This window comes from Eschrichtius robustus, chromosome 19 (assembly GCF_028021215.1).
Source record: "Eschrichtius robustus isolate mEscRob2 chromosome 19, mEscRob2.pri, whole genome shotgun sequence".
Taxonomy (NCBI): domain Eukaryota; kingdom Metazoa; phylum Chordata; class Mammalia; order Artiodactyla; family Eschrichtiidae; genus Eschrichtius; species Eschrichtius robustus.
In genome coordinates this window covers 66988279-67124844 of record NC_090842.1, presented here as the reverse complement: position 1 = coordinate 67124844, position 136566 = coordinate 66988279, and the positions used below count along the sequence as shown (strand labels likewise).

Here is a 136566-nt window from a genome sequence, read left to right as displayed (position 1 = left end):
GCCCTGGTCGGGGAAGATCCCACATGCCGCGGAGCAACTAAGCCCGTGCGCCACAACTACTGAGCCTGCGCTCTAGAGCTCGTGAGTCACAACTACTGAGCCCGCGTGCCACAACTACTGAGCCCGCGTGCCACGAGCCCATGCTCCGCAACAAGAGAAGCCACTGCAATGAGAAGCCCGCACACCTCAATCAAGAGCAGCCCCCGCTCGCCACAACTACAGAAAGCCTGCGCGCAGCACCGAAGACCCAATGCAGCCAAAAATAAATAAATTAATTAATTTTAAAAAAAAAAGAAATGAGCTATCAAGTCATGAAAAGACATGGAGGAACCTTGAATGCATACGACTAAGTGAAAGAAGCCAATCTAAAAAGGCTACGTGCTGTATGATTCCAACTATACGATACTCTGGAAAACAGAAAACTATGGAGACTGTAAAAAGATCAGGGGTTGCCAGGAGATGGCAGGGGAGGTATGAAGATTTGGAGCACAGAGGATTTTTAGGGCAGCAAAAAATACTCTGTATGATACTGTAGTGGTGGATACATGTCATGATACATTTGTCCAAACCCATAGAATGTACACCACCAGGAGTGAGCCCTAATGTCAACTATGGGCTTTGGGTGATAATGAGGTGTCAATATAGGTTCATTGATTGTAACAAAGGTACCACTGGTGGGGATGTTGGTAACAAGGAGGCTATGATGGGTGGGGTCAGGGGGTGTATCTCTGTACCTTCCACTCAATTTTTTTTTTAAGATTTATTTTTTTTAATTTATTTATTTTATTTATTTTTGGCTGCATCGGGTCTTAGTGGCAGCACGCGGGAACTTCGTTGAGGCGCATGGGGTCTTCATGGCAACGCGCCAGCTTCTCTCTAGTTGTGGCGTGCGGGTTTTCTCTTCTCTAGTTGTGGCACGCAGGCTCCAGGGCATGTGGGCTCTGTAGCTGTGGTGCATGGGTTCCAGAAAAGGTGGGCTCTGTAGTTTGCAGCACACGGGCTCTCTAGTTGAGGCGCCCAAGCTCAGTAGTTGTGGCGTGCAGGCTTTGTTGCCCTGTGGCATGTGGGATCTTAGTTCCCTGACCAGGGATCGAACCCACGTCCCCTGCCTTGGAAGGCGATTCTTTACCACTGGACCACCAGGGAAGTCCCCTTCCACTCAATTTTGTTGTCAGCCTAAAAGCTCTGAAAAATAAGTTTATTAATTAAAAAAAGAAAGAAAAAACACAAATCCAGAAGGATGCTGATGGTTCTTCCATGATAATGACTGAAAATCATTCTGTTACTTACAGGAGGGGAGGGTGTTAAAATGATCTGGGTGTCCAGTACGTCAGGTCGCTGGGGCCTCTGATTAGAATGTGTGCTCTGCCGGGACGGGGATTTTTTTATAGCTTTATTGAGATATAATTCCCATACTCCACAACATGCCCATTTAAAATGTACAACTTGGGGGCTCTTGGTGCCGTCACAGAGTTGTGTGACCATCAGCACGATCACTTTGAGAACATTTCCATCACCCCGAAAAGAAGCACCGCACCCCTTAGGCATCTCACCACCGCCCCGCCAGTGACCCAACCCCTGGGCCACCACTCATCCCCTCCCCGTCTCTGAGATTTGTCTCTGAGGGTGGCAGTTGTTCCCTTGGCTCTCTGATGTGTCCCCAGAACCTGCAACCCTGTTGGATACACCCTAGCGGGCAGGTGCCCCATAGTTAAATTTAACTAATCCGGTTTTTCTTTTCTTTTCTTTTCCTTTTTCTTTTTTTTTAGCCACCCTGCCTGGCTTGTGGGATCTTAGTTCCCCGACCAGGATCAAACCCCGGGCCCACGGCAGCTGAAAGCACGAGTCTTAACCACTGGACCGCCAGGGAAGTCCCGTAACTCATCTGTTTTTGTCTGGGTCCCAGTCACGACCGGCTTCTGCTCAGAAGCCTCTTTCTCCTCCACCCGTTGCCCCATCAGGACCTTTCGGAGTTACCTCCGTTAGAGCAGGTAACACCCTGCTTCATACTTGCCTGCATCCCTGTCCTCGACACCCTCCACACTCCCCCCAGATTCCTCCCGCGAGGACAGAACCTATCTGCTCCTGTTTGCGTCACCTCAGGCCCCAGGAAACGCGTGTTGCATTTGAATGGAAACAAGAACAGTCAGCACCCTCGACACACACACACGTGTCCCCAGCTCCTGGCCCGCAGACACACAGCCCAGCAGACAGGCCCAGAGTGTGAAGCGCGGAGCCCAACTGTCCCCGTGTGAGCCCCGACTCCGCCGTTGACCCCCAGCGGGACACTGGGCAGGAGATTGAATCTCGGCGAGCCTCCCTTTCCTCAACTATAAAACGGAGCTAATAATAGGACCTACCTCTCCCCGCTGCAGCGAGGATTAGCACAGGGGCCGGTAATACGCAGAGTTCAGTAAGTACTAGCTATAATTATCACTAAGCACGCGGGATTTATGAAGTCATGACACACGGCCTTCACTCGGCCATCCGTCAACCTCCTCACCTCATGCACATTTCCCGAGGAGAGGGAGAGAGAATCCAGGGTGTCTCCAGGAACCGTGAGTCCCTCCTTGTGACTGGGGTGTTCGGTGAGATGGGGAGGAGCGGCAGATAAGGTGGGGCCGGTGCCAGCTGCGGGAGAGCTCAGAGGCCAGGCTGGGCAGCTTGGATTCCTTCCCAAAGGTGACGAACGAGGAGCCAGGGGGTGCAACTGAGAAGCTGAGGGACAAAGGATATCTCAGTGTTAGGAAGATGCCTTCGGGGGGGTGATGGGGGCTCACTCTAGGGGGAGAGACTGGAGTCGGGCAGGAAGCGGGGGTGAGGGTCCACATGGGAGAGGATGCAGCCAGGCCCCTGGCCTGCAGCCCAGTGGACATGGAGAATGCCCTGATTCTGAGCCCACTGTCTCTAGATTTCTAGAGAGGTCTGGCAGGGACTGTAAACCTGGATGTCGTCTGCTAAATCCTGTGTTTCCATTTTTACAAAAGTGAAAGAGAAACAAGGTGAAAGTAATTTTGATAAAATGTTTTAGTTCACTCAATACAGCATATTCTTTTCATTGGCATCACTCAATATAGTTTATTCTCCTTATTCACGGTAGTGATGGTCTATAACGGCATAGTGAACACTGAATAATTGATCCTGAGCCACTGCCCCGGGGGGAAATACGGGGTTAGTTGCCTACCAGACTTTGGTCACAATTTTGTTGTTGTTGTTGTTAATTGATTTATACATAACCTTGTTTTATGTGTATTTCTGCTTAAAGGCACCTTATCTAATGCATATTGTTGACTCACTGACATTAAACTCACAGCCAACAGTGTTGTAACTCATGCCCAAAGGAAGCTTATCTAAAATGCATTTTCTCCATAAGCCCCATCCCAGTCCTTTGACGCTTAGGACACTAGACAGCACTTGGGCTTTATGTTTGGGGAGGCGTTTGAAAATGTAAAATCACCAAGAAATAGCGCAATACTGCAAAAAGGACACTCGTTTACAGGATGCAAGTTTGTTCAACCTTAGCTGGGAACACGTGTCAGAGACTCCCGTTGTTGGCTGCTCTGTGCATGCCCGCGAAAGCGCTGTGCTCTAGATTCAGGGGTCACAGGAGCATTTTTAGTGGGTAGGCAAATTTGCAAATATGGAATCCGCCGATGATGAGCTCGACTGTATATCCAAAACATTATCATGTCATCATGTAATTAATATAAATATCATCAACGGGTAGTTTACATTCTCTCTTCCGTGCTACGTCTTTGAAATCCGGGGTCTATTTTGTACTCACAGTACATCTCAGTTTGGACAAGCCATGTTTCAAGTGTCAAAGAGCCCTACACCGCTAGTGGCTTTCGTATCAGACAGTGCAAGTCTCTATAGCTTTCTTCAGACTCTCCAAGAGACCTGTGGACGCAAAAATAAAAATAAAAAGGCGTGAAAGAATGCTCAACATCGTTAATCATTAGAGAAATGCAAATCAAAACTACAATGAGATATCATCTCACACCGGTCAGAATGGCCATCATCAAAAAATCTAGAAACAATAAATGCTGGAGAGGGTGTGGAGGAAAGGGAACACTCTTGCACTGTTGGTGGGAATGTAAATTGATACAGCCACTATGGAGAACAGTATGGAGGTTCCTTAAAAAACTGAAAATAGAACTACCATACGACCCAGCAATCCCACTACTGGGCATATACCCTGAGAAAACCATAATTCAGAAAGAGTCATGTACCAAAATGTTCATTGCAGCTCTCTTTACAATAGCCAGGACATGGAAGCAACCTAAGTGTCCATCATCGGATGAATGGATAAAGAAGATGTGGCACATATATACAATGGAATATTACTCAGCCATAAAAAGAAACGAAATTGAGTTATTTGTAGTGAGGTGGATGGACCTAGAGACTGTCATACAGAGTGAAGTAAGTCAGAAAGAGAAAAACAAATACAGTATGCTAACACATATATATGGAATCTAAGGAAAAAAAGGTCATGAAGAACCTAGTGGCAAGACGGGAATAAAGACACAGACCTACTAGAGAATGGACTTGGGGATACGGGGAGGGGGAAGGGTAAGATGTGACAGGGTGAGAGAGTGGCATGGACATATATACACTACCGAACGTAAAATAGCTAGCTAGTGGGAAGCAACCGCATAGCACAGGGAGATCAGCTCGGTGCTTTGTGACCACCTAGAGGGGTGGGATAGGGAGGGTGGGAGGGAGACGCAAGAGGGAGGAGATATGGGGATATATGTATATGTATAACTGATTCACTTTGTTATAAAGCAGAAACTAACACACCATTGTAAAGCAATTATACTCCAATAAAGATGTTAAAAAAAAATAAAAAGGCGATGTCAGATACAGCCACCTTGGAGAGCTATGTGGCAATATCTAAGAATTTAGCTGCGCAGTTTTCTTTCGACCCAGGAATTCCACTTTGAGGCCAGTGCCCCATGAAGTGTACCACTCAGCACAAGGCAACACGTATCAGAATATTCTTTGCAGCCCTGCTTGCAAGAGCACTATAGTGGAGAAAAATAAAATGTCCATGCTCGGAAGAATGCATCCATAAAATACAATATGTCCATACACTAGACTACTCAACATCTTTGCAAAAGAAAGAGCCTGAGCTCCGTGTAACAACACGGATGAAACTCACAAACACAAAAGCAAGCGGAAGGTCAGAGACGTGATGCTATTTATACAACATTTAAAAACAGGCAAGGCGATACTCTATGGCAGTTACGGATTCATACATGTGTGGCAAAAGTATTTTTTTGTAAACATGAAAAACGACAAACACCTCCTTAAGGATGGTGGTTACTTCTGGGAGGGAAGGGAAGGATTTGGAGAAGGGTAAGTACACAGAGGGTTCCAGTTATATTTGAAAAGTTATATTTCTTCAGCTGGACAGTTGTGGACATGGAGGTGCTTATTATGGTTATTTGGGATATTTGTGTGTGTGTGTGCCTGAAATATTCTTTTGCACGAGGAACCATAGCAAGGGTTTGTACTGCTGTGTTGACCTGGTCAGACAGGCAGACAGTGAGGGGTCATATGTGGCCTGCGTGTGCCTTGAAAAATACTAGAGCCACTCTGACAGGTAGATGGTGAGGATTCCGTGAGATTCCTGCACGGGTGAATAAAGCCCCCAGCACAGTATCTGGCCTGTTGTAACTGCCATCAGCGTATTTGTTGAGAGCAATCATATCACTAAACAATTGCTCTGTTCTAGGTGCTATGTCTAGTGTTTTCATCCATTATTTTGTTTAACAGTATTTATTCAGTGTCTGTAGGAGCAAAGCCCCCTGCCCGGGTGCAATAGAGAGAAAACAGCATGATTCTCGTGAGCATAGTGGGGAGGGCATCCCAGTCTTCACGACGCACCCCGATAACTGCTAATGGCCAAGATTTGCCCTACTAGTTTGTAATCTTATTCTTTCCGGACAAGACACATCTATTTAATGTTACAGGTTTTTTTTTTTTCTTTTTCTTTTTATCTCTTTTTTTGGCCCAAGGATATGGGGGTGGGCAGGTGAGTAATCAACTGTGCAACATTTTTTCTTTTTTTTGGGGGGGGGGGGGCATGGCATGCCCTGTGGCCTGTGGGATCCTAGGTCCCCGACCAGGGATTGAACCCGGGCCCTCGGCGGTGAAAGCGCTGAGTCCTAACCACTGGACCACCAGGGAATTCCCCAACTGCACAACATTTGAAATGCAGTTAATACTTGATGTGATCTTTCAGTAAATATTTTATTTGGAAAAATGTATAAAGTATATAAATAATATATAAGATATATACCAGACATCATATATATGATAGTCCATAGTATATATAATTATATATATATATAATATATATATATTATATATATATAATGTATATTGCATTTGTGATTGTATCAGGTACAATCATTATGTATTGTCAGTCTATAATATGTTACAAACTTTAAATGTTTCTTTGACAATAATGCTCTGGGTACGACCGGCAATTGTTCCCATTTCATGAGGAGGAAACTGAGGCACGGAGGCAGCTGGACACTTGGCTGGGGGGACAGAGGCAGGAGACGGTCACAGGAGGAGTCCCTGGGAGCTGGAGAGCAGCAGACACAGGGGCGTGGCGAGGCAGGAGGCCCAGAGCCCAGCTTTAACAGGGGTGTGTGCACCCCGGGGCCTGGGCTGGGCCTCCCCCCGCACCATCACACCTGCCTCTCGCGGTCACTCTGGGTGACCCCACGTGGCAGTGTGGCTAAATGGGGAGGTGCAAAGCTCCCCAGATCATCAGTGAACCTGCGGGGGAGCTGGGGAGGGCCGGAGGCCTGCAGCGGCCCCTCTCACCCTCCCGCTGGGGGACCCAGGTGGCCAGCTTTGCAGCCTGACCTTTCGGCTCCAGCCCAGCAGCTGCCCTGCAGGCCCTGCAGCCCCCCAGGGGAGGGACTCAGCTCTAGCCTGAGTGGGGTGGGGGCGTGGTAGAGGGCAGCCTGGGGTCCCCGGACCCTGGCAAATCCTGGCTCTGCCTCTCTCTGGCTGCTGACCAATGCCTCTGTTTCTCCAGGGCTCAGTTTCCCCATCAGTAAATTGGAAGCCATCATCCTACTCATCCAAGCCTTGTCGGGAGGACTCCACAAAGTCTTGAATGAATTTTAAAAAGTTAAAAAATAAAGAGCCAGGGCATGACACCTTATAAGCATTGAATGAAGGGTCATCATTGCATTATTTAATTTTAGTTTTAGTTTTTGAATAGGTAACATGCTGTGGGGGAAATTCAAATAATACAAAAGGCAGAGTGATCAAAAGTTCCCCCACGGGCTTCCCTGGTAGCACAGTGGTTAAGAATCCACCCACCAATGCAGGGGACATGGGTTTGAGCCCTGGTCCAGGAAGATCCCACATGCCGCGGAGCAACTAAGCCCGTGCGCCACAGCTACTGAGCCGGCGCTCTGGAGCTTGCGAGCCACACTACTGAGCCTGCGCTCTACAGCCCAGGAGCCACAACTACTGAGCCCACGTGCCACAACTACTGAAGCCCGCGCACCTAGAGCCCGAGCTCCGCAACAAGAGAAGCCACCGCAATGAGCAGCCCGCACACCGCAACGAAGAGTAGCCCCCGCTTGCTGCAACTAGAGAAAGCCTGCGTGCAGCAACAAAGACCCAATGCAGCTAAAAATAAATAAATAAATAAATTTATTAAAAAAAAAAAAAGAATCACTATGCTGTATACCTGAAACTAACACAATATTGTAAGTCAACTATACTTCAAAATAAAAAAAAAAAAGTTCCTCCAAAGTCACATGTTGACATTGATTACTGACTCAACTAAAGCAGCAATAGAAAATTGGGAAAATTGGGGGATGAAGAATACAGACTGAGCATTAGCTTATTTTAAGGAATTACCGTTAGTGCCGTTCGATGTGATTGATAAAAGTTTTGCAGTTGAGCTGGAAATTTTCCTTCCTTTGATGGAAACGTAAACCTGAGCATTGGGGCAGAATTTATCATGATGTCTGTAGTTTAGTCACTTTTAGCTTTTCATGAGGGAAAATTTCTAGCAGAACCAAAAGTAAAGAGTAAAGGAACTGTTTGTGCTCAGTAACACAGTGCTGTTGACACAACATCCCCACCCTCACTTGGGCCATGTTTTTCCTGCCCTGGAGTATTTGAAACCAAACACCAGGCAGTGTATCATTTTGCCCCAGATGATTTCCATAGACTGCAATTTACTTTAAAATACTCCATCCCCACAAAAGAAAAGAGAAAGAGAGTATGGCAAAAAGTAACGTTTGTGCAGTCTGGTCAATGGAGCAGAGGGTGTTCCCTGTGGCTTTCCTTTTCCACTGTTCTGCGCTTGCAACTTTCCACAAGCCTCGAAAAGTCAAAGAACAAAGGAAGTTCCGCCTCTGCACCGCACCACCCCCCCCCCAGCCCTGCCCAGGTTCCCAGGGCCAATACAGAAGCCAGTTTCCTGGGGATCCTTCCAGAGGCCCAGAGACCTTTCTAGCTGCATCTTTATTAATAGCAGGTTGTAGTAGTAGTTGAAACCTGATGGGGCAGGCATCCGGGCTGAGTCACACAGGCCTGTCCTGGGTCACCCCACACCTCCTCCCCTCTGACCTCACGTAATGCGATGGCCACTCGGAACCTCAGTTTCCTGCTCTGTAAACTGGGGATAAATCCCCACCCTTTTGGGAGGCTGGGAGGATGCAGTATAAAGGCCCCAGCGCAGAGCTGGCCTCAGAGCCTTGCCGAGTACACGAAAGAAGACTTTTCCCCAGAGTCTCTCTCAGCTATTAAGAGTTCCGGGGTCTGATGGGGGACGGCTGGGGGTGGGGACTCTTGGTATTAGGGGGCTCTGGGAGTGGTCTCCCTGGTCCCCAGAGGCCCACGGAGGCAGGTGGGTGCACAGAGCCCTGGGTCTCCCATCCCAGGTAAGGTGTACGAAGGGGCTGGGCTCCCCTTTGTCTGCTGCCCTCAGGCCCAGCCCCTGGGGGTTCATAATATGTTTTGTCCCCTCTGTCCTGGGACCAGAGCCCAGAGTCCAAGCTGGTCTAAGTTTGGAAGGGGGAGGGAGGGGTGGGAGGGGACAGGATGTCTCCGAGCTGTCACACACACCCCTGTCCCGGGCCCAGAGAAAGGGAGGGACAAAAGGCTTGGAGAGAGTCAGAAACAAAGACGGGAGAGAGACAGAGAGACACTGGGGAGAGCAGGCCAGAGTGGGGGACAGAGTGCGGACATCCTGAAAGACAGACAGACAGACAGCGGCCACAGTGGGAAGAGCGTGGGGACAGGAGTGAGGGGCCGGGGACCCACAGACAGGCGGGGAGACCCACCCCGAGACCCGGGAGCTAGAACAAGGGCAAGACAGAGACAGGGAGGTGTGGAGAGAGGGGACCAGACAGGCAGGGAAGTCTCTGGGCTCGGACGCAGAGGGGCACGGAGGCAGACCCTTCAGATGAGCTCCAGGCCTCGGCTCTGCTCAGGGGTGCAGTGGAGCTCAGTGGGTGTGCTGCTTTTGGGGAGCCCAGACCAGGGGTGCTTCCCCGAGGGCCAGCTGACACCAGGTCACCCTGAGATGGAGCGCAGGGACCCCGAGAACCAGGAGGATGGGCACCCGGAGGTGAGAGACAGGAGACAAGGGAGGGAGAGACAGACACAGAGAGAGATGCAGGAGATGGAGAGGGCCAGGGGGCAGACACAGAGAGACACACACAGAGAGAACCAGAAGAGACAGGGAAACAGAGAAACATCAAAGACCCAGAAGAACGCAAACCCGAGGACACAGAGCGAGGCCAAGACCCCCGGGGGAAATGTACGCAGAAACAAAGAACGGGAAACCCAGGAAGAGAGGAGGATGGAGAAAGAGAGGGGTAGAGTCAGGGGTGCTGTGGCCTGGGGAGGCCCCCAGTGGGGCTGGGGCTTTTGGTGGCTCCCGCAGATGGCAGTGGGCAGGGTCGCTGAGACAATTACCCATAACCCCGCCAGGACACAAAAACAGGTGGCCTGAGGGCGGGTGAGTCATTGTGACTCACCCTCTCTGGGGACCAACCCCCACCTCAGCCCTGGGCTGGGCCTCCAGCCCACCCTGCTGCTCTAGGTGGGCCCCAGACTCACCCCCTCCCCACCTCTGTCCCTCTCCTGCAGGAGGACACAGCCACGGCCCTCCAGAGGCTCGTGGAGCTGACGGCCACCAGGGTGACCCCAGTGAGGAAACTGCGTGTCCAGTATCACCTCATCCGAAAGCTTGGCTCTGGCTCCTACGGCCACGTGCTCCTTGCCCGGCCTCGCCAAGGGGGTGAGTTTGGTCACCAAAGGGCACAGTCCTTGATGTCCCCCAGGTTTCCGCCTCTGAAACCACTGAGACAGGGAGCAGCCTTGCGGGGAGCTGATGAGGACCCTTCTTGATGTGGCTCCAGAAAGTTAAGAGCTCTGTGGTCTTCCAAAAAATGGAACTCACCCAGAGAGGGTGAGAGACTTGCCTGAGGTCACGCAGCAAGGCGGGAGCACAACTTGGACTGAAATTCAAGTCGCCGCATCCCCTACTTTATGCGAGAGGAAACTGAGGTCCAGAGAGGGTAAGGCAGTTGGGCAAGGCCACACAGCAATCTGAGGCAGAGCAGAAAGAGTCCTCAGGGAAGGTCTCCTCCAACTCCCACTTCACAGATGGAGAAACTCGAGGCACAGAGAGGTTAGACACTATGTCCTGACCCTCTTGTTTTATACGTAAGACGTCTGAGGCTCAGAGAGGTTGAGTGGCTTGCCTAAGGCCCCACAGCAAGATCAGAGCGCCCTGAGTTCCCTCCTGCCCCCACCTCCCCAGCAGGTCCGGTTGTGGCTCTGAAGCTCCTACCTCGGGACTCGGTCCTGAGAACCACCTTCCTGAGAGAGTTCTGTGTGGGCCGCTGTGTCTCGTTACATCCAGGCATCATCCAGACCCTGGCAGGACCCCTGGAGACCCCCCGACACTTCGCCTTCGCCCAGGAGTATGCGCCCTGTGGGGATCTCAGCGGGATGCTGGAGGAACAGGTGACGCAGGCAGGCAAGGGACAGAGGTTGGGACTGCTTATCCCAGGTCTGACTTTGTCCCTCCCCCAATCCTGTTTCCAACCCTGACCCCCAAATCTTAACTCCGCCCTAAGCCCCCAAACCACCTCCTTATTTCTAATTCTCAATGCAGTTTCCATGACTCACCCAAGCCCTAATCCATCCAGGGCAGGGAGTTGGGATTGGGGTTGAGGATGGATCAGGTCTGATGAGGGGGTAGGGATGGAGACAGAGATGGGATTTTAATTGGCATTGGCATTGGGAATGGGTGTGGGTGGAGATGGATGGGTTGAATTTAGGGTTGATTATAGACTGGTCACGGGTGTGGAGAAGAGCACGGTTGGGGCTGCAGAGTGAAGCAGAGATGGCTGAGGATGTGTATGTAGATTGAGTTGGAGAAGGGCTGTAATGGAGTTCTCTCTAGAAAGACCAGGTCAGGACTGAATCCATGATATTCTGGGGGTACTTGAGTTTGAAGTTAGGGTGGGGCCATCTTTAGGAATAGACTTTGGATTTGAAATAGGCTTGGGGATAAACAGAAGGAAAAAAGGAAGGGAGGAAGAGAAGGAGGGAAAGAGTAGGATGGATGGATGGATGGAAAGATTGGTGGATGGATGAACGGACGGATGTTTGGATGGATTGAAGGACGGAGGGATGGATGGATGGATGTTGGCTATTAAATAACTGGACAAATTATTGAATTGCTGACGAGCTGGTGGAATGGGTATTGAGTGGAAACCCTGCTGTATAGATCGTTGGATGGATGACTGGTTTGATGGATGGATTGCTGTCTTGCTGCCTGGCTAGCTGGATGGATCGATCTATCAATCGATTGATGAAATAAACTGTGGGACTTTAGAGCTGGGTCTGAGTTAGAGATGGGACCTGAATTAGTATGGGCCGAAGATTAGGATTAAGTGTGGGATTTGGGTTTTCATTGGAGATCTTGGTGGTCAGTTTAGAGGAGATAAGAAATATAAGGAGTGGGTTTGAGTGTTAGGACAAAGTTTGATGGAAGTTAAAGAAGTTCTGGTGAGATTTGGGGTTCCAGTGAGGAAAACATCTGGGAGTTGGTCTACAGGGGTACAGATGCGGAGGCAGCTTGTGGTTGAGGCTGATCTGGAGAAGCTGTTGGGGGATGTTTTGGGGACACTAGAGGTTGCCGCTGGTCTGGGGATTTGGATTCTTGAACCCCAAGAAGCAACATAAAGAGGGAACCAGGGCAGCCTTTACTTCATCCTCTCTCTTTGACTCCAGGGCCTCCCAGAGCTGCAGGTGAAGCGGGTGGTGGCCCAGCTAGCTGGAGCCCTGGACTTCCTCCATGGCCGGGGGCTGGTCCATGCGGACGTCAAGCCAGGAAACGTGCTGGTCTTCGACCCTGTCTGCAGCCGTGTGGCCCTGGGTGACCTGGGTCTGACCCGGCCTGAGGGCAGCCCAACCTCTGCCCCGCCATGGCCACTGCCCTCCGCCCCACCCGAGCTCTGCCTCCTGCTGCCCCCTGAAACCCTGCCCCTGCGACCAGCAGTGGACTCCTGGGGGCTGGGGGTGCTTCTCTTCTGTGCGGCCATTGCCTGTTTCCCTTGGGACGTGGCGCTAGCCCCTGACCCTGAGTTCGAGGCCTTTGCTGGCTGGATGATCAACAGGCCCCAGCCACTTCAACCACCGCCCCCTTGGGACCAGTTTGCGCCGCCGGCTCTGGCACTGCTCCAGGGGCTTCTGGACCTGGATCACGAGACTAGGAGACCCCCACTGGCTGTCCTGGACTTCCTGGGGGATGATTGGGGGTTAAAGAACAAAGAGAGACCTGGGTGCTTGGGGAGCATGTCCAGTGAAGTTGGGGAGGAGGAGGAAGAGGGGGGAGCAAGCCTGGAAGAGTGGTCAGAGGAGGAGGAGAATGACGACAAAGATGGTGGGAGGACGGGGACAGATGGCGGAGAGCCCTGACCAGGTGACTGGGACGGGTGCCCAGAGCTAGGGCCAAAGGCCCCTCCCCCAGCCCCCATGGCCACCTGGATGGAAAGACAGCTGCTCCCGGGAGGACAGAGAGGGAACACATTGCATCTCTCCCAACCGAAGGCTGGACTTGGATGCACAATTCCCCTCCCGACTGAGGACCCGGGAGTCCGGAACCCCCGGTACCTCCTCCGTCAGACCCAGGAGTCCAGGGCCCCAGCCCCTCCTCCCTCAGACCCAGGGGTCCAGACCCCTCCTCCCTCAACGACCCTTCCTCTCCCTTCTGTCCTGAACGCGTCTTCTTGAAGGAAGGTGCTGTTTCCCCTGTAGATGAATTTCTGCACGGTGGGGACATGTTGGGTGCTTATGGACTTGTGATGTGGTCACACCTCTCCTCTAAGACCTTAGGTGACTCCCGGTGGCCATGGCACCAAATCTGGGCTTTCCAGATCCAACACCATGGAAACCTCGCCTTCCATCTCTCCCACTTCCCTGGGCTCTGGGGGACATTAAGGGAGGCACTCATCCTTTCTGGACCTAAATCAACACACAGACAGGCACACACACACCCTCTCTTGCCTGCAGATGTTTGGAAACCCTGTGTTCTCCCCCGAGAATGCCTTCTTCCCAACTCCAGGCCTCCAGAAAGTAGACCCCGCCCCGGGGGCCTCTCCGGCTCCTCCGAAACTTGTAGCCCAGCGATCTGCGCCCCCACCTTTTCCATCTCCCCTCGCAGGCTGCCCAGGATGGACTTGGCCTTGTTCACCTGTACATCCTTTAGGGTTCTGCTCTCACACAGCGAGCCTCCTGCGCCAGCTCCCTGAGAGCGCGAGCACCGTGGCGTGTGCTGGTCCCGTCCACGCCGAGGGCCACGGCTGGTTTGCAGGGATCTTGTGTCCACCCGGGCCGGCCTGATGCCACCCCCATCCCAGCACACAGACCCCTGACTTGTGAAGCTTCCCGCCTGCAGGGCAGGGGCTGCGTGGATCCGAGGCCGCATCCCCCGCACCCAGCACGGTCATGGGGACCTGCTTCTTTCTGGGGAATCTGTCCTGCGTGCTTTCTAGATTTAAAAACGTGAGTTCACTCCGTACAACAGGGTGTCCTGGATTGGACCCTGGGACAGGTAAAGGTTGTGGGTGGACACGAGAAGCGTCTAGCGTTTGACTGATGGCTACTGTCTTCATTTGGACAAACGCACCGACGGCTGGGTGAGGGATTCACCTGGCAGGGAGCTGGATGAGGAGACATGGGAGCTCAAAGCCGCTGTCCTGTACATCTAAAAATGATTCTGAAATAAAACGTAAATTTAAAAAGAATCAAGTGCGTTCACATTTATCATCTCGCTCGAAACCTGAGGGGGTGGGTGCAACCCTCCAGGCCCCCGCCCCTGCCTCCTACTTCAGTGCTGGGAGTCCCTGCCTGCCCCCCCCCAACAACTCTGAAGTCTGCAGACTCATAACTGGGACTCCCCTCCCTTCCTCCCCTCCCCGTGGGGCCTTCACTTCCCAGTGGCTGCACCACCTGCTGCCCCTCTGCTCCGAGGCTGAGGTCATTTCTCACTGCATCATTCTGGAATCTTGTTGTCTCATCCTTTCCCCACACAGGACCCCATGTCTCCTCCCCCGGACGCCCCTTACTAAACACTTGTGTCTGACCTGTCAGTGGGGCACTGATGGGGCAGCTGGCTGGGGTCAAGGCAGGGGCAAGCTGGAGAAATGATTTCATCCTCTACAGGGGACCAGGACTCTTGGATCTGAGGGAGGAGGGGCTGGGGGCCCGGACCCCTGGGTCTGAGGGAGGAGCGGTTGGGGGCCCGGACCCCTGGGTCTGAGGGAGGAGGGGCTGGGGGCCCGGACCCCTGGGTCTGAGGGAGGAGGGGCTGGGGGGCCCGGACCCCTGGGTCTGAGGGAGGAGCAGCTGGGGGCCCGGACCCCTGGGTCTGAGGGAGGAGGGGCTGAGGTCTGGTCTGAAGAGGGAGGACTGACATCCTGGGCTGGGACATCTGTCTGGCCAGAGCCAGTTCTGGGAGACAACGCACGATGTCGCTCTCCCGCTGAGGTTCAAGGGGCGAGGCCTGGGGCGGGGCTACGACCCCCTAGGTGGGGGCGGGGTCTTGCTGCAGGGCAGGCCTCTGCTGGCCTGGGCTCTGAGTGCTGGGCACTGACCACAGCGGGCAGCCGAAGGGTCAGGCCAGCCTTGGAGAAGGTGAGGTCCGGAGGTTGGAGCCTGGGTCAGGAGGAGGCAAGGGTCAGACCGCCTGAGGTGGGCCTGAGAGTGAAGCTGTGCAGGTGGTCAGAGTCCTGGGTTCTTTGGGGGATCGGGGGCTAATTACAGACCTTGAGACTGTAGAGTGGTTGAGTGTCAGGGACACAGAGTCTGGGGGGGGCGGTCCCAAGATGTGTGAGTTACGTAAGGTCCTGGCAGAGGGGTCAGCTGGGTGTCTGGACCCCTGGGTCTGAGCGGGGAGGGGCTGGGGCTATTGAGTTGGACCCAAGACCACTTAAGGGCTTGGTGATCATTCCCGAGTGCTTGCTCCCACCCAGGACCCAGACGTCCCCCAGGCCCTGGTGTGAGCCACCCCCCCCCCCGCCCCCACCGCCCTGCACAGGCCCTGGGGGCAGAGAGCACCTGTTTGCTCTTAGGGGGCTGAAGCTTCTCATCCACCCCCAGGGCCGGAGTCTGTTTGCTTTGGAAACAGGTGGGGGTGTGTCTCGAGTTATCTGGTTCATCTTTCATCCTCAGGCCATCAGGTGGCGCAGGGATGTGGGGGTGGGGCGAGGGACATCTGTGGCCTCAGGCTTGACCTCACCCCAACCCGCGACTGGTCTCCCCACTCCCAAAATGCCTCTAATAAGAAGGGAAAATGAGTCAGGATGGCCTGAGCCAATCAGCTTCCACCCTCCTCCTCAGACCCAGGAGTCTAGGCCCCCAGCCCCTCCTCTCTCAACGCAGAACTCCGGGCCCCCAGCTCCTCCTCCCTCAGACCCAGGGGTCCGGGGCCCCAGCCCCTCCCCCCTCAGACCCAGGGGTCCGGGCCCCCAGCCCCTCCTCCCTCAGGCCCAGAACTCCGGGCCCCCAGCCTCTCCTCCCTCAGACCCAGAACTCCGGGCCCCCAGCCCCTCCTCCCTCAACCCAGAACTCCGAGCCCCCAGCTCCTCCTCCCTTGGCCCCTGGTCTGGCAGGACCTAAGTCCTGGTCACCCTCTCTTCTGCCCTTGCAGAGATGCCTGGGAAGCCATCAGAGGAGAAACAGGTGGAGATGGGGGCTGTGGAGAACGGCTCTGCAGAGGACCTGGGGGGCCTCACGGCAGAGGAGCTGCGGCAGGGCCAGGAAGCGGCCCTGGCGCTGGAGGACATGATGGCGCTGAGCGCCCAGACCCTGGTCCAGGCCGAGGTGGACGAGCTCTACCAGCATGTGCGTCCCCTGGGCCAGGGCCGCTTTGGCCGGGTGCTGCTGGTCACCCACCGTCAGAAAGGTACAAGGGCCTGGGGACAGAGGCGGGGGGCAGTGGTGTGGGCCCAGGCAGAAGCTAGCCAAGGCTGGGGAGTCTGTAAACCTCAGTCAAGTCCTGCCTCTGCCCCTTCCAGGCTGTGTGTTCTTAGTAACTCCCCGACCCTCTCCGAAGCTCAGCCTCCTCCTTTGAAAACGTGGGTGATGAGTCCTTCTCTGAAAGAACTGTGATTCTCTGAGGACATGTCGGTAGCTCTAGTTGCTGGGGACAGTGGGGAGGAAGACAGCGCCCCCTCTCGTGGCCCTCACATGTGGCCGGCTTAGTGGTCATCGTGGGAGTGACACAGAGCCATGCTGTCTGCCAGGCACTTAGCAAGGCCAGCACACGGTGGTTGTGCAATAAGTGCTCCCCGACCCCAATCTGGTCGTCACCTTCCAAGGAGACTGCAGGGCTCAGCCCTGTCCAGGGGGCTGCTGGGCCCCCAAGGAGGAGTCTGAGCCAGCCCGGCCTTCAGGGAGCTCCCAGCACGAATGGGGAGAGGGTGAGTTAGTTTCCTATGATTGTCATAACAAAGTACCACAGACTTGGGGGGGGCTCACAGTTCTGGAGGCGGGAGTCCGAGATCAAGGTGTCAGCAGGGTTGGTTTCTCCTGAGGCCTCTCTCCTCGGCTTGCGGACGGCCACCTTCTCCCTGTGTCCTCACACCGTCTCCCCTGTGTGCATGTCTGTGTCCAAATTTCCTCTTCTTATAAGGACACCAGTCATACCGGACTAAGGACCACCCCAATGATCTCATTTTACCTCTTTCAAGACCCTCTCTCCAGGGAATTCCCTGGCAGTCCAGTGGTTAGCATTCTGCGCTTTCACTGCCGCGGGCCCAGGTTCAGTCCCTGGATGGGGAACTAAGATCCCGCAAGCCGTGTGGCGCAGCCATATACAGTCATATTCTGTGATACTGCAGGGTGAGAATTTTAACATATGAATTTCGCAGTGGGGAGTTGGGGGGGAGGGACACAAGTCAGCCCATAACATAGAAAGATGCAAAAAGATGCAGACCTGGGTCATCACAGAACTTGGAGGCGATAATGGGGAACAGAGGGTTTGTAAGGGGGCCTCATCCAGGTCCTCAAAATCGAAGGCAGCTTGTGCTTGATGGTGGGAATTCAGGACATTGTCAATGAACAGAAGAGGCACTGCTGCACCCAGCTGGGGAGGGGGAGGGGAATGGTTAGCATTTTAGGTAAGGACGTGACCCTCCCCCATCACACACAGCCTCTTGATGGGCAAGGTTGGGCCCTGGCAGCTGGTGACTCAAAAATTGAAGAAACCATATGCTATTTGTCTTTCTCTGTCTGACTTACCTCACTCAGTATGACAATCTCTAGGTCCATCCATGTTGCTGCACATGGCACGATTTCATTCTTTTTTATGGCTTGAGGAATACTCCATTCTGTGTTTATCCATTCATTTGTCAATGGGCATTTAGGTTGCTTCCATGTCTTGGCTATTGTAAATAGTTCAGCTATGAACATTGGGGTGCATGTGTCTGAATGGAGTCTTCACCAGATATATGCCCAGGAGTAGGATTGCAGGATCATATGATAACTCTATTTTCAGTTTTTTAAGGACTGTAATGGAAAAGAAAAAAAAAAAAAATTGAAGAAACCAGAGTTTCTGCCTTCTGGGAGCTTACATTCTAGGAGGTTGTTTCCACGTGTGGCAAAATTCACAATAATTCCTTAGTGGGGTCTAATACCCAGTTCAGGGTATCTTTTCCCCAGTTGCCTCAAACATGGCTTTTTGGCATGGGTTTACTGGAACAAGGGGCCCAATAAGGTCATTGGAGGTTCTGAGTTCAGTTTTTGTGGTACCGGTCTACCTGCTCCAAGACAGCAGAGTAGAAACTCACTAAACACTATTATCATTATTATTATTATCATTACCACTGGTGTTGTTTCAGTGGCCACGCTATTTTAGGGCAGGCTTGGCAGGGGGCAGGCGGTGGAGGAGGTGAGGGCGGCATGTGGGAGAGAGTCCAGGCTGAGGGGCAGCAGGGCCGGGCCTAGGCTCGTGCACCTCTCACCTCTGTCCCTGCTCCACCAGGCACAGCCTTGGCTCTGAAGCAGCTCCCGAAGGCCTCCACCACCCTCCGAGGCTTCCTGTACGAGTTCTGTGTGGGTCTCTCCCTGGGCTCGCACTCGGCCATCGTGGCGGCCTACGGCATTGGCGTGGAGTCAGTCGACTCCTACAGCTTCCTGACCGAGCCTGTCCTGCACGGGGACCTCATCGCCTTCATCCAGCCCAAGGTGGGTCAGCCTCCCACGGCTCACGGGGTCCCACGTAGACGCCCCTACCCAACCTGGGCCTCAGGAATCACACTCACTGCATCGTGACTCAGGTAGTCCTGCAGAGGCCCCACTGGGCCCGCAGGTCTTGTGGAATCGTGAGGCCTCTAAGGAGTTCACGGCTGCCACGGAACCAACACTGCACCCTACTGAGGTTCACCAGGCCCGATGGGGCTCACACCAGGCCCCACGGGGCTCACACCAGGCCTCACGGGGCTCACACCAGGCCTCCCAGGGCTCACACCAGGCTTCACGGGCTCACACCAGGCCTCACGGGGCCCACACCAGGCCCCACGGGGCTCACACCAGGCCTCACGGGGCTCACACCAGGCCCCACGGGGCTCACACCAGGCCTCACCAGAACCACCCTATTTGGGGTCCTCCATCCCCTGGGCCTGCTCCCCGGGGCCGAGGACAAGCGCTACGGCCCCGTTCCCTTCTGGCTGGCGGGCAGGGTGGTGGACCCTGACGCCTGTCACCCACAGGTGGGCCTCCTGCAGCCAGCAGCCCAGCGCTGCGCGGCCCAGCTGGCCTCAGCCCTGGAGCACATCCACTCCCGCGGCCTGGTGTACCGGGACCTCAAGCCGGAGAACGTGCTGGTGTGCGACCCAGCCTGCCGGTGGGTCAAGCTGACCGACTTCGGCCACACGCGGCCCCGCGGGACCCTGCTGCGCCTGGTGGGGCCGCCCATCCCCTACACGGCCCCGGAGCTCTGCGGCCCCCCGCCCCTCCCCGAGGGCCTGCCCATCCAGCCCGCCCTGGACGCCTGGGCGCTGGGCGTCCTGCTCTTCTGCCTTCTCACGGGCTACTTCCCCTGGGACCAGCCCCTGGTGGAGGCCGACCCCTACTACGAGGACTACGTCACCTGGCAGGCCTCAGGCCAGCCCCAGGCCCGTCCCCAGCCCTGGCGTGGCCTGACGCCTGTGGCCGACGCTCTCCTGTGGGGGCTGCTGGACCCTCACCCCCGAAGGAGGAGCCCCGTGAGCTCCATCCGGGACTACCTGGGGCGGCCCTGGAGGCAGCGGGAGGGGGAGGCTGAGGAGGTGCCCCAGTGGGACAAGGGGGACCCAGAGTGAGAAGCGCGGGGGCAGCCCGGGCCCAGCCCGGCCTGGGGAGGCTCCGGGAGGCAACCCCGGCCCCCATCCTGAGGTCTCCTCCGCATTCACGGGTGGCGACTGGCTGCTCTGCTGTCTGTTGGTCTCTGTCTCATGATTTTCCCCTTTCTGTCCTTATGTCCCACGTCGGGGCGTCTGTCCGCTGCCTTGGTCCGGGGGCAGGGGGCCTCCGAGAGCACCCCGTGTCTGTCCACACCTGCCCCACCTTCCCCGGGCCTTGGCACCCGCTGCGCCCTTTGCCTGCGGTGCTCTCGGTGCTTCCCCGCACCTCCTGCCAAGCTGTCTCAGCCAGGCCGCCCCTCGCCCCCGGCGGGACACTACAGCCGCCCCCCCAGCCTGCACTCCCAGCCCCCTCCTCTTGCTCCGCTCCCCTTGCCTCTGTGACACTCACTCCCTTCCAGCCGTAGGATTTATTTATTCGTAGTGGCGGCTATTCTGTGTGTCCGGCTGGAATGTGGGCTCCCGGGGGCCCAGGGTCTCAGCCTGTCCTGCTCTCTGATGGATGCCACGTAGAAGGGGTGATCCTGCCCTGCGTAGGTGGTCCACAGGTACTTATTCAGTAAACAGACCCACCTGGTTTTGCACGGCCTCCCTCCGTGTATGCCTGTCTTCCTGCCCTTGTCTTTTCTGTCTTGCTGGGTTCCGCTCCCTGCCTAACTCCCTCTTCCTCCCCACGTGCTGGGCCCACGCCCTCTTGATAATGTGCGTTGTCTTCTCTGTCACCCCAACCGCTCTCTGCAAATAAAGTCCACCTGGCATTTAGGTCCCCGTGATGCTGTCGGTCTGGCAGTGTGGGAAAGAGAAGGCCTGCGTGTGCGTGCCTGTGTGCCCTGGAGAGCATGTTGTGGAGGAGAGACAGAGACAGTGAGAAAGGGAGAGACAGACAGAGGCAGAAAGAATGGCAGACAGTGGTCCCACCGGGTGCTCCTGCGAGGTGCTGGCTCCGCGTGTGCGTTTGTGGGCGTGCCTGGGAGTGAGTGTGTCAGCACTGTTTGCACCTACTCTGCACACATATGTGTGAGAAGGAGAGGGATTAGCCACCAGAGCTGGAAAGTGTCCAGTTGTTCTCAGGTGGGTAGGAACTTGAGCGTGTGTTTCTAGGTATTTGTGTGTCCATGGGTGTGAGCCCACGTGTGTGTGTAAATAATGGTGTGTGTTTGTGTGTGTGAGAGAGAGAGAGACATGAGGGTTTGAATGTGTCTCACCCTATGCAGATGACATGAGTGCATGGGTTTTGTGTGTCTACAAGCATCTGAGCCCCCGTGTACTCATGTAATCGTGTGACTGCCTGGGCGAGGGGAGGGAATGGAAGTCTGCGTGCATCTCACTGTGTGCAGTGAGATGTTTACGTGTCTGTGAGGCTTTGGGCCTGCATGTGGTTGTGTGTGTGTGTGTGTGTGTAGCAGGGGGAAGACAAGTCACAGGCACAGCTGCCAGTCACCAGCTGGGCCCTCTTCTCCTTCACACACCCCCCACCGCCACCCATCACCCTGGCCCCTTCTTGGCAGCTGCCCTGTTTGTAAACACTCTCTCTTCCTCTCTGTGCCCTCCTTGGCCGCCCGCCTAGAGAATGGCTACAACTCAGGGCTGGATCATGTGTCACCCTCTCCCTGGCCCTGCACCCCCCAGGGCCCCTGCTGTGGCCACCAAGGTGTTGCCTGGAGGGGAGGGGTGTGGTGGAGGCAGCCTGTGTGGAGTGACCCCAAGGATCCTTTCAATCTAAGTTCAGTCCAGAGACCTGGGGACATGGGCCGCTGTCCTGGGCAATCCAGGTGAGCTTCCTGGAGTAGGGGGAGAATAAGATGGTGGGTGCAGTAGGGGGAGCATGAGCAGGACCTCCTGCCACCTCACCCGTGAATCTGAAATAACCCAAGCAATTAGGCCAAGAATGTGTCCCAAAAAAGCTGGAGGTGGCTGGGGGGTGGGGTGGGGCTGAGGGGCGGGGGAGTGGAGAGGAGCAGGGTCTGGGGGTGGGCACAGAGGGTGCTAATTGGTGGCAGCAGCTGGGGATTAACTGGGAGGTGACAATGACCCAGCGATGGGCCCCCGCAGGAGGGCTGGAGGAAGAGGCAAGGGTGGATGGGGTGGTGCTAATTTAGCATTACTTAATTACAGGACACATAATACTAATCGTAATACTTTACTCGAATGAAGCCGCTTACCCCTCAAGCAGCTCCCAGCAGGTGGCACGTCCTGAACACACTGGAAGGGGTCCCTTAGATCCTCCCCACTTCAGGGGTGGGCACAGGTGGTCCAGAGCAGCCGAGGTCACACAGAAGGTTGGGCAGAGGGAGGATTCAAATCCAGGCCAGCTCTTCAACTGTCCAAGGTCCATGCTCTTACTTACTTACTTACTTACTTATTTATTTATTTATTTATTTATTTATTTATTTATTTATTTATTTATTTATTTTCTTGGCCGCGCTGTACGGCATGTGGGATCTTTGTTCCCCGACCAGGGATTGAACCTGCGCCCCCTGCATTGGAAGTGCAGAGTCTTAACCACTGGACCGCCAGGGAAGTCCCAAGGTCGATGCTCTTAAACTGTAGGAGTGTCCTGTGGCCATCAGGACCTGGGGGAGGGGTCTTGAGGGGACTGGGGGCCTGAGCACACGTGTGTGAGCGTGGGTGTGAGTGTGACAGAGTAAGGATGAGTGTGAGTATGTGGGTGTGTGTTACTGAGGTGGCCGCCCCTCCCTTGGAGGAGATGCGAGTTGGGACACCTACCTGGAAAGGAAGGTCGAAAAGCTTTCGGACCCAGGCAAGGGCCGTAGTGGAAAGACAGACAGTAACATGTGCTGACGAGGAGGTGGAGAAGTTGGAGCCCTCCTATGGGGCTGGTGGAATGTAAAAGATGGGGCAGTTGCTTTGGAAGACCGCCTGGCAGTTCCTCAAAATGTTAATTAACTATGGAGCTACGATATGGCCCAGCAATTCTGCTCCTAGGTAAATGCCCATGAGAAATAAAAACATGCCTCCACACAAATGTTCATGGCAACATTGCTCACAATAGCGAGAGTGGAAACAACCCAAATGTCCAGCCACTAACAAAGGGATAAAAGAAATGTGGTCTAGGGAATTCCCTGGCGGTCCAGTGGTTAGGACTCCACGATTTCACGGCTGAGGGCCCAGGTTCAATCCCTGGTTGGGGAACTAAGATTTCATAAGCCGCGTGGTGCAGAAAAAAAAAAAATGTGGTCTATCCATCCAGTGGAGTATTACTCAGCCATAAAAATGAAGGAAGCACTGACACGTGCTACATCATGGATGAACCTCAAAAACACAGAGCCAGTCACAGAAGATGATCTCCTGTAGGATTCTGTGTATCCACAGAGGAAGAAAGATTAGTGATTGCCAGGGGAAATGGGGAGTGACTGACTGCTCATGGGTACAGGCTTTCTTTTTAGGGGTGGCGATAGTGGTGGAAAAGCTCTAAAATTAGATTGTACTAAATGTTGCACAATTCTCTGAACATATTAAAAGTCATTAAATTGTACATGTAAACAGGGTGAATTTTGGATGGACCTAGAGATTATCATACTAAGTGAAGTCAGAGTAAAACAAATATCATAGGCTATCACATATGTGGAATCTAAAAAAATGATAAAATGAACTTATTTACGAAACAGAAATACACACAGACTTAGAAAACAAACTTATGATTAACCAAAGGGGAAACGGGGAAGGAGGGATAAATTAGGAGTTTGGGGTTAAAATATACACACCACTATATATAAAATAGATAACCAACAAGGTCCTACTGTATAGCACAGTGAACTATACTCAGTATCTTGTAACAACCTATAATGGAAAAGAATCTAAAAAAAGGGGGCTTCCCTGGTGGCGCAGTGGTTAAGAATCTGCCTGCCAATGCAGGGCACAAGGGTTCGAGCCCTGGTCCGGGAAGATCCCACGTGCCGCGGAGCAACTAGGCCCGTGAGCCACAACCACTGAGCCTGCGCGTCTGGAGCCTGTGCTCCGCAACGGGAGAGGCCGCGACCGTGAGAGGCCCGCGCACCGCGATGAAGAGTGGCCCCCGCTCACCGCAACTGGAGAAAGCCCTCGCACAGAAACGAAGACCCAACACAGCCAAAAGTAAAAAATATATATTAATTAATTAATTAATTTTAAAAAAACAGAATCTAAAAAAGAATATATATATATATATATATTCTAAGAAAGAATAGATGTATGTAGAACTGAATCACTTTGCTGTACACCTGAAATTAACACACCGTAAATCAACCATATTTCAGTAAAAATTTTAGAAGGGTGAAATTGTCATGTAAATTTCATCTCAATGAGGCTGCTTAAAAGAAAAAAACCAAAACAGGCATTTCCAAGGTTCTCATGCTGTGACCTTGATTAGATTCCTTTCCTTCTCTGAGCCTCTGAGTTCACATTAAAAAGAAAAGGAAAAAGGAAAAATCCTGCCCTTTTTCTAATAGCGCTGTATTCAGGACCCACTCATCACACAGGACCCGTTCACTTCTCTCTCCATTTTACAGACGAGACTGTCGAGGCCCCTACTTTCCAAAGACCCTAAAGTCAAAAGGTGGCAGAATCTGATTCCAAAGCCTTTGGTCTTGACTCCCCACTCACCCCCCCACCCCACAAAGTGTACCTGGGCCCGTGATCACCAAGGAAGTTCTGGCTACACCCTAGCTGGGGAACCCCAAGTATACGAGCAGGACCAGTTACAAAATTTGTGGGTGTCCAGTACAAAATGAAAACGCTGGACTTCCCTGGTGGTCCAGTGGCTAAGACTCCATGCTCCCAACGCAGGGGGCCCAGGTTCGATCCCTGGTCAGGGAACTAGATCCCGCATGCCGCAACCAAGAGTCCACATGCTGCAGTGAAGATCCCGCGTGCCGTGACTAAGACCCGGCACAGCCAAACAAATAAATAAATATTTAAAAAAAGAAAACGTGGGGTTTCTTGTTTTAAATAAAAAGCTTTTTCCCTCCCTGCGCCCCCCCCCCCCCCGGCTACTGAATGTCCTGCTCCCTGGGCACCATGATAACCACTGGCAGACCCTCAAGGGGTAGGGGGTCGTGGAGCCTGCCTGAGGCTGGACAGCCAGGCGTCTGGCCACCAGAACCTATAGGGGAAGTGGGGCTTTGCATGAGCCCCCGCTCCCAGCGCCCAGAGAATGCGTCCTTGTCCCATCGACCTCAAAACACAGAATCATCCATCGCAAAACACAAAATCAAAAATCATGATGCACAGGACTTCCCTGGTGGTCCAGTGGTTCCAATGCAGGGGACCCAGGTTTGATCCCTGGTTAGGGTACTAGGTCCCACATGCCATACAGTGTGGCCTAAAAAACGCAAAAAAACGAAAAAATCACAACGCGCATCAGATCGACTACTGGCCGCAGAATGTTAAAGCTGTGGGGCTGCAACCAACCCACACCCTCCTTGCAGGAAAGCGTTTACCTGGGACCCAGAAGGGCGCCAGCCTTGTAGGGCCTCAGAGACACTGTTCTCTGCATTAGTTCATTTTTAGTTCTGCTCAAGTACAGACATGCAGATGACTTGGGCAGCACCCACCTATCACCACCACCCAACCCTGCACCCCTAACCCCTGACCTTGTTAAAACACAGATTCTGATCCGGTGGGTTTGGGTGGCACCCAAAATTCTGCTTTTCTAACCAGCTCCCAGGGGCGGCCAACCCTTCTGGTCCATGGGTCACACTTTGAGCTGCAAGGAATTGTGAGAACACGATTTTAGAGTATTGATCCCACATCCCAGCTAAACTCTCATTAATGCTAAACACTTGTCCGCTTGATTCTTTGCGGTTTTCTTTTTTCTTTTTCTTTTTTTTTTTGCCACACCATGCGGCATGTGGAACTTCCCTGACTAGGGATCGAACCCGTGCCCCCTGCAGTGGAAGCCCGGAGTCTTAACCGCTGGACCACCAGGGAAGTCCAATTCTTTGCGGTTTTCTATGTGGTCAGTCATATCGCCTGTGGGAAATGACAGGTCTGTGCCTCCCTTTCCACCCTTTGTCTGATTAAGGATGTTCCCTTTGCTCCTACTTTGCAGAGTGCGTGTGTGTGCCTGTTTGTAAACCATGAATGGGTGTTAATTTTGTCAGATGTTTTCTCTGCATCAAGCTTGCTAGGCCTCTGCAGCTACTGTTTTGGGCTTGTTGCAAGCTGGCAGGCACAGGGTCAGGCTCAGATGTCCTGTGGGAGGCGTCCAGGGTCAGGGCCAGCAGTAGGTGGGGGCTGGCCTCCTATCCTGGCCATGGGCCCCGGGGCCAGATGTTTGGGCTTAGCTGCCTGGCCAAGCAGGGATAGAGTGACCGGGTAATTAAGCACCCGCTTCTTTAGGGCTGGCAGGAGGTGGCAGAGGGTGGAGGGGCCTCGGGCCCGAGTGCACAGAAGCTTCCCCAACCCTGGCTTGCAGAGGGGCGCCAGGAGCCTGAACCCCCAGTGGGGCCCTCTGGGGTGACCTGGAATAGGGGTGCACCTGCTCCCACCTGGGAATGAAAAAGGGGACCTCTTGCTTCCAAGTTGGGGTGCCATCCTTGAAGCCCCGACTAGCCGGGACAGCAAGGGGAATGTATGCAGAGGTGCTCCCCAGGTTACTAGTCAGCAGTTATTTAAGTCTTAGGGCTTAATGAGACCCGGGGGACAGGATTCTCAGCATGTTCCTTCATCTGTTGACAGGGGCAGACAGTTCATCTATCAAGACCCTCGGACAATATCCTTCCCTGCCCCCAGCAAGTAACTGGACCCTGCTGGCCTTTGCAGGACTGCGGGGGCAGCAGCTCCATGACCTTCCAGGACCTCTGAGCCAGGCTCCAGTCTGGGCAGAGGTGGGGAGGAGGGAATGGTTCCCTGCCTGAGGCTGCAGGAGCCAGAATACAAGTTGGGGGGTCTCCCAAGACAGCCCCCGGTTTACAAGCTGAGGCTGAGAGAGGAGGGGGCCCACCTAAGGACACTCAGCGGGGGGCCATCGTGGAAGCCTAACCTGGAACCCCAGGCCGAGTCTGATGCCGAGGAATTTGCACCGTGTTATTCTGAGTCCCCGCAGCTCTTCTCTGTGGACTGAGGCAAGGGGCTTGCCCTCTCTGAGCCTCAATGCCCTTTCTGAAACAGGGGTCAAGTTCCTCCCTCCAAGGGCTATAGTGAGGGCGGGATGTAGTGTATAAAGAGTCCACATTGTATCGGGCACAGAGAAGCACGGTTAGGAGCAGTCATGGTCACTCTTGTTAACTGAGCACGTGTGCTAAGCTCTGTCCTCACCTGCACTAGCCCATCTAATCCTCACAACCGCCCCAGGAGGCAGGCACGACCACTATCCCCACTGTACAGGTGGAAAAACTGAGGCTGGAGAAAGGAAATTAACTGCTAGAGTCCCAGAGCCAGGACGCAGCCTTGAATCCAGGATAATCTGATTTGGGCACATAATATCTTATGAGCAAGGGCCCTGGGTCAGACAGGCCTGGGTATCAATCATGACTCTACTACACGCTCCCTGAGTGACCTGGGGTACACAACCAAATGTCTCTGTGCCTCAGTGCCCTGATCTGTAAAATGGGGATGAATACAATAATATCTATCACATATTGAGCACTTATCAAGAGCCAGGCCCTGTGCTAAGCACACTCACATAGGTATTAATCTATCAGTTAATCGTCACAGCGGCCCCTGAAGTGCGTACTATTATTATTTTCCCTTTTAGAGATGGGGAAACTCAGACCAAGGAGTTAAGTAACTGGCTCAGGGTCATGCCCTCAAGGGCTCAAACTCAGGCATTTAGGCTCCAAAGTTCACCCTCCCCGTGCCGAGCTGTGGTAAAAGTACCCTCCTCAGTGGGTGTTCATGAAGGTAAAATGACATCATGCACGCAAAGCCCTCAAAACAGAGCCTGACCCATAGGAGGTGCCCAGTGAACACTAGCTATTATTATTATGCACTCGTCATTCAAAAAATATTAATGGAGGGTGCACTCAGCGTCAGGCTCCGTTCTAGGAGCTGTGCATACATCTGTGAACAAGACAAAGATTTCTGCCCTGGTGGGGCTTCATCATGGCCATCATCACTGCCATCATGATTATCACCATCATGAACATCACTGCCATCATCACCCTGATCATCTTCATCACCATCATCTCCATCATCACCATTATCATCAGCAGCATCATTACAATAGTCATTACCATGACCTTCATGACCATCATCATCACCATCATTACAATAGTCATTACCATGATCTTAATGACCACCATCATCACCATCATCACCATCATCTCCATCATCATCACCATCATCTCCATCATCACCATCACCACCATCATCTCCATCATCATCACCATCATCACCATCATCACCATCATCACCATCATCATCTCCATCATCACCACCATCACCACCATCACCACCGTCACCATCATCATCACCATCATCACCGTCATCATCTCCATCAACACCATCATCTCCATCATCATCACCATCATCACCACCATCATCATCATCACCATCATCACCATCATCATCACCATCATCTCCATCATCATCACCATCATCACCATCATCATCTCCATCATCATCACCATCATCACCACCATCACCACCATCACCACCGTCACCATCATCATCATCACCATCATCACCATCATCATCTCCATCATCATCACCATCATCACCATCATCATCTCCATCATTGGTATCATTAGCATGATGATCACCATCATCACCATCACAGTCATTATCATCACTTTCATCATTACCATCACATTACCATCAGGATAGGCATCACCATGATCTTCATTACCACCACCACCATCATGGTCACCTTCATCACCACCACCATTATCATCATAATCATCACCACCATCATGGTCACCTTCATCACCACCACCATTATCATCACCACCATCATCACTTTCATCCTCACCATCACCATCAGCATTCTCATCTTCACCATCATAATCACCATCACACTCACTACTATCACCGTCGTCCTCACCATCCTCACCACCTCACATGGTGCCTGTTGTTTTCACAAACAGATCAATCTTGTGATTCCACCTCCACTCGTCCCCCAGAAACATCATTCACATTTTGTTTTTAATTAGATACTTTGGTTTTCCTATTTTGGTTCGGGTGTGTCTTAAGTCCCTCAGACCCCAGATAAGGTCACACATCTCCCCGCAGAGGCCTCTCTTCCTCCTCTGGGGTAGTAGTGGTTGGTGCAGGTGTGCTGGGGGGCCAGGCCACCTCTGCCAGTCTCTTTACAACCTCACCCAGCTGCCCCAGACCCTGGGCAGCCTCCACCAGCTGGGTCAGCCCCAGTCCCAGGGCTTGGCGCTCCTGCTGGTCCCGCTCCAGGGCCTGTGTCAGCCTCTGAAGCTGGCTACCCACATCCCTCACAGCGGCCACCAGCTCTACCAGGGCAGGCGGATCACAGGCCATGACCCTTCCAGGTGGCAGTGGGGCTTCACATGGGCCAAGGGGGCCTGGGCTCTGACCAGGAGTTGGCCCTAGGGTGAGGCGGTCAGGGGGAGGTTGATCCGAGGGGGGGGCCGTAGGGGACAGGTGGAGGTCAGGGGCCGCAGTGGGGTCGGAGGCTGAGTGTGGAGTCTGGGTAGGTGGAGAGGTTACTTTGGGGCTCTGGCTCGTGGGTGGTGTGAAGTTCTCAGTGGATAGCGTGTCTGTGCTCGGGGCTGGAGAGGGCCTGCAGGGGCTGGACTCTGTTGCTGGAGAGGGCTCTAGGCTCCACACCTGGGATGTGGAGGGGTGAGGGGCCCCCGTGAAGGTCAACCGGGGGTGTGGGCTGGGCTTGACTGTTGGTGCTGAAGAGGGAAAGGGAAGTTCTGTTCGCAAGGAAGTTAGAAGGGACTTGGCAGTGACCATAGGGGTTGAGGTGGGGTGAGGAGTCATGGTGGGGTAAGCAGTGGTGGTGAGGTGAGGGGTCGTGGCAGGGTGAGGGGTCGTGATGGGTTGAGCACTGGTGATGGGAGGAGGGGTCGTGGTGGGGTGAGGGGTCGTGGTGGGGTAAGGGGTTGTGATGGGTTGAGCAGTGGTGATGGGAGGAGGGGCTGTGGTGGGGTGAGGGGTTGAGGTAGAGTGAGGGGTGGGGGTGGGGTAAGGGGTGGCGGTGGGGTGAGAGGTCGTGGTGGGGTAAGGGGTTGTGGTGGGTTGAGGGGTCGTGGTGGGTTGAGGGGTCGTGGTGGGCTGAGGGATCGTGGTGGGGTGAGGGGTTGTGGTTGGGTAAGGGGATGTGATGGGTTGAGCAGTGGTGATGGGAGGAGGGGTCGTGGTGGGGTGAGGGGTTGAGGTAGAGTGAGGGGTGGGGGTGGGGTAAGGGGTGGCAGTGGGGTGAAAGGTCATGGTGGGATAAGGGGTTGTGGTAGGGTGAGAGGTCGTGGTGGGGTGAGAGGTCTTGGAGTGAGGGGTCGTGGTGGGGTAAAGGGTGGTAGTGGGGTGAGAGGTCGTGGTAGGGTGAGAGGTCATGGTGGAGTGAGGGATGGTAGTGGGGTGAGGGCTTGTGGAAGGGTCTGGGAAACTAGAAGGTTCTGGAGTTGTTTTGGGGTATGGAGATGTGTCCCAGCCTGGGGTTGTGTCAGACTCCGGCGTCAGTTCTGAGGTAGGGGAAAGGCGGGTCACCACTGCCGGTGCAGAGGGGTCAGAGGTCAGTTCTTTGGGCATGGTGGGTGGTGGAGTGGGTGAAAGCCCAGGAGTCAGCGCTGGAAACACGGTGGCATCAGGGGTGGACAAGGTAAGGCCAGGGGTTGTCGAGGTGCGGTGAGAGTTCGTCCAGGAGGCCGGGTCTGGGCTGGGCGGCAAAGTGGCGGGAGGGTCAGAGGTCACCTCCGGCGTTGAAGCTGCTGTGGGGATGAGCTGCGGCGCGGAGCCAGAGGTCAGGACAGGGCCCGGGGGCCCCGTTGAGGCGGAGGGAGCTGGGGAAGTGGTGGGGGGCGCAGTCCTGGCCGCTGTGGGCCGCAGCCGTCGCTCGTGCCACGGTTTCCTCAGTGAACCTGTTGGAGGAAAGACGGCCGGCGGAGGTCAGTCTGCTCCGCCCACCCCGCGGCATGGTCCGCCTTCCAGGGGTGGGCCGACCAATGGGAAGGCAGAAAGCATCGTGACGTCATGGGTCGCCGGCAGACTTCATCCGCCCTAGTGCCCCACCTCCACGCCTCCGCCGATGTTTCCAGGCGCCACCTGGCGTCCTCCCCTCTGGGAGATGCGGAGATGGGCGGGCAGGGGGGAGGGGGGATGTGGAGGGGTGCCTGGGATGCAAGAGGGGGCCGAAGGGCAGAGATGGGATGAAGGGAGATAAAGAGCGGGAGGGGAGTGGGAGACGGTGCATAGCGTGAGGGGGAATCTGAAGGGTAATCTCAGTAATCAAGACAAATCTCTTTACGCCATATTTTTAAACAATCAAAATTAATGCAAAAGATCTACAATACACAAAAAGTCAAAATTTTAAAGACAGGATCCGACCTACCTCACTGGAATCCCCCCTAAAATTGGCTCTGTCAGATCCTGGTGAGGTAGGTCAGATCCTGACTTTAGTTAAAATTTTATTTAGTTCATCGTGGATTGTTTTTGCATTCATTTGTTTTTTAACCTATGGTATTAAGATCTTATTTATCTTCATTACTAAGTGTTTGGAATGCCCCCAAATTTTAGGCCCGAGTAAAGTGAGAAGGCTTACCCTCTTCCAGGCCCTGCTTCCAGGTAAATGTGAATTTTAAGCTCTTTTTACAGATGAGAGAAATCAGGCCAAGAGGGTAAGTAACTTGCCCAAGGTCACACACAGTTTGAAAGTTGCAGGGACAAGCTCTGAACCCAAGTCCTTGACATACAGAGTCTAGGCCATTAAGTATCACTTTCTCAGTCATGGAAATGTTCTGTGCTGTCCAGTATGGTAGCCACTGGTCACCTGTGGCTTCTGAGCACTTGAAATGTAGCTAGTTCAACTAAGGAATGAATGTTTCCTTTTTCAATTTTTTTTTTTTTTTTTTACCTTTGAATGGATTTCTTTTTTTTAATTTTTTAAATTGAAGTATAGTTGATTTACAATGTTGTGTTAGTTTCAGGTGTACAGCAGAGTGATTCAGATATATACATATACACACACACATATATACATATTCTGTTTCAGACACTTTTCCCTTATAGATTATTACAAAATATTGAGTATACTTCCATGTGCTATACAGTAGGTCCTTCCTTTTTCAAAGTTTTGATTCACTTAAATTTAAATAGCCACCTGTGTCAGTAGCTACCATATTGAACAGCACAGCTCAACAGAATTCCACTTTTCTGCAGCGTCTTTGAGGTGCATCGTGTCCCCCTGCAGGGTCAGAGGAGCAGTTAAGTAAAGGGCTTGGCCTCCAGCCAGGCTGCCTGGATTTAAACCCCAGCTCCATTACTTCCTAGCTGGGTAATCACGGGCAAGTTACTTAACTGCCTTGAATCTCAGTTTCTTCCCCATTTGTAAACCATGGGTGATCCACATACCTCCCTTGCAGAGTAATCATCAGGATTCAGAGAGATCGTGTGTGTGCAGAGCACTTACACAACGCCTAGCACATGATAAGCATTCTCATGATTATTTATACTGCCATAGTCATTGATGTCTGTGCCTCAATTTCTCTTATCTGTGAAATGCGAACAATTATAGCACTTACATCACTCACGTAGGGCTCATGTGGCTGCTACGAGGATTAACACATATAAATATGTTAAAGAGTAACACATATAAAGTGCATAAGATAGCGCCTGACACATGGTGTATTGCTTGATGAATGTTAACTGTTCCTAGTTATTATTTCAAGAAGCTCAGCTTAGTTCGATAGTACAGGGACTCAGTAACCTAGAGTGGTATTGACTTTTAATTTTTCAGACCCAAGGTGCAGAGAGCTAAGCGACTCATACCCCACTGTACGTTGTCATTAATAGTCCCTGCAACGTCTTCTCTTGCTTCATCTTACTTTTTCTGCTCTTTAACCCCAATCTCCATCCCCTCGTCCTCTCCCATAGGTACCTCCACTCTAACGTGTTTCACGTATGGCCTTAAACATATGTGTGATCTTAAACAATACAGAATGCATAGATGTGTTTATGTTAATATATAAGTGTATGTGTATTTTTGTGTTTGTGCTTTCAGTTTCTGCAAATAGTATTCTGCTGGAAATCTCATTCTGTTTGACCTTCCTCTCAGTATTATGTTTTTCATACCTATCCATGTTGCTGTGTATATAGCTCGTCATTGCTTTAGCTATTGCATAGAATTCCATCATGTGTAACCACTGCATTTCTCTTCTTTGTTACCCTACTGTTGGACACTTAACTTGCCTCCAATTCCCTAATACATCCTCATACATATTCCCTTACAAGCCTGTACAAGAATTTCTCTGGAATATAGATCTAGGAGCAGGATTGTTGGGTGATAACGTATAATCATATTTAATTTCACTAAAGACCACTAGCTTGTGTTTATCGAATTGCTATAGCCAGTGGGGATGCCTGTCTCCCCACACCCTCACCTACACTTGGTATTATCTACCTTTCAAATTTTTTTCCATGCTCGTCATTGTTTTAATTTGAATTTTCTGATTCGTGATGAATGTGAGCACTTCTAGACATACTCGTTGGGCATTTGGGCTTCCTCTTCTGCAAATCACCTGTTTGTATCTTTTGCGCATTCTCTTATAGGATTTCCTGTCATTTTCTTATCTGTCAGAGTGACTTACATGGTATAGCTTAGGGTTTCTCACCCTTGGCACTGTTGACGTCTGGGGCTGGATGATTCTTTGCTGTGGGGGATACCTTGCGCACCGGAGGATGTATAACAACATCCCTGGCCTCTACCCACCAGGTACCAGCAGCCTCCCTGCTCCCAGTCATGACAACCCAAAATGTCTTCGGATGTTGCCAGTTGCCCCCAGTTGAAGACCACTGGTATAGATAATAACCCCTCGTCTCAGGATATATTTCTGCCTGGTCTTTCTAAGGTGAGAGTTGGGTCACCATGGGGAAATCTGGAGTCCACCTCTCCATCCCACCACACAAACACCCTGGCCCCCTCGCCCCAGCCACATGCCTCACCTGTATCCCCACGGACCCTTGGAGCTAGAGAGGGATGGCCTGGCCTCCTGGTGGTGCCAGCGGTGCCAGGGGGTCCAGGTATGCCTGCGGTGGGGGTCCCCTTGGCTGGGACCTCTCCTGAAGGTGTGTCCCACGTCCAAGAAGGCTCATAACCATCCTCGCCACCTTGAGAGATACGGGGAGAACCGAGTAATAACAGTGTTGTGAAGATTTCTTTCCAAGATGCTGGGCGTTAGGAGGACTCCATCAAGAACACAAATTGAGGGGCTTCCCTGGTGGTGCAGTGGTTGAGAATCTGCCTGCTAATGCAGGGGACACGGGTTCGAGCCCTGGTCTGGGAAGATCCCACATGCCGCGGAGCAACTGGGCCCGTGAGCCACAACTACTGAGCCTGCGCGTCTGGAGCCTGTGCTCCGCAACAAGAGAGGCCGCGATAGTGAGAGGCCCGCGCACCGTGATGAAGAGTGGCCCCCGCTTGCCACAACTAGAGAAAGCCCTCGCACAGAAACGAAGACCCAACACAGCCAAAAATAAATAAATAAATAAATTAATTAATTAAAGTTAAAAAAAAAAAAAGAACACAAATTGAAGCTGTCTTCCTGTTACAATGTCAGCCCACCAAGTGCAGGCATACTCCCTGGGTCCGTGTGTACTCAAAATGTGCTCTAAGATATGGCCACACTCTCATTCATGATCCATTAGTGTGTGATCGATTCGATTTTTTAATTAAAATATACATCGAAGAAAAGGAAGCAGCATTGCAGAGTTACAACCCTTGCGAGACCCAATCACATCCCTTCCCTTTGTCAGAGAAGCCTTTAGTTAATAGTTCCCAAGCATGCCTTTACACCTTAGCTATACAGGTGGGACTCCCTAATGCTACATTGTTTCCACATGTGTTAGCTTCCTACAACTAGAAAGACTGCACATATACATATATACAGCAAACACCTTCTCACAGCCTGCTTTTTGGCTGCGTTCCTTCCTAGCTGGCTGAGCAAGTCACTTCACTTCTCCACGACTCTGTTTCCTCACCTGTACGATGGGTATCGTGACGGCACCTACTCCATGGGGTCACAGGGCTGGCAAGTGATAAGCTGCCCTTTCAGTTAAATGCATATAACTCTAGTTCCTTCTCTTTTTTAACCTTGTGTAATATTCTATCGTATGAACACACAACTGCCGATTTATCTATGCTCCTGTGGACGGGCGGTTCGGTTGTGGCCAATGTTTTGCTGCAGTGGATTCTTCATGAGTGAGAATTGCTCAACACCTAATTGTGGGACTGCCGTGCGGAAGGCATCTCTCTAGATGCTGTCAAACTGCCCACCTTTACCCCCTCATCCTTGCCACTGAGAGACATTTTAAATTTTTGGCAGTCTAATGGAGAGCTGGTGGGCAAAGAAGATGCAGTTTCGCTACAGATGGCCAAACTGAAGCCCAGAGAGGGCAAGGAACTTTCCTAAGGTCACGCAACTAAGAAGCAGCACTGGGTTTCAGACCCAGCAGGTCTATCTGCTTCTGAACGAGAACCTCCTCCCTCTAGGGGTAGATCTCCTGGGTCTCACCTCACTCCTTCCCTCGTGAGCTTTTATTTAGAATTTGATTCCAAGGCCACTCCCTGCTTCCCCTTGAGGTTACACCCTGCTCTATGCTTCCTGGGTTCTTCAGAGCTAATTCTATCATAGGCTTCTTCCCAGTCTCCGTGGCTGGAGTGGTTATGAGTGTGAATTCTGCAGTTTGAATCCAAGCTCTGCCCTTTGCTGTCCTGACCTCTCTGGACCTCAGTTTCCCTACCTATAAAATGGGGATAAGGATAGTACTCATCTCATAATGTTCCACGTGGAGGAGGTGAGTTAAACCATGGTATGCACTTTGGGGAATTCCCTGGTGGTCCAGTGGTTAGGACTCCACACTTTCACCGCAGGGGGCATGGGTCCGATCCCTGGTCGGGGAACTAAGATCCCACATGCCACACGATGCGGCCAAAGAAAACAAACAACCATGGGATGCACTTAGATGGTGCCTGGCACACGGAGATTATTCAATGAATACCGGCTATTACTGATGCTCTTATTACCACGCAACCTCTAAATGTAATCTGGCATTTAATCTTGGATGCCCTCCCCCCTGCGCAGCCATGACGTACAGCGATATCCCGAGTCCATGAGTCATCCCACCTCCCCACTGGGTGTGGAAACTCCATTAGACATGGCTGTCCATCTGCATAGCCTCATCCATTCCCACAGCTGCAAATTCCCTCCTCCCAGGCGCTCCTTGGAGCTCCAGGATTGCATGTCTCATGTCTCCGCTTGGGTGTGTCAAACGCATCACTAATGGAGCTCTTAATATTCCCACTCTGGATCCTGTGCACCCACCCCGCAGTGTTCCCTGGTTCAGTAAAAGGCGGGTCCCCATCCCCTACCTCCCTCTCTCTCCTCAACCCTCGCACCCAACGCATCACTCGAACCCACCAGCTCAACCCCCGGAATGTAGCTTGAACACCTGCACTTCTCTCATCTCCACTGCCACCCTGGTTGAGGCCACCGTCACGTCTGCATGGACCTTCTGGTCTCCCTGCATGCACTCTTACACCTACATCCACCCCACTGCGGCATCCTGAGCGACTGCTTTGAAAATACACATGTGGGGGACTTCCCTGGCAGTCCAGTGGTTAGGACTTTGCGCTTCCACTGCAGGGGGCACGGGTTTGATCCCTGGTCGTAGAACAAAGATCCCACATGCCGCAAGGCGCGCCCCCCCACCCCCCAAAAAAAGAAAGAAAATATACATGTGATCACGTCCTCCATAACTTAAAGTGCTTAAAACGCCAAGGGTTTCTGCACATAGAATAAAACCCAGACACTGGCCTCATCCCCGATCACTCTCCCCCTGCCTGGCTCACTCCACTCCCGCCAAGCCAGCATCCTTGCCGGTCTCCCAAGGTCCCACCACAGGGCCTTTGCACATGCTGCTCCCTCTGTCTGGACGGCTCCTTTAGCTCCCTCCAGGCTCCCCATCACAGCAGACGTCTTTACAATGTACCACAGACCTCATCTCCTGCCATCATCCCCATCAACCACTTCACTTCCGTCCCAATGACCTTGCTGCTGTTTCTTGAACCAGCTAAGCACACCCCCACCTCAGAGCCTTTGCATGTGCTGTCCGCTCTCTACAGAACACTCTCCAACCAGGTGTTTGCATGGCTTCCCCCCTCTCCTTCTTGAGGCTGTCACTTAAATGGCACTTTCTTAGTAAGTCATCTCTTGATCATCCTATTTTAAATTACAACACGTAGCCCTCCCTTCCCCCTCCCTTGCTGTGCGCATCACTGCTGTGTTCCCAGGGGTTAGTACTCATGCCTGCCACACAGCAAACATTTCAGACACGAATTAATGTCTGTGTCTCCAAATTCCATCATCCTGGAAGCCTCAAGAAATTTTGCTTCAGTGAAACGGAAAGTGAGAATTCAATCTTCATAAGTTTCCAGCTTCGTCTCCTGTACACTCTCCCTAGACTTACACAGCGGTCTCTCACTGGTTCATTCATTCATTCATTCATTCATTCAACAAGTATGTAAAAAAGTCTCTACTAAGTCTCTACAACACCGATCCCACGGTAGACAGAATAACGCTCCCCAAAGATGTCCAAGCCCTAATCCCCAGAACCTGTGAATATGTTACCTTTCCTGGCAAAAGGGACTTTGCAGATATGATTATGGGTCCAGAACTTGAAACGAAGAGATTATACTACATTAATCCAAGCGGACCCAATCTCATCACACAAATCCTTAAAATGAGAGAATCTATCCCAGCTGTAGTGACAAAGATGTAAAGACAAAAGAAGGACCAGAGAGACAGATGCAACATTGCTGGCTTTGAAAATGGAAGAAGGGGCCATGCGCTAAGGAGTGGAGGGGCCTCTAGAAGCTAGAAAAGGCATGGGAACGATCCTCCCCTCGAGCCTCAGAAGGAACACAGCCCTGCTGACACTTTGATTCTAGCCAGCGATACCCAGGTGGGACTTCTGACCTTCAGACCTGCAAAATAATAAACTTGTGTTGTCTAAGCCCCTAATGTGTGGCGGTGTTGTGGCAACAATAGAAACTGACATAGCCAAACACAAGACAGCTAAAAGTCTAGCAGAGACGACGTGGCCCAAACAGGCAATGCAATTTTCTCAACTCCAGCCTCTGCTTCTCTGAGAATCCCCTTCCTCCTGGTATCTGCTGGTGAAAATGACACCATCTCTTCTGCGAGGTCTTTCCCAATCGCTCTACTGGAAATAATCACTCCGTCCCTGGGATCCTGCAGCTGTTGGTCATTTACGGTAAATAACTCTTACCAACCAATGTTTTGCGGTTTTAAATGATTTCACACACATTTTGCTCATTGCATTGGGACCTGAGGTCACCCAGCTCGTTGTTCTAATCCCAGCGCAGCCACAGCTGGAACCCAGCGAGCTGTACTCCAGAATTCACTCTTGCAATGACTTCAGTTATTCCAGAATCTTTTCCAATCCAACGAGCAAACTGTGCGCGAAATCGTTTAAAATGGATCTCAATAATGGCTCCTGAGTTAAAAAGTTTAATTTCTCTGAGCCTCATTTTTCCCCCACCTGAAACACAGGGGCAACACCAGGACCTATGTCACCCAGTTGGAATCATGCGTGCCTGGCACAGTGAGCTCTCCTTGACTCTTTGCAGGGACCTTGGAGCTCCCGTTTTCGTTTTTTCCGGAGGAAGAAACTGAGGTTCAAAGAAGCAGTCATTTTTTTCAAGGCCACCTTGCTAACGAGGATAGGAATTCCTGTCTGTCGTTTCCCCTCTCCCCACGCCACCCCGCACCTCCCTCCAAGTCTTCCCATTACTAAGGTTGTACACGTGACTCCTGAGATTTCCATCGCGCAATTCCTAGTTCTGTACGTATTTGTGCCTCGCGCCCAGCATCTGACCTCTCCGCCACGAGGGGGCGCTAAGGGATAGGGGAGGTGGCGCCGGGCTGCAGAGAACAAAGGCTCAGAAATCCTGGCCACACTGCACCCGAGGAGCATCACCTCTGGAAACTGAGCCCTAACTAACAGCTCGGGTGCCCCCCACCCCAAATCTCCGTACCTCCAATGCCTGCTCCGCGCCCCCCTCCCCTCCCCGCCGGCACGGCACCACACCGAGGCAGACCGCAGACGGTGGGCTCACTGGCCTCTTCACCCGCTTTTATTGCCGCGGCGTGGGCCAGCCGGCCAATCAGCAGACGCACCGCGCCTGTGACGTCACACGGCGCGGGGCGATTGAAGTCTGCCCTGCCAACCCCTCCATCCGAGACCCCGCCCCTCTCGCAGAGGCCCTCGGAGTGCGCATGCGTGTTGAGCGTGTGAAAAACGCGGGAAAAGGCGCGAGGGGCGGGGTCCCGCGGAGAGGGAACAGAAGTGGCCACACCTGGGGGGAGTGAGCGGCCGTCGCGGGGGCACGGGGTCGGGAGAGCCGGGGGAAGAAGCCGCCACGCGGGAAATGGTAGGATGGAGAGTCAGCGAGAAGGATGAGGAGACGGAGAAAAAGCTGAGGGGAGAACCGACCCTGGGTGGGGGGAGGTTGAGCGGGAAACGGAGCGGAGGGCGTGGCGGTTAGAGTGAAAGAAAAAGGAAGACTCAGAGGGGAAAGAAAGAGAAACTGGCCGCGAAAAGCAGGGAGAAACAGGGGTGACGGGGTGTGGACTTGGAGAAAAAATGGGAAAGATGGTGAGAGAGGCTGACGAGGCATAGAGACGAGGAGGGGCAGAGAAAGAGAAAGAAAAAAGAGACACGGAGCTGAAAAGATAAACCGACCGTGAAAAATAGAGCGAGAAACAGAGACGATGAGCGTGAGAAACTGAAAATGTAAATAAAAAGAGGAGGACACAGGAGAAGAGATGAAGAGAAACCGGCCATGAAGTACAGTGAGAAATAGATACGGGTTGGGGTGGGGGAGTGAGAAATGGAAAATGAAAGAAAAAAGAGCCAGACGCAGAGGGGAAAAGATAAAGAGAAGCTGACTGTGGGAAGACAAAGAGAGAAATAGAAATGATGGGAGTATGAACTTGATAAGGAAAGAAAAAAAATGAGAAAGGTGATGAGAAAGAAAGGGCCGGTGGAAAAAAAAGTGAGATGAGGCGGGTGAGAAATTGAAAGGGAAAAGAGAGAGGGAGAAATAAATAAATAAAAATTTAAAAATGAAATAAAAAAGTAAAGTAAATTCCTTTGGGACTTCCCTGGCGGCTCTGGTGGTTAAGACTCTGCGCTGCCACTGCAGGGGGCACGGGTTCATCCCTAGTCAGGGAACTAAGATCGCGTGTGCCACACGGGCGAGGCCAAAAAAAGAGAGAGAATGTGAGAAAGAGGAGCCGAGGGCGATCAAGAGAGACCCTGAGCAGGGATGGGACAGAGATCTCACACACACACACACAGGAAGGTAGAGAAATGGGCAGCATCTGAGGGGGGTCAAGGCCCCAGGGGTCAAGGTCAAGGCCAAGGTCAAGGCCCTTGGCAGCAGAGGTGGAAGGAGGGAAGCAGGCGACAGCGAGCCAGAGGCGGAGGGGCAGAGGGGGACAGAGCTGAGGGGCTGGAGGCTGCTCCCACTGGCCAGAGGAAGGGGGTCAGGCTGAGGACAGAACCCTCGACCCGGATGTCCCCACCCCGCCTCTGAGCCACAGCCCGACCCTGACCAGAGCGTGAGCTGGGAGAACAGGTTTGAGGGGCTGGGGTGGGGAGACAACGTGGTGACAGGGTGGGCCTCGGCTGTGAGGTCTGGGGGGACTTCCGTCGAGGCTCTGGATCGAGGGGCACGGGCTCCCAAGGCCCCGGCTGGCTTGCAGGAGGACTGCGGGCCGGGGCTTTGCTGAGCCTGGTCGGATTCTCCGCGAATCACACCGCAGGGGGTGGGGATGGGGTATCCTTTAGGCTCTGGGGGACAGTGCTACTGCCGAGCCCAAGAAGGGAATGTTCTTAGGGTCTCTGGAGCCGAGGAAAACCTGTCTGGGGTCTCTGAGACCCAGGCCAGCTCATTTAGGAGGATCTTTCTGGACGCCCGGCAGGGAGGTGAACAGAGGTTTATGGAGGCCCCCTCCCCACCCCGGCCATGCCCCTCACCTGTGCTTGGGAGGCGCCTCGTCGCTGGGGAGGGGGCCCCTGGGCTCCCAGCGGTGCCCCAGGAGACAGTGTGTGCAGGCACCGCTGCAGCGGTGGTCCCCTTGGCCAGGTCCTCTCCTGAGGTGGGGTCCCAGGTCCAGGGGGGATAGTCTTCCTCGTCTGCATAGCCTTGGGAGAAATTGGGGAAGGGGAGAGCCCCGACCCATCTCAGAGGTCCTTGCCGTTGCTCCGAAGTCCCCTTCCCGAATCTCCTGGAGTGACTCTGGGTCCCCACCCCCATGCCACCCTGACTCCTTGGCCACTGACCCCCCCCACCCCCCGCCGTACCAGTGCAGGTGAGCCCCACGTCCTCCTCGTGGTCGCAGTTGTGCTGTCCCCACGCCCTAGCGGGGCAGTCGCTCAGCGAGGCCTCACTTCCCTTGCAGCCCACGTCATCCAGCCAGATGGGCCCGGTGCCAGGGCCGTAGTGGGTTTTGCCCACTCGGGGCCGAACCCTTCCGCAGCCCAGCTCCCAGCAGGCCACCATGCCATCCCGCAGGTCCCAGCTGTCATCACACACTGTCCCCCAGCGTCCAGCGTGCCACACCTCCAGCCGCCCGGCACACCGGTTGGGCCCATCAGCCAGACGAACCCGGTACAGGCCTGCGGTAGACAGCCCAGATCAGGAGGGGTCAGCAGGGGTTAGGAGGGGTCAGCCACACCCTCCACGTTCCTTCCTCTCACCTGATGCCCCAGTGGGGGAGGGGGCTGGGTCTTTGGAGGACTCTGGAGTACCTACTCCTGGGGTCTCGGCCGATGGCTCCATGGTGGCCTCAGAGGTCATTCCTCGGGGACCCTGGGTAGTCGGTGTTGCCAGGGTCTTAGAGGTCTGTTCCCGGGGGGCCCGGGGAGTCCGCCTTTCGGTGGTGTGTGAGGTCAGCCTGTGAGGGGCCTCCGTGGTCGGCGTGGTGGTAAGCTCGGAGGTCGGTCTTCGGGAGGCCTCAGTGGTCGGAGTGGTGGTGGTCAGTGAGGTCAGTTCTGGGGGACTCTGGGTGCCCGTGGCCCTGGAGTACTTAGTGGTTGTTATCACGGGGGGCTGAGTGGTCAGTCTCTTTGCGTTTTTGGTCACCCACTTCTTTGTGCTTTTGGGCATCTTCCCTGGGGCCTTGGTGGTGGTTTTCTCAGGAACGCTGGGGGTCCGCCTCGCAGAGGGCTTGGTGGCCAGCTCCCCCGGGAGCCAGGCATCCGGGTCTCTACCCAGGCCAGGGATCCAGCTCCAACTGAAGGGGTCTGAGATGGAGTCCAGGCCGGGGGTACCTGGCAGACAGGAGGGGAGGACAGGGGAGACAGCAGACACCGTGATTGTCCGACCAGGCCTCTCCTTCTCTCTCATCTCCCCCTACAGACAACCACCAAGTTCCCATGCATTCATTCACATCATAGATGTTTACAAAGCATCTCCTACGAGCCAGGCCCTGTGCCAGACCCGGGGCATACGGTGGCCAGGCACGCCCGGCACCATCCCACCTCTGGGCACTTACAATCATGATGTGACTGCCCCCCTTCACCCCCTCACACTGACCCATCCTCTCCATCTGCCCAGCCACTGCCTGGCTTCCTGTACCCTCTGACTGGTCTTCCCCCACACCCCGTGCCCAGCTCTCACCGCCCCACCAGGGTGGTACCAGGTCACTGCCCAGCTCAAAACCCTTCTGTGGCTCCCGTGGCCCTCAGGAGGGGAGGGAAAGGGGAAAGTGCCTTAGCTTCAGGCAGAACGGTTGACTCCATCCTCCCAGCTGCCACGGCTCACCTTACATCTTTCTGATAAGCACAGGGAAGGCGGCAGACACCATGGGCAATGCCAAGGGTTACTGATGCAGGACAAGGGTTAATCTTGTCCAAAGAAAGGTTTGGCCCTTTGCCCCTGGCTGCCGGGGGGAACCTCCAAGCCCTTTCAACGTCCTGCCTGGTAAATAAGAGTGTGTTGTTTCCCTGTGGGGCCAGAGCCACCCAGATCATCTCTGCTAACAGTGTGACTTACGGGCCGCCAGTGGGCCTCCAGCCACATCTCATGACTGAGCTCCTATAAACACTTTGACGCCAAGGCTGGGAGGTCGTCCCTGGTTGGCAATACCTCACGTGCGTTGTCATGCGTCGTTGCTGGGAGAATTAAGTGAGGAAGGTCCACAAGGGTCTCTCCTGGACCCAGCCCCACATGCCTCTTCCCTCAACTGACTTTTTAAATTTTGGGGTACGTTGGGTCTTCGCTGCTGCGCTCGGGCTTTCTCTAGCTGCGGCGAGCGGGGGCTACTCTTCGTTGCAGTGCGCAGGCTTCTTATTGCGGTGGCTTCTCTTCTGGCGGAGCACAGGCTCTAGGCACGCAGGCTTCGGTAGTTGTGGCACGTGTGCTCAGTAGTTGTGAAGCGCGGGCTTAGCTGCTCCGCAGCATGTGGGATCTTCCCGGACCAGGGATTGAACCCGTGTCCCCTGCATTGGCAGGCGGATTCCTAACCACCGTGCCACCAGGGAAGTCCTGATATGGACCATTTTAAAAGTCTTTATTGAATTTGTTACAACATTGCTTCTGTTTTATGTTTTGGTTTTTTGGCTGCGAGGCATGTGGGATCTTAGCTCCACAACCAGGGATTGAACCTGCACCCTCTGCATTGGAAGGCGAAGTCTTAACCACTGGAACGCGAGACAGCTTTTCTGATTGTTGTGAATCCTTCTAGAAAACTATGGAACCCGAGGGTGGTCTTGGGGACCTCCCAAATGATAATGTGTCACACGGGTTTGCAGCGATTTGTCGGGGCATCTTTTTCTCACAGTGAACGGTGAGCCTCAAAGGCCAGGGTCGCGTTCGTTGCATTCCGAGGACCCAATACCTAGCTCAGCGTCTGGCGCTGGATAAATAACGGCAAATGAATGAACACGGGCCAAGCCTGAGTCTACTTCAACTGGCCCTCCCGTCACACGGGCTTCTCGCCATCTCCCGGTGCCCCATGCCTGCTTCCTTTCCTCTTCCTTTTCAGCTTCCCTCTAGGTGGGAGACTTCCTTGATTCTTGGCGGGAAGAAGAGGAGGAAGAATCCCAGCTGTGCCGCTCAGTTGCCGTGTAACCTCTCTGTGCCTCAGCGTCTTCATCAGTAAAATGGGCATAACATCCACCAATTTGGACGTATCGTGAGGTGTGAATACGGTCACGGGCGGGGGCTTAGGAGGTGGGCGCTCAGTCGATGTTAGTGCCAATGTTAGTTCCCGTTCCCTCCTCCAGGAAGCCCTCCCGGAGCCAGCGAACGGCCAGGGCCTCCTTACCAGTGCAGGTAACTCCAACGTCCTCGTTGTGAGCACAGTTGTGCTTCCCCCAGGGAGCGGCAGGGCAGTCAGCGAGGGAAGCCTCGGTCCCCACACACCTCACGTCGTCCAGCCAGATGGGGCCGGCGCCCCAGCCGAAGCGGCCGGCAGCAGGGTCTGGCTGCCGAGGTCCACCGCAGCCCAGCTCCCGGCAGACCACAGCCGAGTCCCGCAGGTCCCAGCTGTCGTCACACACGGTCCCCCAGCGCCCACCGTGCCACACCTCCAGCCGGCCTGAGCACCTGCTGGGCCCGGCCACCAGGCGTAGCTGGGGGGACCCTGGGGTGGGAGAGACCCAAAGAATTCGAGTCAGACCTTCCTCCACCTTCGCTCCATCTTCCTTCCATTCATCCACCCTTCCTTCCCAGCAGCAAGTGTTCATCCAGGCCTGTGCTGTGCCATCGTCTGCATCAGGCACAGGAATAAAGAGTCAGGGATAGGGAGTTCCCTGGCGGTCCAGTGGTTAGGACTCCGTGCTTTCACTGCCGAGGCCCGGGTTCAATCCCTGGTTGGGGAACTAAGATCCCACAAGCCTCGCGGCACGCCAAAAAAAAAAAAAAAAAAAAAAGTCAGGGATACAGGGTGGTTCCTTGGAAAGCTCAACTCAGAATTGCCATATGATCCAGAAATCCCACTCCTAGGGATATACCCAAAATAAGGTGAAAATGGGCATTCAGTCAGATACCTGTGTGCAAACATTCACAGCAGCATTATTCACAATAGCAGTAATGTGGAAACAACCCAAGTGTCCATCAATGGACAAATGGATAAGCAAAATGTCATCCATCCATACGATGGAATACTATTCAGCCGTTACAAAGAAAGAAATTCTGACACACACCACAACATGGATGAGCTTGGAGAACATTATTCTCCGTGAAATAAGCCAGACACAAAAGGTCAAATACCATACGATTCCATTTACATACAGTGCCTGGTTGGCAAATTCACAGAGACACAAAATCAAATGGTGTGTGCCAGGGGCTGGGGAGATGGGGGGGGAGGGTAGTGGGTGTTTAATGGGTCTGGGGTATCTGTTTGGGATGATGAAAAAGTTCTGGAGATGGTGGTGGTGATGGCTGCACAACATTATGAGTGTATTTTTTACGACTGAACTATATGCTTTAAAATGGTTAAAATGGGACTTCCCTGGCAGTCCAATAGTTAGGACTCTGCACTTCCACTGCAGGGGGCGCAGATTTGATCCCTGGTCGGGGAAGTAAGATCCGCATGCCGTGCGGCACAGCCAGAAAAACAAAAAATTGTTAAAATGGTCAATTTTATGTGGTGTACATTTTACCATAATTTTTAAAAAATAAAGAAAGTGGGCTCTGGAACAAATTGACTTCATCTGAGTCCTGGCTTTCCGACTTTTTAGCTGCGCGGCCTCATTTGTAACGTGGAAACCAGACGGTACCTACCCTGCGAGTGGCTGGGAGTTTTACCTGATGAAGGGGCTTGGAACAGCACTGGTCACGTGAGCCAGTGAGAGCTGAGTCTATGGCAGTTGTTATCATTATTATTATTATTATTCAGAAAAAGGGGAAGCAGGCCTCAGCTAATAGTGATCAAGTTCCCACTTTTTCAGCCTTTGGCAACCTTGAGGAGATGGCTGTATTAATCATGGCTTTTTATTTGCTGTACCTGATGCTTTGACATCTGGAGGGATTGCTGATTCCCAGAGACGGGAAACCACTGGAGTGTGCCCTTCATATGAAACCAACCCACCCAGAGCCCTCACCCACCACCTCCTGTCAGGCTCACACACCCCGGCCACCATCCACCTGCCCCATCTCCCCAGGGCTAGTACCCAACAAGGGGCAGCCCCTACGCTCCAGAACCCACTGAAATGATGCAAACCAGCCGATCCTGAGTCATCTCACCCTGCCTTGTCCATTCCTCCCCATGAAGCCACACTCAAGGCTTTGCCCACCGTCACCCCTCGCTCCCTCTGCCTCCTGCTGGACCCTGGTGCTTCCCGTGTGGCCCTGTGTCGTGTGCGGGCTGTGCCCCCTCCTCTTGGGAATTGTGAGAAACCAACTATCTCTGCAATGACAGTGGTCTCACCTGTTGGCCGCACCACACAGCATGTGGGATCTTAGTTCCCCAACCAGGGATCAACCCATGCCCCCTGCAGTGGAAGTGCAGAGTCTTAACCACTGGACCACCAGGGAAGTCCCTAAAGCCTGTATTTTAAAACAACATCACTGATCTAGTTCTTTCGATATTTGTGAGAAGGAGGCGGCCTTGTGAGTTTCAAGACAGCCGGAGCAGAACATTGAACCAAGCAGGGGCCTTCTGAGTGTGGGCTCCGTCTCCTCCCCTCCACCCTTCCCTTTCCCCGAGACAGTCTGAGCAGGGAAGGAGAGCACCTAGGGGCTGTGGGGAGTGGCGGGGGGGCAGGAAACAGAAGCCAAACCCCTACTCAGCGACAAAAAAGAACAAAATAATGTTATTTGCAGCAACACGGATGGACCTAGAGATTGTCATACTGAGTGAAATAAGTCACACATAGAAAGACAAATATCAGATGATATCACTTATATGTGGAATCTTAAAAAAAGGGGGGTATAAATGAACTTACAAAACAGAAGTAGAGTCACAGATGTAGAAAACAAACTTGTGGTTATCAGGGGATAAGGGGAAGGAATAAATTGGGAGATAGGGATTGACATATGCACACTACTATATATAAAAGAGGTAACTAATAAGGACCTACTGTATAGCACGAGGAACTCTACTCAGTACTCTGCAATGGCCTACATGGAAGAGAATCTTAAAAAAAAAAAAAGAAGCAGCAGCAGCAGCAGCTAAGCCCCACATTTGGGGTGGGGGGAGCAGGAGGGACTCACCAGCTTCCGGCCCAGGCTCCTGAGGGGCAGTAGGGGAAGCGGGCGGAGGTGAAATGCCTGCTCTCCGCGGGGCCTGGCTCACCGTGGGGGGTGGGGGCCTGGCTGCAGCCTCTCTGGGCCTGGAGCTGTTGCTGCCCACCGCGGCGGGGGCCGTGGGAGGGACATATCCCAGAGGCATACCTGGGGCGTGAGAGGGAAGAGGTGACCACCACCCGCTGCTGTGCTGCAGGCGGTTCCCCACACCTGCCATCCCAGGACCCCTGACGGAGAATGAGGTTTCACGATGAGCAAGACATGGGGCAGGTGGGCAGTCTGGACGGAGGGAGTGCGGGGCCCTGGGGTACACCTCAGGAAGACACACAAGACCCCCCAGTTCTCACCCCTCCCTCAAGGCCCCCCTCCCTGGCCTCTCTCCCAGGGCCCCCTCACCATCACACACGGCCCCAGCGTCCTCACGGTGATGACAGTCATGCTGGCCCCAGGGCCGCGCCGGGCAGAAGCGCAAGGCCGTCTCGTTTCCCCGACAGCGAAGATCGTCCAGGAGGATGGGTCCCGCCCCCTCCCCGAAGAAGGCGCCTCCAGGGGCAGCCAGCGCGCCCCCGCAGCCCAGCTCGCGGCAGGCCACCGCCGCGTCCCGTAGGTCCCAGGCATCGTCACACACGGACCCCCAGCGCCCGCTGTGCCACACCTCCAGGCGGCCCGCGCACCCGTGGGGGCCGTCTGCCAGACGCAGCCTGGGGGCCGGGCCTGGACGTGGGGAGAGGGAGGAGAACAGAGGGACGGGAAACTGATGGATGAGCAGCTTTAGGCCACGCACGCAGGAAACCGTGATGGGCGAGCAGGTACTAAGGTACACACGCAGGTGACTAGGATGGGTGAGCAGGTACAGGCCACGCGCTCAGGTGACTAGGATGGGTGAGCAGGTACAGGCCACGTGCTCAGGTGACTAGGATGGGTGAGCAGGTACAGGCTATATGTGGTGTCCTGCTTCACGCCCAAGATGGGGCTGGAAAGCAGCCATTCCATCTTCAGTTTGCAAGTGAGGAAAAGACTCTGAGCTGGGAAGTCGCTCTCCAAGGGTCCAACTCTGGTCTATCCACTGCCCCCCATGTCCCTGCCTCCCCAGGGGCGAGCCCTGGGGTCGCCGGCCCTGATGCCCGCCACCCACCTCCCCAAGCAGGTCCCCACTCCCCAGCTGCCTTCTGCAGCCTGTGAAGCAGGGCTTCTCAGCCTTAGCGCCCCTGACACGGGGGTCAGGTCGTCCTCTGCTGTGAGGGGCCGTCCTGCGCGCAGTAGGATGTCCAGCAGCATCCCTGGGCTCCACCCCCCCCGATGCCGGCAGCACCCCCAGTGCCCCACACAGTCACGACAACCAGAAATGTCTCCATGTCATCCGGGGAGTGGGGTTGAGAACCACTAGTCTAGATGTTAACCTCTTGTTGGTCTGGGGGTACATTTCTGTTGGGTCTTTGTGGGGTGAGAGTTGGGTCACCTCTGGGGAGTGTGGAGTCCATCTCTCTAGCCTGCAGTCTGTGTCTAGAGAAAAGGACAGACCAGAGAGGGTGAGATGCTCCTGCCGGCATCACCCAGCTGTGAGCGACGAGCTCCCTCACGGGGCTGCCCTGAGGAGCAGAGGTGTCGGTAAGACGCCAAGCTCCCGGGCCCCGCAGTGGGGTTCACTTCTTCTCCCCAACGACTTCTTCTCCCGCTGGAGACTCAACTCACCTCCTGGGAACTGGGCTGCAGAGGCCCCATTTCTGCCCCCACGTGCTTCCCACGGAGGCGCCACCGTCACTGCCTCTGGTCCACCAATCTCTGCCCCGACCTGTGTCCCCTTGGTCTCCATCCCCACCACACCCTACACGCTAGATACCCAGATCCACCTGTGCGGCGGGACAGACCCGGCAGTCAAGTTCTGGGTCATTTGCTTTACATCTCTGAGCCTCTGTCCTGCATCCATGAAGGGTGGGGCGAGGACATCCACCCGGGAGGCCAGGCAGGTGGGGGTGAGGCCCGGAGCCGGCTCCCAGCTTCCTCTGCAGCTCCCTCTCCCCTGTCCCATCCACCGACGGAAGCATTTCCTGCCCCCTGTGCGGGTAGGCGGGCAGGCTCCTCTAGTCGGCGTGCAGCCCTTGAACTTTCCCACCCCACACCTGTGGGCCACCCCCGCCCTGTGCCCGCTGCATCCTGAAAGTCAGGAGAGCGAGAACTGGGTCTGTGCCCGGTGTGGATGGGGCTTAATGAGTAAGTGTGAAAAGAAGGAAGGAGGGAGAGAGAAGAAGGAAAGGAGGAAGGGAGTAAGGAAGGGAGGGAGTGGGGAGGTAAGGGGATTGGAGCGCTCCTTAAAGCTGTGACCTCGGCGCGCGGGGAGGGGGCGTGGCCCTGGGGGAGGGGTCTGGGGAGGCGGGCACGTACCGGTGCAGACCAGTCCTGCGTCCTCGCTGTGGTCGCAGTTGCTCCGGCCCCAGGGGCTTCGGGGACAGTCCCGCAGCGCCTGCTCCCCGCCTCCGCACCCCACGTCGTCCATCCACACGGGCCCTGCGCCCGGGCCGAACCGGGCCCCGCCGGGGGCGGCCAGCGCGCCCCCGCAGCCCAGCTCGCGGCAGGCCACGGTGGCGTCCCGCAGGTCCCAGCCGTCGTCGCACACGGTGCCCCAGCGCCCGCCGTGCCACACCTCCAGGCGGCCCGCGCACCCGTGGGGGCCGGAGACCAGGCGCAGCCGCTCTGGCGGGCGGGCGGGCGGGGAGAGGGGCAGTCAGGGGCCTCGTGGGAGGCAGCTGGGGATACGCGGATTCAAGCCGCGGGGGGGTCAGTGGCCTGAGATGGGCCTGCCAGCCGGCTGTTAGGGGGAGAGCCAGGATCTGAGCAGGCCAAGGTCCTGGGTCCCGGGAGTGGACACCCGGGTCTCCTGACCGGGTGGGGAGCCTGGGCCTGACTGTGAATCCCGAGGGGATGCAGTGCTCCCCCATACCTGGGGGGGGTCCCCGGTTTGGTCCAGCGGGGCCTAGGGCCTCACCCCGTCCAGATTTGTTGCAGAGGGGAGGCCTGCGCGGACTTACCCTGGCGGGGGGCTCCCGCAGTCAGCAAAGGGGCCCTAGTGGACTTGGCGGGCTTGGGCGGCCGGGGGCTCTTCTTCCGGGAGCCGCTCTGGGGGGTCCCGGCTGGGCGGGGGGCTGGGTGAGGAGACAGCAGGGAGGGAGATCGGCAGCTGCACCTCCTGGGGCCGCAGGTCAGTCCCGAGAGTCCCCAGGGGTCTGAAGGGGGCCTTGGCGGGGGCCCTCGGGATTGTGGAGGAGACGGGCCTCTGTCCCTTCTCCCTCACAGCCGAAGCTGGAGACAGGGCACATGTGGGGGGGGGCTCACCAGGCATCACCGGGGCCTCCTCAGAGCCGGGGCTCAGCTCCCCAGACAGCCCCGGCCAGGGGTCCCCATCCAGGACTGAAGGTGAGTCGTCCCAATCCCTGGAGTCCGACACACGCTGACCTTCGGGAGAGCAGCGTGTGGCTGGGCCGCACTGGCTCTGCTTTGTCAGCCCCATCTCAGGCCCGCGGCCCTACCCCCTCCCCTCTTCGCATGGCTGAGCTTTAGCCCACTCACGAGGAACACGCCCAAGCCAGAGAGGTTCCCTATCAATCAGCTTTTACCCTTGCCTTCGTCTGATACGAAAACAGGAAGGATGCCTTTTGCTGACACAGAGGATTAATGGTCCATGAGGAATAATGGTCATAAGACCCCCTGGGGGGAGGAAAACATGCTTCTCCCTTGGTACTCAGATTCTGTCTCTAGCGTTGGCCCCTTTAAATCTTCCTGCACCCTTTGCGGTGCTGTGAAGCACAGCTGCAAATAAATGGATCACTGCCCGCCAGATCCATCCTGCCTGTATGAGTTCCCCACAGTAAACTCCATAGTTGTACTTTACTGCTTTGTTTATTGGTCTCCAAGTTCCCTTTAAGTTTGGAAGATATTTCAATATCCCCGCCATGCAATCCCCAGATGCTATAAAGAGGGCAGGCCCTGAGTGAGGCAGGGCTGGGCCCTCCAGGGTAGTGTTAAGTCCTGGCTTTGCAGGGGGTGTCAGGGGTGGGGTGTCTGGACTTCTGGATTCTCAGAGTTACTGGGCTGAGGACTTGGGTCCCTGGGTCGTCTCTGAAGCAATGTCCCTTGGAGGGGGTCGAGGGCCCCTCACCTGCACAGACGACGCCTGCGTCCTCCTCGTGGGAGCAGATGTGGGCCTTCCAGCCGCGGTGGGGGCAGAGGCCCAGCTGCTGCTCACTGCCCCGGCAGGCCAGCTCGCTCAGCCACACGGGCCCCGCGCCCTCCCCGAAGAAGGCGCCTCCGGGGGCGGCCAGCGCGCCCCCGCAGCCCAGCTCGCGGCAGGCCACAGCGGCGTCCCTCAGGTCCCAGCCGTCGTCGCACACGGTGCCCCAGCGCCCGCCGTGCCACACCTCCAGGCGGCCCGCGCACCCGTGGGGGCCATCGGCCAGACGCAGCCGCTCTGGGGAGGACAGAGGAAAGGCTGTGATGTCCTGGAGACCCTGGGGCCAGGGGGAGGGTACGGGCTGGGGGCTGTCCTGCAGGGCATCACCGGGAGGCCAGTGTCCTGGCTGCTAACGGGGAGCCCAACTCCTGGGTACCCAGGGGAGCAGTGGTGCCCCGTAGGAAGCAGGAGGCCGTCGCCCAGGTGGTCCTGGGGGAAGTGGTGCCCGAGGTCATAGGCGGATGGGGGCGACCAGGGTCCCATTGGAGGGTGAGGCTGGGCACGGGGTGGGCCTGCAGCTGAGCGAGGCCAGATGGAAGAAGTGTTTGGGGCCACTTACCAACAGCCTGGATCCCCATCAGAGCCACTGGAAGGGAGGTTGGAGGGGTGGACAGAGTGAGGCCTCATGCCTCTGAACCAGAAACCCCGCCGCTGGGAAGCAGGACTCTGGGTTGAGGGCCTGGCGAGGTTCAGGTCCTTGAGGTGGGCGGGGCCCCAGATGCCTCAGGTCAGGGCAGGCGCCCAGGCCCTTTGCACTCCCCCAGGGGCCTGGCTAAAGGTCAAATGATGGGTGACCCCCCCACAGGATCAGGGCTGGTGGGGTGGGGGAAGGAGGGGAAGGAGGTAGGTCCCTGGGGCTCCTAAGAGGGTAGGACGGGGGTGCCAGAGGCTGGGTCCCTGGGGGATCAGGCAAGGGAGGGCCAGATGTCCTGTATCCCCCAAGCAACAGGGATGAGGCCCCGGAAGTCTGAGGCTCTCCAGTGGGTGAGCTCAGGGGTCAGAGGGTGGGGCCCAGGCCCCTGAGTCCCCGAGGAGAAGGGTCACTCACCGAGGAGGCAGGCCAAGACCCTCATGTTTGCAGAGTCAGGGCAGGGATGGGGTGAACGGGGAGAGGAGCAGGAGAGGGGAGGAGCTAGCGGCCACCGGAGGGAGGGAGGGAGGGAGGGAGGCTCCTGCCAGAGGCGCCCGGGACCCAGGGAGGAGCAGGCAGGGGCTGGACGCTCTGCCAGGAGGAAGAGAGGCTGCCGAGGAGGCAGCAGGGGACAGGAGGGGGGGCGGGGAGAGGGCTGGCCGGCGGCTGAGGCCTGGGGAGGAGGGCGGTGGCAGGCAGGAGGGAGGGTGTCCAACTGCAAACACCCACTTGGGAGCCGGCCTGGGGGCGGCAGGCTGCAGGGAAGCATCCAGGCAGGGGCGTACGTTGGGGGACAGGGGTGCACGGGTGGGGTGCCCACCCATCTGCCTCCTCTCTTGTCCAGCCAGGGAAGCGTGCTGGGACCAGAGGGCATCAAGGGTGGATTCACATCAGATGCTGGGGTTGGAGACCTGGCACAACTGGGGCTCCCGGTGCAGCAAGAGGGCTTGCAGCCAGACACCAGGAAGAACTTCCTGGATTGGGAAAAGAGATGGAGAAACTCCTCTCTCCATCCCCCCACCCCGGATCTGCGCGCAAAAGTCCCCAGCCTCCTGTCTGAGGGAGCCGTGGTTGAACTTGCGTGTCTCCCGAGGAAACTGGGGTCAGGGGTTGGGGGACCAAGGGTCAAGGCTTGGGTGGGGGAGGGCGACTACACACACACACACACACACACACACACACACACACACACACACTCTCTCTCTCTCTCCCTCTGCACTAAGCAGCTGTGAGGTGGAAAAACTTCGGTAATGGGGAGCGTGAGTCAGAGGGCTGGCAGGGAGCGGGGCTGCCTTGAGCTCATTGCCTCCCCTGCCCCCAGTCCAGCACCCCCGCCGCCAACAATTAATATCAACCTCGGGGAAGGAGGAGCCAGACGTAAGGGGGGCTTCGGAGACAGACTGGAAAAGGCATCAGAGAGAGGGAGACAGGCGCACAGCAGTTTCAGGCTTTATTAACAAACGGGTGTTAAAAACCAGATGGGTCTATCTGCCCCTCTGGGCTCTCACCTTCCCGGGGTGGGGGGGCTGGCTGGGAGGGCAGCACTGTGCCCACCACCCCCCTCCCTCCCCTGGGGCTCTCGAGGCAGACGACCCTCCCCTGCAGAGGCGCCCCTCACCCTCTCTCTGCCTCTGCAGCCTCACCCACTTCAAGCACAGCATCAAGCCCCACCCCATTCCCTGGGGGCCTTGTCCCGGTTTGGGGTGCCCCTGCCTAAGTCCTAACCCTGGTCGGGGTGGGGGGCAGGCTTGCTCGGCCTCCTCTCCTCCTGCCTCACGTCTCTCCCAGGCTCGTAGCACAAACGGCACAGGCTTGGCAGACAGACAGACAGACAGACAGACAGATGGGGAGACTTCTCAGTGCAGACAGAATCTGAGGCAGGGGTTAGATGGGCCGACTTCTCTGAGAAGTTCAAACACTACAGACACACGTCAGGCTGTGGTGGGGTCTCTTGCCCTCTGCAGGCCTGTTTCTGGGCCCTGGGTGGGCTGGGGGTTCACGGAAGGACGGTGTGAAAGTGTCTGCACACAGTAGGTGCTCACTAAGCGCTGGTTTTCCTCCCTCCAGGGTCTGGCGTCATAGTTCCTTGCTGAACTCCCTCACCAGCGTGTAGCCCATGCAGCCCCAGCTCCCCTCGGCCTGGTAGCCACAGCCCTCCAGCATCCCGGCCACGCCCCACGCTGCCACGGCCACCGGGACCACTAGCCGGGCCCGGGGCTCCCCCATGCCGCCCGCCCAGGCTCGAGCCCGGGATTCGGCAAAGGCCAGCAGCCGCCTGCCCACGCCTCGGCGGCGGTGCCAGCGAGACACAGAGAGGCGGGTGACCCGGGCCCCGTCTCCAGCGCTGGAGCCTGGGGCCAGGGCCAGGACCCCGCACACATCCCCCGAGCCCCGCACTGCCACCCAGGGCCCCCCCAGCCCGCCCGGCGGGGGCAGCGAGCCCCACCGGGCCCGCAGGCCCAGCTTCATGGCCGCCACGGCCAGGAACACGGGCAGGAGGAGGGCCAGGGCGAAAGAGGCCAGGACGAAGCGCAGGCCGCTGCTGGCTGCCGCCAGGAGGAGCAGGGCCGGTGGCCGCGTCAGGGCGTGGAGGGCCACACGGTTCTCCGTGTCCTTCACGCCAGCCTGCGGGCAGGAGGAGCAGTCAGCGTTGGGGGGCTCCCGTGGGCAGCAGGAACGGGGCGGGGAGGAGGCAGGCCCTGCCCGGGAGGGATCCGGGGCCGGGGTTGCCGGAGGAGAAAGGAAGGCAGTGAGCTGAGGCCTGTGGCGGAGGGGCCGGGACCACACGGCTGGCACGCTGGGCTCTGAATGAGTGAGCTGGTGAATTAGGAACTGCGAGGGCTCCCACTTCAGTGGAGAGGCAGGCGCCGGGCACCAGGGAAGGCTGGATGGAGGAGCTGCCCCAAGCAAGAGAGAAAGCTGGAGGGGCGCCTGGGGGGTCCTCGAGTGCCAGGCTGAGGCCCAAGGGCTCTACTTTGAAAAGCAGGAGGCTGGGGCGTAGGGAAGACTGGAAGTGGGCAGGATAGGGAAGGAGTTGGTGTGTGGTCAGCTCCACAGCCCTACAGCGGTGAAAACCCTTTTTGATCCCCAGGGTAGGGAGAAAGAACTAGAGAGAGGAGGGCCCAAGGGCCCTCTTAGGAGCAAAAGACTGCTCGCCGGGGGTCACGGCTGGCTCAGGAAGGTGACTGAAGCCACTCCAAATGCCAGCCCTGCCCCCTCCCAGGCTCCGTGGTGTGTCCCCGCCCCACCCCCAGGTTCATTGGTGCCCCCTCATTCTGTCCCCGCCCCCTCCCAGGCTCACTGGTGTCCCGGCCCCTCCCACTGGTACCCTCCCCCAGACTCACTGGTGTCCCCGCCCCCCCAGGCTCATTGGTATCCCCTCATTCTGTCCCCGCCCCCTCCCAGGCTCACTGGTGTCCCCGTCCCCTCCCAGGTTCACTGGTGTCCCGGCCCCCCCTCACTGGTACCCTCCACCCCACCCTCCCAGGCTCACTGGCGCCCCTGCCCGCTCTCACCTTCAGCATCTCCAGCACTAAGGGTTTCTCATCTTCCCTCATCTCCCGCACCGACAGGTGGCTGGGGGCCATGGCAGCCCCCAGGCTCCCGCGCCCCCAAGGGAGCAGGCGTGCACCTGGCGAAAACAAGCCGGTCAGCGTCAGGAGGGCACCTCTCGTCCCCAAAGCGCCCCAGAGCTGCGGATCAAGCAACAGTATGTCCCAGGTCAGGTCCCAAGAGAGGTCCGAGACAGGACAGTCTTCCCCGTCAACCCATCGACCTTTCTAAAGTCTCTCGGGGTGCCCCCCCGGCCCCCAGTGGTGTCCAGCGATCTACGCCTAAATGCCCGGTGCACGCCAACACCTGCCAACACCGGGCTCCCTTCCAGGTTCCGGGGCGGCCCTGGGGGTGAGCGAAACTACCCCCACAGGCAGAGAATGGACTGCGCTCCCCACCCCCCAGTGCCCAGAGCCTCTCTGCCCCAACCGCCCCCGAACGGCGTCTTGTCGCAGGAACAAGGACTTGCAAGCACCTCTGTGGGTCGCTTCGCTTTTGACAAGGTGCGAGGGGAGCAGGGTTGAGAAGGGGGTCGTCGGCGGAAGTGACGTCAGACTCGCGCACTGGGGGGCGGGGCGGTGCCCGCTCTCGGCCTTAGCAACTGTTGCCAAGCTTCTGGCAGGGGGTGGGGGGAGAGTCTGGGCGTGGGCTGGGAATGGACTAGGGCGGGGAGCGGCAACCCTGCAAGGGGAGGAGCAACAGAGAAAGGGGGCCTGTAGGACGCAGGCGGGGGAAGGGGCAGGGGATGGGAGCGGGGGACCCGGCGGGGTGGGGGTGGGGGCGAGGAGCGGTACTTACCGGGCGCGCGCTGAACGCAGGTTTGCTTCCCGAAGTCCCCTGGTTCCTGAGCAACCTGAGCGCAGGGGGTGGGGGCGGGGCGGCGAACTCAGTGGGTCTATTCTCTTTGGTTCCAGGGCCTTCGCGGGAGGGGCCGCGTCAGCATCTTGAGCCCACTGGCTCCCAAACTGCCCCACCCCAAACCAACCCACCCCGGCTCTCAGTGACATTCGGGATGGGCATTCCCACCCACCCATTTTTCCGTGAGAGGAGGGGTGGGGTGACTTACAGAGAACAAGTGGCAGACCAGGATTCTAGATTCCAACGCCTCCCCCGTATAGTGACCGTTGCATCCCTTTTTTAAAAAAGGATAAACAGAGCCCACATAGGAGACGTGGCTGGCCCCAAGACGCAAAGCAAGTCACCTGCGAACCAGGAAGCAAGAGATGAGACTCCAAGTTCCCAAGTGGTGGCTATGGCCATGACAGTGACCTCCCAAACCACAAATAAAACAAAAGCACAGGAGAGGAGATTCTGGTCTTTATTAGCAAGCCCAGCCTGCAGTTCCCCTCCCCCCAGCTCAGCCCAGCCCAGGCGGGCAGTGAGTCGGGGGTCTCTGTGTGGGGCGGGAAGGGGAACCAGTGGTTCTACTCAAAACGTGTGCACCAGCTGGACTGCGGGCAGAGTCTGGACGATCTGGATGGAGGGTAGGCCCTGGGGGGTCATGCCCCCAGGTGCAGCTCCCGCAGGGACCACTTGTACCATCTGGGAGGCAGGAGCCGCAGGGACGCCCGCGGGAGCAGAGCCTGAGCCAGGTGGTGGTGGGGCCAGCAGCTGCAGCGCAGCGGCGCCTCCCCCAACGCTGCCACTCTCCAGCAGCTCGGTGGCCGGGGCACTGCGGATAATGAGCAGTTTCTGTCCCGGCGGGCCAGGGGTTGGCGGCTCAGCCAGCCCCGAGGGTAAGGTCTCTACCTCCTGCACACACAGCTGGGTCTGCTCCCCATCAGCCCCGCTCAGCACCAGGACACTCTGCAGCCCCTCCTCCGTCTGCAGCGTCTCAAAGAGCACATCCTGGACCACACCAGTGCTGGCCTCACCGTCACCGGGCTCCCCCGGGCCGGGGTCCGCCAGCAACTCCTCCGCTGCCCCACTCTGAACCACCAGCAGATTAGGCGCCTCAGTGGTGACGGCTCCCCCACTGGAATTGGACAGCTGACCCGTTACAGGCTGCAGCTGGACCGTGGTCACCTCCGGGGCCGGCTGGAGCTGGACCGTGGTCAGTTCCGGGGCTGGCCGAAGGGGTTGGAGCTGGACCCCGCTCACTTCCTGCGGCCCTGCCTCCCCAGCCCCCACATTCTGCAGAACTATGAGGCTCTGCGCTCCCGCGCTGGCCCCGGTGTTGCTCCCTCCCTGCACCCCTAGCCCCCCAGGTCCTGGCAGCCAGACTACTCCAGCCCCCTGCCCAGCTTTCCCCACTGCCCGTGGGCCCTGCCTTGCACCGCTGCCCCCACCACCAGTACTGGAGGAGGGCAGCAAGATGAGCTTGGGGGGAGCGGGGGGCGGCGGGGGTGTGGGGGGCTGGACGCTGCTGGGGATCAGCTGGAGGCCCTGGGCAGTCTGCACCAGGAGAAACGTCTGGGAGTTGGGGGCTGCTGGGCTGGGGGGCGGGGCCTGGGCCGTGACCCCTGCCACCTCTAGGGAGAGCGTGGCTTGGAGGTGGGGGAGGACGTGGACATCTTGGGTGGCGGACGGGGCTGGGGCGGCAGCCAGTGGGGCAGGGGGCTGGGGGCCGGCGCCGGGGGCTGCGGGGCCAGAAGTGGCGTTGGCCGGGGCATGCGTCCTCAGGTGCCGCTGCAGGTAGGCGGCCATGACAAAGCTGCGGCCGCAGATGGGGCAGGCGAAGGGGCGCTCGGCCGAGTGGGTGCGCTGGTGCAGCAGCAGGTTGGACGAGTGCGTGAAGGTCTTGGGGCAGAGCGGGCAGCGGAAGGGCCGCTCGCCCGTGTGCACGCGCTGGTGCTGCCGCAAGTTGGAGGTCTGGGCGAAGCTCTTGCCGCACACGCCGCAGGAGTGGGGCCGCTCGCCCGTGTGCACGTGCCGGTGGCGCCGCAGGCACGACGTGTTGCGGAAGGCTTTGCCGCACTCCCCGCAGGCGTAGGGCCGCTCGCCCGAGTGCAGCCGCAGGTGGTACTGGTAGTGCGACGACCACTTGAAGGTAAGGCCGCACTGGCCACAGGTGAAGGCCCGCAGGCCGGTGTGCACGCGCTGGTGGATGGCCAGCAGCGACGAGCGCTTGAAGGCCTTGCCACACTCGCCGCACTGGTAGGGCCGCTCGCCCGTGTGGTCCCGCAGGTGGTAGCGCAGCCCCGATGAGCCCTTGAAGGCCTTGCCACACTCGCCGCATTTGTAGGGTCGCTCCGCGGAAGCGGGGGCGGGCGCGGGAGCGGGCGGGGCGGGGGCGGGGGCGGGGGCGAGCGGCTCCTGGGGACAGGTGACCTCGGCAGCCTCGGCCTGGGGGGGCGGGCGCCCGGCCGCGGCCTCCTCCACGTGGCACTGCTGGTGCGCCAGGAGGCTGGCCAGCTGCGGGAAGGCGCCGTCACAGCTGCCGCAGCGGAACGCCTGCCCGCCGGCCGCCCCGTGGCTGTGCTGGTGGCGGGAGAGGCCGGCCACTGTCCGGAAGGACTTCCCGCAGGGGAGGCAGGCGAAGCCAGGGGCAGCGGCGGCGGGAGGGGGCTGCGGCAAGGGGGACGGCGGGGACAGGGAGGGCGGCGGGGGAGGGTCGGCCTTCCGCGGCTCCGAGGGCGCGTCCGCGGGCGGGGGCGGCGCCTCCGGCCCGGGGCAAGGCTGGTGCTCCAAGAGCAGCTCCTCGCTGCCGAAGCCTAGCTCGCAGCCGTCGCAGCGGTACACCAGCTCCACCGTGGTCTCGGCCGCGGCCAGAAAGAGCTCGGGCACCACGGGCGGGGGCGCGGGCGGCGGGGGCGCCGGCGGGCTGGGGGTTTGGAGGGGCCGCTGCAGGTAGGCCTCCGAGACCAAGACCTTGCCGCCGGGCTCCCGCGGCGGAGGGGCGGGGGCGGCGCCCGCGGCGGGGGCGGCGGCGCTGCCGTGGGTGCGCTGGTGCAGCAGCAGGTTGGACGAGTGCGTGAAGGTCTTGGGGCAGAGCGGGCAGCGGAAGGGCCGCTCGCCCGTGTGCACGCGCTGGTGCTGCCGCAGGTTGGTGCTCTGCGTGAAGCTCTTGCCGCACACGCCGCAGGTGTAGGGCCGCTCGCCCGTGTGCACGTGCCGGTGGCGCCGCAGGCTGGACGAGTTCTTGAAGGCCTTGGGGCAGTCCGGGCAGGGGTAGGGCCGCTCGCCCGTGTGCTGGCGCAGGTGGTACTGGTAGTGGGACGACCACTTGAAGGCCAGGCCGCACTGGCCGCAGGTGAAGGCCCGCAGGCCGGTGTGCACGCTGCGGTGGATCTGCAACAGCGACGAGCGCTTGAAGGCCTTGGGGCAGTCGGGGCACTGGTAGGGCCGCTCGCCCGTGTGGCCCCGCTGGTGGTAAAGCAGGGCCGAGGAGCCCTTGAAGGCCTTGGGGCAGTCGGGGCACTTGTAGGGACGCTCGCCCGTGTGCGTGCGCTGGTGGTGCAGGAGCCGGGACGACCAGCGGAAGGACTTGCCGCACTCCCCACACTCATACTGGGCCGTGGGGGCCGGAGCCGCGGGGCCCGGCTTCTCCCCGGCCCCCTCTGCGGTAGAGGCCGGCGCCATGTCCGTGTGGGAGCCGACCATCACACCTGGGGAGGGATTCCGGGTCAGGCGAGGGCGGGCGCTCCCCCCACCTCCGCCCACACACCGGGTTATCTCAACCCCAAACCCACGGGGTGGCCCTGTGAGAGGCACGGGACACATCCCTTAGGATTACGGCTTCCTGTAGTGCAGGTCAGCTCTGGCCGGAGAGGCTGCCCACGACGGAAGGCTTTGGGTGCTAAAAAGGAAACGTATGGCAAACTGGGAGGAGCTGGTCGCCCCGCCCCCCACCATGCCGGCCATCTCCTCCAGGAGGCTGGACTGCTGGACGTGGCCTTTATGAGGCCAGGTACTGCCTTTCCGGCTATGCTCAGTCCCTCTAAAGACAGGCAGTGTCTTCGAAGAAGGCTGGGGTCTCTAGCACCGCGCTTTGGATCCTCTGGTCCCTCTAAAGACCTCATCCCCATCCTGCCTCAATACCCGCTTCCACTGCCACACCCCAAACCCTTTCACGACAGACAAAGCCTCTGTGAGCATCCACTCTCCACCACCACCCATCCTGCTCCACCTCTCCCTCTTGGGACCCTAACCCAGAATCCCTAGGTTCAGCCATATCTACCACCCATTGATCCTGTGGGCTCTGCATCCTCCGCCCCCTCATCCACACCCTCATTGCCCCCCTTATCCAGCACAGATGCTGCTGGTGACTGGAAAGTGCCTGGCCTCAGCCTCCTTTTGCATTCGTGCCCAAGGATCTCAAAGCTCCCTCCCCAACACCCTGCACTGCTCATGCTGCATTTCTCTGGTCCATTCACCCACCCCACCAGGTGATACTTGCCATGTTTCTTTTCCCCTCAAATCTCTCTCCTATCCCCTCTTGCTCTTAGCAGGTGACCCTGCCATTGATCTTGTCGCTGAGAAAATAAAAGCAACCAGAAGAGAACATTCCCATCTTCCAACAGCTACACACTGGTGGTTCTCAGTGGGGCAATGGAAGCTCCCTGGACCACCACCACCACGCCCTCCACCCCAGCGGACATGTGGCAATGCCTGGAGACTGTTCTGGTTATCTGGCTGTCGACTGGAGGAGCAGGTGCCACTGGCATCTAGTGGGCAGAGGCCAGGGACGCTGCTCGGCGTCCTACGAGGCACAGGACAGCACCACCCCCAGCCCCCAAACAGCAAGGAGCAATCAGTTCAAAACGCCAGTGGTGCTGAGGCTGAGAAACCCTGCACTACCCCTTCCCGCCTGCCTACTTCTGGGCCTAAAGACTCTGACTTCCCACCTACAGCGATTCTCCTCATCTCCTGGACCGTTCCCATCAGCGTACCCACAAGCCAGGTCTCCCATCTTTATAACTTTAAAAAAAAATTTTTTTTGGCTGCGTTGGGTCTTCATTGCTGCGTGCGAGCTTTCTCTAGTTGTGGCAAGCGGGGGCTACTCTTTGTAGCGGTGCGCGGGCCTCTCATTGCGGTGCCTTCTCTAGTGGAGCACGGGCTCTAGGCGCGTGGGCTTCAGTAGTTGTGGCACGTGGGCTCAGTAGTTGTGGCTCGCAGGCCCTAGAGCACAGGCTCAGTAGTTGTGGCACCCGGGCTTAGCTGCTGCACGGCATGTGGGATCTTCCTGGACCAGGGCTCGAACCCGTATCCCCTGCATTGGCAGGCGGATTCTTAACCACTGCGCCAGCAGGGAAGCCCTCCCATCTTTAAAAAAACAAAAACCCTTCACCCCACTTCCTCCTCCAGCTCTGGCCTCATTTCTGTCTCCTTGCAGCAAAGCAACTTAAAAGTGCCATCAATACATGCTCTTTCCCATCTCAAACCCTGTCAACCAGATCCTCCCCCCGCCCCCTCCACTCATGGCCTCCTAGTTGCTAAATCCGGTGGTCTCTGCTCAGTGGTCAATGGACGCCTTATTCTCTCTCTCCTTAAACCAGTCCCCTTGGCTTCTGGGATACCGCGCTCCTCACCTGCCACCCTTCTCAGTTTCGGGTGCTAGTCCTACTTGTGAATGCAGGAGAGTCCAGGGTTCTATCAAGCCTCCTATTCTGTATCCACACTCTCCCTGGAAGCCCTCACCCACTCCTGGGACTTCACAATCTATAAACTGGACAATTCCAAAATTGAGCTCCACTTGCCACCTGTCCTTTGAAACCTACACCCCTGCTGGACTATGCCATTTGGATGCCTAACAAGACACCTCAACCTTAACATGCCCAAAGCCTAACTCCAGTTTTTCCTCCTGCTCTCTCCCCTCTCTGGCCCCGGCAAATCTCTCTTTCACTCCCAGTCTGCTCCATCTCCAAAAACACCTTTATTCTTGCTCAGGCCCAAAGTCCCAGGGCATCCTCACCTCCTCTTTCTCCCTCACTCTCTATGACCAGTCCGTCAGCCGACTCCCCTAGTCCAACAGGAGCATCCTTGGAATCTGGCCACTTCCCACCAAGTCCCCCATTACCACCTTTTTCTAGGGCACCAACATCTCCCTCCTGGGCAACTGCAACAGCCTTCTGACAGCTCTCCTGGTTTCCACCCTTACTCTTCCTACCCCCAGTCTGTTCCCAACACAGAGGCTGAATGGAAACTGCCAACACAGACAGACCATTTCATTCCTCTCTGCTAAAGCCTTCCACTGCTCCCATTTGAGAGCAGAAAACTAATCCCTTACAAGAACCTACAGACTTCCCACGGCCTATGGCTTCCTTCCCTCCCTGACTGTCCTGCTAGCCTCTCCAACCCTCAGAGCACTCTGGTCACAGGGCCGGGTCAGGCATGCCCACTCCCACCTGGGGCCCCACACAGGCCCCTGCCTAGTACCCCCTTCCCTCCAATATCCAGTAAGCTCCCTCCCTCACCTCCAAGTCTTTGCTGAAATGTCATCTTGGGGAATTATTCCCTGACCACCCTACCTAACTCTGCAACCCCTCCCAGCATGCCGCATTCTCTTTCCCTGACTTATTTTTTTTCTCCATGGGGCTTATCACCTTCTAACCTACTTTACAATCAGAGTTTCCCAGCATCAGCACTGTTGAGATTGGAGCCGGACAGGGGGCTGTTTCCTGCATTGCAAGTTGGTTAGCAGTATCCCCGGCCTCGGTCCACTGGATGCTGGTGGCATCTTGTTCACTGTTGCATCCCAGCGCCTAGGATAGTATCTGGCACAGAGTGAGTACTCAGTGAACATATCTTGAATGAAAGAAAGCTGGGCATCCCTTTGCACAAGCCATATAGATTCCCTTTAAAAAGATGAGCGTCCCCTTTAAAATGTAAGCAGGTCCTTTTAAGAGGTTATCCCAGGAAGCTGCACGTGTCTTTCAGAAGGCCGGCATGCCTTAAACAGGAGACAGCCGTGCTCTGGAAGAGCCGGGACCCATCTTATCTGGTAAAGAGCATCCTCTTCAAAAGGCCGGGCCACACCCTTCCATCAGGCCCGACTTCCCCTTTAAGAGGATCCTGCTCTTGCACAACCATCTCCACCCTTTCTCAGCTAAACTAGGGGCTGCTTTGAAGCCACTAGGATTCAGAAGCTTTTCTCTCAGTATCTGGGACACTGTCACCGGCCTTTAAAGAGACAATTTATTCTCTCAAATTAAAGCGGGAAGCTCTTTATGAACTGCACAACCTGCCCCCGCCCCTTTAAAAAGCAGCCCCCTTGCCCTTTAAGGGGGCGGAGCCGGCCCGGCGGACAAAAGTCGGAGGTGAGGTAGCACCCCTTCCCTTTAAGGCATCCCTTCCGGTTTCACGTTCGCCGTTTCCCCAACGTCTCCGCCCTCCGGTCCCTCCCCCACCCCCGCCCCTCCGGTCTCTCACCTGCGGCCCCGACCGGGGAATGAGCTGGGGAGACCCAGGGCCTTCCCGCGGGGGTCGATGGGAAGGCGGGGCCCCTGCAGCGGCGGTGCAGGCGTGGGGGCCGGGGAGGGGGCGGGGGCACGCTCCCTCCCAACGGCCCCCGGCGCGAGGCACCCAACCTTTATCGGCGGCCTCTCGCGCACACAAACCCCGACGTCGCCGTCCGTGCGTCAGGACGCCACGTGCGCAGAGGCCCCGCCTCCGTACCCCCCATTGGCCGCCGGCCGTGTCGGCCCTTCCTGGCGCAGGCGGCGCGAGGCATCTTGGGAGTTGTAGTACTCTCGGGACCCCGACCACTCGGTCCTTGCAGCGGTCGCGGGGGTCGGCCCAAGGCCGGGGAAAGCTGGGTCGGGACGCAGGGTCGCACGTTCCCCTTTATGAGCATCGACTCCCTCTCGTCTGTGATAGAATCCTACCCCGCAGCGCGGTTCCCGAGCAGGCGTCGCCCACCAGGGATGTGGTCACTCCGGGCCTGGCCCCACGCCCGGGCCTCGGGGCTCCCATTTTTTACCCCGTTGGGAAAACTGAAGCCCGCAGTGCTTCCTGCCCCCAAAAGGTCTCTCGTGCTTGCGGTTCCGGGGCGTCTCTTGCAGTCTCGCTAGTGCGGCTGTTGGGGAACCTGGGCCCTGCTATGCAGGGGGCTGCCCAGGGCACCAGGGACCCCTGCCTCCTTCGCAGCCTGGGGGCTTAGGGGAAAACGGGCTGTCCTGAATCCCCTCTCCCTCGTTCCCATGTTCAGCTCTCACCAGCCTCGGCCTCTAAGTCAAACTGACTTTTCTGCGGGTCATCCAACTAGTTTCTCAACCATGGCACTGGTGACATTTGGGCCGGCCTTTCTTTACTGTGGGGGCTGTCTTGTGCCTTGTAGGGTGGCTAGCAGCATAGTGGCCTAACCCTAACCCACTAGAGGCCAACAGCCCTCCTCTCCTCGCCACCCCGCTCCCCTCCACCACACGTTATGACAGCCGTCTCCAGACCTGGCTGCAGTTCCCCTGGTTGAGAACCACTGTTCCAAGGCAATCCTCCTCAGTCTGACGGCTACCCTTACCGCGTCACTTCTCAACTACCGGAAAGCCCCTGTGCTAGGAGGGGCCCCACTACATGCTCAGCGGCACTCATCTCTGTTCCAAGACAGACGGATGGGGTCTGACTTTGCCACCCAGGTGTCCCCAACAACCAATAAGGGGCTTAATCAGAAGCAGACGGCACTCTGTTGAATGAGTGAATTTTTACAGCCTCCCATACAGTTTCCCAAGGCCCCCAGGCAGGCTGGGACTCAGGCGTGATCTGAGCTGTTGGACCTGTCCCTGCCCAGCAGGGTCTTTATGAAATCTCCAGTGAATTCATGCATATAAAACCCTTGGCTTCCAGCTCAGCCCAAATGTTCCTCTCACTTCAGCTTTCACCTCCCCTGCCAGAAACGAAGCTGCCAGAGGCACTGGGTGGGGGGTGGGGGGCGGGGGTGGGGGAGGGACGCCTGAGGAGAGTTCTGAGCTGTTAAGGAGTAAAGAGGGGAAAGCTAGGAAGAGGAGAGACCTGCAGGCCCTGCCCCCTGGGGTCTGTATCCAAGGCTCCTCAACACATCAGGCTCCGGCCGCTAACGCTAACGGAGGCTTGGGGATGGAGGGAGGATCCCCTATGAGCAACTGGCTCCCACTCTCGGGGCCCGGTGCCTCTTTGGGGAGGAAAAAAAAAAAAAGTTGTGCAGATTTGACAGGCTCCTTTTCAAGACAGCAGTAACAGCCCTGTGGGGTGACTGATGGGACGCTAACACCGCGTCTGGCTCTCCAAGGACACGGATGGGAAGAGGAGTTGTCCCCCCATCCATCCCTGAGCTGGACCCCTCATGGAGCCTCGTATGCGGAGTCCTCTGCAGCTGACACAGATACCATAGGAAGTTATCAGAGGCACCCAGTCCAGATTCTGTAGTGTCCAGACCCTCAGTCCTTACCCAGGACCCTCCCCAGATCTTGCCCTAGCAGCTGGGACATAGCAATGGGGGCTTGGGAGGGGGCAACAAAAGTTCGGTCCCAGTGAGTTTACAAAATCTACAGGGGGTGAAGGGTGGCAATAAACAAGACATAATAAATAACACATATCCCATGCTATGTGCCGCTAAGCGTCTCAGAGAAAAAATACAGTAGGAGAGATGGGCGTGGGGGCATGTCCAGGGCTGGGGCGGTGGGTGAAGGCTTGATGTGGGACTAAGCAAACATCTGGACATACGCCTGACCAGTCCCCAGGCATCCTTTTTTTTTTTTTTTTTTTTTTTTGGCCGCGCCACGCAGCACGCAGGATCTCAGTTCCCTGATCGGGGATCAAACACCAGGGATTGAACCCACGCCCCCAGCAGTGGAAGCGCAGAGTCTTAACCACTGGACTGGCAGGGAAGTCCCCCCAGGCATTCTTATTTCCAGCCAACAACACCCCGCCCCAGGTACTTTTCGCAGCTGAACCCCTCCCACTAGATCAGGCATCCCATCCAGCCCCAGTCCCCCTGAGCCCCCTGCCTTGCCAGCCAGGTGAACCATTCTTCCCATGGGGTACAGGGACGGGAGTGGGGACTGCGGTCTTTGAAGGTGGCCAAGACTACCTACCCAACACTTCCCTGGGCCCAAGGTTGTCACTCACGTCCCACAAGCCCTGTGTGCACGTGAGGGTGTCTGCATTTACCCCCATCCCAGCCAAAAGGATTGGCAAGGTCTGCACCCCCATCCCAAGGAAGTAGTCGAAGGAGAGGAGAAACCCTGGTAGGAACTGGGGAGCCTGGCCCTTCCCTCTTCCCCACTCTCCGTCACCCATCCCTACCAGCCACACTCCAGGTAGTGGGGGACGTGTGCCAGGCTTCTCAGGCAGTCCAGCTCCAAGGTGGCTCATCCAGGACCAGAGTCTGGGCCCTGCCCACTTTGATTACAGAGCATGGAGGGGGCTCAGGTCCCACTCACCGTGCCCCCACCAGTGCTCCTGGACCCCAGGCACCTGAGCCCTTCGGCCAGCCTCCCTTCCCTCTGGAAGTGGGGGGTGTCCTGCTGTGTGGACATTCGATTCCGGTTTTGGCCACTCAGTCCAACACCTTGGTGACAGCACAGCCTGCGCTCACTGGAGAAGAGAGGATTGGGGTTGGGGACACCTCTCCCTGGAGCAGCCCTCACCCAACCCCCCAGAGGAGGTGTCTGGGGGCAAAGACAGGACTCCCAAGGCCAGAGACTAAAAATAAAATATCCTACAGACATAGAGAACAAACGTATGGATACCAAGGGGGAAAGTGGGGTGTGGTGGTGGGATGAACTGGGAGATTGGGGCTGACATATACAAACTACTATGTATAAAATAGATAACTAATGAGAACCTACTGTAGAGCACAGGGAACTCTACTCAGTGCTCTGTGGTCACCTAAATGGGAAGGAAACCCAGAAAACAGGGGATATATGTATATGTATGGCTGATACACTTTGCTGTACAGCAGCAACTGACACAGCAGTGTAAAGCAACTATACTCCAATAAAAAAATAAATAAAAAATAAAATAAAATATCCTTTTTCACATAAGTGGAGTAACAAGAGCAGAGATACACTTTACGTGGGGGGGGGGGGGTAGGGGGCAGGCAAGAGAAGTCCCCAAGTCACAGCTGTCAGCTGTCCCAGGAAGAAGGAACCAAGGGGCCAGCCTGTGCCTCCCACAGACTGAGAATGCTCCTTTCCAGCACCTCTGGGGGCTCTCATGGGGCGCCCCAGCCTGCCCTGCCCTGCCAGGCCTCTCCACATGGAAGGGGCATCACCCCCAGTCCACTGGGGTTGGCGGGGCAGTAAATAAAGGCTCTCTGAAGGTTCTTGGCCAGGCACAGAGCTGGAAGTGATTCCTGCAACCAGGAAGGGACTTAACTGGGGGTGTCTCCAGCCCCAGGGTCCAGCTCCATCCAAGGCCTATCTAGCGGGTCTCACATGCGTGTCAGAAGCCCATGGAGGCCGCCCAGGGCGTGGGAGCCAGAGGAGACCCCTCACCCAGCCTGGTGGGAAACTAGGGCAGACTCCCTGGAGGAGGACAGTTCACAGGGTCCCACCTGTGTGGGGAAAACAGACCCCTCTGTTTGTTTTTTGTGTTTTTGGCTGCGTGGCAGGCGGGACCTTAATTCCCCAACCAGGAATGGAACCCAGGCCCTCAGCAGTGAAAGCGTGGAGTCCTAACCACTGGACCACCAGGGACTTTCCTAGATTTCTTTATATATGTAATATATATAATCTCTCTAGATAGATAGATAAATAGATAGATAGATAGAGATAGAGCCTATTGGTTCTGTTTCTCTGGAGAACCCTGACTAATACAAGAAGATTTTCCTGGGTGGGCCTGATCTAATCAGGCGAGATCTTTAAAATTGGGTCTAGAGGTCAGAGCCGTGGAATATCAGTGATTCTCCTGCTGGCCTTGAAGACAGCAGCCTCCAAGCGTTCTACAGATGCAAGGAAACGAATTCTGCCATGCGAGCTTGGAAGAGGACCCCAACCTCAGCCTGCACCTTGATTGCAGCCTTGTGAAACGCTGAGCTAAGGACCCAGCTCAACTGTGGTGCCTGGACTCCTGACCCACGGGGACTGTGAGAAAATTAATGCATGTTGTTTTACACCACTGTGTTTGTGGTAACTTGTTATGCAGCACAGATAACTAATACACTTCTTGTGTTGGTTTGCTCGGGCTGCCATAACAAAGTGCCACAGGCTGGGTGGCTTAAACAACAGAAAGTTATTTTCTCACTATTCTGGAGGCTGGAAGTCCAAGATCAAGGTGTCAGCAGGGTTGGTTTCTCCTGATGCCTCTCTCCTTGGCTTGCAGACGGCCACCTTCTCCCTGTGTCCTCACATGGTCTCCCCTCTGCACCTGTCTGTGTCCAAATTTCCTCTTCTTGTAGGGACACTAGTCATATAGGAGTAGGGCCCACTCTACTGACCTCATTTTAATTTAATTACCTCATCTGTGAATACAGTCACATTCTGAGGTATGGTGGTTAGGACTTCAACACATGAGTTTGGGAAGACACGATTCAGCCCATCGCTCTTCTCAGAGGAAAAGATGTAAAACAAATACGACAGTGTTGGCCCCTCTGAGTTACGGGCTGGGGACACCAGGAACCTGCCACCTGTACATTTTTACAATAAATTTTAAGGGGAACAAAGTCCCTCTTGGACTGGGTGAAGAGAGGCAGCATAGGAGCTGGGTGGAGGCAAGGAGGGACAAGCCTTGTTTGGGCTCCCAGCCTGGCCCTGTCACCTCAGTTTCCCCCTCCCCACACTGGAGAGGGATGTAGGGGCAGGGTCAGCGAGGCCTGCAAAGGAGGTTTGGGGCAGGGCCCTGAGCTCCGGGAACTACCTGTGTCCCAAACCCTCCATGGCTCCCCATCACTCTTGCCCTCATAACCCAACTCCTGCCTAGCCTACAAAGCCCCGCGGGTCTGGCCCCCATCCACTTCTCTGACTTCACCTCCTCCCATCACTCTACCTCTCTCACTCCCTTCAAGCTTGCTCCTGCCTCAGGGCCTTTGCACCTGCTGTGCCCTCTGCCTGGGAAGCTCCTGGTTGCTACCTCTTCCATTAAGGTTGCAAGACAATTATAACCTTCTCAGAGAGGGCCTCTCCAACTGAAGCAGCACCCCTGCCCCGTCCGGCCTCCAACTTACTGTCCAGTCTCAGCATCCTCACAGCACATCCGGAACCATAATTTCTTGTTTACAGACGTCTCCCTCCCAGACTCCTACAGGGACACACGGTGCTTGTCTCGCTCACCACTGCATCCGCAGCTTCTGCACACAGTAGGTGCTCCATAAATGCTTTTTTTAAAAAAATGTATTCATTTGGCTGCGCTGGGCCTTAGTTGCGGCACGCAGGATCTTCCTTGAGCGAGCGGGATCTTTCGTTGCGGCATGTAGGATCTCTTTTTTTTTTTTTTTAGTTGCGGCATGCGGCATCTTTTAGTTGCGGCACGCGGGCTCTAAGTTGCAGCATGCGGGATCTAGTTCCTTGACCAGGGATCTAAGCCTGACCCCCTGCATGGGGAGCTCAGAGTTTTAACCGCTGGACCACCAGGGAAGTCCCCATAAATGTTTGTTGAATGATCACATGCGCCCCACCCACCCCCGATTCCAAGGCCTGGGATAGGAGAAAGGAGCCTGTGAATACCTTCTCATACCTGCAAGTGCAGGTCCTCAACAAACATCAGATGAAGCCAGCCCCCAGCTGTGAGCGACTCTTATCAAGATCGAAAACAGGGGGAGAAGGGCCACACCTTGAGGACACTCCAGGGGGGAGTCCCAGCGCCAGCCTGGGACGTTGGCGCCCCCTGGTGGAACATCTCCAGGCCAGCCCCTGCCGGCTGCCGGCCGGTGGCCCCCGGTGTATTCCAGGTTGGGCTGGCGGTGGGACAGAGCTGGCCAGTAGATGTTGCCCTCGGCTCCTGATGGCTTGGATGTGAGCCCACTCCTGGAGCTGGGTTAGCAAAGGTCATGCCCCAGCCATGCAGGGGTGGCCCCTTGCCTGTCCTGGGGCCTGAGCTCTGACCTCCAATCCTCCAGAGACCTGGGGGTCTACTCCCCTCCTAGCCCCTTTCCAAGGGACCCTGGGCCCTCCCCTCTGGGCCTGAGAGCAACAGGACGGGAAACCTTCCATGCCAACCCACAACACCACCCGTGTGTCCAGGACACACACACACACACACACACACACACACACACAGAGTCTGCCCAGACCAAGACAGAGAGGCAGTCAAAGTCTGAGAGACACTCGAGAGGTGGTGAAAGGGACAGACACGGTGAGAGAAGCCAGAAGCACACGAGTGGTGGGAGGCGTCCTCAGAGACACAGTGAAGAGGAGAGGGCTGCAGACAACCCAGCGAAGGGCAGGAGAGCCAGGGGGCAGAGCAGGAGAGAGCAAGGGGGATGGAGAGACAACACCAGAGCTGGTGAGAGTCCCAGACAGACGGGGAGTCACAGGGGCCGGGGGCGGAGCGCTGGGGGCCCGTCATGTCCCCACACCTGTGTCCACGCTACCCTGTCCTCGGCTGTGGTGAGGCACACGGGTGGCACTTGGCGTCTGGCCCACCCGCCGCTACTGGCCTCACTGACTGCAGCTCACAGTACGCTCCCAAGGGACTGGGCCTCTGGCAACCTCTGCCAGGTGGTCCCCACCCTGAGCCCTGCACCTGGCTGGGCCTCTGCCACTGCCACTGCCCACCGGGATGCCACCGCTGTGCCGACGCTGCCTGTGGCATTGCTGGATGGTGAGCGGGCCTGGGAAGCAAAGGCCTGGCCTCGGGCCTATGCTATCTCAAGTTCAGACCCCAGCCTTGCCACTTACTTGCTGCGCGAGCTTGCAGCATTTCCCCTCTGTGCTACCTTCTTATCCCAGTTTTACCAGTGAGGTAATGGAAGCTGGAATCAGGACACAGGATCTCCCAAGTGGTGGCGCTGAGTTTTGTTTTTTTTTTTTTTTTAATTATTCCCTAACATTACACTATATCACATTTGGTAGCTCTCATTTCAAAAGGACTCCTTGGGACTTCCCTGGTGCCAGTGGCTAAGTCTCTGCGATCCCAATGAAGGGGGCCCGGGTTCGATCCCTGGTCAAGGACCTAGATCCCGCATGCCGCAACTAAGACCTGGTGCAGCCAAATAAATAAACAAATATTATATATATATATAAACAAAAGGACTCCTATGTTGGGAATTCCCTGGTGGTCCAGTGGTTAGGACTCCGTGCTTTCACTGCTGAGGGTGGAGGTTCAATCCCTGGTCAGGGAACTAAGATCCCACAAGCCGCCTGGCCAGGGGTGGGAGAAAGGACTCCTATGTATATTCTCTTCTTGAGCCAGAGTCTTTTATAATTTGCTGCTGATAATTTTATCAAGGTATCATTTGGGGGACAAAAAGGATATTTATAATAGATCTTAGAAATAATATACTTTAGTATTTAACAACTATGAGAGCTTTTAGAAAGTTCTTAGTTTCCCTCCTAAGGGTTTTTTTCCCCATGTGGGTTAAATCCCCCAGCCCAGCTGCCTGTGACTTTGGGTGACTGTGTGCCCGGACCTCAGTTTCTCCTTCGGGAAATAGGGACACTAATGCCTTCCTGTGAGTGCCCAGGGGCAGGGGGCCTCACCGAGGTGCAGCGTGTCAGGCACTGGGGAGCCCCGGGGGAAGCCCTCGCTGTTCTGTGTCTCTCTCCCTGCCTGCGTGCTGGGGGCACCGGGGGCAGCCCCAGGCTCAGCCTCAGTGGCTGCAACCACTGGCCCAGTTAACGTGGCCTTGAGGGGAGCCCGGGAGGAGCCATCACTGGGGCCAAGCCTCTCCCTCTGTGCCCTGCCTCAAAGACGCCGACGTCCTAACCTGCAGAACCTCCAACTGTGTGACTTAACGGCGAAAGGGACTTTGTAGGTGTGGTGGAGTTAAGGATCTTGAGAGGGGGAGATGATCCTGGATTTCGCAGTGAGTCCTTATAAGAGGGAGACAGGAGGGTCGGGGTCAGAAGGAGATGGGTCAACAGAGGCAGAGGACAGAGCGATGCACTTTGAAGACGGAGGAAGGAGCCCCAAGGCAAGGAATTTGGGAGACCTCTAGAAGCCAGGAAAGGCGTGGGAACAGATTCCCTTTAGAGCTTCCATAAGCAACACCTTGACTTTAGCCCGTGGGACCCATCTTGGACTTCTGACCCCCAGAACTGCGAGAGAATCCCTGTGCATGGTTTTTGGGGTTTTTTTAAATAAATTTATTTATTTATTTATTTTTGGCCACACTGGGTCTTTCTTGCCGTGCACAGGCTTTCTCTAGTTGCGGCGAGCAGGGGCTACACTTCGTTGCAGTGCGCGGGCTTCTCACTGTGGTGGCTTCTCGTTGCAGAGCACGGGCTCTAGGCGTGTGGGCTTCAGTAGTTGTGGCTCGTGGGCTCAGTAGTTGTGGCTTGCGGGCTCTAGAGCGCAGGCTCAGTAGTTGTGGCGCATGGGCTTAGTTGCTCAGCAGCATGTGGGATCTTCCTGGACCAGGGCTCGAACCCGTTTCCCCTGCACTGGCAGGTGGATTCTTAACCACTGTGCCACCAGGGAAGCCCCTGTGCATGGTTTTAAGCCACTAGGTTTGCGATAACGTGTTAGGGCATCCGCAGGACGCTCATATACCTCCCGACACAAACCCCCAATGCAGTCTTCTCAGAGCAAACACTGAGACGCCCCCTCCCGCACCAGCCGAGAGCAGGTTCCCCCACTCTGGCCAACACCCTCCCAGAGGCAAGAGGACCCCACTACCAGCCCCAGGAGCCAGCCCCTCCTCCCTGCCACGGCCCAGCCCCCCAGAAACACCAGGGGCCCCCAGTCCCCCAGTGAAATGCCTTGGGGGGAACCACGCCCATGTTTTCTCTTCCCCTCCTGCCACAGCCTGGCTGTCACCCATGTCACCCACCTGAGCAGCGAGGCCCACACCACAGGTGTCCCCCCTCCCCTCTCCCCTGCTCACTCAGAAGCTCGGGTATGACATGAAACGCAGGATTGGGGGTCAACCCTCCCCCCGAAGCCAACCCCTCCTGCAGGCTGGAAGACCTTGGGCACCCGCAAGCTGCTCTCTGAGGCTGTTTCCCTGGGGCGCCGGGCCTGGGGCAGAGGGAGGCAAGGAGGCACAGTCAGGTGGGTCTGGAGGTGGGTGGGTGGATGTGGGATGTCTGCCCACAGCGGGCGGCTCCCGGCATGCCCCCGGGGGGCCACCTCCCCTCCTTCCCAGCCTGCACCCAAGCCTCCCACCGCCCCTCCGCTAGCCTGCAATCATGGCTCCTCCACGCTAATCGCTGCGGTTGACTCGGCTCCTAGCCTCGCTTCCCTAATGAGGGCTTTGTCCCCTTAATTGGCCATCTCCAGGCGCTTTTCTCTGGCCCCCCACCTACACTGCACTGTCCCAGATCGCAGGTCCAACTATGTGCTAACTGGGCCCTTGGGGGGCACACAGAAAGACCCCTCCCCTCCCTGCCCCCTTGCCTTCCTATATCAGACCCTCACCTAGAGGTGCCTCAAACCTCAGGGATGAGGCGAGGGCACAGGACGAAGGCCCTGTTCTAATTGCCCAGGCCCTGCCTCTGCCAGCCCGGGGAGGGCCCTTCCCTGCACAGCCCACCCACCCTCCCAAAGCCCATCTCTCTTCCTGTCCCCCCACCCCCAGCCCTGAACCCCCAGCCCTGGCTGCTCCTTGCCCCTCACAGATTTGGGGGGCTGCTTTATGATCAGCATTGTGGGGAGCTATTCCAGATCACCCTGGCCATGCACCCCGGGGCTCCAGCAGCCCCTGGAATCTCCGAGCCCAGCCCCCGGGAGCTGTGTGCCTTCGTGACTGGGGCAGCCGCCTATGTGCTGCGCACCCTGAACCCCCGGCGGCCCCGGCCCCCCAAAAGGAGGCCCAACCACAGGAGGTTCCTGCACAACCAGATCTGCAGGTGAGGGGGGCGGGGTGGGAGGGGAGCCCTTGGTGTTGGGGAGAACAGACCGAACAGAGAGAAGTGGACCCCGGAGCTGGATGCAATCAACACCAGTATGCATTTACTGAGTGCCGACTGTGCGCCACGCCCCAGAGACCCATCAGTACAAAGCAGACAAAATTCTCTGTCTTCATGGAGCTCGTGTTCCAGTGGGCAGGCAGCTGATAAGGGACAGCCAAAATAAAAAGACGAATGATACGGTATGATGCGACAAAGCGGAGGAGCCTTGAAGACACGGTGCTGAGTGAAAGCAGCCAGATGCAAGAGGCAACCTATTGTATCATTCCATTTCTGTGAAACATCCAGAACGGGCAAATGCACAGAGCCAGAAAGCAGATTAGTGAGTGCCAGGGGCCGGTGGGGGGTGACGGGAAGAGACTGCTAATAGGTACCGGGTTTCCTTCCAGGGTGATGAAAAGTTCTGGAACTAATTAGAGGTGGTGGTTGCACGACATCATGAATGTACTGAATGCCAGTGAATTGCACACTTTAAAATGGTTCATTTTAAGTGATATGAATTTTACCTCGATTTTTACAAACAATATAGTGTGTTAGAAGGTGATAAGTGCTGCGGAGGGCATGCTGGGGGAGGGTTGGTATTTTAGGTAAGGTGTCAGGGAAGGCCTCACTGAGGAGGTGACATTTGAGCAGAGACCTGAGAGAGGTGAGGGAAGGAGCCCTGTGGATGTCTGAGGGAGAGCATCCCAGGAAGGGGACAGCACGTGCAAAGACCCTGAGGCAGGAACATCCCTGGTGTGTTCGAGGGCAAGTAAGAAGGCTGGGGTGGCTGGAACAGAGTGAAAGGGGAAGGGAATTAGGTTCAAAAGAAACAGGGGCCTGATCGTGGAGACCTCATGGGCCTCTGGAGGGACTTGGGCTCTGGGCTGGGATGTGGTACAATCTGAAAGGATCCCTCTGACTGTTGAGCGGAGATCAGATTGTGTAGGAGGCTACAGCAGTGATCCAGGCGAGGGATGATGGTGGCTCAGATGATGGGTGGGGGACTGGGGTGTGGAGATGGGGTCCGACTCTGGGGCTTTTTGAAGGTAGCGCCTTTCTAACCCACACACCACACTTGGCCCCTCTCCCATGGCTCCCCATTGCCCTCAGGACAAAGGCTCTGCCCTATTAGCCCCTGTTCCCCTGCCAGCCCCAGCTCCCCATCTAGCACTTCACCATTCAGCCTCTGGGCCTTTGCATATGCTCTTCCCTTTATGGTACAATGCCTTTCCCTGTCTCCAGGAATGTGGATGGAGACTTCTGTTCCTTCAGGTCTCTGCTCAGCCTGTCCCCCCTCTCACACCCACCCAGCACCATCCCACCTTGCCCTGTGCTCTCCCCTCACCCTCTGACAGTAACCATTTTTTGAGGTTGCTGTGTGCCAGGTACAGTGTACTAAGGCCTTGCCATACACTACGTCACTTAATGCTCCCAACAAACTCACACTGTAGGTTCTGTCTTTCCCCTATATTACAGACAAGGAAGCTCAGAGAGGTCCAATGACTTGTCCAAGGCTACACAGCTAGACAGTTGATACAACCCTAGGCAGTCTGAATCCAGAGCCCAAGCTCTGGACCACTTTATAGTCCTGCCTGGATATAGCATCTCAGGGACTTGATGACGATGGTGATGATGGTGATGAGGATGAGGATGATGGTGATGGTGATGGTGACAGTGATGGCGATGATGATAGTAAGGATGATGACGGTGATGATGATAGTGATGGTGATGGTGATGATAATGAGGATGATGGTGATAGTGGTGATGGTGAGGATGAAGAGGATGATGGTGATGGTGATGGTGATGGTGATGATGATGAGGATGATGGTGATGGTGATGGTGAGGATGACGATGGTCATGATGATAGTGATGGTGATGGTCATGATGATAAGGATGATGGTGATAGTGGTGATGGTGATGATGATGGTGAGGGTGATGGTGATGATGATGGTGATGATGATGGTGATGATGGTGATGGTGATGATGATGGTGAGGATGATGGTGATGGTGAGGATGATGGTGATGGCGATGACTGTCGCTAAAATTTATCTGATACTTAATATGTGCCGAGCACTGTTCTAAGTACTTCAGTTTTAACTCCCAGTACTCACTTACAGTGAGTATGAACTCATTACTCCCTGACAGTAACCCCAGGAGGTAGGTGCTCTTATAATCCTCCTTTTTCAGATGAGGAAACTGAGGCACAGAGAGGTAAAGTGACTTGCCAAAGGACCTGCTTTTCTGTAAGTAGGTGGCTCCTCCCAGCCAGCCCAGGACCTTGCCTCAGGAGGTCGTGGAACCAAATTTGTGTAGATGGGAGCCCGGTCCAGCCTAGCCACTGCGCCCACACTGCAAGCCGCCTTCCACCAGGATGCCCAGCTGTGGCCGCACCCAGAATGCTCACCCCGCACACACACGTACACCACTGAAGAGGAAAACACTCACGTCCCCAAACAGGGTCCAGCCCTGTGTTCCAGAGCTGGCCTCCTAACTCCTCTTCAGCCTCCTCATCAACTGCTCAAGGACCCCTCCCTATCTTCAGCCCTCGCCCCAATCTGGACCCTGTGATAATGCCAGCCTCTGGCCTCCCAGGCTCCCTGTCTGTCCTCCCTGCTCCCCAGGGCCAGCTTCTCTGCTAGAGCATCCCAAACCTCCCCACCCCCATGCCCGGTTCTGCCACATGCTCCCCAGAGACACAGGCTGCCCACCAGTGGCCTTGAGGGCAGCCCAGGTAGCTCTGAAGCACATTCCCCTCAGCACTCAAGCTCAGCCTAGGAAGATCCAGGTCAGAGACAAGCTCTCCTCAGCATCTTCCCACCCACGCCCTCCTCCTCCCTCCAGGTCCGCTCAGGCCCTGCTCGCTCAGGAACCCCCTCCCACCCACGCTATGAAATTTTAACTTTTTGTGAACATTTTTCAAACCCACAGAAAAGTCAAGACAGTTGTCTGAGGCAGCAGTTCTAAAAAGGTGGTCCCCAGACCAGCAGTACCAGCACCTCAGCATCGCTTGGGAACGTGTTAGCAATGCAAATTCTCGGACCCCCCCACAGAAGCTCAGGGGCCCAGCAACTAGCATTCCCACAAGCCCTCCAGGTGTCCTTCCTGTTGTGCACTGAAGTTTAAGAGCCACTGACCTATTGATCCCTCATGTAACATCACTTAGATTTTACTGTCCATAACATCTTAGCCTATTTCCTTCATCTATATGTTTTTAAATAGTTTAAAAGTAAATCACAAATGTCACGACTCTTCAGCCCTAAACACCATTTATCCTTACTTTGTTCAGGTCAGGGGCCATACGTGGCATGTAGTTGTCATGAATCTTAAATCAGTCCCCCGCCCCCACCCTCGCACCCACTCTGTCATTTAACCTGACCTCCCATTACTGAAAACTTTCCCTGGGGCACTCAGAGCATAACTATTCTCCTTGGCATCAAAGACAGTGTCACAGTGGCAGTTCTCACTAAATATGGTAAAATATATATAACACTGGGCTCCCCTGGTGACGCAGTGGTTAAGAATCCGCCTGCCAAGGCGGGGGACACGGGTTCGAGCCCTGGTCCGGGAAGATCCCACGTGCCGCGGAGCAACTAAGCCCGTGCGCCACAACTACTGAGCCTGTGCTCTAGAGCCCGCGAGCCACAACTACTGAGCCCATGCGCCACAACTACTGAAGCCCGTGTGCCTATATCTCGTGCTCTGCAACAAGAGAAGCCACCACAACGAGAAGCATGTGCACCGTAAGGAAGAGTAGCCTCCGCTCACCGCAACTGGAGAAAGCCCGCGTGCAGCAACGAAGACCCAATGCAGCCAAAAATAAATAAATTAAATTAATTAATTAATTAATTAAATATATATATAACATAAAATTCATCATTTTCAACATTTTAAAGTGTACAATTCAGAGGCATTTTGTATATTCATAATGTTTTGCAACCATCACCTCCACCTAGTTCTGGAACATTTTCATCAACCCCAAAGGAGAATTGGTACCCATTAGCATTCCCTCCCCATCCTCCCCTCCCCGCCAGCACCTGGTAACCACCAATCTGCTCTGTGTTTCCAGGGATTTGCCTATTCTGGACATTTCACATAAACAGAGTCATACAATATCAGATACATTTTTAAATAAACCTTTTCCTGGAAGTTTAACATAGTACAAAAAAATGCACACATCATCCGTGTGGAGCTTAATGAGTTTTCCCAAAGGGGCCCCACTAACGTAACCAACACTCAGATCCAGGAACAGGGCATTCCTTGTCCCAGAGACCCTGGTAGTACCTCCTTCCCATGAGCCACACATCCTGATTTCTCTCACTGTCGATTGAGTTAGCCTGTTTCTGAACTTTATTTAAATGGCGTCACGTATCCACTTATCCTAAGTCTCACCGCTTTTGTTCAACATTATGTTTTTGCATTAACCTGCTAGAACTTCCATAATCAAACACTACAGACTGGTGCAACAGAAATGTATTGATACTTTCTCATGATTCTGGAGGCTGAAGTCCGAGATCAAGGTGTTGGCAGGGAGAGGCCTCTCTCCTTGGCTTCACACGTGGTCATCCCTCTGTGTGTCCTAATCTCCTCTCGCTGGATTAGGGACCACACTGATGATGTCACTTTAATGTAATCACCTCTCTAAAGACCCTGTCTCCAAATACAGTCACATTCTGAGGTCCTGGGGGTTAAAACTTCAACATATGAATTTTAGGGGGACACAGTTCAGCCCCTAACAGTTTGTGAGATCCGTCTGCATTGTTACTGAGGGGTTAGGAATACTGGGGGGAGACCCGTGCAATGGCTATTACCGTCATCCAGGTGGGGGAAGCTGGGGACTCCAACCAGGGGTTAGTGGAGATACTGAGAGGGTTGGTGGAGATGCAGCCTCATAACTATTTAGGCAGTAGAATGCACAGGGCATCATGTTATAGTCACATTGCCAGCCCACAGTGCGCCTTTGTGTGAAAACTTTTTCAAAGGCACCCCTTCCTTAAGACATTTTTTACTTCTACATGTTGGAATATAGTCATATTAAGTCTAAATGTCAAAAATGTGCGTAGTGGGCTTCCCTGGTGGCGCAGTGGTTGAGAATCTGCCTGCCGGTGCAGGGGACACGGGTTCGAGCCCTGGTCTGGGAAGACTCCACATGCCGCGGAGCAGCTGGGCCCGTGAGCCACAACTACTGAGCCTGCGCGTCTGGAGCCTGTGCTCCGCGACAAGAGAGGCCGCGATAGTGAGAGGCCCGCGCACCGCGATGAAGAGTGGCCCCCGCTCGCCACAACTAGAGAAAGCCCTCGCACAGAAACGAAGACCCAACACAGCCATAAATAAATAAATTAATTAAAAAAAATAATAATAATTTAAAAAAAATGTGCGTAGTGGTGGGCGAGATGTGCTGTCTTGTGCAGTGCACAAACCCCACAGCTGTTCAGAGCTTCCCTATGAATGGGGTTAAAACGATTACTTTGTCAGACTCATGAAAGTGGACCCGGGGCAGAGACACTAGCACAGAGAAGAAAAATGTGGAGGGAGAGAAGGGACAAATCACTCCTGGGATGGCAGATGGGAGGGGAATCCTTCGTGGTCACCCAGCTAATGCCTGGCTCTCTCTGCAGGCAGTTTGCCAAGATCAAAGCTGCCACCCAGCGCCTGGCCATATCCATCCTGTCCCAGGAGGCACCTCCCCAGAGACCGCCACCCCAAAGGCCACCTCCACCACCTCCAGCCCCCTTCCTGGGGATGGCCTGTGCTGTGGCTCCCACTGAGGCACCCCATGCCGGCCCCAGCCTGAGTCTCGCTGCCCTGGACGCCTCCACCCACGACCTCTCTGAGGACATTGTGGTCCCCCCAGAGTGTCCCTCAGTGCCATCTGACCTGTCCCATTGTGTGCTGGGCCAGGCGGACCTGAGGCAGGACCCACACTTCTACGACCCCCTGCTCCCTACCCTGCATGCCCTGGGGGGGAGAGAAAGAGCTCTCAGCTCCTGAGGGGGGTTGGGTGGGCAGGTGAGAGGTGTCTTGTGCCTGCCATTCTCATAGGATCCCTGAAGGCTGGGGGACCCGCTCCCCATGACACCCAATCACAACCTAGCCCAGGCTCCCAGACAAACCAAACTGCCCCTCCCTCCGTGACAGCTCTTCAGCCACCGCCCCCCCAGGAGCCCCCTGTCCCATCCACTACCCTCCTGGCAGCCTCTGGGAATACGAACCAAGCCCAGACTCCCACCTCTGACCCCGGCCTCATGGGTCTTCTCCCAGGTCCAGTTCCCCCACCACAGCCCCTTTGGGGGGGTTCACACTCTCCCTCCCCCACCTCCTCCCTTCTTTCTTCCCAGCCCCACCTCCTTGGCAACTGTCCCTTCAGCTCCCTCTTACCCTGGTTCACCTCTGCCTAGTGTCTGGTGTCATCTTACTATTCCCAAAGATTTGCTGAGTGCCTACTATGTGCCAGGCCCAGGTTTGGGTGCTGAGGATTCAGCAGTGAATAAAACAGATAACATCTCTGCCCTCGCGGAGTTCACGTGGGAGGGGGGTAAAGTCGGGGGTACTGAAAATAAATGAGTACATCCATACATTTTTTTAAACACGAGATAAATTTCCAATTTCAGATTGGCATTAGTGCTGTGAAGAAAATAGAACAGCGACCTGGTCAGGTGACTACTTGATGTAGGGTGGTCAGGGAGGGCCTTGAATGACAAGGAGGAGCTGGTACTGCGAAAGTCTGGGATTCCAGGCAGAGGAACCAGCTCGTGCAAAGGCCCTGAGGTGGGACGTTGCAGGAACAGTAAAGGAGGCCAGCATGGCTGGAGTGGAGTGAGACGAGGGAGAGTGGTAAGAGGTGAGGTCGAGAGGCTGACAAAGGCACACGATGAATTGGGAGTAGTTTGGATTTTATTCCAAGACTGATGGCAAGTTCACTCTCCTTCTCTTTCAACCCCATTTCCAAGCACAGTCTAAATATTACGAACACCACCGTAGAAGGCAGGTGCTGTGAGATGGGGAAACTGAGGCACAGAGAACGAACGTGCGGGGAGAGGGAGGGACTTCTTGGCTTCCTCGCGCCTTTAACCCTTTCCAGGAAAATGCTTGGGTCTCTTTGCTAAGTTTCTGTCTCTAAACAGAAGGGCAAGGGTTCGAACCCCAAGCCTTCCCCTGCCCTGGGCACAGCACCTCCCTCCCTCCCTCTCGGCCCCCGGGGTCTGAACTTTACAGCGGGGCAGGTAACGACCCACCCACTTCTCCAGCTGGAGTCCGCGTTCTCGGTACCCACCGCGCCGCTCCGCCTTAGGCCCGCCACTCACGCCTGTCACGACTCCCCATTGGTCAGACTGGCTGCTTTCCCGCCCCCTGACGGGCCAATCACGCTCTCAGGAAGCGCAGTCTGGCCCACACGCAGCCCCCCCTCCCCCAGGGAGAAGTAGCGGCGCTTGCGGATTGGCTGGGAGCGGGGGGTGGGGCTGAGCAGAGCTAGACGAGTGCCTATTGGGCGGCTCAGCCCGGGTGGGCGGGACGCGGACGGAGCCGGGGGCGGGCCAAGTGTCCGGGCTTTGGGAAACATCTACGAGGCCTGCGAACCCCGAGGGTGGGCCTGAGCGGCGGAAGTCCGGCTGCGGGAGGTAAGTGGCTCCAGGCCTCACCTGCGGCGGACGGGCCGGGCCCCGTCCCGGCGCCTTCCTGATAAGGCCCCTCTGGCGCTGCGGGGGGACCGACCTCCCCGCCTTGCTGGTGGAGGACAGCCGGGGGAGGATTCCTGCCTGGGCCCTCCAGAATTGGCTAGCCAGGGGCTCGAATTCTCCACGGGCCGCTTCCGCCCTCTCTACCAAGTTTCCGCATCACCCCTGCGTGGTGGCTGGGTTTGGCTCCCATTTCCTCAAGAAGGAAACTGAGGCTCAGACAGAGCTGAAACTTGCCTAAGGTCACACCGCCAGCCAGTCTCGGCTGCAGAACCGGGTTCCCCAGCCCACGTGGGGATCTAAACAGCCCCATTCGCTCCTCAGGTTGCCGCCCACCTCGGGCCGCTCCTCCTCCTCCGGCCTCGGGCTCCCTCCACCCGGAGCTGCGTTCTGAATTTTCATCACTTCCCCAGAGTACCGCCAACTCTGTCTCCAGCCGAGACCCCCTCCCCACATTCACCGCCCCCCCCACACACACATTTTCATCTTCTCCCCCAAATCAGTTCCCCTCTCCAGGTCCCCAGTTAGTCCCTGGAACCTGCCACCCTCGGACCACTGGCAACCTGAGGATCTTCCTTCTTCCCCCTCCGACCACAGCCAGGCCCAGCTGCCCCCTCCCCGCTCTGTCCCCGCTGCCTGAACTGGAGCCCAGGCCTCACCCTTGGCCACCTGGACCCCAGCCCCCACTTTCGCCCTGGCCTCCACCTCCAGTCCAGCCCCACCTCAGCCAGCGAGGCTTCCCTATTTTATTGTATATTTTGAAAACTTTTTATGGAAGTATATCACATATGTAGGAAAACAGAAATCACAGATATACAGCTCAAATAACTTCACAAAGAGAACGCTTTGGTGTGAACAGCATCCAAATCCAGAAGCCGAACGTCCCCCACACCCCAGAAACCCCCCTTGCACCCCCTCCTTCAACACTGCCGCCCAAGGATAACTGTTATCATAACTTTAATGCCACAGGTTGGTTTTGCTGGGTTCTTGCCTTATGTAAATCCTTTACTGTATTGTATTTATTCCTGACTAGACAACCTGTTACACATTGTCCAAAATTCAAAAGGAACAGACTAGTACACAGTGAAAATCAAATGTCCTTCACACTCCGCCCCTCAGAGGCCTGTCCCTGCAGAAAGAGCCTGTTCCTTATGTGCGTTCCAGAGAGAGCAGATACAGATAGGAACAGTACCTACACTTTGTTTTCTTCTTGCATTTTGGCACAAATGGGAGCATTGTTAGACACACTATTATGCTTTTTTTTTTTTCTTCACTGTTAACATCTCTTGGACACTTTTCCACGTTGTTACTTAAAGATCTCCCTTGTGATTCTTCCTGGCTGCAAAGAATTCCATGGTATGGATATACCATAACTTACGTAACCAGTACCCTAACCGTGGATGTTGGATTTATTTCTATTCTTTTGCTCTGGGAAGATGCCCATAATGAATAACCTTGTCCTGTAATGAATAACCTTGTCCTGTAATGAATAACCTTGTCCCGTAATGAATAACTTTGTGTCCTTTCACCGGTATGTCTGCAGGATAAATACTTAGGATAGTTAGGAGTGAGTTCTCTGGGTCACAGGGTTTGTGCATCCGTAATTCTGAGAAATGTGGGCACATGGTTCCCCCTAGGGGTTCTTGCAATCCCCACTCCTACAGCCCAAAGAGAAGCTCCTCCTCGCTCTAGACTCCTGTCACTGTCACAGGCTTCCGGACGGTCCAGCGCCCCCGCCCCCACCTGACCCTGTCCCTCCTGTCCCCTGGAGAGCTGACGCCGAGAATGGGAGTGAGGAGAGCACTCCAGGTGGAGGGAGCTGCCCGGGCAGAGGCCCTGAAGTGGGACTTGGCCACCGAGGCGGGCAGGTCCCGGTCCAGTGCCTTGTGGGAGGAGGGTACGTTGTAGTCCTGAGGACAGAGAGAAGCCATGGGGCCTTGGGGAGAGCTGAGAAATAGGGTCAGCCCTGTGTTTTCAAAAAGGTTGTTTTCTTTCCCTCTCTCTTCACTTCCGCAGGGAGAGCGCTGCCAAGATGGATTAGGTTCCCTAGAGATCCTAGCACTGGCCACAGTTGTAATTATGCAATTAATTAATTCAGTGCGGTTTTGTTTTTGAGGGAGTTTCCATTCCATTTGTTTTTTGAGACAAAATTCACACAGCATAAAATTCACCATTTTAGCCATCCACTAGTTTTTAAACTTTAGATATGTCACACATAGAAAACATTTTCAATGGTAGATGTGTTCAGTTTAAAGAATAATCATAGACACCTGCGGGGACTCACCAGCCAGCACTGAACCTTCCCCCCGAGTGAGTGTCAGCCGGCTTGCCCTCCACTGGGTCCACTGGGTCCACAGGGTCTCCGTTTCCTAAATAAATTAACAAACAAGTGAGTAACATGCAGAGAGGGAGGGAGCTGCAGACAAAAGCCAGGACTCCCATTTGTGCAGCAACTCAGGCACCCAGGGACACAAGCCTCTGGCTGGGACATGTGAGGCTTGGGGTGTCCAGGGCCCAGATGCTCACCCTGACAGGGGCGGGGAGGGGCAGTCACCCCTCTAGTCCCCACAGCACCTTGGCCTTCATGGCCTCCCAGGGGCTTCAGTGTCCTCCCCTTTAAAAGGGCTGCTGGCCAGGTGGCTCTACCAGTCCCCCCCCCCTTAATTTTTATATTTCTCTCTTTTTTTTTTGGCCACACCTCGCAGCATGTGGGATCTTAGTTCCCCAACCAGGCATTGAACCCGTGCCCCCTGCAGTGGAAGCACAGATTCTTAACCACTGGACCGCCAGGGAAGTCCCTTTCTTTCTTTTTCTTAAAATTGTGGTACAATACACATAACCTAAGCTTTACCATCTCGACCATTTCAAAGTGTACAATTAAGAGGCATTTAGTATGCTCATGATACTGGGCAACCGTCACTACTGTCTAGTTCCAGAACATTGCCATCTCCCCACACGGAAACTCTGTAGCCCTTTCAGCCACTCCTCGCACCCCGCACCCCACCCCACCCCACCCCCGCCGCCCTGCGGTGGAAGCGCATCAACCTGCTCCGTCTCTATGGATGCGGCCGTTTTGGGTTTGGGGCATTCCACGTAAATGGACTCCTGCGTGTGGTCTTTTGTGACTGGCCTCTCTCGCTGAGCATCGCGGTGAGGGGCCTCCACGCTGGGGCCTGTGTCGTTGCTTCGTTCCTTTCTGTGGCTGGATAATATTCCACTCCACAGGTACCCCAGCCTTTCTTTCTAAGACCTGGAGGGGGGCTCAGCTGGTGAGTTTTCCACACGGGTGAACTACATTTCAGAGGAGGCAGTCAGACTTGAGGGACCCCAGGCCAGGAAGGAGGGAGGTGGCGCAGCTGGGAGAATGCAGCTCTTTTTGCCTCGGGGCTCAAGTCCTGCTCCCTCTGCTACGGGGCAGCGGGCCCTCAGTCAGGACACGTCACTGCTTAGACCTCAGTTTCCCCCCGGGGGTGGGGGGAGGATCACAGTTGGAGCCTGGGGTGTAAGCGTGTGGACCCTGGACATGCAGAGGAGCCCTCTCCCTGCCTGACCCCACTCGCTCAGCCCCCCTGCCCACCCCAGGGCATGGCAGCTGCGAGGCCCGGCCTGGGACGCCCTCTCCCTGCCTGACCCCACTCCCTCAGCCCCCCTGCCCACCCCAGGGCATGGCAGCTGCGAGGCCCGGCCTGGGACGCCCTCTCCCTGCCTGACCCCACTCCCTCAGCCCCCCTGCCCACCCCAGGACATGGCAGCTGCGAGGCCCGGCCTGGGACGCATCATCCCTGGATCATCCATCCTCTTCCTGTGCGACATGCAGGAGAAGTTCCGCCATGTCTTGTTCTTCCCCCAGATCGTCTCTGTGGCCGCCCGCATGCTCAAGGTACAGCCCCTCCTCCCTCAGGCCCCCCAGTCCAGGGCCTCGGCCCCTCCTCCCTCAGACCTAGGAGTTGGGCCCCCAGCCCCTTCCTTGGGCTCAGACCTTTGCTCCTCACCCCAACCCAGGTGGCCCGGCTCCTGGATGTGCCCGTTGTGCTGACTGAGCAGTACCCACAAGGCCTGGGCCCCACAGTGCCCGAGCTGGGGGCTGAGGGTCTGCAGCCACGGGCCAAGACCTGCTTCAGCATGGTGCCCGTGGTGCAGCAGGAGCTGGACGCGCGGCCCTGGCTGCGCTCTGTGCTCCTCTGTGGCTTGGAGGCACAAGCCTGCATCTTGGTGAGACCCCAGCTGAACCTTGGGGACCTGCATTCACACCTGGGACCTCCCCAACCTAAAAAGGGTGTCTTTCCTGACCAGAACTCTCTATCCTCCCCTTCCTGACCCATGAGTCCCCTCCTGACCTGGGACTTTCACCTTCACTAAGGACCCCTCTCTTTACCTGGGGCTCCCATCCTGCCTAGGATCCCGTTGTAATCTGGGGACCTCCTGCCCTGATCCGAGCCTCCCTCATCCCCATCCTGGTTCCCCAATCACTGTTCTTGTCCGGGGGTAGCCCTGACCTCTTTCTGCCCCTAGCACACAGCCCTGGACCTCCTGGACCAAGGGCTGCAGGTCCACGTGGTGGTGGATGCCTGCTCCTCCCGCAGGTGAGAGGGTCCCCTCAGGGGTGGGGTGCATGTGGGATGGGTTTGGGGCACCCAGGAAGAACCAGGGGGTGGGATCCCTGCCGAGTTTGCCAGGTGTCTGGGTGTGCAGACCAAGGCGCTGACACCGCATACACACACCGCCCCCCCCCCCCGCCCCCCGCAGCCAGGTGGACCGGCTGGTGGCGCTGTCCCGGATGCACCAGAGCGGCGCCTTCCTCTCCACCAGCGAAGGGCTCATTCTGCAGCTCGTGCGTGATGCCGCCCACCCCCAGTTCAAGGAGGTACTGACCCCCACGCCCCACACTCTGACCTCCCCCATCTCCCATGCAAACGGCAAATATCTTTTCAGCACCCACCACATAGTCACAGAATACATCTGGGAACACAGAAGGCTGCCGTCGCCAGGGGCGCTAAGTTCTAGTGGGGGGAGACTGTGGGTCAACACCATAAATCAATGAAAGGAGAAGCTGTCTGGCCACGAGGACTGTAGAGAGAGATAAAGCAGGGGAGGGGGCCAGGTGTGCAGAGGAGGGGCTGCCTAAGGTGGTCCAGAGGCCTCCCGGAAGAAGGTGATTCTAGAGTGAGGTAGAGATGGGAGGGAGCCAGGCAGACGGGAGAGAACAGTCCAGCAGGGGCCCTGTAGACGGGAGCCCCTTGACCCTTTCCCGCCACCCCCTCCTCCAGTCTGTGGCTCTCAGGTCCAGCCTCCACACCCACCACCCGAGTGGCCTTCCTAGTACCCAGGTCTGACCAGGTAGTCCCCACTGCTTCACACCCTTGGCCCTTAGGATAACGGGACATGCCCAAACTTGAGATTCCCAGCCCTCTGAGATCTGCCCCTTCCCCTCCTCTTAGTTCAGTTCTGTTGAGCATTTATTGAGCACCTACTATGTGCCAGCCACTGTGGCAGGTCCAGGGGCAATAGCAAAAGACAGTCTGTGTTCAATTTCGCATTGTGGCCTGGAGCTGGGGAGGGAACATGTGGAATGTGTGAGAAATAAGATGGGGGCTGGCAGCTGGGAGGCCCCTCCTGGGGGGTGGCCTTAAAGTGGAGACCTGAAAGTGCAGGAGCAGCCAGTCATCCAAAAAGTGGTCCTGGCAGAGGGGACAGCTAGGGCAAAAGCCTGGACGTGGGACTGAACTTGACTTATTCAGGGAACGGTAGCAGGGCATGGTGAGTGCAGGGTGAGTGTGGGAGGAGGGGAGGCAGGGAGGAGTCAGAGCCGAGACTTCCCAAAGATTTTGGTGGGGGTGGGGAGGGGCAGCCATGGGGGTTTGCACAGGGGGGGCTGGACACTGTCAGATCTGTATGTGGTGCCAGGTGGCTAATGGATATGTGGTAGGAAGAGGGGAAACCAGGGTGGAGGCAGCGGTGGGGATACAGGCTTTGCTTATTTTCATTTTTTAATCTCTGCAGGTTAGCATGACAGGGATTGCTGATGGGTGCAAGGTGTGAAAAGGCAGCACAGAGAGGGGATCCGGCTTGAGCGCAGTTGCTCAAGCTCTCTACTGATGGGGGTGGAGGTGGCGGCAGTGAGGTTGAGAGGTCAAGTGACCACCAACATCTAAGAGGCAGCTGGATAAGTGAGTCCAGAGTTGAGGGGCAAGGCGAAGACTGGATTTGAGAGTTGAGGGATAGGAGAGGTGAGAGTACTTAAGAAGAAGCATGTGCAGACAAGAAGCCCCAGGACAGAGTCGGTCACCCTTAGTGGTCCAAGTCAGCAAGGTGGACCAAGATGGCAGATGACCAGGTGCTAACCCTGGTGGCTATGGTGAAAGGGAGACCCCAAGAAAAGTTTTGAAAGAGGCAGTGGTTGGTTTGGCCAATTGCTACTAAGGGGGCAAGGGAGATGAAAATGGAGAAGTATCCCTTGGATCTGTCATGGGGATGAGAACCCTTGACGCTTCCTGACTCCCTACCCCTACCCTACAGATCCAGAAGATCATCAAGGAGCCTGCCCCAGACAGCGGGCTGCTGGGCCTCTTCCATGGCCAGAACCCCCTCTTCCGCTGAACTCCCTACCCTGCCTTGAGGGGAGACCACCTTCTTGTCCCTGGGACCTTGGTAGAAGCGCTTTCCCCCCCATTCTTGGATCCCAAGAGTGGTGCAGTCCACCGGGGGTACCGCCCCCTCAGGAGGGGATGTGGGTGCCGCTTTTCCATTGGGCGGCAGCTCCCGGAAATGCAAATGAGACTCCTGGAAGCTGGGCGGGGGTTGGCTGAGCCGAGCTGGAGGTGGGGCTCGGCCCCCGGGCCACTTCAAGGGGCGGCGAGGGAAGGGGGAGGGAGTGTCACAGGCTGTGTGGGACCCGGTCTCAGAGAATAAACATTGATGTGACTGTGGACTGAACCATTCTTGGGTTTGGGGGGTATCCCGGGGGCGACTGGGGCCTGCGGGCGGTGGGGGAAGAGGGGTCCCCAGCAGGTGGGGAGGGGGAGGTGCCTCTTCTCAACTCCAAGCCGGCGCGAGGCAAAGGCGAGGGCTGGCCACTGTCACATCTGCACCGAAGCCGGCGCGCATCTGCACGGAAAAGAACTGCCGGCCCGGGGTCGCCCAACTCGCTGCCGGTCGCCCCCCCTATCAGCGCGCGCACACGCCCAGCCGGGTTGGCTCGCAGACACGCGCTGGCTCTGCCTCCCCTGGCCGGCCCCCCACGTCGCCACCACCCCCGACTCCCCCAGGGTCCCGCATCCGGAAAGTGAGGTGAGCGTGACCGCACCCCGGTGCGGAGGGGGAAACTGAGGCACGAGGGACTTGGGGACGGGGAGGAAGGAAGAGACAGGCATGCGGATGAATGGATGAATGGATGGGAAGGACAGACAGCTTCATCTGAGTGGTCCCTGCTCCCCTAAGACGCAGGAGCCCGGGGATCCACATAGGGGCTCCCAGAATTCTGCAGCCCCCTTGGAAATCTGGGAGTTGGGACTCTACGGACCCCCCAGTCAGGGCCCCTCAGCCCCTTCAGAGTCTTAGTCCTCCCCCCGCCCCCACCGCATCCTTGGGTGCCCAAGAAGGCAATCTGAGTCCCCCAGGGACCCAGGCATCAGAGCTCTCAGCCAGACCGCCCCCCATTGGGGAAGCAGAGCCCCCCCCCCGCCCCTGGATCCCAGACCCCTCCCAGAAGGCCCGGTCACCGGACCCCGCGGTCAGAGCGCCCAGCACCCCCTCTCTCCGCAGGGATCTAGGAGTCCCTGCCTCCCCCCTCCTCCAGGAGCCCCTGGGACCGGGCGCCGGCGCCCCCGGCCCCCGCCTTTCGGATCCAGGTGTCCCCCCCTCCTCACCCCCCCAGCCTGAAGCTTCGCGTCTCGGAGGCCGCGCTCGCGTCGCCATGGCAACAGGAGTCTATTTTGCGCTGGGAACACACAGCTCCCGCCGCAGCGCCCCCCCACCCCGCCCCTCCAACCTGAGCCTGAGCGAGAGTGGGGGACCCGGGGAGCGAGATTGGTGGTCCGCGGTCGGGGGGAGACACAGAGAGACACTCAGAGGGACAGAGATCTGTAGACAGCAAACCTAGGAAAAAGACACACAGAGACGGAGACACGGAGTCAAAGAGGTAGCGAGAGATGGGGATGTGGAAACGGGGAAGTGACAGGATGTAGAGAGACAGAGACTGACGGGGCAGAGGGAAGGAGAAAATGTTGGCACACAGAGGAGACTTGGGACAGAGACTGAAAGATGCATAGATGCGATGAGATACGTAGAGAGAGACAGGCTCAGAGAGGCCGCGACTCAGGGCACCTCCCGATAGAGATGAGAGACCCGCCGGCAGGCTGAGGGAGAGGAGGTGGGAGGCGACGTCCCGGGAGGAGGTAAGGACACGGAGGCGCAGAGACTCCCAGAGACAGAGACATAAGAGACAGGAAGGCCTAGGGACCTGGGCGGGCCGCTGGGAGTGCGTGGGGAGGGTCCGCATCTCTCCCTCAATCCCACCTCCCACCTCCCGGGTGGCGAGCCGGGGGCGGCGCTGGATCTCTCCACCCTGCCTCCCCCGCCCGGAACTGGGATCCCCGCCCCCGCACCCAGACCCCTCCCCTTCTCCCTCCGCTTTTCCCCCTCAGGCCGGGTCCGCCTCCTCTGGAACCCAGATGCCGCCTTCTTCCACATGCCTAACCCAAACCCACCCTCAACCCCAGATATTCCTAGGAGGCCGTCCCTTTGCACTCGGACACCGCCCACCCTCAGCCCCGACCCCGCTGCCACCTGCGGACCCCTCTCCAGCACCCAGTTGCTTGAGGTCAGGGCTTCTGGCTTTTTCTGGGTCTCCTCCCCTCTGCGGGTCTCTATCCTCTTCTGGTTCTCTCTTTCGAGCTCGCTCTCTCTCTCTCCTTCAATCTCTGATCCCCAGTCCTCTGGGTCTTTGCCCCACCCCCACCCCATCACTGCTCGCCCTCTTGGGTCTCTGCCCTCCCAGGGCTCTGTCCTCTTTTCTTTGGGTATCTGTACTCCCTTCTCTTCATCTCTGTTCCCCTCTCTCTGGGCCTCTGTCCCCCTTTTTCTCCGGGTCTCTGTCCCTCTCTCTCTGGGTCTCTGTCTCCCTCTCCCTGGGTCTTTATCCTTCTCTCTGGGCCTCTACCCCCACCCCAAGGGCTCTCTCCCCCTGCGCCCCCGCGCCCTGTTCTAGCTCTCCTTCTCTGCTGCCAGGCCTCTCAGAAGGCGGTCCTTGCCCCCAGAGCCCAGCAGGCAGGGTCAGGAGAGGGCTGGGGTGGGGCGGACTGAGGCACAGCGCTTGCAGGGGAGCAGGTGGAGGAGGGGCTTCTCCATGAGCCCAGGGACCGAGTGGGGCCTGCTCTGGGACCCCTCTTCACACTGGCTCTCCTGATCTCTGTCCTCGCATCTCTGTCTCTCAGGTCCTGGGCTGGCGTGCTGGGTTCTGGCTCCGAGCTGCTAGGTGTGTGTGGTGTGGGGAGGGAGATCGGGGTTTGGGGGGCATTCCTCTCCAGCTGTGGAGGAGGAGTGTGCCTTCCGGTGTGTGTGGGGGGCTGTCTGGGTGTGTCTGGTGGAGGGCCACATGCCTGCTTCCAGACTCTCCACCACTGGGTTCGCACTGGTTTGTGTGTGCCTACGAGGTTGCGTGACTGTGGGCTGTGATGTGTGCCACTGCATGCCCACGTGCAGCTGGCTGGGGCAGGTCCCTGGCCATGTTCTGGAGCTGTGTGTGGTCCCAGTGTGTCAAGGTGTCTGAGATTGTGTCTGACTCTTGTGTGCTGTGGGTGGGAATGCCCAGAAATGCATGGTTGTGTGTCCACATGGAGCTGTATTGTGTGTGTTTTGGGAGGAGGGAGGCTCAGGTGTGCCGCCAGGATGACATTGGGTGTCCTTGCGTGTTGTGTCTGGGACACTGTGTGGGTGTCCTCTGCTCTGTGTCATTGTGCGTATGTAAGCTCTGTTGTGTGTCTGTGTACAGTTTTGTGTGAGGTAGAGGAAGAACTGGTCCCCTGTATCCTTGTGTCTGGACCAGCTGCTGTGTTTGCAGTGTGTCTCCTCCCCACCTGGAGGTGCTGCCCTGCATCAAGAGGTGTGAGGCAGGGACAGGAGGCTACGGGACCCCCATTGGTAGAGGGGCCGTGTGTGTGTGTTGCTGGGTCTGAGGGGATGTATGCCACTGCTCCTCCTGCCCCACTCCCCAGAGTTGTCAACGGCCAAGAGTTTCGTTTCCCTGGGTATGTGCATGTGTGTGAAGTTGGAAGGGACAATGGGACTCTGTTAGCAGAGGGAGAAATTCTGTCCATGGAGCCCAGCCAGAGGCTTGGCACAGCACAGGGACTGAGAGGGCAAACTGCTACCCCTGCGGGGCAGATGAGACAAAGGTGCCCCCAGCCCAATGCAGCTCCCTAGCATCTATGATTTAGCAGACAGATGGCACCCTTGCATGTGTTTGAAAAGGTGCCCCTTCCCACAGATGGATGCAGCCCCACCAGCTGCATTCTTAGGAAGGAGAGCCCGGCTGGACTCCAGCCTCTCAGCCAGACCCTCTTGTGCAGTACACAACCTGCCCAACCATACGTGGCAGCCCTCGTATGAATGAAGGAATCCACATCGCCACACACGTGTCACTCTCAGAAGGGGTGTGTTTGTGTGCATGACAACCCGTGTTTCTCTGTGTGGGATAAGGCATCCATGTTCTGTGGGTGGTGGTGCCCTGAGTTCAAAGCCTAGCACCATTGCTTGGGCACTGCGACATCATCTGACCTTTGTTGGTTGGTTTTTGTTTCTTAACTGTGGTAAAATACACGTAACATAAAATTTACCATTTTAACCATTTTAAGTGTACAGTTCAATGGCATTTAATATATTCACAATGTTGTGCGACTACCACCACTATTTAGTTCCAGAATATTTTCTTCACCCTGAAAGGAAGCCCTGCCCCCATTAAGCAGTCGCTCCCCATTCCCTCCTGCCCCCAGCTCCAGGCAACCACTTATCGGCTTTTGTCTACATGGATTTGAGAATTGCAGACATTTCATATAAATGGAATCATACAGTATGTGACTTTTTGTGTCTGGCTTTTCTCTCTTAATGTTTTTGAGGTTCTTCATGATGTAGAGTGTATTGGTGTTTCATCCCTTTTTATGGCTGCATAGTATTCCATTGAATGGATAGACCACACTTTGTTTACCCATTCATCAACCGATGGACATTTGGGTGGCCTCCAGTCTGGGGCTGTTGTAAATCATGCTGCTAAGGACATTCGTGTTTTTGTGCTAACATGTTTTTCAATTCTTTGGGGCATATGCCTAGGAGTGGAACTGCTGGGTCATGTGGCAACCCTATGTTTAACTTTTAAGGAACTGCCAAACTGGTTTCCAGAGTGTGGGCCAAGGCACTTCTAAGATGCCCGTTAAACACCCAAGTGGAGGCATCCAGCAGGCAGTCTGGCGGCGAGTTCAGGGGCAGGGCCGGAGCAGAGCTCAAAGGGAACGTTGAGGCCCCGAGTGCAGCCTCCCATAGCCCTCTCCCCATCCCAGGCCCCAGCAGTTTTTGATAATGGTGTGGTCCCTAGATACACGTGCACTCAATGGGAAGGAACAAAGGATAAAAATAATACCGAACGACTAGGCCCACCCACCCACCCTCTCTCCCACCTCCTTGCACTGCTTTTATTTCTTCATGGCCTTCATAATTTCTTAGTGTTTCTTCATAACAGTTTTCAACGTGCATCCCATTAATTTGTGTCTGTGTACTGGCTCTCCCCCCTCACCAGAAGGCAAACCCCATAAAGACAGAGGAGGAACCCTGTGGTTCATCTACTGCCGCATCCCCAGCCTCAGTAAACACTGCTGAAGGACCCCTCCTGCCAGCCTGTTGCCGTACAAAACATCTGGGCCGACCTGCCCATCTGGCCCCTCCCATCCTGTTCACCCTCCTATAAGTACAGCACCTGCGCTAGGCCAGGCACTGCCCTAAACTCTCTACACACATGAAATCGGTTCGTCTTTCCAACCACCCAGTGATAGCCATCCTCACCCCTGGTTTACAGATGGGGAAACCGAGGCACATGGGGACTTAGGTGTATCCAGTATCAGGCACCTGGCACATGGTGGAGCTGGGGGATGAACCACTACTACCCTGACTCTCCAGCTGTGCAAGGAGACACGTCAGACCTGAAACTGTGAGCGTGGGTGTGTGTGTGTGCGTGAGAGAGAGAGAGACCACAGAGAGAGACAGAGACAGAGAGAGAGACTGAGGCTCAAGATCCCTTGATTATCAGACGTAAATACAGGAGAGAAACAAGCACTGGGGGAACTGAGGGCCACGTGGGTCTAAGGCAGCAGTTCTAACTGGGGGCAAACGCGCCCCCCGGGGGGATATTTGGCAATGCCTGGAGGCATCTTATGTTATCACGATGTGGGGGAATGTGAATGCTCCTGGCATCCAGCAGATGCTGCTGAACACCCTACAATGCACAGGACGGGCCCCCACAAGCAAGTACATTCTGTGCCCAGATGGCAGTAGCGCCCAGGGTGAGAAACCCTGCACTCCCTCTTTCCACCTCCTGGTCTATAAACTCAGGTTCTCAACTCCGATCTCTCTTTCTCCTTCTCTCCTCCCCATCTGCTCTTCTTTCTCTCTCCTTCCCCATCTCCCTGACTCCTCCCATCTTGCCCACCCCACCATGCGTCTCCCTTCATTGCCTCCCTTGGTCCCCCACTGACCCCTCCCAACCTCCTCCCCACTCTGCCCTCCCTCACCTGCATCTCACCTCTGGCTTTCCCCTCTGCCCTCTCTCCCTCACCTGCATCTCACCTCTGGCTTTCCCCTCTGCCCTCTCTCCCTCACCTGCCTCCATGGTTTCTTCTCCCTCCATCACATCTTTCCTCTGGCTTCTGTCCACCTCTCTTGTTTCTTCGCACCCCTGATGTCACTGTCAACTTTTCCATTCTTTCCTCCACCATTCACCACTCACTTTGATCTCTTCTCTGCCATCGTCATTTCCCTTCTCCTTCCGCGGTGTCTGGACATCCTGCTGTTGCTCCCCCATCACCGTGCACTGTCCCGTGGGACTGCCAACTTTGGGCCCATGCATGTCCCCTCCATCTTTTCTGTTTCCTGGTTTGTGTCTCTCCGTCCTTCTACCTTCCCTTGGCCTGCCTTCCTCATCATCTCCGGCCCCCATCTCCACATTTCTCCACCTCTGGCCATCTTTCTCCCGCCCACCGTTCCAGCCTCGGTTCTCCCCCCAGCCTGGCTGCCCCATGCCAGCCCTCCTGCTCCTCGGGACCCTCCTGCTCCTGGCCTCGACTACCGGCCAGGCTGGGGCGCGCCCGTCCAACGCCACAAGCACCGAACCCCCGGGCCCGCTGCCCGCCCTGCTGGCGCACCTGCGGCGCCTGACCGGGGCGCTGACCGGCGGCGGGGGCGCGGCGGGCCCGGGGGCCAACGGCACCAGGACCAGCACCCCGAGCTCGGCCGGCGCGGCGGCACGGGCGCCACCTCCTGCCGAGCTCTGCCACGGCTACTACGATGTCATGGGCCAGTACGACGCCACCTTCAACTGCAGCACTGGCTCCTACCGCTTCTGCTGCGGCACCTGCCACTACCGCTTCTGCTGCGAGCACCGCCACATGCGCCTGGCGCAGGCCTCCTGCTCCAACTACGACACGCCGCGCTGGGCCACCACGCCGCCGCCACTGGCCGGGGGCGCCGGGGGCGCCGGGGGAGCGGGCGGGGGACCCGGGCCCGGCCAGGCCGGGTGGCTGGAAGGGGGCCGGACGGGTGGCGCCGGGGCGCGTGGGGGCGAGGGCCCAGGGGGCAGCACGGCCTACGTGGTGTGCGGGGTCATCAGCTTCGCCCTGGCCGTGGGCGTCGGCGCCAAAGTGGCCTTCAGCAAGGCGTCCCGTGCGCCCAGGGCCCACCGGGAGATCAACGTACCCAGGTGTGTGTGCTCTGGGGCCGGAGGGTGGGGAACCTGGGGGCGGGGGCGGGGCCACGGGGGGTGGAGCCATCAGGGAGTGGGGCCGGTGGGGGCGGTGGGGCAGGGTGCAGGGCGTATGGCCAGAGACTGAGGCAGCCACCGGGAGCGCAGAAGCGAATGCCTTGGAGAGATGGGCGGGACATGAGAATATATGTGACTTAAGTGGCAGACTATGGAGTGACCGGGTAGGCTCAGGCCTTCATTCATTCAACAAATATTTCTTGAGCACTTTCTGTGAGCCAGGAGCTGCGAACACAGCAGTGAACAAAACCAAGTCCCTGCACTGATGAGTAAACCTGGTTTCCAATCCCAGGTCAGCTGCCTGCGGGCTGTGTGACCCTGGGAAATTTGCTTAAACCTCTCTATGCCTCAGTTTCCTCGTCTGTACAATGGGCCTAATAATTGTTCCCCACCTATTCAGACTGTAATGAAGATTACCCGGGTTAATTCATGTTGAGTCCTGGCACATGGTAAGCCCTCAGTAAATGCTGGCTACCGTTATCATTAAGACAGTAAGCAATGAAACACATGTGCAGTATACTTTTAGATATTGATAACTGCTATGAAGAAAATAAAGTAGCATAACGAGTTGTGAATGGGAGGGACGGTGTTGTTTTACACGAAGTGGTCAGGAAAGGCCTCTCGGAGCAGAGACTTGAAAGAAAAGAGAGAACCAAGCAGATATCTGTGGGAGGGGCATTCCAGGCAGAGAGGAAGCCATAAGTGCAATGGCCCTGAGGTGGAGCGTTTGCAGGACAGCGAAGAGGCCCATGCAGCTGGAGTGCAGTGGGTGAGGAGGAGGTGGACAGAAGTAGGCAGAGGCCAGGTTTATCCTAAGTGTGATGGGGGAGCCACTAGAGTGTCCTGAGCTCCGTGTGTCACCATCTGATCCCTGGGCTGTGCATGTGAAACTAGACTGCAAGGGACAAGGGCAGAAATGGGGAGACCAATTGGAGATTGTGGCAATAATGGTGAGAGATGGGGCAGGTAGCAGCAGAGGTGGTGACAAGTGCTCCGAGTTGGGATACATTTTGGAGGGCGAATCCACAGGATTGCTAAGGGCCGTGCAGGAAAGAAAAGAGTCAACGGTGATTCTAAGGTTTGGGGTCCACATAGCACCCTTTATTGCCAATGGGGAAGGCAGCAAAAGGAACAGGAGTGAGGTCCCAGGTTCAGGGTGGGGCAGGGCCACAGAGAGGACGATGTGGGAGGGACCGCAGAAGGGGTAGGGTCCAAATAAATAGGGGAAGGGGCGATTCAAGCGGGAAGTGTGGTCCGAGGGACCTTGGGGCAGGCGGTGCTCAGATTGATATTAGCAAGGGGCGTGGCCAAAGGCGAGCAGCCGAGCTGAGCTAACGGATACACCCAAAGGTGAGAACGGGGAGGGGAAAGAGGCCTGCGCCCTCCCTCTCTCCACCCCCACCCCCAGTCCCCAGGCCACTGACCATCCCTCTGCCACTTCTAGGGCTCTGGTGGACATTCTGAGGCATCAGGCGGGGCCTGGGACCCGCCCGGACAGGGCACGAAGCAGCTCCCTAACCCCGGGGGTCGGGGGTCCAGACAGCATGCCCCCGAGGACGCCCAAGAACCTCTACAACACCGTGAAGCCCTCCAATCTCGGTGAGTGAGAAGTGGGGCTTCGGCTGCCGCCTCTGCTGCCTCTGCATCTGCCCCCACCCCTCATCCCTGTAGCTCCGCCCTCCATGGATGGCTCCACCTCCCATTGCCCAGGCCCTGCCCCTAGCCACAGCCTGCTTGCTGTCTCTGCCTTCCCTGAACCGTTATGGCCGAGACCTGTTTTGGGCAATGCACTGGACTTTGCAGTGAGCCAGACCTCCTCTCTGACCTCCTGTGGGCACCCTGGGTGGGAACCCTGGGTGCTACGATGGATGATTTAGATTTAGACATTCTCAGCCCCTGCACTTGAGAAACTCATGTCAGACCACCCAACAGCCAGTGACACACAAGGACGCACTTAGTAACTGAGTTAGAATTTGTCGGGAGCCAGATGCCTGGATTGAAATCCTGGCTCTACCACTGTGACCTAGGGCAAGTGACTTCGCTTCTCTGGGCCTCAGTTTCCTCATCCATAAAATGAGAATCGTAACAGTACTCACTTCATATTATTGTTATTCTTATAGTTTATGATGAGTGCATCAGTGGAGAAGTCCAGGTAGCTGGAAGAGGGTTTGAAAAGGGTCTCATTTGGTGTGAGGGGGAGGAGGTTCCCCCAGAACGTGATGTTTGAGCAGTGGCCAGGAGGGTGACGGGAGTTTCTTGGGCAGGGGGATCTCTGAGTGGCTGGAGCAGAGCTTGTGAGGTGGCCAGAGCTGAGGCTGAGGAGAGGGTGGGCAGATACCTCGGGAAGGGCCTTGAGTACCAGGCTGAGCTGAGTGGCTCTGCCTTTGTCCTGAGGGCAGTGGGGAGCCATGGAGGAGTTTAGAGCAAGGGAGCCGCAAAGTCAGAAGTGGGTGGAAGAACTATGTCTCTGGAACCCATATGAAGGAAGACAGATGAGAGGAAGAAGGCTCCAGAGGAGGCTGGCATGATGATCCAGGCAGTAAAGGACAAGGCTTGATCTGGGATCAGGAATGGAGGGGAGGAGATGGGTTTGAATAGTAGTGATAAGGAAGAAACATTTGACCTGGATCTTGAGGGGTGAGTAGGAGGTCTTCAGGCAAAGAAGGAGAGAGGAAGGGATTCAAGGCTGAGAGAACAGCATGACAGCATGTGCAAAGGCCCTGTGCCAGAACTGAGCTGGACCATTTGGGCATCAGAGTGAAGAACGGCTTGAGGGGAGGGATGGGAGATGAGGCTGCAGATGTCTGTTGGGGACAAGTCACACAGGCCTCAAATGCCATCCCCAGCTTAGACTGTGTCCCATGGGTGATGGTGAGACATGGGAAGAGTTTCGAGCAGCAGAGGGACAGGGGCAGGTGTACATGTCAGAAGTACCGCAGTGGGGCTGATCTTGGAGATGGGCTGGCCATTTGGCCAGAAGGCTGGTTTGATGACCCGGGAGGGAGAAGCAAGTCAGGGCAAAGATTCAGTAGGCAGGAGGGACCAGAGCTGGGGACCAAGTGGACATGAGTGGGGATCCTTCCACAAGACCAGGACAGCAGTGCCAGCTGGGAGCAGGCAATGGCAGTGATGCCACCTCCCCTCTTGGTCCCCACAGATAATCTGCACCACAACTACCTGCACCTCAACGTCAACAGCCCCAAACACCACGCTGCCACTCTGGGTATGGACCAGGGCGGGGCTGCGGGGAGGGCAGGGCTCCTTTCCTTCCCACCCTGGTACTGAGCCGGAGCCAGGTGCCCAGCATAGGGCAGGTGTGAGACCCTGGGAGCCTGTCCTCACACTCCAGCCAGGTAACCCAGTGAGGCTCAGCTTTCTCATCTCTATGCCAGAAGTGGTCTGCGGGAAGCTGCATGGAGTGCATCCCCTCTAGCCTGGGGTGGGGCACACAACGAGTGCTGAGCAAATGCCAGTTGCCCCTCCTCCTCCTCCTCCTTCCCCAGCAAAGAGCACCCGAGGGTTGGGGGGAGTGTGCGGAGGGAGCTTGGACTGCTGCAGCTCTGAGGGGCTGGAGTTCCAGATTCTAATGCTCTAAGGAGGCTGGGGGCCAGCACTGCTGGGTCTGAGGGAGGAGGGCCTGGACTGAGCCCGGCCATGCCCCTCTGCCCCAGACTGGCGGGCCATTCCGCCGCCCAGCCCCTCCTTGCACTACTCCACGCTGTCCTGCTCTCGATCCTTCCACAACCTCTCGCATCTGCCCCCATCCTATGAGGCCGCTGTGAAATCTGAACTCAACCGCTACTCCTCCCTCAAGAGGCTGGGTGAGTCCCGGGAAGGGGAGCTACCTGGGCGATGGGGCGGGGTCAGGGCCTGGGTTCAGGACAAGGGACAGTGACCCGATAGCCTTCTAAAGCTTTAGATTCCCCGCCCCCCGCCTTAGAATTTTCTCCAAGTTTGTTCCAGAATTACCTGAGGTAATTTTCTATCACAATTACTTGGGGTGCTTTTTTAAAATGCAAACCCATGGTCCTCCCCCCAAGATCTATTGCATTCATCAGGACTTGTATTTGCAATGAACAGAAATACAACTTAAAAAAAAAAAAAAAAAAAAGGTGACTATGCTGGCTTGATAACAGAAAGTCTATGTGCCACAAGCTTCAGGTGTGGCTGAACCCAGGTGCTCAAAAGCTGTCTCCAGGATTCTACATCTCTCAGCTCTGCTGAACAGTGGGCTGGCTTCATTTTCAGACAGAATCTCCCCTTGTGATGGCAAAGATTGTCCTGAGAATTTTCAGGGCAATTCTACCAGAAGAGCCTCTCCCAATGATTCCAGCAAAAATCCCAAGCCTGGATCCCACTGGCCAAAAAAGGGTCACATGCTTGTCCCAGAACCAATCACTGTGACTCTGATTGGACATTTCTGGGTCAGTGGCCGATCCCTGGTAGTGGAGTAGCCTTCAAACATTTTAAACAGAGATCCACAGTAAGAAAGGATTTTTATATTGTGTCCCATGAGACCCACATACACTGGCACATTTTTTAATTACAGTAAAGTTTTGAAACTTGTTATTATGGACATTTTCAAACACACTCGAGAGTAGAGGAATTGTAAAACGAGCCCCATGTTCCTGTCACCCAGCTTTAACAATGGGCAACATTTTGTTAATCTCTCCTCCCTCCACCCCATCTTTTGGTGGATTATTTCAAAACAAATCCCAGATATCATGTCACTTCATCCATTAGTATATCAATAACACACACACAATTGAAATAAAAATTTTGTGAATGGTATTCACCCTTATTCTCTTATTATGGGACACTTTCTGATAATTTTCTATTTCATTTTGCCAAATGCTGGTCCCTATCCACAAAATTGACTTTACAACCCATGAATGGGTCGAATCTCCAAGTTTGAAAAATACGTGCTACAGGATGAAAGGGAAGGAAAAGTGGTTCCTCAAAAGCAAGAGTTGGGTTCTACTCCCAAAAGAAGGGATGTTCCCAGGCAATTAAAAAAAAAAAAAAAAAAAAAAAAAAAAAGGTCTCCCCTCGTCTACGATCGCAGCATTGCAAGCTGGGCCTGGGAATCTGCATTCTGCTAGTTTGACTGTTCTGGCCGGTTAAAATTGTGCCCCTGCCCAGGCTAATGACCAGGAAGTTCCAGGTAGTGTCTGGGGTCTTCCTGGGGTGGGGGGTGCCCCAGGGAAGGGAGCACGTTCTGGGCTGGCTGAGGACCCACCTCTGTGGTTTCTTTCCTTCTCCCCCAGCCGAGAAGGATCTGGACGAGGCCTACCTGAAGCGCCGGCACCTGGCGGAGGTGCCCCGCGGGACGCTGCCCCTGCATGCGCTGCGGCGACCTGGCACAGGGGGCGGCTATCGCATGGATGGCTGGGGTGGCCCCGAGGAGCTGGGCCTGGCGCCCGCGCCCAACCCACGGCGCGTCATGTCCCAGGAGCACCTACTGGGCGACGGGGGCCGGGCACGCTATGAGTTCACACTGCCACGCGCGCGCCTCGTGTCACAGGAGCACCTGCTCCTGTCGTCCCCCGAGGCCCTGCGCCAGAGCCGCGAGCACTTGCTGTCACCCCCGCGCAGCCCCGCGCTGCCCCCCGAGCCCGCCGCCCGCGCCAGCCTGGCCGCCTCCCACTCCAACCTGCTGCTGGGGCCTGGGGGGCCCCCCACACCGCTGCACGGGCTGCCCCCGCCGCCCGGCCTGCACGCGCACCACCACCACCACGGCCTGCACGGCTCGCCGCAGCCCGCCTGGATGTCAGACACCGGCGGAGGTGGGGGCACGCTGGCCCGCAGGCCGCCCTTCCAGCGCCAGGGCACGCTGGAGCAGCTGCAGTTCATCCCCGGCCATCACCTGCCCCAACACCTCCGCACTGCCAGCAAGAATGAGGTGACTGTCTGAGTGTCTGAGGTCGGGCCAGGGGCTTGGGGGCTGCAGCCTGGGGCCCCCATCCCAGCCTGCATCCCCCAACACACTCCAGGGGCCTGGGACCAGATCTGCAGTGGCCGGGAGGGCTGCCTCCAAGGACACTGTTTTGGATGAAATCATCACCAGACACAAAGCTTCCTTCTGCGATGTCACGGCAGATGAGACCCCTCCTCCTATGTCACAGTTTGAGGCAGGACCTCCTTCCCATGACGTCATCACAGAGGAAGAGGCCTGTATGTGAGGTCATCACTAGCGAAAATGTCTTTGTTCATCACAGGGAAAAAACCTCCTTCCCATGAGGTCATCACAGAGGAAAAGGCCCACCCTTAAGGTCATCACTAGAGGCCATGTCCATGCTCCATGGTGTCATCACACAGACTTCCCTCCTGTGATGTCAGAAGAGGAACAATGCCTTTGTCCTATGACATCATCCCTAGAGACAAAGAGTCCTTCCTATGATGTCACTGCATAGATAAATCTCATCCTTATGATGTCATCTCTGGCGCCAAAAGGCCTCTTTTGACATCATCATCACCAGGAAAATATTTTCTTCCAAAGAAGATGCCTTTGTCTTTGAAGTCACCACTACAGACAAAGCCATCTTCCTGGGACACATCACAGGGGAAAGAGCCTCACCAGCTGTGTCCTCACTAGACATAAGGCCTCCTTTCTACGACATCATCACAGGGACTCTGCTTCCTTCCTGTGATGCCATCGCCAGAGAAGGTGCCTTGCCCTATGATGTCATCAGAGGGACTGTGCCTTTTCCGTGATGTCATCAGCAGAGATGGCAGCCGACTCTGGGGACATCTCCAAGACGAGGCCCCTTCTGCAATGTCACCACCAGACTCTGCCTGCTCCGAGATCACACACGCCGTGAGACACCTCCACTGCTGCTGCCAAGTCCCGGCGCGGCAGGGCACACCCAGAGTCCGTGACTATCCTGGTGGGTCACCAGAGAAAGTGCCCTGTCCTGAGGTGTCATCTAGGGGTGTCCTCACTGGGGAGGCTGCCCCGGCGGAGAGGTCTCTGCCACAGATGACAGTCCGTCTGTGGATTGTTGGCAGTGGCCCTGCCCCAGCTGAGGCTCTGCCCCAGTGCTGTGATGTCATCACCAGAGACACTGCCTGCTCTGGAAGGCCATTACTTGTAATGGTATCACCAGAGTTTCTGCCTTGTCCCACCATGACTTGGCTTGGTCACTCCTTCCCCTGACCCTAGAGACATGCCCTGCAGGATTTCCACCAGAACCTCACCTAAAGGGTGGTTGGGCCACGGGTCCTGTGTGACTCCTGGAGGACAGCACTCCCAGACTGGCTTCTGCTCCCACGGAGGCCACTCTGGCCCACCAGGCTCCTGGAGTCCTGGGACTCATAGGTGGCGCTACTTCTCTCTGCCGTCACTACAGACATCATCACCTCTGTAAACAAAGTCCTGGCCTCCTGCTGGGGGTGGGGGGAGGTGGGGGTATGCCTGCTATTGATCTGATGACATCATCAGCACCACAAGACTTCCACCACTCCTGGTGGTAAGTTGCACCTGGGGTCCAGTGTTAACCATGCCTGATGATGACATCATTTCCCAGGATTCCCTTTGACCCATGGTGTATTCATCTCCCAGGATCCACCACAACTAGGATATCATTCTCTTCCAGGATTTACCATAACTATAGTGTCACCTTCTCCCGAGGTTCCCTATAGCCAATGGTGTCATCATCTCCCATGATTCTCCACAACCATGGTGTCATCATCGCCCAGGATTCTCCACAGCTGATGATGTCATCACCTCCCAGAATCCGCCATGACCAACGGTGTCGTTACCTCCCAGAATCCACTATAGCTGATGGTAACATCTTCTACCAGGAACCACGAAGACTGATGATGCCACAATCTCCCATAGTACCCCGTAATTGTGGTGTCATCATCTCGCAGGATCCACTTCAATCATGACGTCTGCATGCCCCAGGATCCAGCACAGCCTTGGCGTCATCACCTCCCAAGATCCGCTTTAATCATGGTATCATCAACCTCCCAGGATCTACTTCAGCCATGACGTCTTCATGCCCCAGGATCCAGCACAGCCTTGGCGTCATCACCTCCCAGGATTCAACTCAGCAGTGATGTCACCACCTCCCAGCAGCCATGAGAGTCAATGGGGTCCCAGAACCCATGACACCCAACAGTGTCGTCATCTCCCGGGATCCATTTCCGCCATGGTATCACCATCTACTGGAATCCACCATAACCATGGCATCATCATCTCCCAGGATCCAGGACGCCCAGTGACGTCGTTTAGCAGGATCCACTTCAACCACGTATCATCACCTTCCAGGATCCCTCAGCTTGGGAGCCAAGTACCATGACAGCTGTATTTCAATTGTCTTCTGGGGTCACCTACAGTTGTTCCCTTAAGAGGAACCAGCACAATACCCATCATTTTCCCATTCCCTCAAAAATGGAGTGGGATGGGGCCCCCTCTGATGACATCATCCTACTCTGGCCCTTCCTGATGATGTCACTGCTGTGCTCCTGACTTAGGCTGACGCCTGCCTGCGTCAACCGCACCACAGACTTGGCCTTGGCCAGTCCTCCATCTCCCCCTGGTGAGGGCATCCAGGTCCCTCCTGATAACCGCCCTTCACCCAACCATCTGATCGGTGACAGGGTCAACAAAGAGACCTCTTATCATCACCAGAGGGGGGGCTTTCCAGTCTTCAGGTGATGTCACTGCCCCTTGCCCAATCCCTGTTACCTGGATCCCCACCCAGAGCTGCACCCCATTGGCTTGGGCCAAACTCTCCCTAGAGACCCCCCTGGGCTGGGCCAACAGCTGCCGACCTCCCTGAGGCCTTCAGTGGTTTTCTCTGCTGCCCTGGTCGTGGGGCAGGCACGTCTGGAGAGCCACGGCCACTGCCAGTGCCACCTGTGGGGGTGGGGGGTGGTGCTCCGCATCAGCCCAAGATGGCAGAGAAGCAGCATTCTCTCCTTCATCTCCCCCTCACACACAGGGGAGCCTCTGGGGTTTCGGGGATTCCCCAACACCCAACGCACAATTTGCCCCCAATTCTCTCTGTATATAGCCATGTTCTGGGGCGGCCATTCCCCCACTCTTAAAGGGCTACATGCCCCCTCTCCCAGCCCCCAGGGCGAGGTGAGGGGGCCTCTTCTCCCTCCCCTGGGCCGTCCCCCTCCCTCTCCTCTCTCCCCACAAATCCTGGCACCTCAGCTCATCCCTTCTCATCAGGAGCCTGGGGCAGATAACTGACCCTCAGCTCCCACCACACTGACGAAACTGAGGGGTGACCCCCAATCTACCAGGGCCCCAGTGCCAGTTTGCCGGGTTTTCAACTCCACGCTTACAGCTGCTCCTGTGGGTTCCCCCAATCCCTTTGAGGGCCTCACCGCGCCCAGTGTCCCTATGGCAGACTGTGACTTCCCCCAAAAGGAGCCAGCTTGGGCGCCTACCCCTCCCAGACCCCTCCCCCTCTGCTCACCACCCTCAAGGAGCCCTCAGCTTTCTCCAGCCCCCAGAACTGGGGGATTCGGGGCCTTTCAGCTTTTGTATGCCCCCCTCAACTTGCTCTTTCCCGGCCTGGATTCCAAGTGTCTTGCCCCCTCCCCCCACTCACTTGACACAGGCTGCCTGACCCTGGGGCCTTGACCTCTTATCTCAAATAAGCCATAGTAGGGAGAGGTCTCGAGGTGGGTGAGGAAGTGGGCATGTCCTGCCAGATCCCCTTGATGCTTCCAGAGCTGGGACCTCGCCATCTGAGTCTTCCCCCACCAGCCCCCACCACCTCATAAATGCATACACAGGCTTGTGTGTATACACACACACACACACACACACACACACACACACACTCTCCCATTCCAGTGAGGGGGCAGTGGAGGGCGGTACAGAAAGAAGAAGATCAATTCTGGACCAAAAGAACTTCCAAAGCTCTGCCCGCTTCCTTATCCCTACCCACCCTATTCCTCCCCCCCAACACCGGACTCTTGCCCCAGTTCCTTGGTGAGGACAGCCAGCCGAGCTGCAAGTTGGTATTTTTTTGAATAAACAGATGTTTTCCTGATCCCCGGTCTCAAGTATACTGTCGGGAAAGGATGGGTTTCCATCCCCGCATTTGCAGGTCACTGGGGAGCCCCCTTTGTGGCCGAGGAAGGCGGGCATCTAAGTGTCTTTGCAGGTAGGTGGTCAGGGCTGCTCCAGCTGCCACCAAGGGAGGAGTCAGGTGTGGGGAGGTGCAGTGTGAGGTGCCTTCAAACCCTTAGTTTCTTCCTGAGAAAGCTTCTTCCCTCTGAGCAGGTAAGCATTTGTTTGCAGATTCTATTTGTTTGCGCCTCCTTATATTTGAATTCTTTGCCTGAACATCATTGAAGTGTGTGTGTGTGTGTGTGGGGTGCATCTGCATTAGTTTCCTGGGGCTGCAGTAACAAAGTACCATACAACTGGCAGCTTAAACAGAAATGTATTCTCTCCCAGTGCTGGAGGCTGAGAGTCTGAGAGGGAGGTGTCGGCAGGGCTGAGTCCTTCTGAGGCTGTGTGGGAGAATCTGTCTGTGCCTCCCTCCTAGCTTCTGGTGGCTTGCTGGCAATGCTGGCATTCCTCGACACATCATCTTCCCTCTGTACGTGTGTCTCCTTGGCAAAATGTCTCGTTTTATGAGGACACCAGTCATGATGGATTAGGGCCCACCCCAATGATTTCATCTGCAAAGACCCTGTTTCCAAACAAGGTCACATTCACAAGTCCTGGAGGTTAGGACTTCAACATCTTTGTGGGCGGGGAGCAAAATTCAACCCATAATGGGGTGTGACAGAATAGTCTAAATGTCAGTTTTTATGATAACTGGGAAGCATTTTCCACACCTCTCTCCTCCCACCCAGTGCATTAAAATATTTCCACAGTGATGACTAGAATTGCCCCCTCCTTCTGTCTCAGGAAGTGCCTCTAAGGCTTGGTTTTATGAACTTTAGGACAGCTCACCTCAGGAGCATCTACGTGTTTGTTTACAAATATCAGACTCATATTACATCAAAGCATTAGTTTGCTCGTACCTCTGGGTTGTGTGTGCAGGGCATTTCAGCATTGACTTTATCATTAAGAAAACCCCTTCCTCTCTAGTGTATTTAATTGTTTGCTTCTCAGATATTAGACTCTATTCCGTATCAGTCAAGGTTCTCCAGAGAAACAGAACCAATGTGTGTGTGTGTGTGTGTGTGTGTGTGTGTGTGTGTGTGTGTGTTCCTGTTAAGGAACTGGCTCATGTGACCGTGGGGGTTGGCAAATCCAAAGTCTGTAAGGCAGCCCGGAAACTCGGGCAGGCTTTCTAGGCTGCAGTCTTGAGGCAGGGTTCGTTCTTTTCCAGGAAACCTCAGTTTCTGCTCTAAGGCCTTCGACTGATTGAACGCGGCCCACCATATGATCTAGGATAATCTCCTTTACTCAAAGTCAACTGACTGTAGGTGTTCATCTTGTCTACTAAATACCATCACAGCAACACCTGGGCTGTGTTTGAACCAACAGCTGGGCACTGTAGCCGACCAACTGGACACATGAAACCTAACCATCCTCGCAGGGAAGTGCTTGCTGGAAGGAGTGTGATCTGTGGTTGAGAAAGCCTGCCCCCCTTCGGTGCAGTTAAGTGTTCACCACCGGCTAGATTTCACCTGCTGAGGTCCATCTGTTTGACCGTAGGCTAGTGGGGTGGGAGGGGGGTGGTGCCTTCAAGTACTGGTGTTGGATCACTGGTGAAATGCCCCACCTGGTGCGTGTAAGGGTTGTTTGCCCATTCTTAGAAATCGCCTCTTTGTGCTGGCGATTTGTCTATAGAAAATTGGGGGTGGGTGGGGAGGGAGGGTGGTGATGCAGTGTGACTAAGTATGGGATCACTGAGCACTCAGAGAGTCTCCTCCTGGGCACAGACTAGTACCGTACTTCCCTGCCTCCCAGATGTTAGATGTGCCAGATACAAACCCTTGTTGCTTTAACAACTGGGGCTTTGGGGCTGCTTGTTACTGCAGGACAGTGCAGCCTACTCTGGCCAACGTGCCTTGCCTGTGGAGAGGGGAACCGGATGGCTTTTTTGCTGTACACTCTTGCACTTCTGAATTTTTTGTAGGTGCGTTACCTACTTTTAAAAAAATAAAGTCTAAATGTAAACGTCAACGGTGCCGGCTTTGACTGCCATTCCCCTCACTGAGCAGATGCCCAGGGGCGAGCTTGACACAGGAGACAAGAGTCTCATTCCCCTCCCACGCAGGTGATTAGCTTCCACTCTGAGTTGTAATGCCAAGGCTTAAACGTATGTATTTTTCATTCAACATGGCCTCTATGTGCCTGTCAACTACTTCATTTCTGTTCAGCCAAGAAGAAAGCAATCTGATCCACATGTACCGTGCTTTAGTTAGGCAAGTCAAGGATAAGATCTGGCATAAGCATTTTCGCCTTTGTAACCTAACATTTGCTCAATTTGCAACTCCACTGTGTTGATAAATACAGCCTCTGAGCAGCTATTCTTAACCGGCGTTTGAGGGGGCAGGCTTGCAAACTTCTGAAATCTATAGCAGATGTTGTGTGCATGTGCCTTTCTTTTTTTCTTTTCTTTTCAACTTCATATTTTGAAACAGTTTCAAACGTGCAGAAGTTACAAGAATAAGTCCAAGAACTCATGTACAGCTTTTGTCAATTCACTAACTGCTAACATTTCATCACACTGCTTTATGGTTTTCCTCCCATATATATTTTTTTCAGAGACACTTGAGAGTAAGTTGCCCCCTAAGGAACATTTCTGAAGGACAAGAACATTCTCTTACACAGCCACAGTATAGTTATCCAAATCAAGGACTTAACACTGATGAAGTCCATGTTCAAGCTTCACCAACTGTCCCAGTATTGTCCTTTGGAGCAATTCTCTTTCCAGTCCCCGGTACTCCGGGACTAGGTGTCGCATCTGGTTACTGTGTCTCTCGAGGCTCCTTGGACTTGAACAGCTCCTCAGTCTCTTTCATGACACACGTTTTTGGAGCCCAGGCAGCAGCATAATTTTTATTCCAGCCCCTACCACCAGACGTTTAGGGTTTTCCCATTTCTCACTATTATGAACAATACTTTGAGGAATATCTTTTTGCACACCATGGGGAGCATTCACTTACTTTTCCCTGGGATGACCTCCCAGGAGGGTGAACTTCTGGGTCGGAGGGAGGTGCGTTTTTAAGACTTTTGCTACACAACGCCAAGATGCAGTTCCGAGAGCCTTGCCAAGTCCATGTACGTGAGAACGTCCATTTGCTCCCACCCTCGCCGGCATCAGCCACTATTCTGTTTAATCTTGATGTGCATCAGAGGTGTCTGTTTTACGGCCGTTATAGGAAGCCCCTAGTTACTAAAGCTTGCTTTTGTCCAACACGAAGTCTCTGCTCTGCGGTCTAGGGTTTTCGGAGCGGGATAAGAGCAACGCGCTTCATTGCTGCCGTCTGTCACTAGAGGGAGCACCTGATCCACTGCAGGCATATTTAGCAATTAATGCGGGCCCCTCCCACTGGGGGAGAGCGCTAACCTCTGCTCAGGGGCACAAAGGAAAGCGGTTCTTGCTAAGTACCTACCACAGCCTTACAGTCAACTTGCTTAAAAATATTAAGGCCGGGCTTCCCTGGTGGCGCAGTGGTTGAGAATCTGCCTGCCAATGCAGGGGACACGGGTTCGAGCCCTGGTCTGGGAAGATCCCACATGCCGCGGAGCAACTAGGCCCGTGAGCCACAATTACTGAGCCTGCGCGTCTGGAGCTTGTGCTCCGCAACAAGAGAGGCCGCGATGGTGAGAGGCCCGCGCACCGCGATGAAGAGTGGCCCCCACTTGCCGCAATTAGAGAAAGCCCTCGCACAGAAACGAAGACCCAACACAGCCATAAATAAATAAATAAAACTAAATTAAATTAAATTTAAAAATTAAAAAAAAAAAAATTAAGGCCACTAAGGGGCAGAGAACACATCAGCAACCACAGACTGTGAACTCAGAAATAAAGATGGAGGCATTTACTCATGAAAAGACGCTCAGCCTCAGTGGGAAGAAAGGAAATGCCGATGAAAGATGAGGCACCTTTGCCCATGACTGGCACATATTTTGAAGACTGCTACTACTCGGGCTCATTTCTGCATCAAAACATTGACATCGGCTGCTTCCTCTGCCTGGAATAGTCTTTCTCCTCTGGATAAGCACAAAACTTGCTCCCTCGCTTCCTTTAAATATTTGTTTCCTTCTCAGTGAAGATCTACCCTGACTCCCCGCATCTAAAATTCTCCCCCCCTCCCCGCAGTGCTCCTAAACCCCCTTACCTTAACTGCTCTAATTTTTATAGTAATATCTTTTTATACTACCAACTTTTCTTACCCACTAGCCCGGGACTTTCCCAGTGCTGGCACTCACTGCAAGTCCAGCATCTTGGGCAACCCCGTACAGTTGGCCACCCTGGGTTTAGCGCTTACTGTTCATCTGTCTCCCCACCAGAATGGAAGCCCCAGGAAGGTGGTGTCTTGCTTCCCGTCTTGGTCACTGATGTATCCCAAGCACACCGAAACAGGGCCTGGCAAACAGCTGGTTCTAAATGAATTCTTGAATCAATGGATCAGAGCCTAACGGTGAGGATCTAAATAACTAGAACCCTGCCAAGGGCCACCTGGCAGAACTGCAAACACTCATGCTCTTTTGATCCTGAGACTCCACTTCTAGGAATTTCTCCTTCAGGAAAGCTCACACCTTTGCCCAAAGATAAACGTTCGAGGATGCTCACTGCAGCTTCTAGCCACAGACTGGACCGGCGTAAACACCCGTTAGCTGGAGAATGCTAGAAACTCCCGTGTTCTTATCAAGGACCGCTGTGCATGCTGCCCAGGGAGGATGTGTGGGAATGTAAACGTCCAAGTAGTGTGGCGAAGAAGACACCCAGATATTAACAGCGGGTACCTGAGGGGGTGGGACTGCGAATGCGGGAGTGGAAGGAGAGCTAGAGCTGCACCTCCTACTTTTACTTCTTGCACTGCAGTAACTGTGTGAATTTCCCTCCAAGCGTGTATTTCTTTAGTGATTTAATACAGATGAACAGAAGAAATGAAGATTAATTTCTGAAGCTAGAATTCAAGCCGAAGGGACCATTTGGGTTTCATTGAGCAAAAGTAAGTTTCCAGGTCTCCAATATTTAGGAAAGTTAAGGACAGCCCTCCCCCAGCGCATCCCCTGCAGATTCCAGTCTCCCAAACTAACACAAAAGGCCCATCACTAGGCCACCTCCTGAGTCATTCTCAGATCCGCCCACTTCTCGGCCACAGCCACCACACCAGCCCAACCCACGACCAACTCCCTGCTGGAGTTCCTGCTTCCACTCTGGGTCCTCCAATCTAGTCTCTACCCAGCAGCCCTGAGCCAGAATCTCAACATCAGTACCAAATCCACTCACACGTCCCGGTGAGAATTCCTCATTGACTCCCTAGGGCTCCACCAAGCCTAGCCCCTCCATGCCTACCTCTACCGGCTCAGAACATTCTTCCCTCAGACCTCTCTCTCTTTCTCCACCCCTCTGGCCTTCTTTCAGTTCCTCCCATCTCAGTATTTTTTAAAAATTCTTTTTTAGAAAAATAACAGCTTTACTGACATATAACCCACATGCCATACATAAAACTCACCAATTTAAAGTGTTTTGGTATATTCATAGAGCTGTGCATCTACACCATCACCACAATTTTAGAATATTTTCATCCCCCCAAGAAGAAAATCTACCCATTAGCTATCAACTCTCCATCCCCCAGCCCTAGGCAATCACTAATCCACTTTCTGTCTGCATGCATTTGACGGTTCTTGACATTTCATATAAAAGGAATCATACAACATGTAGTCCTTTGTGACTGGCTTCTCTCCCTTAGCATAGCGCTTTGGAGGTTCATCCATTTTGTAGCAGATAACAGTACTTCACTCCTTTCTATGGTTGTATAATATTTCATTGTAAGTAAATACCAGTTAGCTTATCCATTCACCAGTTGCTGAACATGTGGGCTGTTCCCACTTTTGGCTATTATAAATAATGCTGCTATGAATATCCGCGTATGACTTTTCACGTGGACATGTTTCCATTTCTCTGGTATATACCTAGCAGTGGAATTGCTGGGTCATATGGTAACTCTAGATTTAATCATCTGAGGAACTGCCAGACTGTTTTCCAGATCAGCCGCACCATTTTTCATTCCCACCAGCTGTGTGAGGGTTCCAATTTCCCACATCCTCCCCAACACTTATCACCTCATTTTTTGATTACAGCCACCCTGGTGGTGTAACGTGGTAGCTCACCGTGGTTCCGATGTGCGTTTCCCTGATGGCTGATGATGCTGAGCGTCTTGTCATGTGCTTACTGGCCGTTTATGTATCTTCTTTGACCACCAGCACCATCTCTTCTCAGGGTTATTGCAACAGCCTCCTGCCTGGCCTCCCTGCTTCCGCCCTCATCCCCCTTCATTCTCTTCTCCACCCAGCAGTCAGAGTGAGACCCCAGCATTCCGCTGCTCAAAACCCTGCCGTGGCTCCCTGTTCCCCCAGAGACAAGACCACAGTCCTAGCCACGGCCTTCAAGGCCCTGAATGATACCGGCTCCCCAACTCCGACCACACATACATCTCTCTAACCTCAGCCCCCCACACCCCCCCCCCCTTGCCCACTCTGTTCCAACCAAACCAGCCTCCTTGCAGTTCCTCGCACATGCTAGGCCTTTGTTCCAGCTGTTCCCACTGCCGGAATGCTCTTCCCTGATAAGCACATAGCTCACTTCCTCCCTTCCTTCAAACTTGTGTTCACATGACACCTGCTTGGTAAGGCCTCCCTGGCCACCTGGCTTAAAACTCACAACCTGGCACACCCTGAGCCCCTCCCTTGCTCTACTTTTCTCTTTTTCCATAGCACTTGCTCCCTTCTAACATACCATGTATTTTATTTATTTATTACATTTCACTTCTGTGTCTGTCTTCTCTCACCACAGTTAAGCCCCACAAAGGCAAAGATCTTTGTTTGCCTACGTATCCCAAGCACCCAGAACAGTGCCTGGCACACGGCAGGTGCTCAATAAATACTTGTTGAACGAACACCTTGATCTGTCAGGCACTCTGCTAGAGTCTAAGAACAGGGTCCCTGCTCTCCTGGGGCTGCACTCATCGGGGGACAGAGACAAACACGTAAGCAAACAAATAATACTAAATTCTTATGGACCAGGAAGATCAAAGAGGGTGAAGTAAACAGAGCATGGGAGTGGGGGTGAGGAAGCTGCTCTGAGAGGTGACTTTTTTTTTTTTCCAGCCACGCTGCACAGGTTGTGGGATTTTAGCTCCCCAACCAGGGACTGAACTCAGTTCCTTGGCAGTGAGCGAGGAGTCCTGACCACTGGACTGCCAGGGAAGTCCCACGAGAGGCGACATTTTAAGCTGAGCCTAGGCCATGAGGAGGACAGAGCGGGAGGAGGAAGGCTCTCCTGGCACAGGGCACTCCCGTGTAAACTTCCTCAGGTCAGACAGAGCTTGGCTTATCGCAGGGAGACAGACAGAAAGAGGCCAAGGGGGCCTCAGGGAGAGTGTACTTATGGGTCTCATGGGAGTTTGGGATTCATTCGAAACGCAGTGTGTTGGGGGCGCCTGAAAAGTTCTTAGCAGGGGTGGGGCCTGTTGGGATTTCAGGGGTCAGTAAAAAGCAGCCTCCCTGAGGGCCAACCCCGGCCACTGCCTGTTTCTGTAAACAAAGGCTGATGGGAACACAGCCAGCCCCTACATCTGCACATGGGCTTGGCTACTCCGGGGCTATGGCCGCAGAACTGGGTACGCTGGGACAGAGACTGATGGCCCGCAAAATCAAAAACCTTTACTGAGAAGGTTTGCTGACCCCAATTTTAAGGTGCAGGCGATTCCTTCCTTCTCCCTCAGGTCCTGTCGACGTCAGCGATCCCCATCACGTCTCCCATCCCCACTGCCACCAAGCTGCTCCCCTCCCTCTCTGTTACCGCCCACCGTCCTGTCAAAGCCTCCAATAGCTCCCCAGGGCTTGAAGACAACACACCGCCCACCTCGGCAGAGGCGAGAGACGTAACCGCTGCCCCCCCCCGTTACCTTTCGGACTTCAGCACCTCCGTCCGACCTACCCTCACTGGCTTCCTGGTGGCGCCCCAAACACACCGAGCGCGATCCCCTCGCCTCACCTTTGCACAGGCTGTTCCCTTTTCTGGAATGCTTTTCCCCTAGACCTTCTCGTATGGAGCCCAAGTGATCCTTCCTCAGACAGCAGCCCCCACCCCTCCCTTTCTATGCCCTCGGCCCTGACTGATTGTTCCTCTACGTCTTTATCACTCGCTGACATGATAGGATATACTTACTTGTTTACTGTCTGGCTTCCCCACGAAGATGTCAGCTCCCTGAGCGCGCAGGGATTTTGTTCCTTTTACGCTCAGCCATATCCCCAGAGCATCCTGCCTGCCACATGATAGGTGCTCAAAAATAAAAGCGTACTGAACGACTGAGGGTGTCCAGAGGGGAATCATAACATCCACCCGACAGGGCTGTTGCAAGGATTCAATGAGATGAAGCATGCAAAGAAACTAGAACAGTGCCCTGCCCAGCGAGCACCGGATCGATCACCACCATTCTCATGACCATCATCAGTTACGTCTGTTGGGTGGACTTTTGAGATACAGCTCAGTCTGACCACCACTTCCGCCATGTCCCAAGTGGGGGGGGGGGGGCTGGGCAAGTCACTTGACCCCTCTCTTCCTTCAGGGTTCTCGAGTGTTAACTGGGCCGGACTCCTCTGCACCTGGCGGGATAAGACCCAAGGCGAGGCGCGTGGGATGCCCGCGTGCGGCCAATCTGCCACAAACTAGTCATGGCTACGGCGGTGGGCGTCTCTGCACGTTCCTGGCCCCTGTTCCAGAGGCTGGGGCCCCCTGAGGGGTCTTGTCGGGACCCTCTCTTACAGGGCAGAGAGGGCCTGAGAGGGGCGCCGCGGCCGCACCGCACAGGAGCCGAGGAGACGGGTCAGCTCCCGGGCCTCCCGCTCTCAGGGCGCCTACACTGGGCCGCCCGGGGCGCTCTGGGCCGGTTCCCCAGACAGGGAAAGGGAGTCCCGGCGAGGCCTGGCTGGCGGGAAGCCGCGGTCAGTCACAGGCAGGGCCAGGCCCTCAACAAGGGCTGGGGGCTCTTCCTTCTTTCTCGGGCACAGTCCTCACAGGAGGAGACTGAGGCCTGGCTGGGGCCAGAGGTCACACACTGGACGGCCAGGCGTCTAAGCCTTCAGCGCCGGGCTGACTGGTCTTGGAACCTCCGGGACACACCACGCAGGTCACAGGTCATTCTCAGCACAAAATGGCGCCTCGGAGAAAAACGTACAACGATTCCCAGCACCCACCCCCACTCCCGGCTGAGGAAGGGGAGCGGGCATCCGCGCACACTCATTTGCATACACAAAACCAACGAACTTCATTGGCTGCGAGCGCCTGGGTCCGCGCTAGGCAAGGCTCCCATTGGTCGCTCACCATTTCTCTCGCCCCCCCCCCCCAAAACCCCTTACTGCCTTCTCCGTCAAGGATTGGCCCGCGCGCGTCTCGTGACGCCACTCCACGACTGCGCGTCCCTATTGGCCGGCGCGCCTTCTATCGTCCTTTTAAACCGCCAGAGTCCCACCTCCCTTCGCCCTGCCCAGGCTCCACGGCCGACCGTTAGTCGCGTGCGTGATCTCCTGGGCGTCGGGGCGCGCGCGTGCGCCAGCGTCTCATTCAAACGGGCCAATCAGCGGTCGCGTCGCCCTTCACGTCCCCTTCCACTCTACTTCCCCTTCTCCGCCACTCCATCCTCCCGGATCCCCTCCCCGACCACCGCGCACCCCCATTGGCCGGCCCGCCGAGCGCCCCCTCCCCAACTTCGGCCCGCAGCTTGCTGGAAGGGAGCGAGCGCGTCGAACGCCGAGGGCCGTGCGCGCTGACGTCACGGGTCGAGGCACGGCGAGAGGCGGCCGCGAGGGGGCGCGGCCTGTGGGCGGATATAAAAGAGCGGCGGTGCGCGCGCGGCCGGCTTAGTGCGGCCGGGCACCGGGGGTGGGCGGAGCTGCGGGCGCGGTTCGCGGCGGGCGTTGGAGGCAGCGGGGAGCAGAGCGGGGCCACCGGGGCCTCGCTAGGGCCGCAGCGGCAGCAGTTGGGCCCCCCGCCCCGGCCGGCGGCCGGAGAGCGCAGGAAGGGGGCCGGGGGGACCCGCCCCCGGCCGGCAGCAGTCATGGTGAGCGAGGCGTCCAGGCCCGGGAGGGGTGGTTGGGCCCTCCCCAGAGGAGGAGGCGGGGGTCTCAGGAGCCTCTCGCGGGCGGCTTGGGGGGCTGGAGGGCCCACCTGGGTATCCCGGGCCTGAGATGGGCCCAGGGGCCCTCCTGTAGGCGGGGCGGGGCGGGAGGGGAGGGCCCGGCAGAGCTCCGGGCTTTTTGGCCCGCCCGTGGGTGTTTCGGGAACAACGACGCTCCGCCGCCGTCTTCAGGCCCGAGTTGGGATTTCCAGGGTGGTCTTACCAAGGTTAGGTGGGGAAGGGGGACCGGCATAGGCCTCGGGCCTGCCCGGGATCATTGGGGGGCCTTGCGGAGCTACGAGCGGGCTTTGGGGTCTTCTGGGGAAGGTGGAGTCATCCGCAAGCCCTCGGCAATCCGCTCTATTTCTAGTGGGAGATCAGCTTGGGGCGGTCGCCTGAAGCATCCTGGGTTGGGGGTTCTGGGAGCTCGGGGTGATTGACAGCCTGGGGCTGCAGGAGTAAGACTAGGGTGCCACTGCATCCTAGATCCTGCAGGAGGCACCGGGCCCTGGCTCTGCCTCTGGCTCACCCCCTTGTCTCCATACCTAGAACTCCAACGTGGAGAACCTGCCCCCCCATATCATCCGCCTGGTGTACAAGGAGGTGACGACACTGACAGCTGACCCACCTGACGGTATCAAGGTCTTTCCCAATGAGGAGGACCTCACTGACCTGCAGGTCACCATCGAGGGCCCTGGTGAGTGTGGGAACGAGAGGGAGGGGTGCACTTCCTAGATCCTCATCAATCTTAGAGCAAGGATAGGAGGCTCCCACTGTAGGGTGGACTGCCAGACCCTGAGGACGCAAGGGTAGACATGACAGGCACACCTGTTACACATGGTGCTCGCAGTATGCAGGGCAGGACACTAGAAATGGCAAGTAATTGTGTATACTTTCCCTGTAAGTGTTGTGAGAAAAATTCTGGGGGCCAGGAGAGCATATAATGGGGCCTTACCTGGGTTTGGGTGTTTCCTCCATCCTGAAGTATGGGTAGGAATTAAGTGGGATTGGGAAGAGGATGCCAGGTGGGGAGAAGTGTCAGCAAAGGCCTGGAGGGGAGGCTGGATCATCTCAAACTCCTTCCTGGCGCCAGTGTTAGGTTCTCTGGGGACCAAGCAGAGAACAAGCCAAATGCAGGCTTGCAGGGAGATACCAGTAATAACCAAATGACTACAGAGGATCGTTTGATCTTGCAGAGTGGTTTAGCAGGTCGCTTCACGTGCACTACATTTAAGTTATCAGTTGAATTTTTACAATTTAAGTGAAGAGTATGTGATGAAGGACCTAGTCTGGAGTTGAACTTGTGGGGAGGGAGTCAGGGAAGACTTCCTGAGGAACAGAAGAAAAACCGACTTGTGAAGCTTATAGGGAACGGATCTTTTAGGGCTTGTAGGCCTCTTTTCAAAGGAGTCTGGAAAGGAAGCCTTTGGAGGGTTTAAAGCCGGGCCAGTGGGTCGCTTCAGACTTCACTTTGACGTCGGCGAGGGTGGGGATAGAATCTGGAGGCTGGTCAGGAAGCCACTGACCATGGGCATCCGTCAGGTGAGAGAAGTGGTTCCGCTGGACTTGGAGGCGGGCTCAGATTCAGGAGTGGACCTGGAGGTCAGCTGCCCAGGCTGTGATGGGTTGGACGTGGGGGCTGGGGCACGAGGAACAGCCACGGGTCTGGAACAGCTCCCAGTGTTTGCTGCGGCAGGGAAGACCACGGAGTGGACACAACTGTCCTGACATTTGCCTGAGAGGCTTCCAAATAGATGTTTTTCCGAGGAGCTGAGTGGGCATGTGTGTCTGTGCCTCTTGGGAAGGGTGTGCTGTGCCTTCACTTGGGAATGAAGAGGGATTCGTGGGTGGGGCCCACCAGTCAGGGGGTTAACTCTGAGCTGGGGATGGTGCCTGTGGCCCCCTGGGAACCTGGGCCTATCTTCCTCTCGAGAACCCCCTGGTCTGGTGGAGGAGGCGGTGGGGCACTCGCCTCGCAGCCAGACCGTGGAGACTGGGTTTTGGGGATGCCTGGAAGGCCTGTGCCTCCTGACGCTGTCCCCCTCTCTGCATTCCAGAGGGGACCCCATACGCCGGAGGCCTCTTCCGCATGAAACTCCTGCTGGGGAAGGACTTTCCTGCCTCCCCGCCCAAGGGCTACTTCCTGACCAAGATCTTCCACCCAAATGTGGGCGCCAACGGTGAGATCTGCGTCAACGTGCTCAAGAGGGACTGGACAGCTGAGCTGGGCATCCGGCACGTGCTGCTGGTGAGTTCTGCCTGGGCCCGGGCCTCCCTCCTGGGCGCGTCCCAATGATGTCCAAGCCACAGAGCCTTGTTTCTCTTCTAAAGTCAACGCTGAAGTGGTTGGGGCTTCCACATAAGAATCCAGATTTCCAGCTTTTCTGGAAGGGTTGGCAGTGCCCAGCTGCCTTTGCTGTGGAACAAGTGATGGGTTTGTGTAGCGGGACGGTGTTCTGACAGGTACAAGTCAAGCATCTGGTTAGGGTGAAGATAGACTTTCCAGTATCCAGCAGCGTACAGTTCATTGGTGCTTCAGTAGTCACAGCTTGTACAACCATCACCATTGTCATTCCGTTGTTTCTCAGCCAGGGGGGGTTTTGTTCCATTGGGGACAGTTTTAATTGTCACAGCTGGGGGTGCTACCAGCACCTAGTGGGTGGCCACGGGGAAGCTGCTGCACATCCTGCCGCAGGGACCACCCCGCGGAGACCCATCCGGGCCCACCTCAGCCAAGCGGAGGTGGAGACAGCCAGACGACTCGTGCTCCAGGGTCCCCATAGGCCACTTAAAGCATGTAGGTCACCTGATGCCTCTCCACCCCTCTCACAAGGTGAAATTTAAAAAAACAAACACTGAATTTCTAATGAGCCCCTGGGGCAGTTGGTAGGGAGGATGGGGAATTGGGGTTTCCTGCAGGGCCCGGGGGAGGACTGAGCACCAAGGTAAACAGACCCCAGACCTTTCCCTCCTCTCCCTGGAGCGCCAGTGGTGGCTGCCAGCAACACCAGAGATGAGCGCACAGAATAACCCCAAGTGTCCCCAGCGACCCTAGCGCCTGCAGTGCGGGGCCCAGGCCAGGCTCAGCCATGGGAGGGCAGCTGTGGGGAAGGCTGGTTGTGGGGTGCAGTTGTCAGAATTAGGGTGTGATCCTGGTCCCTCATGATTATCAGTGATGTGTGTTGGGCCAGGTGCTTTGGGGAGTACTCGTTACTGCCCCCGTTTACAGGTGAGAGAGCATTTCACCTGCTCAAGGCCAGACAAGTTCTGGGTTCCTGGGGTGTTCTGTGTTCCCTTTTAGAATGAAAGTGGAGGTAAAACAAACACGGCTTAGGGGCCACAGCTGTCTGTGTAGACTCCTCTTAGAAGGGTCCATTGGGGGCTGGCTGGTCACACCTTTCAGCCTCGATTTACTCTGCAGTTAAAATGGGCGGATTGGGCTTCCCTGGTGGCGCAGTGGTTGAGAATCCGCCTGCTAATGCAGGGGACACGGGTTCGAGCCCTGGTCTGGGAAGATCCCACATGCTGTGGAGCAACTGGGCCCGTGAGCCACAACTACTGAGCCTGCGCGTCTGGAGCCTGTGCCCCACAATGGGAGGGGCCACGATTGTAAGAGGCCCGCGCACCGCGATGAAGAGTGGACCCCGCTTGCCGCAACTAGAGAAAGCCCTCGTACAGAAACGAAGACCCAACACAGCCATAAATAAATAAATAAATAAAAATAAATTTTAAAAAAATGGGCGTATTAAGGAATATTGAAGACTCACTTCCTTCTTGGACCACTCTCTGACTGTCCTCGGGCATCAGTCTCTGTTTATGCCCTGGTGCCTTTCTCTTGGGTATTAACAGCTTGTCCAGCCAGGGTTTGTGCCTCTGCCCTTGAGATTCCTGTTAAAGCCAGCTATAGCTCTAGCTTTAAGCATCTTCCTGTAGTGTAATGTAGAGCTAGTTGTCTAGTTGCTAGTTGCTAGTTCCTAAGTTGTCCCCCTCACTTCCTTTTTTTTTTTTTTTGACTGCATTGTGTCTTCGTTGCTGCGCGCGGGCTTTTGTCTAGTTGCAGCCAGCAGGGGCTACTCTTCGTTGCGGTGCACAGGCTTCTCACTGCAGTGGCTTCTCTTGTTGCGGAGCACGGGCTCTAGAGCGCAGGCTCGGTAGTTACGGCTCGTGGGCTCTAGAGCGCAGGCTCAGTAGTTGTGGCACACAGGCTTAGTTGCTCCGCGGCATGTGGGATCTTCCCGGACCAGGGCTCAAACCCATGTGCCCCGCATTGGCAGGCGGATTCTTAATGACCGCGCCACCAGGGAAGCCCCCCGTCACTTGCTGAATGAGCTGGGGTGAGTCACTGGTGGCGGGGCCTGCAGGCGTGTGCCGTCCGGTGGAGCGGTGCTGGGAGCGGAGGCCGCAGGGCCGGCCGTGTGAGGCTTGGGGGGCCCCCCTGACCCTGGCGCTCTCCCCACAGACCATCAAGTGCCTGCTGATCCACCCGAACCCCGAGTCTGCCCTCAACGAGGAGGCGGGCCGCCTGCTGCTGGAGAACTACGAGGAGTACGCCGCCCGCGCGCGCCTGCTCACCGAGATCCACGGGGGCGCAGGCGGGCCCAGCGGCGGCAGGGCCGAGGCCGGCGGGGCTGTGGCCTCCTCCGCTGACCCCGTGGCCCCCGGGGGCCCAGGAGGGGCCGAGGGGCCCATGGCCAAGAAGCACGCGGGCGAGCGTGATAAGAAGCTGGCAGCCAAGAAGAAGACGGACAAGAAGCGGGCGCTGCGGCGGCTGTAGCGGGCTCGCCTCCCTCCCTCTCCCACCGCCACCCGCCTGCCCCCAACTCTGTCTCTAAGTTATTTAAATTATGGCTGGGGTGGGGGAGGGCACGGGGGCACTCGGACCTGGATTTGTTTTTCTAAATAAAGTTGGAAAAGCAGCTGCTGTTGCCTCCACCAACCAGCCTGGCTTTGAGCAGCGGGCCCCCCAGCCCAAGTCTCCTCGCGGGCTGAGCACAGGGCCCTCAGCTCCGCGGGCCTCCTGCTGGGGTCGGGGCGCCCTCTGTCTGAGGGGTGCAGTGCCAGGCATGGGCCTGCTGCTCATCTCTCCTGCCCGTGTTCTCCTGAAATGGGCACAGTGGCCGGGCAGTGGGTGTGGGAGCCCCGTCTGTCTGCTGTGCGCTGGGGCACTTGATCCCACTCTAGCCAACAGAACACGTTCCTGTGGATTTCTGTATCACATATCACAAATCCCAGGCCTGAGGAGACACCTGTCTTACAGTTTGTGTTGGTCAGAAGTTGCTGTGATGGGCTGGTCACTGCTCGGGTTTCAGAAGTGAAGCTGAGGATCCACCGGGCACGTTCCTTTCTCGGGTCCTCTTCAAACAAAGTTGGCGGGATTCAGTTTCTTGGGGTTGTAGGGCCTGGGGCTATCCCCAGCTGCTAGAAGCTGCCGGGGTTCTCACCCCACAGCCCTCTTTTGTGGGACCCAGTTGATTAGATGAAGCTGATGAGCCCCGGGTGATAACTTGACTGCAGGAGCACGTCCCAGCGTGGTCACAGGTTCTGCCCTCACTCCGGGGGTGGGGGTGGGGGCGGGAGACCGGCGCACGTCAGCTTCCTGCACGCAGCTGGCGCCCCGCAGCATGGCCCTTCTCCCTGCCCTGTTCCTTCATCTGCAGGAGGGCAGACCTGCTGGTCATTGTACCTGTTGGACTGTCATGGAGGGTCAGGTAGGGGCTGCAGACCCGGACAAGTGTCGGGGTTCTCGGCTGGTGGGAAAGTAGGGAGTGGTCCGTCTTGGCAGAAACCAACGAAGGCACAGATGGGGAGGCCAAAGATTTTGTTGCCCTCTGTCAGGCTCTGTGCCGGGCCTTAGGACACAGTGTCAAAAATGATCATAAAATACAAAGAGAAAGGAAAGCCTGGTATGCCAGTTTTCACTGTTGCTTCCTTTGTGATCAGCAAAGCCTGGAAACATAACCCACATGTTCACCAATGGATGAATGAGTAAAGGAATTGTGAATTCACATAGTGGAATACTACTTAGCTAAACATTGATAAAGTAACATGCTAAGTGAAGCCATATATGGAAGAATACAAAATACTTGATTCCATTTATATGAAATTCTAGAACAGGCAAAGTTAGTCACTAATGGCCAAAAGCAGATGACTGGCTGGCTGAGATCGGGGAGGGTAAAGTGTACAGCAGTGTGGGAAGGCTTTGGGTGTGATGAGCACATTGCAGATCCCGATCATGGCGGGGCTCACAGGGGTGCAGAATGATGTCAAAACTTACAGAGTATATACTTAAAACAGGTGTATTTTACTTTGTGTAAAGTATATCTAAGAGAAGTTGATTTAACTTTCTAAATCAAGGACTTCTGTTTATCTAAAGTAGAATGAAAGACAAGTCAGTGGGGTTGTATGCAAGACATACAATCGAAAAGGACAAATCCAAACAAATGTATAAAGAGCTCCTACAAATCAGTAAGAAACGACACAAAAGTTGGCAAAAGCACTTGCACAAATGCTTCACAAAAGGGAAAATCCCAACGACTACCAAGCACATGCAAAGATTCCCGTCATCACTAGTGATGGGGAAACTGCAGTGTAAACCAAAGTTGAGACCACTATGCTCCCGTGAAACTTGCCACAGTGATAAGATCTGACAACGCCACTTGCAGAGCCACGGATAACTCTCCTGGCCCACAGTGCGACCCTGGCAGGAGCGTGAAATGGTAAAAGTCACGTGGGGATGCAGTAGTATCTCATTACTCAGCCTTCTTGCACACGTACCATGGGCTGCAAAACCACGTTTGTCCTAATTGCAAGCAGTATAAACATGCTTGTACATTCAAGGAGCAACACTATACGACACAAAAGTAGTGGGCCATCACTACTTCCCGCAGCGTGGAGAACTCAGCATCAGGCAAACAAGCAAGTCACAGGAGACCCACAGTCTGAATGCCTTCGCACACAATTCCAAAACCGTCAAAACCAAGCTGTGCTGCTGAACACACACCTTGGTGGTAAAGCTGTAAAAGCAAGAAGATTGTTTCCCTAAAGCCCAGGACACTGGTTACCTCTAGCCAGTTAGGGAGCCCAGGAGGGAAGTGTACAAATATGTTTTGTGTGCTTTTCTCTGTGTCTGCTATATTTCAGAATTTTAACAACATGAAGAAGCTCATTATGAGATATGGACCAATCTCCAAAATACGTGAGAAAGAGCAACATGCAAATGCTGTACAAGATAGGCTACCATTTCTGTTTTTGTTTGTTTTAATTTTGTTTTAAATAGGATGTGGGACTTCCCTGGTGGTGCAGGGGTTAAGAATCATGCCTGCCAATGCAGGGGACATGGGTTCAAGCCCTGGTCCGGGAAGATCCCATATGCCGTGGAGCAACTAAGCCCGTGCGCCACAACTACTGAGCCTGCGCTCTAGAGCCCGCAAGCCACAACTACTGAGCCCGCATGCCACAACTACTGAAGCCCTCCCGCCTAGAGCCTGTGCTCCACAACAAGAGAAGCCACCGCAATGAGAAGCCTGTGCACCGCAACGAAGCCCCAACGCAGCCAAAAATAAATCAATAAATAGGATGTGTATTTGCTTGCATATTCATCGAATGCCTCCGGAAGGTTACATCAGCACCTGCAAATACTGTCCCAAGAAAGAGAGCTTGGAATACCATGTGCATGTTACCCATTCAAAAAACAAAGACTTAAGAAAAAAAAAGCAAGCAAAGACTTGACTTTTTTTAAATTTTAAATATAGCAAGAGCTTCTTCAATGAAACGGCTCCCTCTCATTCCCATCTCCCCACACGCAACACCCAAGTCCCTTCATCAGGGACAACCAGTGTCAGCAGGTTCTTGTGTATTTTTCTGGGGAAATTCTATGCAAACGTAAGCAAATTTAAACATATGTTCTATTTTTTTATTTTATTTTTATTTTTTGGCCACACCATGCTGCTTGTGGGACCTTAGTTCCATGACCAGGGATTGAACCCGCTCCCTCGGCAGTGAAAGCGTGGAGTCCTAACCGCTGGACCGGCAGGGAATTCCCATAAACCATAAACGTATGTTCTTTTACGTCCTGCGTTTCATCTGTGTATAACACGGCACATCGCACCTGGGCTTTTCAACTGAGCACATCTTGGCCATCTGTCCTGCAGCACTCACAGCCCTTCCCTGCCCTCAGCTATGCCACACTGAGCTGGAAGGAATGACCTTTGTGCATGGATCCCGTGGCACACAAGGAACAGAGTCAACCTTTTCAAGTGACATCCCTGTGCCAGAGGGCACATTCATTTGTAATTCTGTACCGATATGGCCAAACTGTTCCCCGTGGGTTTGTACCAATTGACGCTGTCAGTGATGTAAGTGTGCCCATCCCCCCCACAACGGCCTCACTAAGTGCACTTTGATTTTTACCCAACTTTTGGGTGTTTCTCAACCTGAGAGGTGAACACTATCTATCTTTTAAAGTTTTTTTTTTTTTAAATTATTTTTGGCTGCATTGGGTCTTCATTGCCGCAAGCGGGGCTACTCTTCGCTACGGTGCACGGGCCTCTCATTGCAGTGGCTTCTTGGCACATGGGCTTCAGTAGTTGCAGCACACAGGCTCAGTAGTTGTGGCTCATGGGCTCTAGAGTGCAGACGAAGTAGTTGTGGAGCATGGGCTTAGTTGATCCACGGCATGTGGGATCTTCCCGGACCAGGGATCGAACCCATGTCCCCTGCATTGGCAGGCGGATTCCCAACCACTGTGCCACCAGGGAAGCCCTAAAAGACTTTTTTTAACAACAGTTTTGGAGTTACACAGAAATCGTGAAGACAATACAGTGTCCCCGCCGCCCTTGGGTGCATCTCCTCCATAAATGCTACGCTAAGTGAAGGTGCTGAAACAAATGTGCTGGTTTTGCTGTGAGAACCTGGCCAAGGGCCACGGGGGTAACATACAGTCAGGGTGAACTCAGCAGGCCTGGGGTGCTCAAGGCCCACAGGTGGATGACTGTGAACAGTTTTCAAGATGAAACACAAGGGACTTCCCTGGCCGTCCAGTGGTGAGGACTCTGCACTTCCACTGCAGGGGGCACGGGTTCAATATCTGGGCAGGGAACTAAGATCCCACATGCCAGGCGGCATGGTCGGATCTGGGGCTGGGATCCGGGGCTCCTTGCATGTCTCCAAACCACGTGCTCATGTCATTTTCATAATGAAAGACTTTAAAGAATAGATTTTATTACAGCAAATGACTACAAGAGAAACAAAGAGATTTTTTAAATTCCTGGACTGGGAAGAAACAGCCTGGAGGGAATGCGGCCGAGGACACAGCGGTGTATTCACAGTACTCATGCAGACCGGGAGCCACAGGCACTAGCGTGTGTGGATTTGTCCTCAAAGTGCTCAGAAGAACACGAGCATCGTTTGGTGTGCAAACAGTTACAGAAACGGGAGGACATTTGTGATTGTTTTGCGCCCATCTGCTCAAGATAATTTATACTAAACTGTTCATTCACGCAAGAAAGATCTGTGGGCTTGTCCTGGCCAGCCATGTTACAAGCTTTCTGCACATTTAACCTCAAGGGCCTTAGGAAGTAAGGTCTATTCACATGCACGTGTCACAGGCACAGAGGTTGAGGAGTGACGGAGCCCTGAGGTATCTGAGGTATCCGTGCAGATGGAACTATAATCAAGGCCAGGCCCTCCCATGAACAGAGCACGTCTCAGCGCTGTGTCTCCACTGCTCTGAGTGACCCTGTGCGGGGCAGCTGCCGAGGGTGCGCCCTACACTCTGCAGACAGATCAGCACTGGAGACAACGGCAGCAAACCAAACCAGGATCTCTGCATTGCGGAGCCCTGAGGAATCAGACGCTAGAAACGACCTTATTGTTTCACCTGTAGGGAAACTGAGGCGCAGAGAGACTAGTGACTCACCCGAGCGTAGGAACTGACAACGCGGAACTGGAGGGGGATGCTGTGGGTGGTGGGGGACGGGAGGGGTGCGGGCATCTCTCTGGGCACTTGCCTGTAATGCCACCGCCTCCTGGCCCCACTGTTCCTGCTGAGAAGCCAGCAGTGAGTCTTACTGCAGTTCCCTTGCACGTGAGTTGCTCTTCTCATGCTGCTTTCCAGATTTTCCCGGTCTTTGGCATTCAGCGTTTTTACTATGATGTGTCTGGGTACTTATGATTTTTTAAATCTTGTATTAATTCTTTATTTGCTTTTCCAATTTCCATGCCGACATACATCACTTGTGAGAAAACAAAGTTTGCATAGATGGCCCCCCATACAAACCACACCTGCCGCCAGGCTCTCTCCTTCCCCAGGAGGGAGATGGGAAGCTGAGGCCTGGAATGCCTGCAGCACTGGGGCTCCAGCAGCAGAGCCTCAAGACTGAGACCTGTTCCCTCCCACCAGCCCTCCTGGTTCCACCTCCCCGAAGTGCCATCCAGACCCCTGGCGTGGCATCCCCAGCGCAGCCACCCCCGATGGCTCGGCCACCCGCAGGGCTAGAGGTCCACAGACTGAGTGAGGCTGTGTTATGAGGAGGAAACAGGCCACAGAGGGAGGTAGTTATCTTGGGGGTTCAGGTGACCAGCCGGACTCCACGTGGGCTAAGGGCCTAGAGGAGCAGGGCTCTGGGGCAGACAAGGAGACGGACCATCTGACGGCCGGCCGCCACAGGGGGGGAGCAGATGCTCAGCGCTGTGTGCGTCTGGCACGCTGGGTGCCGGGCTAAGTCCTGGCTCACAGGACACACCCGCTAGATGGACTTCAGTGCTGTGGAGAAAAATGAAGCCGGGGTGGGGGGGGGAGGATTTTGATTTTTAAGAGTGGCCAGAAGAGGGACTTCCCTGGCAGTCCAAAGTTTAAGACTTGGCGCTTCCACTGCAGAGGGTGCGGGTTCGGTCCCTGGTCGGGGAACTAAGAACCCAGATGCTGGCCAAAGGGGAAGAAAAGTGGTCAGGAGACCTCACTGCCCTGCAACATGTGAGAGTAAGAGGCCCTGGCTCCCTGTGGGGAAGCACCTTCCAGAGGAACAGCTAGCGCAGATGCTCCCAGGCAGAACCGCGTGGGCTGGGTGGACAGCAGAGGGCTGGGCGTCCGGGTGGAGATGGGCCCGACCAGCCAAGGCTAGGGGGCTGCCTTCCACTAGCAGTGGGATGGGAACCATGGGAGGGTTTTGAGCAGGTGTTAAGTCGCCTAAGTTCCACCTGGAACTAAGGATGCCACTCCAGCTGGGTTGAGGACAGACCCCCGTGGGGTGAGGGTGGATGGTCCCGGGGAGAAAGAGGGTTCGGCAGGAAGGGATCAGGTTCACGCCCACTGAGGAAGGCTGGAGGGGGCAGCAGGGTGGGAGGGGGGGTCAGGAACTGTCTGGGTGTGTGGAGCTCCTGGGCCCCAGCACAGAGCTGTGAGGTGGGGGCAGGGTTGTCGTCTCTGCACAGGGTCCTCAGGATGGCAGAGACCTGAATCCTTGGCCCATGGCATAGTGGCTGGCACATAATAGGTGCACAGGAAACACACCACGAGCAATGACGTGGGTGACCTTTACCCATCTGAGCCTCGGTTTCTACATCTGTAAGGTGGGGATGATATCTGCTTCATGGGGCATCTGGGGCAGTCAGAGAAAACAGCCACTCCTCAAGTGTACGTGCGTGTACGTATATGTGTACACACGCACGCCACAGGCCCATCTGAAGAGTTACAGAGACGCCATCCAGCTTGTCATAGGCTTAAAACACTACGCCAACAGCTAATTGCCGCACTTACCTGCATTCTTTAACCCAGGGGTCCTCAAACCCCGGGCCGTGGACCAATTCTGGTCCGCAGCCTGTCAGAACTCGGCAGCACAGCAGATGAGCGGCGGGCAAGCGAAGCTTCATCTGCTGCTCTCCATCGCTCGCGTTACTGCCTGAACCACATTCCCCTCGCCCAGTCCGTGGAAAAAGGGACTTCCACAAAACCAGTCCCTGGTGCCAAGAAGGTTTGGGACCGCTGCCTTAGCCCACGTAATTCTGACAAGAGGCAGAGAGATCCAGTTACTTGCCCAAGGCCACACAGCTAGCAGCTGAGCTGGCAGAAGGACCCAGGCAGGTGCCCAGAGGCAGTGCCCACGAGCCCACGTCACGGCTGTAATAAACACAAGGAAGCAACTAGGAGAACCTACGTTAGAGCCAGCGGTCAGAAGAGACCTCTGAGGAGACAGAGCTGCGCAGCCTGGGGGAGGGCCGGAGAGCGGCCAGGAGCAGCTGAAGGCAGCAGGGAGGGCAGTCACCTGCTGAGAGCAGGAAGCAGGTAAGGGCCAGAGCTGCAGGGACGCTGGGCTCACCCCCAGTGCAGCCGGAGGCAGACACGCTAGGCCAGGTGGGCTCCTCGCCAGAAAAAGGCTGTGTAAGGACACGCCTGCTGGCAGAAAGCCCGAGGCTGCCACCTTCCTCCTGGGTGGCTGGTGCAGCTCATGTTCCCCTCCCCCAGTTGTGGACAGAGTCCCACAGGCTTCTGCACTCAGGAGCTGCACTGGTGCCCGTGAGTGCAGTTCTGGGCCCAGAACCAATGGCCACGGCATACTGAGGGCCCTGTCCACCCCCAAGTCCTAGGATGCTCACTTCACACCTGCAGAGCCCCCTGGAGAGGCCGAGCTGCCCCAGGACCTGCCGTGGGAGGGTAGGGCCAGCCTGCTCCTCACCCCAGCTGCCACTGGGGTTTCCAGGCCACCCAAGGAGGAAGAAATGGTCTACAGTGGGGGTCCCAGACAGGAAAGACCCAGACTGTAAATGCTTCCTCCTTCAAAGGCCACACTGCCAACACTGCTGTGCCACAGGCCACAGAACTACACAAAACAGAGCATGCGCTGACCCTTGGTCTAGATGCCCACCCCTCAGGAACCTTAGACTAAACGTTAAAAAAACAAAAATTTCCACTTTATGTCTCTCTTGAAGCTTTGTCATGCATTAGCATAGTATGGGATCACACTGATTCTAGATTTTACTTAACCCGCAGTTCCTTTTTTTGCGGTACTGAACAATCACCTCTGAGCGTCCAACGTAAAAATTCACACCAACGCCAGCCCTCCGTGATGGGCAGAAACGATGGGCCAAGGACACACACGAAAGCTGGGGCTCAGCTCCCCCACCTGGACCTGGTCCCTCCAGACTCGACACTGGGACGACCGTGTGCTGCCGGCTGGTAGGGGAGCCCCTGGGGACACGGCCTGGACGGCGAGGAGGCTGAGGCAAGTCAGCTGAAAGCTTTATTGCATTGGGGAAGGGGACAGATCGCTCAGGAGCTCTTGGTGGGGCGGGTCCGCTTCCTCTTCACCATCACAGGCTTCTGGCTGCGCAGGATGGCGCTGGCTCTGCGGATGGCAGCCTGGGAGGCGAGGCGAGCTCAGATCACCCACCCCACCAGCTGTGCCCCCCACCCCCGCATGCCTCCCAGATGGGCGACGTTCCCTCCTCCCCAGAGCGCAGTCACCAGAGGGCCGTCCTTCACAGCACTGGCCAGGCTCCCTGGGTCCCCACTGTGTAGTCGCCTCCACCACCTGGCATCAGCTCTCCAGCCCCCACTCACCATACGCAAATCCGGGCGGTACTTGTTCTTTCGGATCATGTGCCGGATGCTGCTGAGGGTGGCCCGGGCGTTCTTGTTGATGGTGGTCCGCACGTAGGAAGTGGCTGGCTTTCGCTGGCCTGGTGTGGTGGGGAGAAGAGGGGCCCCAGGGGTCAGACGGTCTGGACCTTTGGTGCCCACCCCCGGGGTGAGGGCACAGTCCCACCCAGAGAACCCGAGTGCCCAGACTGTGTGAGCCTGGGAGGCAGCCCCATCTCCAAGCATCAACTTACAGGACGATGGCGAGGGCCACCACAGGCCAGGTCCTGCCCCTGTATAGGCGTCTCCTCCCCAGCCTGTCCCTGAGACACAACACTGCTCATCTCACTGCACCGAAGGGGAAGCAGAGGCAAAGGGACCAGGACTCCCTTGCCCAAGGTCACAAGCACAGTTGTGTGACTCCAAGGAGAGCCTGGGCGAGGTGGGCACTTGGCACCACGCTGACCAGGTGGCGAGCACTCCCCAGAGAGCAGCTCTGGCTCCTCTCCCTTCCGCACCCTCCTGGGCCCTAGCTACCCGCTCAGCAACAAGTGTCTGAAACGCCAAGCTGTGAGGCTAGGGTGATGTGGAGCCACAGGAGAACCAGGGGTAAGAAGAGTCCTGGGGAAAACACCTGCCCCTCACCTGTGCACAGGTGGAGTTGGACTCCCCTGCCCAGGATAAAAAGGAAAACACCCCCTTTATTGCGCCAAAGACCTGATGGGGTCCTGGCTAGGATCCTGTGCTCCTGGGTTTCCCCCAGATGCCAAAGACCCTGTACCATACTGGAGATTTCATGTTAGCCTTCTGACCCCAGAGGAGAGCCCATGTTACCTCCTCAGGTCAACCCGATTCCTGACAGCCCGGGAAAAGCCACCCAACAATCCAAGAAGAGAAAGCAAAGGTTTTGGGACCCAGCGCACCAGAACAGGGTTCTCAGGAGTGTGGAAACCTGAGAAGCCCAAAAGCATAAGCAACTGCTTGCTCCTCGGTCTGTGCTTCTGGGAAGGGAGATTAACCCCCTTCCCTCTGAGAACAGAAGGCAGCAGACGTGGTCGCTGCTGTCACTGAACAGGACACAGGGCTCAGAACCCAAAGAGAAATCAGTCCTCATCAGGGACCCAGGAAAAAGCTCATTCCTATCTCTTAAAACCCACTGCCCACCTACAAACAAAAGTGTTGCGGGTGCGATACCATGACTCAGCTGTGACCCAGAGACACCCGTGCCTCCCCTTCACCTCCTCTAAGACTCTAAAAGGGCCTGTCTGCGCCTGAGACACAGGGAGGTGGGATGCTGAGCGCCCCATTCTGAATCCTCGAAGCCAGAATGGGAGCCAAACTACTGCTTCAAACCCAAGCTGTCACTTCCTATGCGGGAGCTAGAAGGCGGCTCCCCATCTGTTTACCTGAATTTTCCCACCGGTGGAGGCAGACTTCCACCTTCTTCAAGGATTTATTCTGAAAACGTCATCAAACCGTGCAACCCTGTAATTTAACCCTGACAAGCACGCAGCGGAGTTCAGGTGCTTTTAATTTCTCCACTTTTTAGATGATAAGCTCACATAGCTGATGGGCTAGCTTGGAGAGGAACCAGCCTCCCAGGCAAACATCCTGACCCCAGGAATCCTCCGTCCAATAGCAGAATCACTTCCGCGGCCCGACAGTGAAAAACCACAGCCCCCTGCCCCGGATGGGGGTCTGTTGCCTGGGCCCAGCCAGGGCAAATGCTCACCGGATCTCCGCTTCATGACCACCACGACCCCTTTGCCGTCCGCCGCCGGCTCCACGCCCACAGTCTTGCGGTGAATGAGCCCGTTGTAGCGAAAAGAGTTGCGGGCCTTCAGGTTATTGGGTTCCTGGGAAGGAGGACGCATCGCGGTCATGAAGAGAAAGGGGGCACAGCAATCGTAAAGGTCCCTCCCTCCGACCCACGCGTCAGAGCCCCGCTTACGGTGCTATACGTCTGCTTATTCCTTTTGATCAAGAAGCTGGAGCAGTTCCGCACGACCATCCATTGCAGATGCGCAGACATGGCGGCAGCTGCGGAGAAAGGGGCGCGGGAAAACGTCAGGGTGCTCGAGCAGCAGGCCGACGCCGGACAACAGAGAAAGGGTGCGTTTGGGGACCTGGCGAGTGGGAGCACCGCGTGGGCCGAGAGCGCCTAGAAATTTGCCAGGCGGGGCTGGGCGGCCTAAGGTGGCGGCGCTGAACCTGGGCGGCCGAGACTAACTACGAGGGACGAGAGGTGAGAATCCACAGCGACCTAAGGCGGCGGGGCCGGAGTGAAACCAAGAGCGCGAGGGGCGCAGTGAGACAGGCAGGCAAGGGCACAGACACCCGGTGGCAGGCGCGAGAGGCGGTCACGCGGGAGCAACTCACCTCCTCTCGTGGCGGCGGCCGGATACGGAAAGAGGCAGACGGGGGGCGGGGCGACGCCTTTAATAGCAACACGCATTTCCGCTTCCTCTCAGGGTACGCGCGCGCCGTCGCCTGTCCCCGCCTCCTTCCGCCCGCCTCCGAGGCAGCTCGGCCACGTTCGGCTATTTCCTCCAGTCAGTCTCAAACCGTTCGGGGACTTTCGGAACTCTTCGGCTAGGGACCCGAGGGCGTGTTCTCGACGCGGAGTGGTACAGTTCCGAGGGCCCTTCGTGTGTTTTCGGAACTCCACGGCTGGATTTCCGAGTGTGTCCCTTTCCAGAAGTCCCAAGTCCCCTTCCTCAACGGCTTCTCTCCAATATTGCCACTCAGAGCTTGACACAGGGTGGGTGCTCAATAAACATTTGTTTTATGAATGAACTTGTTAGTGCGTGAACTATTTAAACCACACAAGGACTTCGGGTGCTTCCACGTTCTTCGTAGGCCCTCGGCTATTCCCGACGAAGGCAGCAGGCTCGGTCGGACATTTTCGGAACTCTCCGGAAACACTCTTCCGAAGGGCGGCCAGCTTCCCTCTTATTGGCCCATGCCTGCTTCGAATCTCTTCGGAAACACTCGGTCTCCATTCGGCCACGTTCGGAAACCTTCGGCTAACCCCGGGAGCTCCCTCTCAATTCGCCCTCCCCTGTGTCCTCTTAAGCTCCTGCAGCATTTCGAGTCTAGAGAGAAGCCGGACGGACCCTTCTCGCAGACTGCCGCCCATTTCTTCTAAGGGCGAGGTGTGTTTGGAGGAAACGAGATTTGCCTGGGAAAGGTCTTGGTTCCTTTAGGGCTTGCATACCTGTTCGCCCAGCTTATTTCCTGTGCCTCGCGGACTCCAGCCCTATTCTCCCCCTCCATTCCGCCCTATGTCACACCCGTTACACTTTAGGGAAGTTTATTTTCTGTTGTCAGGGTCCTCTTTAAGGGGCAGGAGCCTCGCCTGATATACCTCTGAGACCTCAGCCTCACCAGCACAGGGCCTGGAGAGACTCCAAGTGAACAGAAGGAATGACGGTGCTTTATGTCACCTCCATTAGGGCACCTTGAGTTGTGATTATGTCCAGAAACTCCTTGAAGTCAGGGGCCTTGTCTGGCCCATCACTGTGCCCCTGGACTTCGCCGTAATGAGTCCTGACAGTCCAGAGGCCCCAGGAGAAATCTGAGCAAACAGGAATGTTGGGGTTTGCCCTGCTGCCTCTAGTAGAGCACCCCGGATTTTCACCATGCGCTGCTTCAGGCTCCTTAGGATGCAGGGGCCCTGGGCCGCACTAATCTGTGCGCCCAGCTGCCCCCAGCATCGGCTTCTGAGCACCCAGCCCAGCTCAGGTGATCAGGCGGGTGCCGGGCACACCTGGCGCAGTCCCCTGACCCCGCCCCGGACCGGGCCGCACCCGGAACGCGGAACGCTCTCCGTCGGAGCCAGCCGCTGCGGTGGAGCAGGGCCATGGCGGCGGCGCCAGCGGTGTGCGCCTCGCAGGGGCCCCCGCCTGGCGCACCGTCCCCGCCGGCGGGCGCGCCTGTGCCCGCGTCGGGCCTGGGCCGCTGCCGGTTGGCGCTGCTGCTGGCCGTGGCGCTGGACGTGGCGGGCATGGCGGCGCTGCTGACCGGCGTGTTCGCGCAGTTGCAGGTGCGCGGCCGCGACTTCGGCGACCTGCTCATCTACTCGGGCGCGCTGCTCGTCTTCCTGAGCCTGCTCGGCTGGATCCTCTGGTACACCGGCAACATCGAGATCTCGCGCCAGGAGCTCGAGCGCGACTACGGCCTGCGGCCCTCGGCGCTCTCCCGCCTCGCGCGAAAGCTCTCCCGCCGCTGGTCGGCGCCAGCTTCCTCCTCCGCCGGCCGGCGCGCCGCGCCCGTCTCCTGGGGAGCGCGCGCCGCCGCCCGCATGCCCCCGCCGCACGCCCCCGGCTCCCGCCGCGTGCGCCTGCAGCTCGTCTCGCTCGAGGCCGGGCCTAGGGCGGCGGGTGCGGGCAACGAGTGAGCCCGAGGTGAGGGGCGGGGAGCGGGGCGGGGCAGAGGGGAGAGATGGAGGGACCGAGGGACAGAGGGGAGATGGAGGGACAGCGGGAGAGATTGAAGGGCAGTGGGAGAGATGAAGAGACAGACGGAGAGCTGGAGAGGTAGTGCGAGGGAGGGAGGGAGGGACAGAGGGGAGAGATGGAGAGACATCAAGGAGAGATGGAAATGGAGAGGGAAAGATGGAGAGACAGAGACAATGGGGAGAGAGAGACAGGTAGAGGTCAAGACTGGAAGGCAGAGAAGCAAAGACTAGCGGAGACCCAGAGGATGAAGACCTAGAGACAGTAGGCATGGGTGCAGACTGGGGAGAGACAAATGAGACCCTGCCCCCAGACGTGCGTGAGGGCTGGAGAGTCACCTTTAGCTCCACCAACACTTGGAGATGATTCGTCCCTGTGCTCCAGTCCCCAGGTGCACCGAGTCCTGTTTCCCATTTAATCCTCCAAGTGTAACAGAGTCTCTGAGGTCACTGCTATTACTGTCCCCACCCCAGGGAGGACACTGAGGCCCCAAAAGGTGCCACCTCTTGCCAAAAGGGAGGTACCTGTTGCACTCTCCAGAGTGCACTCCTCTGCCAGAGACCTGCTGTGGCTCCCTGTTGCCCTCTGGTTAAATCCAAGCCACTCACTATGTGTGTGTTTGCCACATCTCAGCTCCACATCTCCTGCCTTCTCTGCAGTTAGAATGACCTCCCTCAGTCCACGATGGCCAGGCTGTCTCACACCAACTGGCCTCTGTCCATGCCTTCACCTACACTGGGGGTGCCCTTGTTGTCTGCACTCCACTCAGAAAACTTCCCAGGTGTCTTTTCAGATCCAACTCAACTTCAGTGCCTTTCTCTGGGTCTTCACATTGTCTGAGTTACCCTTGTTATTGCTTGTATCACTGTGTGTTGTATGTGTGTGTGCTGATACTGTCTCTCCCACCCAACAGGGAGCCCCTGGAGGGTAAGGCCTGGGTCTCTGGTGTCTTTGTTCTTAGCATTCCCCAGCAAAGAGTGAACTCAGGAAGTCAGAGGTTGATGATCCGGTGGGTGGGTGGATGGATGGATGGATGGACTGGGTTGATGGATGAGTGGATGGATAGATTGATTGATGGATGGGTAGATGAAGGTGTGGGTGGATAGGTGGATGGGTGGGTGGATAGAGGGATAAATGGATGAATTGCTTGATGGATAAATAGGTGGTGGATGGGTGGATGTGGTTGGATTGATGGGTGGATAGATGAGGGATAGATGGATGGATGAATTGGTTGATGGATGGGTGGGTGGATGGATGGATATGGTGGGATTGATGCTGGTAGATGGGTGAATGTGGGGTTGTATGGATGTTTGGGCAGATGGGTAAGTAGATAGATGAGAGGATAGATGGGTTGGTGGGTGGGTGGATGGATAAGTGGAATAATGGATGGATGAGTGACTGAATCAGTTTCTCAAATGGGGGTTACATAAAAGAATTAAATTCTAATGTCCTAAGACATTCTTTATAGGTGATGAATTAACTTTCCTTCTCTGCATCCAGAAGGATAGTTATATACCCTTTTTTTGTGAGAATTTTGAAAATAGTCCATTCATATGCTATGTTCTGTGGTTCAGATGAGGAAACAGTTTATGCATAGATGAAGCATGAGCTAACACAAAATTTGGCATACAATGCAGAAATAACCTCTGCTGCTAGAACCACTTGCCAGAAACTGGCCAAGCTGACCGGCCTGTAGGCCCCTCTTAGAAGGAAAACGGGCCTTTCCAAACACAGGACTCCATAATGGCAGGGTGAGGTGGTTCCAGCACATGAGGGACAGAGGACTGGAATTTTAACAGAGGGGCCTGTAGGTCCTGGCTCTGGTCACTTCTCTCTCCCTCTGGGACCAAAATTAGTTGAGAAGATGTGCAGAGCCTAACCCATCCTATGTCATTTCTCTCCCCATTTCATCTTCTCTGTCTCTGCCTGTCTTTCTCTTTGTCCCTGTGTCTGTCTCAGTCTATCTCCCGTGTCTTTTTTTGTCTTTGTGC

At 56.0% G+C, this 136566-nt stretch overlaps 11 protein-coding genes across 30 annotated transcripts in view; 7 read left to right on the top strand and 4 right to left on the bottom strand.

The window, feature by feature from the left end:
* Positions 1–9574: 9574 nt before the first annotated feature.
* SBK3 (SH3 domain binding kinase family member 3) lies at positions 9575–12987 on the top strand. The gene is made up of 4 exons (XM_068527992.1): positions 9575–9619; positions 10144–10294; positions 10823–11025; positions 12301–12987. Exons 1-4 carry the CDS (start codon positions 9575–9577, stop codon positions 12985–12987), a joined length of 1086 nt encoding a protein of 361 aa, XP_068384093.1.
* A 3234-nt stretch (positions 12988–16221) lies between these two features.
* SBK2 (SH3 domain binding kinase family member 2) lies at positions 16222–19871 on the top strand. The gene is made up of 3 exons (XM_068527191.1): positions 16222–16474; positions 18554–18756; positions 19281–19871. The coding sequence occupies exons 1-3, from the start codon at positions 16222–16224 to the stop codon at positions 19869–19871; spliced, it is 1047 nt and encodes a 348-aa protein (XP_068383292.1).
* Positions 19872–28975: 9104 nt separating this feature from the next.
* SSC5D (scavenger receptor cysteine rich family member with 5 domains) lies at positions 28976–53515 on the bottom strand. 4 transcript variants are annotated; one of them, XM_068527865.1, is made up of 14 exons: positions 52593–53515; positions 52104–52130; positions 51473–51781; positions 50650–50769; positions 50346–50459; positions 49702–50010; positions 47716–48033; positions 47287–47466; positions 44396–44713; positions 41826–42398; positions 41430–41744; positions 41103–41270; positions 33984–34148; positions 28976–30904 (listed from the first exon to the last, which is right to left on the bottom strand). In XM_068527865.1, the coding sequence occupies exons 1-14, from the start codon at positions 53047–53049 to the stop codon at positions 29064–29066; spliced, it is 5214 nt and encodes a 1737-aa protein (XP_068383966.1). In that variant the 5' UTR covers positions 53050–53515; the 3' UTR covers positions 28976–29063. The 4 variants fall into 4 exon arrangements, with proteins under 4 accessions (XP_068383966.1, XP_068383968.1, XP_068383969.1 ...); XM_068527867.1 differs by lacking the exon at positions 33984–34148; XM_068527868.1 differs by lacking the exon at positions 47716–48033.
* A 93-nt stretch (positions 53516–53608) lies between these two features.
* NAT14 (N-acetyltransferase 14 (putative)) lies at positions 53609–64116 on the bottom strand. Of its 7 annotated transcripts, none has more exons than XM_068528021.1 (6): positions 64038–64116; positions 56794–56929; positions 56526–56644; positions 56203–56408; positions 55691–55806; positions 53609–54800 (listed from the first exon to the last, which is right to left on the bottom strand). In XM_068528021.1, exons 5-6 carry the CDS (start codon positions 55760–55762, stop codon positions 54252–54254), a joined length of 621 nt encoding a protein of 206 aa, XP_068384122.1. In that variant the 5' UTR covers positions 55763–55806; positions 56203–56408; positions 56526–56644; positions 56794–56929; positions 64038–64116; the 3' UTR covers positions 53609–54251. The 7 variants fall into 7 exon arrangements, with proteins under 7 accessions (XP_068384122.1, XP_068384124.1, XP_068384120.1 ...); XM_068528023.1 differs by lacking the exon at positions 64038–64116 and adding an exon at positions 63224–63281 and having other exon boundaries at positions 55691–55867; XM_068528019.1 differs by lacking the exon at positions 64038–64116 and adding an exon at positions 63224–63281.
* ZNF628 (zinc finger protein 628) lies at positions 57027–114844 on the bottom strand. Of its 4 annotated transcripts, XM_068527869.1 has the most exons (3): positions 114598–114844; positions 84527–84611; positions 57027–60274 (listed from the first exon to the last, which is right to left on the bottom strand). In XM_068527869.1, exons 1-3 carry the CDS (start codon positions 114808–114810, stop codon positions 57156–57158), a joined length of 3417 nt encoding a protein of 1138 aa, XP_068383970.1. In that variant the 5' UTR covers positions 114811–114844; the 3' UTR covers positions 57027–57155. The 4 variants fall into 4 exon arrangements, with proteins under 4 accessions (XP_068383970.1, XP_068383971.1, XP_068383973.1 ...); XM_068527870.1 differs by lacking the exons at positions 84527–84611; positions 114598–114844 and adding an exon at positions 64038–64229 and having other exon boundaries at positions 57027–61141; XM_068527872.1 differs by lacking the exons at positions 84527–84611; positions 114598–114844 and adding an exon at positions 64038–64229.
* On the top strand, positions 74355–80557 carry C19H19orf85 (chromosome 19 C19orf85 homolog). The gene is made up of 2 exons (XM_068528796.1): positions 74355–74527; positions 80185–80557. The coding sequence occupies exons 1-2, from the start codon at positions 74355–74357 to the stop codon at positions 80555–80557; spliced, it is 546 nt and encodes a 181-aa protein (XP_068384897.1).
* Positions 82101–89168, top strand: ISOC2 (isochorismatase domain containing 2). 7 transcript variants are annotated; one of them, XM_068528030.1, is made up of 8 exons: positions 82101–82185; positions 84948–85033; positions 85469–85511; positions 85985–86122; positions 86245–86454; positions 86755–86825; positions 86989–87106; positions 88759–89168. In XM_068528030.1, the coding sequence occupies exons 4-8, from the start codon at positions 85988–85990 to the stop codon at positions 88837–88839; spliced, it is 615 nt and encodes a 204-aa protein (XP_068384131.1). In that variant the 5' UTR covers positions 82101–82185; positions 84948–85033; positions 85469–85511; positions 85985–85987; the 3' UTR covers positions 88840–89168. The 7 variants fall into 7 exon arrangements, with proteins under 7 accessions (XP_068384131.1, XP_068384129.1, XP_068384127.1 ...); XM_068528028.1 differs by having other exon boundaries at positions 84948–85511; positions 85967–86122; XM_068528031.1 differs by lacking the exon at positions 84948–85033 and having other exon boundaries at positions 82114–82185; positions 85468–85511; positions 85967–86122.
* Positions 95520–102173, top strand: SHISA7 (shisa family member 7). Its single transcript, XM_068529225.1, has 4 exons — positions 95520–96199; positions 97704–97858; positions 99931–100080; positions 101527–102173. The coding sequence occupies exons 1-4, from the start codon at positions 95520–95522 to the stop codon at positions 102171–102173; spliced, it is 1632 nt and encodes a 543-aa protein (XP_068385326.1).
* A 1201-nt stretch (positions 114845–116045) lies between the features above and the next one.
* UBE2S (ubiquitin conjugating enzyme E2 S) lies at positions 116046–121464 on the top strand. The gene is made up of 4 exons (XM_068527663.1): positions 116046–116488; positions 117095–117242; positions 118603–118793; positions 121005–121464. The coding sequence occupies exons 1-4, from the start codon at positions 116486–116488 to the stop codon at positions 121317–121319; spliced, it is 657 nt and encodes a 218-aa protein (XP_068383764.1). The 5' UTR covers positions 116046–116485; the 3' UTR covers positions 121320–121464.
* An 8303-nt stretch (positions 121465–129767) lies between these two features.
* Positions 129768–136566, bottom strand: part of RPL28 (ribosomal protein L28) — a 138304-nt gene continuing 131505 nt past the window's right edge. The window contains exons 1-5 of one of the 2 annotated variants that reach the window (XM_068527739.1): positions 132498–132550; positions 132070–132158; positions 131851–131974; positions 130101–130219; positions 129768–129899 (exon numbers count right to left, since the gene is read on the bottom strand). In XM_068527739.1, the coding sequence (XP_068383840.1) occupies positions 129810–129899; positions 130101–130219; positions 131851–131974; positions 132070–132150 (414 nt within the window). In that variant the 5' untranslated portion in view covers positions 132151–132158; positions 132498–132550 and the 3' untranslated portion in view covers positions 129768–129809. Of the gene's footprint in view, positions 129900–130100; positions 130220–131850; positions 131975–132069; positions 132161–132497; positions 132551–136566 lie in introns of those variants that run through there. The other variant, XM_068527740.1, reaches the window with a different exon arrangement.
* The window catches only part of TMEM238 (transmembrane protein 238), a 3009-nt gene continuing 423 nt past the window's right edge, over positions 133981–136566 (top strand). Inside the window, exon 1 of the mRNA XM_068528845.1 lies at positions 133981–134524. Coding sequence (XP_068384946.1) covers positions 133981–134517 — 537 coding nt within the window. The 3' untranslated portion in view covers positions 134518–134524. The remainder of the gene's footprint in view (positions 134525–136566) is intronic.

Bases quoted from the DNA above. Each gene is read 5' to 3' on its own strand.
- SBK3 (XM_068527992.1), top strand. From the start codon at position 9,575: ATGGAGCGCAGGGACCCCGAGAACCAGGAGGATGGGCACCCGGAG. The intron at 9,620-10,143 runs GTGAGAGACAGG...CCTCTCCTGCAG, and splicing joins AGGAGGATGGGCACCCGGAG to GAGGACACAGCCACGGCCCT. The intron at 11,026-12,300 runs GTGACGCAGGCA...CTTTGACTCCAG, and splicing joins GCGGGATGCTGGAGGAACAG to GGCCTCCCAGAGCTGCAGGT.
- SHISA7 (XM_068529225.1), top strand. From the start codon at position 95,520: ATGCCAGCCCTCCTGCTCCTCGGGACCCTCCTGCTCCTGGCCTCGACT. The intron at 97,859-99,930 runs GTGAGTGAGAAG...CCTCTGCCCCAG, and splicing joins CGTGAAGCCCTCCAATCTCG to ACTGGCGGGCCATTCCGCCG. The intron at 100,081-101,526 runs GTGAGTCCCGGG...CTTCTCCCCCAG, and splicing joins CTCCTCCCTCAAGAGGCTGG to CCGAGAAGGATCTGGACGAG.
- UBE2S (XM_068527663.1), top strand. The intron at 117,243-118,602 runs GTGAGTGTGGGA...TCTGCATTCCAG, and splicing joins GGTCACCATCGAGGGCCCTG to AGGGGACCCCATACGCCGGA. The intron at 118,794-121,004 runs GTGAGTTCTGCC...CTCTCCCCACAG, and splicing joins GCATCCGGCACGTGCTGCTG to ACCATCAAGTGCCTGCTGAT.
- ISOC2 (XM_068528026.1), top strand. From the start codon at position 85,988: ATGGCAGCTGCGAGGCCCGGCCTGGGACGCATCATCCCTGGATCATCC. The intron at 86,123-86,244 runs GTACAGCCCCTC...ACCCCAACCCAG, and splicing joins TGGCCGCCCGCATGCTCAAG to GTGGCCCGGCTCCTGGATGT. The intron at 86,826-86,988 runs GTGAGAGGGTCC...CGCCCCCCGCAG, and splicing joins GATGCCTGCTCCTCCCGCAG to CCAGGTGGACCGGCTGGTGG.
- SBK2 (XM_068527191.1), top strand. From the start codon at position 16,222: ATGCCTGGGAAGCCATCAGAGGAGAAACAGGTGGAGATGGGGGCTGTG. The intron at 16,475-18,553 runs GTACAAGGGCCT...CTGCTCCACCAG, and splicing joins GGTCACCCACCGTCAGAAAG to GCACAGCCTTGGCTCTGAAG. The intron at 18,757-19,280 runs GTGGGTCAGCCT...TGTCACCCACAG, and splicing joins TCGCCTTCATCCAGCCCAAG to GTGGGCCTCCTGCAGCCAGC.
- NAT14 (XM_068528021.1), bottom strand. From the start codon at position 55,762: ATGGCCCCCAGCCACCTGTCGGTGCGGGAGATGAGGGAAGATGAGAAA. The intron at 54,801-55,690 runs GTGAGAGCGGGC...TCCTGCCCGCAG, and splicing joins TAGTGCTGGAGATGCTGAAG to GCTGGCGTGAAGGACACGGA.
- ZNF628 (XM_068527869.1), bottom strand. From the start codon at position 114,810: ATGCTTCATCTCATTGAATCCTTGCAACAGCCCTGTCGGGTGGATGTT. The intron at 84,612-114,597 runs GTAAGTATATCC...TAATTTATTTAG, and splicing joins GGAAGCCAGACAGTAAACAA to GAAACGGAGACCCTGTGGAC. The intron at 60,275-84,526 runs GTGAGTCCCCGC...ATCCCTCCCCAG, and splicing joins GGAAGGTTCAGTGCTGGCTG to GTGTGATGGTCGGCTCCCAC.
- C19H19orf85 (XM_068528796.1), top strand. From the start codon at position 74,355: ATGCACCCCGGGGCTCCAGCAGCCCCTGGAATCTCCGAGCCCAGCCCC. The intron at 74,528-80,184 runs GTGAGGGGGGCG...CTCTCTCTGCAG, and splicing joins CTGCACAACCAGATCTGCAG to GCAGTTTGCCAAGATCAAAG.
- SSC5D (XM_068527865.1), bottom strand. From the start codon at position 53,049: ATGCCCTCTGGTCCCAGCACGCTTCCCTGGCTGGACAAGAGAGGAGGC. The intron at 51,782-52,103 runs GTAAGTGGCCCC...TGTCCTCCCCAG, and splicing joins GATGGGGATCCAGGCTGTTG to AGCGGCTGCGTCTGGCCGAT. The intron at 47,467-47,715 runs GTGAGGGGGCCC...CTCACGCCCCAG, and splicing joins CGCTGGGGCCGTGTGTGATG to GTATGCCTCTGGGATATGTC.